A 137,302-nucleotide genomic window follows, 5' to 3' on the forward strand; every position below is an offset into this window, starting at 1 on the left:
TTTGCTCGGGCCCTGTCGGTCCTTGTCGGGCCCTGTCGGGATTGCTCGGGCCCTGTCGGGCTCCGTCGAGCTTTGTCGGGTTTGTTCGGGCCTTTTCGGTTTTACTCAGGCCCTGTCAGGCTCCGACAAGCCCTGTCAGGTTTGCTCGGGCCCTGTCGGGTTTGCTCGGGCCCTGTCAGGCTCCGTCAGGCCCTGTCGGGTTTGCTCGGGCCCTGTCGGGTTTGCTCAGGCCCTGTCAGGCGCCGTCGACCCCTGTCAGGTTTGCTCGGGCCCTGTCGGGCTCCGTCGAGCTTTGTCGGGTTTGTTCGGGCCCTTTCGGTTTTACTCAGGCCCTGTCAGGCTCCGACAAGCCCTGTCAGGTTTGCTCGGGCCCTGTCGGGTTTGCTCGGGCCCTGTCAGGCTCCGTCAGGCCCTGTCGGGTATGCTCGTGCCCTGTCGGGCTCCGTCGCGCCCTGTCGGGTTTGCTCGGGCTCTGTCGGGCTCCGGCGTGCCCTGTCGGGTTTGCCCGGGCCCTGTCGGGCTCCATCGAGCCCTGTCAGGCTTCGTCGGGCCCTTGCGGGTTTGCTCGGGCCCTGTCGGGCTCCGTCAGGCCCAGTCGGGTTCGCTCGGGCCCTATCGGGCTCCGTCGGGCCCTGTCGGGTTTCCTCGGGCCCTGTCGGGCTCCATCGAGCCCTGTCAGGCTCCGTCGGGCCCTTTCGGGTTTGCTCGGGCCCTGTCAGGCTCCGTCGAGCCCTGGCGGGTTTGCTCGGGCCCTGTCGGGCCTTGTCGGGCCCTGTCGGGTTTGCTCGGGCTCTGTCGGGCTCTAGCATGCCCTGTCGGGTTTGCCCGGGCCCTGTCAGGCTCTGTCAGGCCCTGTCGGGTTTGCTCGGGCCCTATCGGGCTCCGTGGGGCCCTGTCGGGTTTCCTCGGGCCCTGTCGGGCTCCATCGAGCCCTGTCAGGCTCCGTCGGGCCCTTTCGGGTTTGCTCGGGCCCTGTCGGGCTCCGTCAGGCCCTGTCGGACTTGCTCAGGCCCTGTCGGGTTTGCTCGAGCCCTGTCGGGCTCCATCGGGCCCTGTCGGGTTTGCTCGGGCCCTATCGGGCTCCGTCGGGCCCTTTCGGGTTTCCTCGGGCCCTGTCAGGCTCCATCGATCCCTGTCAGGCTTCGTCGGGCACTTTCGGGTTTGCTCGGGCCCTGTCGGGCTCCGTCAGGCCCTGTCGGGTTTGCTCGGGCCCTGTCGGGTTTGCTCGGGCCCTGTCAGGCTCCGTCAGGCCCTGTCGGGTTTGCTCGGGCCCTGTCGGGTTTGCTCAGGCCCTGTCAGGCTCCGACAAGCCCTGTCAGGTTTGCTCGGGCCCTGTCGGGTTTGCTCGGGCCCTGTCAGGCTCCGTCAGGCCCTGTCGGGTTTGCTCGGGCCCTGTCGGGTTTGCTCAGGCCCTGTCAGGCGCCGTCGACCCCTGTCAGGTTTGCTCGGGCCCTGTCGGGCTCCGTCGAGCTTTGTCGGGTTTGTTCGGGCCCTTTCGGTTTTACTCAGGCCCTGTCAGGCTCCGACAAGCCCTGTCAGGTTTGCTCGGGCCCTGTCGGGTTTGCTCGGGCCCTGTCAGGCTCCGTCAGGCCCTGTCGGGTTTGCTCGGGCCCTGTCGGGTTTGCTTAGGCCCTGTCAGGGGCCGTCGACCCCTGTCAGGTTTGCTCGGGCCCTGTCGGGTTTGCCCGCGTCCTGTCGGGCTTTGTCAAGCCCAGTCAGGTTCGCTCGGGCCCTGTCGGGTTTGCTCGGGCCCTGTCAGGCTCCGTCAGGCCATGTCGGGTATGCTCGTGCCCTGTCGGGCTCCGTCGCGCCCTGTCGGGTTTGCTCGGGCTCTGTCGGGCTCCAGCGTGCCCTGTCGGGTTTGCCCGGGCCCTGTCGGGCTCCATCGAGCCCTGTCAGGCTTCGTCGGGCCCTTGCGGGTTTGCTCGGGCCCTGTCGGGCTCCGTCAGGCCCAGTCGGGTTCGCTCGGGCCCTATCGGGCTCCGTCGGGCCCTGTCGGGTTTCCTCGGGCCCTGTCGGGCTCCATCGAGCCCTGTCAGGCTCCGTCGGGCCCTTTCGTGTTTGCTCGGGCCCTGTCAGGCTCCGTCGAGCCCTGGCGGGTTTGCTCGGGCCCTGTCGGGCCTTGTCGGGCCCTGTCGGGTTTGCTCGGGCTCTGTCGGGCTCTTGCATGCCCTGTCGGGTTTGCCCGGGCCCTGTCAGGCTCCGTCAGGTCCTGTCGGGTTTGCTCGGGCCCTATCGGGCTCCGTGGGGCCCTGTCGGGTTTCCTCGGGCCCTGTCGGGCTCCATCGAGCCCTGTCAGGCTCCGTCGGGCCCTTTCGGGTTTGCTCGGGCCCTGTCGGGCTCCGTCAGGCCCTGTCGGACTTGCTCAGGCCCTGTCGGGTTTGCTCGAGCCCTGTCGGGCTCCATCGGGCCCTGTCGGGTTTGCTCGGGCCCTATCGGGCTCCGTCGGGCCCTGTCGGGTTTCCTCGGGCCCTGTCAGGCTCCATCGAGCCCTGTCAGGCTTCGTCGGGCCCTTTCGGGTTTGCTCGGGCCCTGTCGGGCTCCGTCAGGCCCTGTCGGGTTTGCTCGGGCCCTATCGGGCTCCGTCGGGCCCTGTCGGGTTTCCTCGGGCTCTGTCGGTCTCCATCGAGCCCTGTCAGGCTCCGTCAGGCCCTGTCGGGTTTGCTCGGGCCCTATCGAGCTCCGTCGGGCCCTGTCGGGTTTCCTCGGGCTCTGTCGGTCTCCATCGAGCCCTGTCAGGCTCCGTCGGGCCCTGTCGGGTTTGCTCGGGCCCTGTCGGGTTTGCTCAGGCACTGTCGGGTTTGCTCAGGCCCTGTCGGGTTTGCTCAGGCCCTGTCGGGTTTGCTCGGGCCCTGTCGGGCTTCCTCGGGCCCTGTCGGGCTCCATCGAGCCCTGTCAGGCTCCGTCGGACCCTATCAGGCTTTGCTCGGGCCCTGTCGTGCTCCGTCGGGCCCTGTCGGGTTTCCTCGGGCTCTGTCGGTCTCCATCGAGCCCTGTCAGGCTCCGTCGGGCCCTGTCGGGTTTGCTCGGGCCTTGTCGGGTTTGCTCAGGCACTGTCGGGTTTGCTCAGGCCCTGTCGGGTTTGCTTGGGCCCTGTCGGGTTTGCTCGGGCCCTGTCGGGCTTCCTCGGGCCCTGTCGGGCTCCATCGAGCCCTGTCAGGCTCCGTCGGACCCTATCAGGCTTTGCTCGGGCCCTGTCGGGCTCCGTCAGGCCGTGTCGGGTTTGCTCGGGCCCTATCGGGCTCCGTCGGGCCCTGTCGGGTTTCCTCGGGCTCTGTCGGGTTTCCTCGGGCTCTGTCAGTCTCCATCGAGCCCTGTCAGGCTCCGTCAGGCCCTGTCGGGTTTGCTCGGGCCCTGTCGGGTTTGCTCAGGCCCTGTCAGGCGCCGTCGACCCCTGTCAGGTTTGCTCGGGCCCTGTCGGGTTTGCCCGCGTCCTGTCGGGCTTTGTCAAGCCCAGTCAGGTTCGCTCGGGCCCTGTCGGGTTTGCTCGGGCCCTGTCAGGCTCCGTCAGGCCCTGTCGGGTATGCTCGTGCCCTGTCGGGCTCCGTCGCGCCCTGTCGGGTTTGCTCGGGCTCTGTCGGGCTCCAGCGTGCCCTGTCGGGTTTGCCCGGGCCCTGTCGGGCTCCAGCGTGCCCTGTCGGGTTTGCTCGGGCCCTGTCGGGCTCCGTCAGGCCCAGTCGGGTTCGCTCGGGCCCTATCGGGATCCGTCGGGCCCTGTCGGGTTTCCTCGGGCCCTGTCGGGCTCCATCGAGCCCTGTCAGGCTCCGTCGGGCCCTTTCGGGTTTGCTCGGGCCCTGTCAGGCTCCGTCGAGCCCTGGCGGGTTTGCTCGGGCCCTGTCGGGCCTTGTCGGGCCCTGTCGGGTTTGCTCGGGCTCTGTCGGGCTCTTGCATGCCCTGTTGGGTTTGCCCGGGCCCTGTCAGGCTCCGTCAGGCCCTGTCGGGTTTGCTCGGGCCCTATCGGGCTCCGTGGGGCCCTGTCGGGTTTCCTCGGGCCCTGTCGGGCTCCATCGAGCCCTGTCAGGCTCCGTCGGGCCCTTTCGGGTTTGCTCGGGCCCTGTCGGGCTCTGTCAGGCCCTGTCGGACTTGTTCAGGCCCTGTCGGGTTTGCTCGAGCCCTGTCGGGCTCCATCGGGCCCTGTCGGGTTTGCTCGGGCCCTATCGGGCTCCGTCGGGCCCTGTCGGGTTTCCTCGGGCCCTGTCAGGCTCCATCGAGCCCTGTCAGGCTTCGTCGGGCCCTTTCGGGTTTGCTCGGGCCCTGTCGGGCTCCGTCAGGCCCTGTCGGGTTTGCTCGGGCCCTATCGGGCTCCGTCGGGCCCTGTCGGGTTTCCTCGGGCCCTGTCAGGCTCCATCGAGCCCTGTCAGGCTTCGTCGGGCCCTTTCGGGTTTGCTCGGGCCCTGTCGGGCTCCATCGGGCCCTGTCGGGTTTGCTCGGGCCCTATCGGGCTCCGTCGGGCCCTGTCGGGTTTCCTCGGGCTCTGTCGGTCTCCATCGAGCCCTGTCAGGCTCTGTCAGGCCCTGTCGGGTTTGCTCGGGCCCTATCGAGCTCCGTCGGGCCCTGTCGGGTTTCCTCGGGCTCTGTCGGTCTCCATCGAGCCCTGTCAGGCTCCGTCGGGCCCTGTCGGGTTTGCTCGGGCCCTGTCGGGTTTGCTCAGGCACTGTCGGGTTTGCTCAGGCCCTGTCGGGTTTGCTTGGGCCCTGTCGGGTTTGCTCGGGCCCTGTCGGGCTTCCTCGGGCCCTGTCGGGCTCCATCGAGCCCTGTCAGGCTCCGTCGGACCCTATCAGGCCTTGCTCGGGCCCTGTCGGGCTCCGTCAGGCCCTGTCGGGTTTGCTCGGGCCCTATCGGGCTCCGTCGGGCCCTGTCGGGTTTCCTCGGGCTCTGTCGGGTTTCCTCGGGCTCTGTCGGTCTCCATCGAGCCCTGTCAGGCTGCGTCGGGCCCTGTCGGGTTTGCTTGGGCCCTGTCGGGCTCCGTCAGGCCCTGTCGGGTTTCCTCGGGCCCTGTCGGGCTCCATCGAGCCCTGTCAGGCTCCGTCGGGCCCTTTCGGGTTTGCTCGGGCCCTGTCGGGCTCCGTCGAGCCATGTCGGGTTTCCTCGGGCCCTGTCGGGTTCCATCGAGCCCTGTCAGGCTCCGTCGGGCCTTTTTGGGTTTGCTCGGGCCCTGTCGGGCTCCGTCGTGCCCTGTCAGGCTTTGTCAGGTCCTGTCAGGTTTGTTCTGGCCCTGTCGGGCCTTGTCGGGCCCTGTCGGGTTTGCTCGGGCTCTGTCGGGCTTCGTTGGGCCCTGTCGGGTTTGCTCGGGCACTGTCGGGTTTGCTCAGGCCCTGTCAGGCTCCGTCGACCCCTGTCAGGTTTGCTCGGGCCCTGTCGGGCTCCGTTGAGCCCTGTCGGGTTTGCTCGAGCCCTGTCGGGCTCCATCAAACCCTGTCAGGTATGCTCGGGCCCTGTCGGGTTTGCTCAGGCCCTGTCCGGCTCCGTCGGGCCCTATCAGGTTTGCTCGGGCCCTGTCGGGTTTGCTCGGGCCCTATCGGGCTTCGTCGGGCCCTGTCGGGTTTCCTCGGGCCCTGTCAGGCTCCATCGAGCCCTGTCAGGCTTCGTCGGGCCCTTTCGGGTTTGCTCGGGCCCTGTCGGGCTCCGTCAGGCCCTGTCGGGTTTGCTCGGGCCCTATCGGGCTCCGTCGGGCCCTGTCGGGTTTCCTCGGGCTCTGTCGGTCTCCATCGAGCCCTGTCAGGCTCCGTCAGGCCCTGTCGGGTTTGCTCGGGCCCTATCGAGCTCCGTCGGGCCCTGTCGGGTTTCCTCGGGCTCTGTCGGTCTCCATCGAGCCCTGTCAGGCTCCGTCGGGCCCTGTCGGGTTTGCTCGGGCCCTGTCGGGTTTGCTTGGGCCCTGTCGGGTTTGCTTGGGCCCTATCGGGTTTGCTCGGGCCCTGTCGGGCTTCCTCGGGCCCTGTCGGGTTCCATTGAGCCCTGTCAGGCTCCGTCGGACCCTATCAGGTTTTGCTCGGGCCCTGTCGTGCTCCGTCGGGCCCTGTTGGGTTTCCTCAAGCTCTGTCGGTCTCCATCGAGCCCTGTCAGGCTCCGTCGGGCCCTGTTGGGTTTGCTCGGGCCCTGTCGGGTTTGCTCAGGCACTGTCGGGTTTGCTCAGGCCCTGTCGGGTTTGCTTGGGCCCTGTCGGGTTTGCTCGGGCCCTGTCGGGCTTCCTCGGGCCCTGTCGGGCTCCATCGAGCCCTGTCAGGCTCCGTCGGACCCTATCAGGCTTTGCTCGGGCCCTGTCGGGCTCCGTCAGGCCCTGTCAGGTTTGCTCGGGCCCTATCGGGCTCCGTCGGGCCCTGTCGGGTTTCCTCGGGCTCTGTCGGGTTTCCTCGGGCTCTGTCGGCCTCCATCGAGCCCTGTCAGGCTCCGTCGGGCCCTGTCGGGTTTGCTCGGGCCCTGTCGGGTTTGCTCAGGCCCTGTCAGGCGCCGTCGACCCCTGTCAGGTTTGCTCGGGCCCTGTCGGGCTCCGTCGAGCTTTGTCGGGTTTGTTCGGGCCCTTTCGGTTTTACTCAGGCCCTGTCAGGCTCCGACAAGCCCTGTCAGGTTTGCTCGGGCCCTGTCGGGTTTGCTCGGGCCCTGTCAGGCTCCGTCAGGCCCTGTCAGGTTTGCTCGGGCCCTGTCGGGTTTGCTCAGGCCCTGTCAGGGGCCGTCGACCCCTGTCAGGTTTGCTCGGGCCCTGTCGGGTTTGCCCGCGTCCTGTCGGGCTTTGTCAAGCCCAGTCAGGTTCGCTCGGGCCCTGTCGGGTTTGCTCGGGCCCTGTCAGGCTCCGTCAGGCCCTGTCGGGTATGCTCGTGCCCTGTCGGGCTCCGTCGCGCCCTGTCGGGTTTGCTCGGGCTCTGTCGGGCTCCAGCGTGCCCTGTCGGGTTTGCCCGGGCCCTGTCGGGCTCCAGCGTGCCCTGTCGGGTTTGCTCGGGCCCTGTCGGGCTCCGTCAGGCCCAGTCGGGTTCGCTCGGGCCCTATCGGGCTCCGTCGGGCCCTGTCGGGTTTCCTCGGGCCCTGTCGGGCTCCATCGAGCCCTGTCAGGCTCCGTCGGGCCCTTTCGGGTTTGCTCGGGCCCTGTCAGGCTCCGTCGAGCCCTGGCGGGTTTGCTCGGGCCCTGTCGGGCCTTGTCGGGCCCTGTCGGGTTTGCTCGGGCTCTGTCGGGCTCTTGCATGCCCTGTCGGGTTTGCCCGGGCCCTGTCAGGCTCCGTCAGGCCCTGTCGGGTTTGCTCGGGCCCTATCGGGCTCCGTGGGGCCCTGTCGGGTTTCCTCGGGCCCTGTCGGGCTCCATCGAGCCCTGTCAGGCTCCGTCGGGCCCTTTCGGGTTTGCTCGGGCCCTGTCGGGCTCCGTCAGGCCCTGTCGGACTTGCTCAGGCCCTGTCGGGTTTGCTCGAGCCCTGTCGGGCTCCATCGGGCCCTGTCGGGTTTGCTCGGGCCCTATCGGGCTCCGTCGGGCCCTGTCGGGTTTCCTCGGGCCCTTTCAGGCTCCATCGAGCCCTGTCAGGCTTCGTCGGGCCCTTTCGGGTTTGCTCGGGCCCTGTCGGGCTCCGTCAGGCCCTGTCGGGTTTGCTCGGGCCCTATCGGGCTCCGTCGGGCCCTGTCGGGTTTCCTCGGGCTCTGTCGGTCTCCATCGAGCCCTGTCAGGCTCTGTCAGGCCCTGTCGGGTTTGCTCGGGCCCTATCGAGCTCCGTCGGGCCCTGTCGGGTTTCCTCGGGCTCTGTCGGTCTCCATCGAGCCCTGTCAGGCTCCGTCGGGCCCTGTCGGGTTTGCTCGGGCCCTGTCGGGTTTGCTCAGGCACTGTCGGGTTTGCTCAGGCCCTGTCGGGTTTGCTTGGGCCCTGTCGGGTTTGCTCGGGCCCTGTCGGGCTTCCTCGGGCCCTGTCGGGCTCCATCGAGCCCTGTCAGGCTCCGTCGGACCCTATCAGGCTTTGCTCGGGCCCTGTCGGGCTCCGTCAGGCCCTGTCGGGTTTGCTCGGGCCCTATCGGGCTCCGTCGGGCCCTGTCGGGTTTCCTCGGGCCCTGTCGGGTTTCCTCGGGCTCTGTCGGTCTCCATCGAGCCCTGTCAGGCTCCGTCAAGCCCTGTCAGGTTTGCACGGGCCCTGTCGGGTTTGCTCAGGCACTGTCGGGTTTGCTCAGGCCCTGTCGGGTTTGCTTGGGCCCTGTCGGGCTCCGTCGGGCCCTGTCGGGTTTTCTCGGGCCCTGTCGGGCTCCATCGAGCCCTGTCAGGCTCCGTCGGGCCCTTTCGGGTTTGCTCGGGCCCTGTCGGGCTCCGTCGAGCCATGTCGGGTTTCCTCGGGCCCTGTCGGGTTCCATCGAGCCCTGTCAGGCTCCGTCGGGCCTTTTTGGGTTTGCTCGGGCCCTGTCGGGCTCCGTCGTGCCCTGTCAGGCTTTGTCAGGTCCTGTCAGGTTTGTTCTGGCCCTGTCGGGCCTTGTCGGGCCCTGTCGGGTTTGCTCGGGCTCTGTCGGGCTTCGTTGGGCCCTGTCGGGTTTGCTCGGGCACTGTCGGGTTTGCTCAGGCCCTGTCAGGCTCCGTCGACCCCTGTCAGGTTTGCTCGGGCCCTGTCGGGCTCCGTTGAGCCCTGTCGGGTTTGCTCGGGCCCTGTCGGGCTCCATCGAACCCTGTCAGGCTTTGTCGGGTCCTGTCGGGTTTGCTCAGGCCCTGTCAGGCTCCGTCGACCCCTGTCAGGTATGCTCGGGCCCTGTCGGGTTTGCTCAGGCCCTGTCAGGCTCCGTCGACCCCTGTCAGGTTTGCTCGGGCCCTGTCGGGCTCCGTCGGGCCCTATCAGGTTTGCTCGGGCCCTGTCGGGTTTGCTCAGGCCCTGTCAGGCTCCGTCGAGCCCTGTAGGGTTTGCTCACGCCCTGTCAGGCTCCGTCAGGCCCTGTCGGGTTTGCTCGGGCCCTGTCGGGTTTGCTGGGGCCCTGTCGGGCTCCGTCGGGCCCTGTCGGGTTTGCTCGGGCCCTGTCGGGCTCCGTCTAGCCCTGTCGGGTTTCCTCGGGGCCTGTCGGGCTCCATCGAGCCCTGTCAGGCTCTGTGAGGCTTTGTCGGGTTTGCTCGGGCCCTGTCGGGCTCCGTCGGGCCCTGTCAGGCTTTGTCGGGCCCTGTCGGGTTTGCTCGGGCCCTGTCGGTCCTTGTCGGGCCCTGTCGGGTTTGCTCAGGCACTGTCGGGTTTGCTCAGGCCCTGTCGGGTTTGCTTGGGCCCTGTCGGGTTTGCTCGGGCCCTGTCGGGCTTCCTCGGGCCCTGTCGGGCTCCATCGAGCCCTGTCAGGCTCCGTCGGACCCTATCAGGCTTTGCTCGGGCCCTGTCGGGCTCCGTCAGGCCCTGTCGGGTTTGCTCGGGCCCTATCGGGCTCCGTCGGGCCCTGTCGGGTTTCCTCGGGCTCTGTCGGGTTTCCTCGGGCTCTGTCGGCCTCCATCGAGCCCTGTCAGGCTCCGTCGGGCCCTGTCGGGTTTGCTCGGGCCCTGTCGGGTTTGCTCAGGCCCTGTCAGGCGCCGTCGACCCCTGTCAGGTTTGCTCGGGCCCTGTCGGGCTCCGTCGAGCTTTGTCGGGTTTGTTCGGGCCCTTTCGGTTTTACTCAGGCCCTGTCAGGCTCCGACAAGCCCTGTCAGGTTTGCTCGGGCCCTGTCGGGCTCCGTCAGGCCCTGTCGGACTTGCTCAGGCCCTGTCGGGTTTGCTCGAGCCCTGTCGGGCTCCATCGGGCCCTGTCGGGTTTGCTCGGGCCCTATCGGGCTCCGTCGGGCCCTGTCGGGTTTCCTCGGGCCCTGTCAGGCTCCATCGAGCCCTGTCAGGCTTCGTCGGGCCCTTTCGGGTTTGCTCGGGCCCTGTCGGGCTCCGTCAGGCCCTGTCGGGTTTGCTCGGGCCCTATCGGGCTCCGTCGGGCCCTGTCGGGTTTCCTCGGGCTCTGTCGGTCTCCATCGAGCCCTGTCAGGCTCCGTCAGGCCCTGTCGGGTTTGCTCGGGCCCTATCGAGCTCCGTCGGGCCCTGTCGGGTTTCCTCGGGCTCTGTCGGTCTCCATCGAGCCCTGTCAGGCTCCGTCGGGCCCTGTCGGGTTTGCTCGGGCCCTGTCGGGTTTGCTCAGGCACTGTCGGGTTTGCTCAGGCCCTGTCGGGTTTGCTCAGGCCCTGTCGGGTTTGCTCGGGCCCTGTCGGGCTTCCTCGGGCCCTGTCGGGCTCCATCGAGCCCTGTCAGGCTCCGTCGGACCCTATCAGGCTTTGCTCGGGCCCTGTCGTGCTCCGTCGGGCCCTGTCGGGTTTCCTCGGGCTCTGTCGGTCTCCATCGAGCCCTGTCAGGCTCCGTCGGGCCCTGTCGGGTTTGCTCGGGCCTTGTCGGGTTTGCTCAGGCACTGTCGGGTTTGCTCAGGCCCTGTCGGGTTTGCTTGGGCCCTGTCGGGTTTGCTCGGGCCCTGTCGGGCTTCCTCGGGCCCTGTCGGGCTCCATCGAGCCCTGTCAGGCTCCGTCGGACCCTATCAGGCTTTGCTCGGGCCCTGTCGGGCTCCGTCAGGCCCTGTCGGGTTTGCTCGGGCCCTATCGGGCTCCGTCGGGCCCTGTCGGGTTTCCTCGGGCTCTGTCGGGTTTCCTCGGGCTCTGTCAGTCTCCATCGAGCCCTGTCAGGCTCCGTCAGGCCCTGTCGGGTTTGCACGGGCCCTGTCGGGTTTGCTCAGGCCCTGTCAGGCGCCGTCGACCCCTGTCAGGTTTGCTCGGGCCCTGTCGGGTTTGCCCGCGTCCTGTCGGGCTTTGTCAAGCCCAGTCAGGTTCGCTCGGGCCCTGTCGGGTTTGCTCGGGCCCTGTCAGGCTCCGTCAGGCCCTGTCGGGTATGCTCGTGCCCTGTCGGGCTCCGTCGCGCCCTGTCGGGTTTGCTCGGGCTCTGTCGGGCTCCAGCGTGCCCTGTCGGGTTTGCCCGGGCCCTGTCGGGCTCCAGCGTGCCCTGTCGGGTTTGCTCGGGCCCTGTCGGGCTCCGTCAGGCCCAGTCGGGTTCGCTCGGGCCCTATCGGGATCCGTCGGGCCCTGTCGGGTTTCCTCGGGCCCTGTCGGGCTCCATCGAGCCCTGTCAGGCTCCGTCGGGCCCTTTCGGGTTTGCTCGGGCCCTGTCAGGCTCCGTCGAGCCCTGGCGGGTTTGCTCGGGCCCTGTCGGGCCTTGTCGGGCCCTGTCGGGTTTGCTCGGGCTCTGTCGGGCTCTTGCATGCCCTGTTGGGTTTGCCCGGGCCCTGTCAGGCTCCGTCAGGCCCTGTCGGGTTTGCTCGGGCCCTATCGGGCTCCGTGGGGCCCTGTCGGGTTTCCTCGGGCCCTGTCGGGCTCCATCGAGCCCTGTCAGGCTCCGTCGGGCCCTTTCGGGTTTGCTCGGGCCCTGTCGGGCTCTGTCAGGCCCTGTCGGACTTGTTCAGGCCCTGTCGGGTTTGCTCGAGCCCTGTCGGGCTCCATCGGGCCCTGTCGGGTTTGCTCGGGCCCTATCGGGCTCCGTCGGGCCCTGTCGGGTTTCCTCGGGCCCTGTCAGGCTCCATCGAGCCCTGTCAGGCTTCGTCGGGCCCTTTCGGGTTTGCTCGGGCCCTGTCGGGCTCCGTCAGGCCCTGTCGGGTTTGCTCGGGCCCTATCGGGCTCCGTCGGGCCCTGTCGGGTTTCCTCGGGCCCTGTCAGGCTCCATCGAGCCCTGTCAGGCTTCGTCGGGCCCTTTCGGGTTTGCTCGGGCCCTGTCGGGCTCCATCGGGCCCTGTCGGGTTTCCTCGGGCTCTGTCGGTCTCCATCGAGCCCTGTCAGGCTCTGTCAGGCCCTGTCGGGTTTGCTCGGGCCCTATCGAGCTCCGTCGGGCCCTGTCGGGTTTCCTCGGGCTCTGTCGGTCTCCATCGAGCCCTGTCAGGCTCCGTCGGGCCCTGTCGGGTTTGCTCGGGCCCTGTCGGGTTTGCTCAGGCACTGTCGGGTTTGCTCAGGCCCTGTCGGGTTTGCTTGGGCCCTGTTGGGTTTGCTCGGGCCCTGTCGGGCTTCCTCGGGCCCTGTCGGGCTCCATCGAGCCCTGTCAGGCTCCGTCGGACCCTATCAGGCCTTGCTCGGGCCCTGTCGGGCTCCGTCAGGCCCTGTCGGGTTTGCTCGGGCCCTATCGGGCTCCGTCGGGCCCTGTCGGGTTTCCTCGGGCTCTGTCGGGTTTCCTCGGGCTCTGTCGGTCTCCATCGAGCCCTGTCAGGCTGCGTCGGGCCCTGTCGGGTTTGCTTGGGCCCTGTCGGGCTCCGTCAGGCCCTGTCGGGTTTCCTCGGGCCCTGTCGGGCTCCATCGAGCCCTGTCAGGCTCCGTCGGGCCCTTTCGGGTTTGCTCGGGCCCTGTCGGGCTCCGTCGAGCCATGTCGGGTTTCCTCGGGCCCTGTCGGGTTCCATCGAGCCCTGTCAGGCTCCGTCGGGCCTTTTTGGGTTTGCTCGGGCCCTGTCGGGCTCCGTCGTGCCCTGTCAGGCTTTGTCAGGTCCTGTCAGGTTTGTTCTGGCCCTGTCGGGCCTTGTCGGGCCCTGTCGGGTTTGCTCGGGCTCTGTCGGGCTTCGTTGGGCCCTGTCGGGTTTGCTCGGGCACTGTCGGGTTTGCTCAGGCCCTGTCAGGCTCCGTCGACCCCTGTCAGGTTTGCTCGGGCCCTGTCGGGCTCCGTTGAGCCCTGTCGGGTTTGCTCGAGCCCTGTCGGGCTCCATCAAACCCTGTCAGGTATGCTCGGGCCCTGTCGGGTTTGCTCAGGCCCTGTCAGGATCCGTCGACCCCTGTCAGGTTTGCTCGGGCCCTGTCCGGCTCCGTCGGGCCCTATCAGGTTTGCTCGGGCCCTGTCGGGTTTGCTCGGGCCCTATCGGGCTTCGTCGGGCCCTGTCGGGTTTCCTCGGGCCCTGTCAGGCTCCATCGAGCCCTGTCAGGCTTCGTCGGGCCCTTTCGGGTTTGCTCGGGCCCTGTCGGGCTCCGTCAGGCCCTGTCGGGTTTGCTCGGGCCCTATCGGGCTCCGTCGGGCCCTGTCGGGTTTCCTCGGGCTCTGTCGGTCTCCATCGAGCCCTGTCAGGCTCCGTCAGGCCCTGTCGGGTTTGCTCGGGCCCTATCGAGCTCCGTCGGGCCCTGTCGGGTTTCCTCGGGCTCTGTCGGTCTCCATCGAGCCCTGTCAGGCTCCGTCGGGCCCTGGCGGGTTTGCTCGGGCCCTGTCGGGTTTGCTCAGGCACTGTCGGGTTTGCTCAGGCCCTGTCGGGTTTGCTTGGGCCCTGTCGGGTTTGCTCGGGCCCTGTCGGGCTTCCTCGGGCCCTGTCGGGCTCCATTGAGCCCTGTCAGGCTCCGTCGGACCCTATCAGGCTTTGCTCGGGCCCTGTCGTGCTCCGTCGGGCCCTGTTGGGTTTCCTCAAGCTCTGTCGGTCTCCATCGAGCCCTGTCAGGCTCCGTCGGGCCCTGTTGGGTTTGCTCGGGCCCTGTCGGGTTTGCTCAGGCACTGTCGGGTTTGCTCAGGCCCTGTCGGGTTTGCTTGGGCCCTGTCGGGTTTGCTCGGGCCCTGTCGGGCTTCCTCGGGCCCTGTCGGGCTCCATCGAGCCCTGTCAGGCTCCGTCGGACCCTATCAGGCTTTGCTCGGGCCCTGTCGGGCTCCGTCAGGCCCTGTCAGGTTTGCTCGGGCCCTATCGGGCTCCGTCGGGCCCTGTCGGGTTTCCTGGGCTCTGTCGGGTTTCCTCGGGCTCTGTCGGCCTCCATCGAGCCCTGTCAGGCTCCGTCGGGCCCTGTCGGGTTTGCTCGGGCCCTGTCGGGTTTGCTCAGGCCCTGTCAGGCGCCGTCGACCCCTGTCAGGTTTGCTCGGGCCCTGTCGGGCTCCGTCGAGCTTTGTCGGGTTTGTTCGGGCCCTTTCGGTTTTACTCAGGCCCTGTCAGGCTCCGACAAGCCCTGTCAGGTTTGCTCGGGCCCTGTCGGGTTTGCTCAGGCCCTGTCAGGCTCCGTCAGGCCCTGTCAGGTTTGCTCGGGCCCTGTCGGGTTTGCTCAGGCCCTGTCAGGGGCCGTCGACCCCTGTCAGGTTTGCTCGGGCCCTGTCGGGTTTGCCCGCGTCCTGTCGGGCTTTGTCAAGCCCAGTCAGGTTCGCTCGGGCCCTGTCGGGTTTGCTCGGGCCCTGTCAGGCTCCGTCAGGCCCTGTCGGGTATGCTCGTGCCCTGTCGGGCTCCGTCGCGCCCTGTCGGGTTTGCTCGGGCTCTGTCGGGCTCCAGCGTGCCCTGTCGGGTTTGCCCGGGCCCTGTCGGGCTCCAGCGTGCCCTGTCGGGTTTGCTCGGGCCCTGTCGGGCTCCGTCAGGCCCAGTCGGGTTCGCTCGGGCCCTATCGGGCTCCGTCGGGCCCTGTCGGGTTTCCTCGGGCCCTGTCGGGCTCCATCGAGCCCTGTCAGGCTCCGTCGGGCCCTTTCGGGTTTGCTCGGGCCCTGTCAGGCTCCGTCGAGCCCTGGCGGGTTTGCTCGGGCCCTGTCGGGCCTTGTCGGGCCCTGTCGGGTTTGCTCGGGCTCTGTCGGGCTCTTGCATGCCCTGTCGGGTTTGCCCGGGCCCTGTCAGGCTCCGTCAGGCCCTGTCGGGTTTGCTCGGGCCCTATCGGGCTCCGTGGGGCCCTGTCGGGTTTCCTCGGGCCCTGTCGGGCTCCATCGAGCCCTGTCAGGCTCCGTCGGGCCCTTTCGGGTTTGCTCGGGCCCTGTCGGGCTCCGTCAGGCCCTGTCGGACTTGCTCAGGCCCTGTCGGGTTTGCTCGAGCCCTGTCGGGCTCCATCGGGCCCTGTCGGGTTTGCTCGGGCCCTATCGGGCTCCGTCGGGCCCTGTCGGGTTTCCTCGGGCCCTGTCAGGCTCCATCGAGCCCTGTCAGGCTTCGTCGGGCCCTTTCGGGTTTGCTCGGGCCCTGTCGGGCTCCGTCAGGCCCTGTCGGGTTTGCTCGGGCCCTATCGGGCTCCGTCGGGCCCTGTCGGGTTTCCTCGGGCTCTGTCGGTCTCCATCGAGCCCTGTCAGGCTCTGTCAGGCCCTGTCGGGTTTGCTCGGGCCCTATCGAGCTCCGTCGGGCCCTGTCGGGTTTCCTCGGGCTCTGTCGGTCTCCATCGAGCCCTGTCAGGCTCCGACGGGCCCTGTCGGGTTTGCTCGGGCCCTGTCGGGTTTGCTCAGGCACTGTCGGGTTTGCTCAGGCCCTGTCGGGTTTGCTTGGGCCCTGTCGGGTTTGCTCGGGCCCTGTCGGGCTTCCTCGGGCCCTGTCGGGCTCCATCGAGCCCTGTCAGGCTCCGTCGGACCCTATCAGGCTTTGCTCGGGCCCTGTCGGGCTCCGTCAGGCCCTGTCGGGTTTGCTCGGGCCCTATCGGGCTCCGTCGGGCCCTGTCGGGTTTCCTCGGGCCCTGTCGGGTTTCCTCGGGCTCTGTCGGTCTCCATCGAGCCCTGTCAGGCTCCGTCAAGCCCTGTCAGGTTTGCACGGGCCCTGTCGGGTTTGCTCAGGCACTGTCGGGTTTGCTCAGGCCCTGTCGGGTTTGCTTGGGCCCTGTCGGGCTCCGTCGGGCCCTGTCGGGTTTTCTCGGGCCCTGTCGGGCTCCATCGAGCCCTGTCAGGCTCCGTCGGGCCCTTTCGGGTTTGCTCGGGCCCTGTCGGGCTCCGTCGAGCCATGTCGGGTTTCCTCGGGCCCTGTCGGGTTCCATCGAGCCCTGTCAGGCTCCGTCGGGCCTTTTTGGGTTTGCTCGGGCCCTGTCGGGCTCCGTCGTGCCCTGTCAGGCTTTGTCAGGTCCTGTCAGGTTTGTTCTGGCCCTGTCGGGCCTTGTCGGGCCCTGTCGGGTTTGCTCGGGCTCTGTCGGGCTTCGTTGGGCCCTGTCGGGTTTGCTCGGGCACTGTCGGGTTTGCTCAGGCCCTGTCAGGCTCCGTCGACCCCTGTCAGGTTTGCTCGGGCCCTGTCGGGCTCCGTTGAGCCCTGTCGGGTTTGCTCGGGCCCTGTCGGGCTCCATCGAACCCTGTCAGGCTTTGTCGGGTCCTGTCGGGTTTGCTCAGGCCCTGTCAGGCTCCGTCGACCCCTGTCAGGTATGCTCGGGCCCTGTCGGGTTTGCTCAGGCCCTGTCAGGCTCCGTCGACCCCTGTCAGGTTTGCTCGGGCCCTGTCGGGCTCCGTCGGGCCCTATCAGGTTTGCTCGGGCCCTGTCGGGTTTGCTCAGGCCCTGTCAGGCTCCGTCGAGCCCTGTAGGGTTTGCTCACGCCCTGTCAGGCTCCGTCAGGCCCTGTCGGGTTTGCTCGGGCCCTGTCGGGTTTGCTGGGGCCCTGTCGGGCTCCGTCGGGCCCTGTCGGGTTTGCTCGGGCCCTGTCGGGCTCCGTCTAGCCCTGTCGGGTTTCCTCGGGGCCTGTCGGGCTCCATCGAGCCCTGTCAGGCTCTGTGAGGCTTTGTCGGGTTTGCTCGGGCCCTGTCGGGCTCCGTCGGGCCCTGTCAGGCTTTGTCGGGCCCTGTCGGGTTTGCTCGGGCCCTGTCGGTCCTTGTCGGGCCCTGTCGGGTTTGCTCAGGCACTGTCGGGTTTGCTCAGGCCCTGTCGGGTTTGCTTGGGCCCTGTCGGGTTTGCTCGGGCCCTGTCGGGCTTCCTCGGGCCCTGTCGGGCTCCATCGAGCCCTGTCAGGCTCCGTCGGACCCTATCAGGCTTTGCTCGGGCCCTGTCGGGCTCCGTCAGGCCCTGTCGGGTTTGCTCGGGCCCTATCGGGCTCCGTCGGGCCCTGTCGGGTTTCCTCGGGCTCTGTCGGGTTTCCTCGGGCTCTGTCGGCCTCCATCGAGCCCTGTCAGGCTCCGTCGGGCCCTGTCGGGTTTGCTCGGGCCCTGTCGGGTTTGCTCAGGCCCTGTCAGGCGCCGTCGACCCCTGTCAGGTTTGCTCGGGCCCTGTCGGGCTCCGTCGAGCTTTGTCGGGTTTGTTCGGGCCCTTTCGGTTTTACTCAGGCCCTGTCAGGCTCCGACAAGCCCTGTCAGGTTTGCTCGGGCCCTGTCGGGTTTGCTCGGGCCCTGTCAGGCTCCGTCAGGCCCTGTCAGGTTTGCTCGGGCCCTGTCGGGTTTGCTCAGGCCCTGTCAGGGGCCGTCGACCCCTGTCAGGTTTGCTCGGGCCCTGTCGGGTTTGCCCGCGTCCTGTCGGGCTTTGTCAAGCCCAGTCAGGTTCGCTCGGGCCCTGTCGGGTTTGCTCGGGCCCTGTCAGGCTCCGTCAGGCCCTGTCGGGTATGCTCGTGCCCTGTCGGGCTCCGTCGCGCCCTGTCGGGTTTGCTCGGGCTCTGTCGGGCTCCAGCGTGCCCTGTCGGGTTTGCCCGGGCCCTGTCGGGCTCCAGCGTGCCCTGTCGGGTTTGCTCGGGCCCTGTCGGGCTCCGTCAGGCCCAGTCGGGTTCGCTCGGGCCCTATCGGGCTCCGTCGGGCCCTGTCGGGTTTCCTCGGGCCCTGTCGGGCTCCATCGAGCCCTGTCAGGCTCCGTCGGGCCCTTTCGGGTTTGCTCGGGCCCTGTCAGGCTCCGTCGAGCCCTGGCGGGTTTGCTCGGGCCCTGTCGGGCCTTGTCGGGCCCTGTCGGGTTTGCTCGGGCTCTGTCGGGCTCTTGCATGCCCTGTCGGGTTTGCCCGGGCCCTGTCAGGCTCCGTCAGGCCCTGTCGGGTTTGCTCGGGCCCTATCGGGCTCCGTGGGGCCCTGTCGGGTTTCCTCGGGCCCTGTCGGGCTCCATCGAGCCCTGTCAGGCTCCGTCGAGCCCTTTCGGGTTTGCTCGGGCCCTGTCGGGCTCCGTCGACCCCTGTCGGACTTGCTCAGGCCCTGTCGGGTTTGCTCGAGCCCTGTCGGGCTCCATCGGGCCCTGTCGGGTTTGCTCGGGCCCTATCGGGCTCCGTCAAGCCCTGTCGGGTTTCCTCGGGCCCTGTCAGGCTCCATCGAGCCCTGTCAGGCTTCGTCGGGCCCTTTCGGGTTTGCTCGGGCCCTGTCGGGCTCCGTCAGGCCCTGTCGGGTTTGCTCGGGCCCTATCGGGCTCCGTCGGGCCCTGTCGGGTTTCCTCGGGCTCTGTCGGTCTCCATCGAGCCCTGTCAGGCTCTGTCAGGCCCTGTCGGGTTTGCTCGGGCCCTATCGAGCTCCGTCGGGCCCTGTCGGGTTTCCTCGGGCTCTGTCGGTCTCCATCGAGCCCTGTCAGGCTCCGTCGGGCCCTGTCGGGTTTGCTCGGGCCCTGTCGGGTTTGCTCAGGCACTGTCGGGTTTGCTCAGGCCCTGTCGGGTTTGCTTGGGCCCTGTCGGGTTTGCTCGGGCCCTGTCGGGCTCCATCGAGCCCTGTCAGGCTCCGTCGGACCCTATCAGGCTTTGCTCGGGCCCTGTCGGGCTCCGTCAGGCCCTGTCGGGTTTGCTCGAGCCCTATCGGGCTCCGTCGGGCCCTGTCGGGTTTCCTCGGGCCCTGTCGGGTTTCCTCGGGCTCTGTCGGTCTCCATCGAGCCCTGTCAGGCTCCGTCGGGCCCTGTCGGGTTTGCTCGGGCCCTGTCGGGTTTGCTCAGGCACTGTCGGGTTTGCTCAGGCCCTGTCGGGTTTGCTTGGGCCCTGTCGGGCTCCGTCGGGCCCTGTCGGGTTTCCTCGGGACCTGTCGGGCTCCATCGAGCCCTGTCAGGCTCCGTCGGGCCCTTTCGGGTTTGCTCGGGCCCTGTCGGGCTCCGTCGAGCCATGTCGGGTTTCCTCGGGCCCTGTCGGGTTCCATCGAGCCCTGTCAGGCTCCGTCGGGCCTTTTTGGGTTTGCTCGGGCCCTGTCGGGCTCCGTCGGGCCCTGTCAGGCTTTGTCAGGTCCTGTCAGGTTTGTTCTGGCCCTGTCGGGCCTTGTCGGGCCCTGTCGGGTTTGCTCGGGCTCTGTCGGGCTTCGTTGGGCCCTGTCGGGTTTGCTCGGGCACTGTCGGGTTTGCTCAGGCCCTGTCAGGCTCCGTCGACCCCTGTCAGGTTTGCTCGGGCCCTGTCGGGCTCCGTTGAGCCCTGTCGGGTTTGCTCGGGCCCTGTCGGGCTCCATCGAACCCTGTCAGGCTTTGTCGGGTCCTGTCGGGTTTGCTCAGGCCCTGTCAGGCTCCGTCGACCCCTGTCAGGTATGCTCGGGCCCTGTCGGGTTTGCTCAGGCCCTGTCAGGCTCCGTCGACCCCTGTCAGGTTTGCTCGGGCCCTGTCGGGCTCCGTCGGGCCCTATCAGGTTTGCTCGGGCCCTGTCGGGTTTGCTCAGGCCCTGTCAGGCTCCGTCGAGCCCTGTCGGGTTTGCTCACGCCCTGTCAGGCTCCGTCAGGCCCTGTCGGGTTTGCTCGGGCCCTGTCGGGTTTGCTGGGGCCCTGTCGGGCTCCGTCGGGCCCTGTCGGGTTTGCTCGGGCCCTGTCGGGCTCCGTCTAGCCCTGTCGGGTTTCCTCGGGGCCTGTAGGGCTCCATCGAGCCCTGTCAGGCTCTGTGAGGCTTTGTCGGGTTTGCTCGGGCCCTGTCGGGCTCCGTCGGGCCCTGTCAGGCTTTGTCGGGCCCTGTCGGGTTTGCTCGGGCCCTGTCGGTCCTTGTCGGGCCCTGTCGGGTTTGCTCAGGCACTGTCGGGTTTGCTCAGGCCCTGTCGGGTTTGCTTGGGCCCTGTCGGGTTTGCTCGGGCCCTGTCGGGCTTCCTCGGGCCCTGTCGGGCTCCATCGAGCCCTGTCAGGCTCCGTCGGACCCTATCAGGCTTTGCTCGGGCCCTGTCGGGCTCCGTCAGGCCCTGTCGGGTTTGCTCGGGCCCTATCGGGCTCCGTCGGGCCCTGTCGGGTTTCCTCGGGCTCTGTCGGGTTTCCTCGGGCTCTGTCGGTCTCCATCGAGCCCTGTCAGGCTCCGTCGGGCCCTGTCGGGTTTGCTCGGGCCCTGTCGGGTTTGCTCAGGCCCTGTCAGGCGCCGTCGACCCCTGTCAGGTTTGCTCGGGCCCTGTCGGGCTCCGTCGAGCTTTGTCGGGTTTGTTCGGGCCCTTTCGGTTTTACTCAGGCCCTGTCAGGCTCCGACAAGCCCTGTCAGGTTTGCTCGGGCCCTGTCGGGTTTGCTCGGGCCCTGTCAGGCTCCGTCAGGCCCTGTCAGGTTTGCTCGGGCCCTGTCGGGTTTGCTCAGGCCCTGTCAGGGGCCGTCGACCCCTGTCAGGTTTGCTCGGGCCCTGTCGGGTTTGCCCGCGTCCTGTCGGGCTTTGTCAAGCCCAGTCAGGTTCGCTCGGGCCCTGTCGGGTTTGCTCGGGCCCTGTCAGGCTCCGTCAGGCCCTGTCGGGTATGCTTGTGCCCTGTCGGGCTCCGTCGCGCCCTGTCGGGTTTGCTCGGGCTCTGTCGGGCTCCAGCGTGCCCTGTCGGGTTTGCCCGGGCCCTGTCGGGCTCCAGCGTGCCCTGTCGGGTTTGCTCGGGCCCTGTCGGGCTCCGTCAGGCCCAGTCGGGTTCGCTCGGGCCCTATCGGGCTCCGTCGGGCCCTGTCGGGTTTCCTCGGGCCCTGTCGGGCTCCATCGAGCCCTGTCAGGCTCCGTCGGGCCCTTTCGGGTTTGCTCGGGCCCTGTCAGGCTCCGTCGAGCCCTGGCGGGTTTGCTCGGGCCCTGTCGGGCCTTGTCGGGCCCTGTCGGGTTTGCTCAGGCACTGTCGGGTTTGCTCAGGCCCTGTCGGGTTTGCTTGGGCCCTGTCGGGTTTGCTCGGGCCCTGTCGGGCTTCCTCGGGCCCTGTCGGGCTCCATCGAGCCCTGTCAGGCTCCGTCGGACCCTATCAGGCTTTGCTCGGGCTTTGTCGGGCTCCGTCAGGCCCTGTCGGGTTTGCTCGGGCCCTATCGGGCTCCGTCGGGCCCTGTCGGGTTTCCTCGGGCTCTGTCGGGTTTCCTCGGGCTCTGTCGGTCTCCATCGAGCCCTGTCAGGCTCCGTCGGGCCCTGTCGGGTTTGCTCGGGCCCTGTCGGGTTTGCTCAGGCCCTGTCAGGCGCCGTCGACCCCTGTCAGGTTTGCTCGGGCCCTGTCGGGCTCCGTCGAGCTTTGTCGGGTTTGTTCGGGCCCTTTCGGTTTTACTCAGGCCCTGTCAGGCTCCGACAAGCCCTGTCAGGTTTGCTCGGGCCCTGTCGGGTTTGCTCGGGCCCTGTCAGGCTCCGTCAGGCCCTGTCAGGTTTGCTCGGGCCCTGTCGGGTTTGCTCAGGCCCTGTCAGGGGCCGTCGACCCCTGTCAGGTTTGCTCGGGCCCTGTCGGGTTTGCCCGCGTCCTGTCGGGCTTTGTCAAGCCCAGTCAGGTTCGCTCGGGCCCTGTCGGGTTTGCTCGGGCCCTGTCAGGCTCCGTCAGGCCCTGTCGGGTATGCTCGTGCCCTGTCGGGCTCCGTCGCGCCCTGTCGGGTTTGCTCGGGCTCTGTCGGGCTCCAGCGTGCCCTGTCGGGTTTGCCCGGGCCCTGTCGGGCTCCAGCGTGCCCTGTCGGGTTTGCTCGGGCCCTGTCGGGCTCCGTCAGGCCCAGTCGGGTTCGCTCGGGCCCTATCGGGCTCCGTCGGGCCCTGTCGGGTTTCCTCGGGCCCTGTCGGGCTCCATCGAGCCCTGTCAGGCTCCGTCGGGCCCTTTCGGGTTTGCTCGGGCCCTGTCAGGCTCCGTCGAGCCCTGGCGGGTTTGCTCGGGCCCTGTCGGGCCTTGTCGGGCCCTGTCGGGTTTGCTCGGGCTCTGTCGGGCTCTTGCATGCCCTGTCGGGTTTGCCCGGGCCCTGTCAGGCTCCGTCAGGCCCTGTCGGGTTTGCTCGGGCCCTATCGGGCTCCGTGGGGCCCTGTCGGGTTTCCTCGGGCCCTGTCGGGCTCCATCGAGCCCTGTCAGGCTCCGTCGAGCCCTTTCGGGTTTGCTCGGGCCCTGTCGGGCTCCGTCAGGCCCTGTCGGACTTGCTCAGGCCCTGTCGGGTTTGCTCGAGCCCTGTCGGGCTCCATCGGGCCCTGTCGGGTTTGCTCGGGCCCTATCGGGCTCCGTCAAGCCCTGTCGGGTTTCCTCGGGCCCTGTCAGGCTCCATCGAGCCCTGTCAGGCTTCGTCGGGCCCTTTCGGGTTTGCTCGGGCCCTGTCGGGCTCCGTCAGGCCCTGTCGGGTTTGCTCGGGCCCTATCGGGCTCCGTCGGGCCCTGTCGGGTTTCCTCGGGCTCTGTCGGTCTCCATCGAGCCCTGTCAGGCTCTGTCAGGCCCTGTCGGGTTTGCTCGGGCCCTATCGAGCTCCGTCGGGCCCTGTCGGGTTTGCTCGGGCTCTGTCGGTCTCCATCGAGCCCTGTCAGGCTCCGTCGGGCCCTGTCGGGTTTGCTCGGGCTCTGTCGGTCTCCATCGAGCCCTGTCAGGCTCCGTCGGGCCCTGTCGGGTTTGCTCGGGCCCTGTCGGGTTTGCTCAGGCACTGTCGGGTTTGCTCAGGCCCTGTCGGGTTTGCTTGGGCCCTGTCGGGTTTGCTCGGGCCCTGTCGGGCTTCCTCGGGCCCTGTCGGGCTCCATCGAGCCCTGTCAGGCTCCGTCGGACCCTATCAGGCTTTGCTCGGGCCCTGTCGGGCTCCGTCAGGCCCTGTCGGGTTTGCTCGAGCCCTATCGGGCTCCGTCGGGCCCTGTCGGGTTTCCTCGGGCCCTGTCGGGTTTCCTCGGGCCCTGTCGGTCTCCATCGAGCCCTGTCAGGCTCCGTCGGGCCCTGTCGGGTTTGCTCGGGCCCTGTCGGGTTTGCTCAGGCACTGTCGGGTTTGCTCAGGCCCTGTCGGGTTTGCTTGGGCCCTGTCGGGCTCCGTCGGGCCCTGTCGGGTTTCCTCGGGCCCTGTCGGGCTCCATCGAGCCCTGTCAAGCTCCGTCGGGCCCTTTCGGGTTTGCTCGGGCCCTGTCGGGCTCCGTCGAGCCATGTCGGGTTTCCTCGGGCCCTGTCGGGTTCCATCGAGCCCTGTCAGGCTCCGTCGGGCCTTTTTGGGTTTGCTCGGGCCCTGTCGGGCTCCGTCGGGCCCTGTCAGGCTTTGTCAGGTCCTGTCAGGTTTGTTCTGGCCCTGTCGGGCCTTGTCGGGCCCTGTCGGGTTTGCTCGGGCTATGTCGGGCTTCGTTGGGCCCTGTCGGGTTTGCTCGGGCACTGTCGGGTTTGCTCAGGCCCTGTCAGGCTCCGTCGACCCCTGTCAGGTTTGCTCGGGCCCTGTCGGGCTCCGTTGAGCCCTGTCGGGTTTGCTCGGGCCCTGTCGGGCTCCATCGAACCCTGTCAGGCTTTGTCGGGTCCTGTCGGGTTTGCTCAGGCCCTGTCAGGCTCCGTCGACCCCTGTCAGGTATGCTCGGGCCCTGTCGGGTTTGCTCAGGCCCTGTCAGGCTCCGTCGACCCCTGTCAGGTTTGCTCGGGCCCTGTCGGGCTCCGTCGGGCCCTATCAGGTTTGCTCGGGCCCTGTCGGGTTTGCTCAGGCCCTGTCAGGCTCCGTCGAGCCCTGTCGGGTTTGCTCACGCCCTGTCAGGTCCGTCAGGCCCTGTCGGGTTTGCTCGGGCCCTGTCGGGTTTGCTGGGGCCCTGTCGGGCTCCGTCGGGCCCTGTCGGGTTTGCTCGGGCCCTGTCGGGCTCCGTCTAGCCCTGTCGGGTTTCCTCGGGGCCTGTAGGGCTCCATCGAGCCCTGTCAGGCTCTGTGAGGCTTTGTCGGGTTTTCTCGGGCCCTGTCGGGCTCCGTCGGGCCCTGTCAGGCTTTGTCGGGCCCTGTCGGGTTTGCTCGGGCCCTGTCGGTCCTTGTCGGGCCCTGTCGGGTTTGCTCAGGCACTGTCGGGTTTGCTCAGGCCCTGTCGGGTTTGCTTGGGCCCTGTCGGGTTTGCTCGGGCCCTGTCGGGCTCCGTCAGGCCCTGTCGGACTTGCTCAGGCCCTGTCGGGTTTGCTCGAGCCCTGTCGGGCTCCATCGGGCCCTGTCGGGTTTGCTCGGGCCCTATCGGGCTCCGTCAAGCCCTGTCGGGTTTCCTCGGGCCCTGTCAGGCTCCATCGAGCCCTGTCAGGCTTCGTCGGGCCCTTTCGGGTTTGCTCGGGCCCTGTCGGGCTCCGTCAGGCCCTGTCGGGTTTGCTCGGGCCCTATCGGGCTCCGTCGGGCCCTGTCGGGTTTCCTCGGGCTCTGTCGGTCTCCATCGAGCCCTGTCAGGCTCTGTCAGGCCCTGTCGGGTTTGCTCGGGCCCTATCGAGCTCCGTCGGGCCCTGTCGGGTTTGCTCGGGCTCTGTCGGTCTCCATCGAGCCCTGTCAGGCTCCGTCGGGCCCTGTCGGGTTTGCTCGGGCTCTGTCGGTCTCCATCGAGCCCTGTCAGGCTCCGTCGGGCCCTGTCGGGTTTGCTCGGGCCCTGTCGGGTTTGCTCAGGCACTGTCGGGTTTGCTCAGGCCCTGTCGGGTTTGCTTGGGCCCTGTCGGGTTTGCTCGGGCCCTGTCGGGCTTCCTCGGGCCCTGTCGGGCTCCATCGAGCCCTGTCAGGCTCCGTCGGACCCTATCAGGCTTTGCTCGGGCCCTGTCGGGCTCCGTCAGGCCCTGTCGGGTTTGCTCGAGCCCTATCGGGCTCCGTCGGGCCCTGTCGGGTTTCCTCGGGCCCTGTCGGGTTTCCTCGGGCCCTGTCGGTCTCCATCGAGCCCTGTCAGGCTCCGTCGGGCCCTGTCGGGTTTGCTCGGGCCCTGTCGGGTTTGCTCAGGCACTGTCGGGTTTGCTCAGGCCCTGTCGGGTTTGCTTGGGCCCTGTCGGGCTCCGTCGGGCCCTGTCGGGTTTCCTCGGGCCCTGTCGGGCTCCATCGAGCCCTGTCAAGCTCCGTCGGGCCCTTTCGGGTTTGCTCGGGCCCTGTCGGGCTCCGTCGAGCCATGTCGGGTTTCCTCGGGCCCTGTCGGGTTCCATCGAGCCCTGTCAGGCTCCGTCGGGCCTTTTTGGGTTTGCTCGGGCCCTGTCGGGCTCCGTCGGGCCCTGTCAGGCTTTGTCAGGTCCTGTCAGGTTTGTTCTGGCCCTGTCGGGCCTTGTCGGGCCCTGTCGGGTTTGCTCGGGCTCTGTCGGGCTTCGTTGGGCCCTGTCGGGTTTGCTCGGGCACTGTCGGGTTTGCTCAGGCCCTGTCAGGCTCCGTCGACCCCTGTCAGGTTTGCTCGGGCCCTGTCGGGCTCCGTTGAGCCCTGTCGGGTTTGCTCGGGCCCTGTCGGGCTCCATCGAACCCTGTCAGGCTTTGTCGGGTCCTGTCGGGTTTGCTCAGGCCCTGTCAGGCTCCGTCGACCCCTGTCAGGTATGCTCGGGCCCTGTCGGGTTTGCTCAGGCCCTGTCAGGCTCCGTCGACCCCTGTCAGGTTTGCTCGGGCCCTGTCGGGCTCCGTCGGGCCCTATCAGGTTTGCTCGGGCCCTGTCGGGTTTGCTCAGGCCCTGTCAGGCTCCGTCGAGCCCTGTCGGGTTTGCTCACGCCCTGTCAGGTCCGTCAGGCCCTGTCGGGTTTGCTCGGGCCCTGTCGGGTTTGCTGGGGCCCTGTCGGGCTCCGTCGGGCCCTGTCGGGTTTGCTCGGGCCCTGTCGGGCTCCGTCTAGCCCTGTCGGGTTTCCTCGGGGCCTGTAGGGCTCCATCGAGCCCTGTCAGGCTCTGTGAGGCTTTGTCGGGTTTTCTCGGGCCCTGTCGGGCTCCGTCGGGCCCTGTCAGGCTTTGTCGGGCCCTGTCGGGTTTGCTCGGGCCCTGTCGGTCCTTGTCGGGCCCTGTCGGGTTTGCTCAGGCACTGTCGGGTTTGCTCAGGCCCTGTCGGGTTTGCTTGGGCCCTGTCGGGTTTGCTCGGGCCCTGTCGGGCTTCCTCGGGCCCTGTCGGGCTCCATCGAGCCCTGTCAGGCTCCGTCGGACCCTATCAGGCTTTGCTCGGGCCCTGTCGGGCTCCGTCAGGCCCTGTCGGGTTTGCTCGGGCCCTATCGGGCTCCGTCGGGCCCTGTCGGGTTTCCTCGGGCTCTGTCGGGTTTCCTCGGGCTCTGTCGGTCTCCATCGAGCCCTGTCAGGCTCCGTCGGGCCCTGTCGGGTTTGCTCGGGCCCTGTCGGGTTTGCTCAGGCCCTGTCAGGCGCCGTCGACCCCTGTCAGGTTTGCTCGGGCCCTGTCGGGCTCCGTCGAGCTTTGTCGGGTTTGTTCGGGCCCTTTCGGTTTTACTCAGGCCCTGTCAGGCTCCGACAAGCCCTGTCAGGTTTGCTCGGGCCCTGTCGGGTTTGCTCGGGCCCTGTCAGGCTCCGTCAGGCCCTGTCAGGTTTGCTCGGGCCCTGTCGGGTTTGCTCAGGCCCTGTCAGGGGCCGTCGACCCCTGTCAGGTTTGCTCAGGCCCTGTCGGGTTTGCCCGCGTCCTGTCGGGCTTTGTCAAGCCCAGTCAGGTTCGCTCGGGCCCTGTCGGGTTTGCTCGGGCCCTGTCAGGCTCCGTCAGGCCCTGTCGGGTATGCTCGTGCCCTGTCGGGCTCCGTCGCGCCCTGTCGGGTTTGCTCGGGCTCTGTCGGGCTCCAGCATGCCCTGTCGGGTTTGCCCGGGCCCTGTCGGGCTCCAGCGTGCCCTGTCGGGTTTGCTCGGGCCCTGTCGGGCTCCGTCAGGCCCAGTCGGGTTCGCTCGGGCCCTATCGGGCTCCGTCGGGCCCTGTCGGGTTTCCTCGGGCCCTGTCGGGCTCCATCGAGCCCTGTCAGGCTCCGTCGGGCCCTTTCGGGTTTGCTCGGGCCCTGTCAGGCTCCGTCGAGCCCTGGCGGGTTTGCTCGGGCCCTGTCGGGCCTTGTCGGGCCCTGTCGGGTTTGCTCTGGCTCTGTCGGGCTCTTGCATGCCCTGTCGGGTTTGCCCGGGCCCTGTCAGGCTCCGTCAGGCCCTGTCGGGTTTGCTCGGGCCCTATCGGGCTCCGTGGGGCCCTGTCGGGTTTCCTCGGGCCCTGTCGGGCTCCATCGAGCCCTGTCAGGCTCCGTCGGGCCCTTTCGGGTTTGCTCGGGCCCTGTCGGGCTCCGTCAGGCCCTGTCGGACTTGCTCAGGCCCTGTCGGGTTTGCTCGAGCCCTGTCGGGCTCCATCGGGCCCTGTCGGGTTTGCTCGGGCCCTATCGGGCTCCGTCGGGCCCTGTCGGGTTTCCTCGGGCCCTGTCAGGCTCCATCGAGCCCTGTCAGGCTTCGTCGGGCCCTTTCGGGTTTGCTCGGGCCCTATCGGGCTCCGTCGGGCCCTGTCGGGTTTCCTCGGGCTCTGTCGGTCTCCATCGAGCCCTGTCAGGCTCTGTCAGGCCCTGTCGGGTTTGCTCGGGCCCTATCGAGCTCCGTCGGGCCCTGTCGGGTTTCCTCGGGCTCTGTCGGTCTCCATCGAGCCCTGTCAGGCTCCGTCGGGCCCTGTCGGGTTTGCTCAGGCCCTGTCGGGTTTGCTCAGGCACTGTCGGGTTTGCTCAGGCCCTGTCGGGTTTGCTTGGGCCCTGTCGGGTTTGCTCGGGCCCTGTCGGGCTTCCTCGGGCCCTGTCGGGCTCCATCGAGCCCTGTCAGGCTCCGTCGGACCCTATCAGGCTTTGCTCGGGCCCTGTCGGGCTCCGTCAGGCCCTGTCGGGTTTGCTCGGGCCCTATCGGGCTCCGTCGGGCCCTGTCGGGTTTCCTCGGGTCCTGTCGGGTTTCCTCGGGCTCTGTCGGTCTCCATCGAGCCCTGTCAGGCTCCGCCAAGCCCTGTCGGGTTTGCACGGGCCCTGTCGGGTTTGCTCAGGCACTGTCGGGTTTGCTCAGGCCCTGTCGGGTTTGCTTGGGCCCTGTCGGGCTCCGTCGGGCCCTGTCGGGTTTCCTCGGGACCTGTCGGGCTCCATCGAGCCCTGTCAGGCTCCGTCGGGCCCTTTCGGGTTTGCTCGGGCCCTGTCGGGCTCCGTCGAGCCATGTCGGGTTTCCTCGGGCCCTGTCGGGTTCCATCGAGCCCTGTCAGGCTCCGTCGGGCCTTTTTGGGTTTGCTCGGGCCCTGTCGGGCTCCGTCGGGCCCTGTCAGGCTTTGTCAGGTCCTGTCAGGTTTGTTCTGGCCCTGTCGGGCCTTGTCGGGCCCTGTCGGGTTTGCTCGGGCTCTGTCGGGCTTCGTTGGGCCCTGTCGGGTTTGCTCGGGCACTGTCGGGTTTGCTCAGGCCCTGTCAGGCTCCGTCGACCCCTGTCAGGTTTGCTCGGGCCCTGTCGGGCTCCGTTGAGCCCTGTCGGGTTTGCTCGGGCCCTGTCGGGCTCCATCGAACCCTGTCAGGCTTTGTCGGGTCCTGTCGGGTTTGCTCAGGCCCTGTCAGGCTCCGTCGACCCCTGTCAGGTATGCTCGGGCCCTGTCGGGTTTGCTCAGGCCCTGTCAGGCTCCGTCGACCCCTGTCAGGTTTGCTCAGGCCCTGTCGGGCTCCGTCGGGCCCTATCAGGTTTGCTCGGGCCCTGTCGGGTTTGCTCAGGCCCTGTCAGGCTCCGTCGAGCCCTGTCGGGTTTGCTCACGCCCTGTCAGGCTCCGTCAGGCCCTGTCGGGTTTGCTCGGGCCCTGTCGGGTTTGCTGGGGCCCTGTCGGGCTCCGTCGGGCCCTGTCGGGTTTGCTCGGGCCCTGTCGGGCTCCGTCTAGCCCTGTCGGGTTTCCTCGGGGCCTGTAGGGCTCCATCGAGCCCTGTCAGGCTCTGTGAGGCTTTGTCGGGTTTGCTCGGGCCCTGTCGGACTCCATCGGGCCCTGTCAGGCTTTGTCGGGCCCTGTCGGGTTTGCTCGGGCACTGTCGGTCCTTGTCGGGCCCTGTCGGGTTTGCTCAGGCACTGTCGGGTTTGCTCAGGCCCTGTCGGGTTTTCTTGGGCCCTGTCGGGTTTTCTCGGGCCCTGTCGGGCTTCCTCGGGCCCTGTCGGGCTCCATCGAGCCCTGTCAGGCTCCGTCGGACCCTATCAGGCTTTGCTCGGACCCTGTCGGGCTCCGTCAGGCCCTGTCGGGTTTGCTCGGGCCCTATCGGGCTCCGTCGGGCCCTGTCGGGTTTCCTCGGGCTCTGTCGGGTTTCCTCGGGCTCTGTCGGTCTCCATCGAGCCCTGTCAGGCTCCGTCGGGCCCTGTCGGGTTTGCTCGGGCCCTGTCGGGTTTGCTCAGGCCCTGTCAGGCGCCGTCGACCCCTGTCAGGTTTGCTCGGGCCCTGTCGGGCTCCGTCGAGCTTTGTCGGGTTTGTTCGGGCCCTTTCGGTTTTACTCAGGCCCTGTCAGGCTCCGACAAGCCCTGTCAGGTTTGCTCGGGCCCTGTCGGGTTTGCTCGGGCCCTGTCAGGCTCCGTCAGGCCCTGTCGGGTATGCTCGTGCCCTGTCGGGCTCCGTCGCGCCCTGTCGGGTTTGCTCGGGCTCTGTCGGGCTCCAGCGTGCCCTGTCGGGTTTGCCCGGGCCCTGTCGGGCTCCAGCGTGCCCTGTCGGGTTTGCTCGGGCCCTGTCGGGCTCCGTCAGGCCCAGTCGGGTTCGCTCGGGCCCTATCGGGCTCCGTCGGGCCCTGTCGGGTTTCCTCGGGCCCTGTCGGGCTCCATCGAGCCCTGTCAGGCTCCGTCGGGCCCTTTCGGGTTTGCTCGGGCCCTGTCAGGCTCTGTCGAGCCCTGGCGGGTTTGCTCGGGCCCTGTCGGGCCTTGTCGGGCCCTGTCGGGTTTGCTCGGGCTCTGTCGAGCTCTTGCATGCCCTGTCGGGTTTGCCCGGGCCCTGTCAGGCTCCGTCAGGCCCTGTCGGGTTTGCTCGGGCCCTATCGGGCTCCGTGGGGCCCTGTCGGGTTTCCTCGGGCCCTGTCGGGCTCCATCGAGCCCTGTCAGGCTCCGTCGGGCCCTTTCGGGTTTGCTCGGGCCCTGTCGGGCTCCGTCAGGCCCTGTCGGACTTGCTCAGGCCCTGTCGGGTTTGCTCGAGCCCTGTCGGGCTCCATCGGGCCCTGTCGGGTTTGCTCGGGCCCTATCGGGCTCCGTCGGGCCCTGTCGGGTTTCCTCGGGCCCTGTCAGGCTCCATCGAGCCCTGTCAGGCTTCGTCGGGCCCTTTCGGGTTTGCTCGGGCCCTGTCGGGCTCCGTCAGGCCCTGTCGGGTTTGCTCGGACCCTATCGGGCTCCGTCGGGCCCTGTCGGGTTTCCTCGGGCTCTGTCGGTCTCCATCGAGCCCTGTCAGGCTCTGTCAGGCCCTGTCGGGTTTGCTCGGGCCCTATCGAGCTCCGTCGGGCCCTGTCGTGTTTCCTCGGGCTCTGTCGGTCTCCATCGAGCCCTGTCAGGCTCCGTCGGGCCCTGTCGGGTTTGCTCGGGCCCTGTCGGGTTTTCTCAGGCACTGTCGGGTTTGCTCAGGCCCTGTCGGGTTTGCTTGGGCCCTGTCGGGTTTGCTCGGGCCCTGTCGGGCTTCCTCGGGCCCTGTCGGGCTCCATCGAGCCCTGTCAGGCTCCGTCGGACCCTATCAGGCTTTGCTCGGGCCCTGTCGGGCTCCGTCAGGCCCTGTCGGGTTTGCTCGGGCCCTATCGGGCTCCGTCGGGCCCTGTCGGGTTTCCTCGGGCCCTGTCGGGTTTCCTCGGGCTCTGTCGGTCTCCATCGAGCCCTGTCAGGCTCCGTCGGGCCCTGTCGGGTTTGCTCGGGCCCTGTCGGGTTTGCTCAGGCACTGTCGGGTTTGCTCAGGCCCTGTCGGGTTTGCTTGGGCCCTGTCGGGCTCCGTCGGGCCCTGTCGGGTTTCCTCGGGCCCTGTCGGGCTCCATCGAGCCCTGTCAGGCTCCGTCGGGCCCTTTCGGGTTTGCTCGGGCCCTGTCGGGCTCCGTCGAGCCATGTCGGGTTTCCTCGGGCCCTGTCGGGTTCCATCGAGCCCTGTCAGGCTCCGTCGGGCCTTTTTGGGTTTGCTCGGGCCCTGTCGGGCTCCGTCGGGCCCTGTCAGGCTTTGTCAGGTCCTGTCAGGTTTGTTCTGGCCCTGTCGGGCCTTGTCGGGCCCTGCCGGGTTTGCTCGGGCTCTGTCGGGCTTCGTTGGGCCCTGTCGGGTTTGCTCGGGCACTGTCGGGTTTGCTCAGGCCCTGTCAGGCTCCGTCGACCCCTGTCAGGTTTGCTCGGGCCCTGTCGGGCTCCGTTGAGCCCTGTCGGGTTTGCTCGGGCCCTGTCGGGCTCCATCGAACCCTGTCAGGCTTTGTCGGGTCCTGTCGGGTTTGCTCAGGCCCTGTCAGGCTCCGTCGACCCCTGTCAGGTATGCTCGGGCCCTGTCGGGTTTGCTCAGGCCCTGTCAGGCTCCGTCGACCCCTGTCAGGTTTGCTCGGGCCCTGTCGGGCTCCGTCAGGCCCTATCAGGTTTGCTCGGGCCCTGTCGGGTTTGCTCAGGCCCTGTCAGGCTCCGTCGAGCCCTGTCGGGTTTGCTCACGCCCTGTCAGGCTCCGTCAGGCCCTGTCGGGTTTGCTCGGGCCCTGTCGGGTTTGCTCGGGCCCTGTCGGGCTCCGTCTAGCCCTGTCGGGTTTCCTCGGGGCCTGTAGGGCTCCATCGAGCCCTGTCAGGCTCTGTGAGGCTTTGTCGGGTTTGCTCGGGCCCTGTCGGGCTCCGTCGGGCCCTGTCAGGCTTTGTCGGGCCCTGTCGGGTTTGCTCGGGCCCTGTCGGTCCTTGTCGGGCCCTGTCGGGTTTGCTCAGGCACTGTCGGGTTTGCTCAGGCCCTGTCGGGTTTGCTTGAGCCCTGTCGGGTTTGCTCGGGTCCTGTCGGGCTTCCTCGGGCCCTGTCGGGCTCCATCGAGCCCTGTCAGGCTCCGTCGGACCCTATCAGGCTTTGCTCGGGCCCTGTCGGGCTCCGTCAGGCCCTGTCGGGTTTGCTCGGGCCCTGTCAGGCTCCGTCAGGCCCTGTCGGGTATGCTCGTGCCCTGTCGGGCTCCGTCGCGCCCTGTCGGGTTTGCTCGGGCTCTGTCGGGCTCCAGCGTGCCCTGTCGGGTTTGCCCGGGCCCTGTCGGGCTCCAGCGTGCCCTGTCGGGTTTGCTCGGGCCCTGTCGGGCTCCGTCAGGCCCAGTCGGGTTCGCTCGGGCCCTATCGGGCTCCGTCGGGCCCTGTCGGGTTTCCTCGGGCCCTGTCGGGCTCCATCGAGCCCTGTCAGGCTCCGTCGGGCCCTTTCGGGTTTGCTCGGGCCCTGTCAGGCTCCGTCGAGCCCTGGCGGGTTTGCTCGGGCCCTGTCGGGCCTTGTCGGGCCCTGTCGGGTTTGCTCTGGCTCTGTCGGGCTCTTGCATGCCCTGTCGGGTTTGCCCGGGCCCTGTCAGGCTCCGTCAGGCCCTGTCGGGTTTCCTCGGGCCCTATCGGGCTCCGTGGGGCCCTGTCGGGTTTCCTCGGGCCCTGTCGGGCTCCATCGAGCCCTGTCAGGCTCCGTCGGGCCCTTTCGGGTTTGCTCGGGCCCTGTCGGGCTCCGTCAGGCCCTGTCGGACTTGCTCAGGCCCTGTCGGGTTTGCTCGAGCCCTGTCGGGCTCCATCGGGCCCTGTCGGGTTTGCTCGGGCCCTATCGGGCTCCGTCGGGCCCTGTCGGGTTTCCTCGGGCCCTGTCAGGCTCCATCGAGCCCTGTCAGGCTTCGTCGGGCCCTTTCGGGTTTGCTCGGGCCCTATCGGGCTCCGTCGGGCCCTGTCGGGTTTCCTCGGGCTCTGTCGGTCTCCATCGAGCCCTGTCAGGCTCTGTCAGGCCCTGTCGGGTTTGCTCGGGCCCTATCGAGCTCCGTCGGGCCCTGTCGGGTTTCCTCGGGCTCTGTCGGTCTCCATCGAGCCCTGTCAGGCTCCGTCGGGCCCTGTCGGGTTTGCTCAGGCCCTGTCGGGTTTGCTCAGGCACTGTCGGGTTTGCTCAGGCCCTGTCGGGTTTGCTTGGGCCCTGTCGGGTTTGCTCGGGCCCTGTCGGGCTTCCTCGGGCCCTGTCGGGCTCCATCGAGCCCTGTCAGGCTCCGTCGGACCCTATCAGGCTTTGCTCGGGCCCTGTCGGGCTCCGTCAGGCCCTGTCGGGTTTGCTCGGGCCCTATCGGGCTCCGTCGGGCCCTGTCGGGTTTCCTCGGGTCCTGTCGGGTTTCCTCGGGCTCTGTCGGTCTCCATCGAGCCCTGTCAGGCTCCGCCAAGCCCTGTCGGGTTTGCACGGGCCCTGTCGGGTTTGCTCAGGCACTGTCGGGTTTGCTCAGGCCCTGTCGGGTTTGCTTGGGCCCTGTCGGGCTCCGTCGGGCCCTGTCGGGTTTCCTCGGGACCTGTCGGGCTCCATCGAGCCCTGTCAGGCTCCGTCGGGCCCTTTCGGGTTTGCTCGGGCCCTGTCGGGCTCCGTCGAGCCATGTCGGGTTTCCTCGGGCCCTGTCGGGTTCCATCGAGCCCTGTCAGGCTCCGTCGGGCCTTTTTGGGTTTGCTCGGGCCCTGTCGGGCTCCGTCGGGCCCTGTCAGGCTTTGTCAGGTCCTGTCAGGTTTGTTCTGGCCCTGTCGGGCCTTGTCGGGCCCTGTCGGGTTTGCTCGGGCTCTGTCGGGCTTCGTTGGGCCCTGTCGGGTTTGCTCGGGCACTGTCGGGTTTGCTCAGGCCCTGTCAGGCTCCGTCGACCCCTGTCAGGTTTGCTCGGGCCCTGTCGGGCTCCGTTGAGCCCTGTCGGGTTTGCTCGGGCCCTGTCGGTCTCCATCGAACCCTGTCAGGCTTTGTCGGGTCCTGTCGGGTTTGCTCAGGCCCTGTCAGGCTCCGTCGACCCCTGTCAGGTATGCTCGGGCCCTGTCGGGTTTGCTCAGGCCCTGTCAGGCTCCGTCGACCCCTGTCAGGTTTGCTCAGGCCCTGTCGGGCTCCGTCGGGCTCTATCAGGTTTGCTCGGGCCCTGTCGGGTTTGCTCAGGCCCTGTCAGGCTCCGTCGAGCCCTGTCGGGTTTGCTCACGCCCTGTCAGGCTCCGTCAGGCCCTGTCGGGTTTGCTCGGGCCCTGTCGGGTTTGCTGGGGCCCTGTCGGGCTCCGTCGGGCCCTGTCGGGTTTGCTCGGGCCCTGTCGGGCTCCGTCTAGCCCTGTCGGGTTTCCTCGGGGCCTGTAGGGCTCCATCGAGCCCTGTCAGGCTCTGTGAGGCTTTGTCGGGTTTGCTCGGGCCCTGTCGGACTCCATCGGGCCCTGTCAGGCTTTGTCGGGCCCTGTCGGGTTTGCTCGGGCACTGTCGGTCCTTGTCGGGCCCTGTCGGGTTTGCTCAGGCACTGTCGGGTTTGCTCAGGCCCTGTCGGGTTTTCTTGGGCCCTGTCGGGTTTTCTCGGGCCCTGTCGGGCTTCCTCGGGCCCTGTCGGGCTCCATCGAGCCCTGTCGGGCTCCATCGAGCCCTGTCAGGCTCCGTCGGACCCTATCAGGCTTTGCTCGGACCCTGTCGGGCTCCGTCAGGCCCTGTCGGGTTTGCTCGGGCCCTATCGGGCTCCGTCGGGCCCTGTCGGGTTTCCTCGGGCTCTGTCGGGTTTCCTCGGGCTCTGTCGGTCTCCATCGAGCCCTGTCAGGCTCCGTCGGGCCCTGTCGGGTTTGCTCGGGCCCTGTCGGGTTTGCTCAGGCCCTGTCAGGCGCCGTCGACCCCTGTCAGGTTTGCTCGGGCCCTGTCGGGCTCCGTCGAGCTTTGTCGGGTTTGTTCGGGCCCTTTCGGTTTTACTCAGGCCCTGTCAGGCTCCGACAAGCCCTGTCAGGTTTGCTCGGGCCCTGTCGGGTTTGCTCGGGCCCTGTCAGGCTCCGTCAGGCCCTGTCGGGTTTGCTCGTGCCCTGTCGGGCTCCGTCGCGCCCTGTCGGGTTTGCTCGGGCTCTGTCGGGCTCCAGCGTGCCCTGTCGGGTTTGCCCGGGCCCTGTCGGGCTCCAGCGTGCCCTGTCGGGTTTGCTCGGGCCCTGTCGGGCTCCGTCAGGCCCAGTCGGGTTCGCTCGGGCCCTATCGGGCTCCGTCGGGCCCTGTCGGGTTTCCTCGGGCCCTGTCGGGCTCCATCGAGCCCTGTCAGGCTCCGTCGGGCCCTTTCGGGTTTGCTCGGGCCCTGTCAGGCTCTGTCGAGCCCTGGCGGGTTTGCTCGGGCCCTGTCGGGCCTTGTCGGGCCCTGTCGGGTTTGCTCGGGCTCTGTCGGGCTCTTGCATGCCCTGTCGGGTTTGCCCGGGCCCTGTCAGGCTCCGTCAGGCCCTGTCGGGTTTCCTCGGGCCCTGTCGGGCTCCATCGAGCCCTGTCAGGCTCCGTCGGGCCCTTTCGGGTTTGCTCGGGCCCTGTCGGGCTCCGTCAGGCCCTGTCGGACTTGCTCAGGCCCTGTCGGGTTTGCTCGAGCCCTGTCGGGCTCCATCGGGCCCTGTCGGGTTTGCTCGGGCCCTATCGGGCTCCGTCGGGCCCTGTCGGGTTTCCTCGGGCCCTGTCAGGCTCCATCGAGCCCTGTCAGGCTTCGTCGGGCCCTTTCGGGTTTGCTCGGGCCCTGTCGGGCTCCGTCAGGCCCTGTCGGGTTTGCTCGGACCCTATCGGGCTCCGTCGGGCCCTGTCGGGTTTCCTCGGGCTCTGTCGGTCTCCATCGAGCCCTGTCAGGCTCTGTCAGGCCCTGTCGGGTTTGCTCGGGCCCTATCGAGCTCCGTCGGGCCCTGTCGTGTTTCCTCGGGCTCTGTCGGTCTCCATCGAGCCCTGTCAGGCTCCGTCGGGCCCTGTCGGGTTTGCTCGGGCCCTGTCGGGTTTGCTCAGGCCCTGTCGGGTTTGCTCAGGCCCTGTCGGGTTTGCTTGGGCCCTGTCGGGTTTGCTCGGGCCCTGTCGGGCTTCCTCGGGCCCTGTCGGGCTCCATCGAGCCCTGTCAGGCTCCGTCGGACCCTATCAGGCTTTGCTCGGGCCCTGTCGGGCTCCGTCAGGCCCTGTCGGGTTTGCTCGGGCCCTATCGGGCTCCGTCGGGCCCTGTCGGGTTTCCTCGGGCCCTGTCGGGTTTCCTCGGGCTCTGTCGGTCTCCATCGAGCCCTGTCAGGCTCCGTCGGGCCCTGTCGGGTTTGCTCGGGCCCTGTCGGGTTTGCTCAGGCACTGTCGGGTTTGCTCAGGCCCTGTCGGGTTTGCTTGGGCCCTGTCGGGCTCCGTCGGGCCCTGTCGGGTTTCCTCGGGCCCTGTCGGGCTCCATCGAGCCCTGTCAGGCTCCGTCGGGCCCTTTCGGGTTTGCTCGGGCCCTGTCGGGCTCCGTCGAGCCATGTCGGGTTTCCTCGGGCCCTGTCGGGTTCCATCGAGCCCTGTCAGGCTCCGTCGGGCCTTTTTGGGTTTGCTCGGGCCCTGTCGGGCTCCGTCGGGCCCTGTCAGGCTTTGTCAGGTCCTGTCAGGTTTGTTCTGGCCCTGTCGGGCCTTGTCGGGCCCTGCCGGGTTTGCTCGGGCTCTGTCGGGCTTCGTTGGGCCCTGTCGGGTTTGCTCGGGCACTGTCGGGTTTGCTCAGGCCCTGTCAGGCTCCGTCGACCCCTGTCAGGTTTGCTCGGGCCCTGTCGGGCTCCGTTGAGCCCTGTCGGGTTTGCTCGGGCCCTGTCGGGCTCCATCGAACCCTGTCAGGCTTTGTCGGGTCCTGTCGGGTTTGCTCAGGCCCTGTCAGGCTCCGTCGACCCCTGTCAGGTATGCTCGGGCCCTGTCGGGTTTGCTCAGGCCCTGTCAGGCTCCGTCGACCCCTGTCAGGTTTGCTCGGGCCCTGTCGGGCTCCGTCAGGCCCTATCAGGTTTGCTCGGGCCCTGTCGGGTTTGCTCAGGCCCTGTCAGGCTCCGTCGAGCCCTGTCGGGTTTGCTCACGCCCTGTCAGGCTCCGTCAGGCCCTGTCGGGTTTGCTCGGGCCCTGTCGGGTTTGCTCGGGCCCTGTCGGGCTCCGTCGGGCCCTGTCGGGTTTGCTCGGGCCCTGTCGGGCTCCGTCTAGCCCTGTCGGGTTTCCTCGGGGCCTGTAGGGCTCCATCGAGCTCTGTCAGGCTCTGTGAGGCTTTGTCGGGTTTGCTCGGGCCCTGTCGGGCTCCGTCGGGCCCTGTCAGGCTTTGTCGGGCCCTGTCGGGTTTGCTCGGGCCCTGTCGGTCCTTGTCGGGCCCTGTCGGGATTGCTCAGGCCCTGTCGGGCTCCGTCGAGCTTTGTCGGGTTTGTTCGGGTTCTTTCGGTTTTACTCAGGCCCTGTCAGGCACCGACAAGCCCTGTCAGGTTTGCTCGGGCCCTGTCGGGTTTGCTCGGGCCCTGTCAGGCTCCGTCAGGCCCTGTCGGGTTTGCTCGGGCCCTGTCGGGTTTGCTCAGGCCCTGTCAGGCGCCGTCGACCCCTGTCAGGTTTGCTCGGGCCCTGTCGGGCTCCGTCGTTCCCTGTCGGGTTTGCTCGGGCCCTGTTGGGCTCCGTCGGGCCCTGTCAGGTTTGCTCGGGCCCTGTCGGGTTTGCTCAGGCCCTGTCAGGCTCCGTCGAGCCCTGTCGGGTTTGCTCACGCCCTGTCAGGCTCCGTCAGGCCCTGTCGGGTTAGCTCGGGCCCTGTCAAGTTTGCTGGGGCCCTGTCGGGCTCCGTCGGGCCCTGTCGGGTTTGCTCGGGCCCTGTCGGGCTCCGTCTAGCCCTGTCGGGTTTCCTCGGGGCCTGTCGGGCTCCATCGAGCTCTGTTAGGCTCTGTGAGGCTTTGTCGGGTTTGCTCGGGCCCTGTCGGGCTCCGTCGGGCCCTGTCAGGCTTTGTCGGGCCCTGTCGGGTTTGCTCGGGCCCTGTCGGTCCTTGTCGGGCCCTGTCGGGATTGCTCGGGCCCTGTCGGGCTCCGTCGAGCTTTGTCGGGTTTGTTCGGGTTCTTTCGGTTTTACTCAGGCCCTGTCAACTCCGACAAGCCCTGTCAGGTTTGCTCGGGCCCTGTCGGGTTTGCTCGGGCCCTGTCAGGCTCCGTCAGGCCCTGTCGGGTTTGCTCGGGCCCTGTCGGGTTTGCTCAGGCCCTGTCAGGCGCCGTCGACCCCTGTCAGGTTTGCTCGGGCCCTGTCGGGCTCCGTCGGGCCCTGTCAGGTTTGCTCGGGCCCTGTCGGGCTCCGTCGTTCCCTGTCGGGTTTGCTCGGGCCCTGTTGGGCTCCGTCGGGCCCTGTCAGGTTTGCTCGGGCCCTGTCGGGTTTGCTCAGGCCCTGTCAGGCTCCGTCGAGCCCTGGCGGGTTTGCTCGGGCCCTGTCAGTCTCCGTCAGGCCCTGTCGGGTTAGCTCGGGCCCTGTCGGGTTTGCTAGGGCCCTGTTGGGCTCCGTCGGGCCCTGTCTGGTTTCCTCGGGCCCTGTAGGGCTCCGTCGGACCCTGTCGGGTTTGCTCGGGCCCTGTCGGGTTTGCTGAAGCCCTGTTGGGCTTCGTCGGACCCTGCGGGTTTGCTCGGGCCCTGTCGGGCTCCGTCGAGCCCTGTCGGGTTTGCTCGGGCCCTGTCAGGCTCCATCGAGCCCTGTCAGGTTTGCTCGGGCCGTGTCGGGTTTGCTCGGGCCCTGTCAGGCTCCATCGGACCCTGTCAGGCTTTGTTGGGTTCTGTCAGGTTTGCTCGGGCCCTGTCGGGTTTGCCCGCGTCCTGTCGGGCTTTGTCAAGCCCAGTCAGGTTCGCTCGGGCCCTGTCGGGTTTGCTCGGGCCCTGTCAGGCTCCGTCAGGCCCTGTCGGGTATGCTCGTGCCCTGTCGGGCTCCGTCGCACCCTGTCGGGTTTGCCCGGGCCCTGTCGGGCTCCATCGAGCCCTGTCAGGCTTTTTCGGGCCCTTGCGGGTTTGCTCGAGCCCTGTCGGGCTCCGTCAGGCCCAGTCGGGTTCGCTCGGGCCCTATCGGGCTCCGTCGGGCCCTGTCGGGTTTCGTCGGGCCCTGTCGGGCTCCATCGAGCCCTGTCAGGCTCCGTCGGGCCCTTTCGGGTTTGCTTGGGCCCTGTCGGGCTCCGTCGGGCCCTGTCGGGTTTGCTCGGGCCCTGTTGGGTTTGCTCGGGCCCTGTCAGGCTTTGTCAAGCCCTGTCGGGTTTGCTAGGGCCCTGTCGGGCTCCGTCGGGCCCTGTCTGGTTTCCTCAGGCCCTGTCGGACTCCGTCGATCCCTGTCGGGTTTGCTCGGGCCCTGTCAGGCTCCGTCGCGCCCTGTCGGGTTTCCTCGGGCCCTGTCAGGCTCCATCGAGCCCTGTCGGGTTTGCTCGGGCCCTGTCGGGCTCCATCGGACCCTGTCAGGCTTTGTCGGGTCCTGTCGGGTTTGCTCAGGCCCTGTCGGGCCTTGTCAGGCCCTGTCGGGTTTGCTCAGGCCCTGTCGGGCTCCATCGGGCCCTGTCAGATTCGCTCGGGCCCTGTCGGGTTTGCTCGGGCCCTGTCAGGCTCCGTCGGGCTCTGTCAGGTTTGCTCAGGCCCTGTCGGGATCCGTTGGGCCCTGTCGGGTTTGCTCGGGCCCTGTCGGACTCCGTCGAGCCCTGTCAGGTTTGCTCGGGCCCTGTCGGGTTTGCTCGGGGCCTGTCAGGCTCCGTCGGGCCCTGTCGGGTTTCCTCGGGCCCTGTCGGGCTCCATCGAGCCCTGTCAAGCTTTGTCGAACCCTGTCGGGTTTGCTCGGGCCCTGTTGGGTTTGCTCGGGTCCTGTCGGGCTCTGTCGGGCCCTCTCGGGTTTGCTCGGGCCCTGTCAGGCTCCGTCGGGCCCTGTCGGATTTCCTCGGGCCCTCTCGGGTTCCGTCGGGCCCTGTCGGGTTTCCTCGGGCCCTGTCGGACTCTATCGAGCCCTGTCAGGCTCCGTCGGACCCTATCAGGCTTTGCTCGGGCCCTGTCGGGCTCCGTCAGGCCCTGTCGGGTTTGCTCGGGCCCTATCGGGCTCCGTCGGGCCCTGTCGGGTTTCCTCGGGCTCTGTCGGTCTCCATCGAGCCCTGTCAGGCTCCGTCGGGCCCTGTCGGGTTTGCTCGGGCCCTGTCGGGTTTGCTCAGGCACTGTCGGGTTTGCTCAGGCCCTGTCGGGTTTGCTTGGGCCCTGTCGGGCTCCGTCGGGCCCTGTCGGGTTTCCTCGGGCCCTGTCGGGCTCCGTCGTTCCCTGTCGGGTTTGCTCGGGCCCTGTTGGGCTCCGTCGGGCCCTGTCAGGTTTGCTCGGGCCCATGTCGGGTTTGCTCAGGCCATGTCAGGCTCCGTCGAGCCCTGGCGGGTTTGCTCGGGCCCTGTCAGTCTCCGTCAGGCCCTGTCGGGTTAGCTCGGGCCCTGTCGGGTTTGCTAGGGCCCTGTTGGGCTCCGTCGGGCCCTGTCTGGTTTCCTCGGGCCCTGTAGGGCTCCGTCGGACCCTGTCGGGTTTGCTCGGGCCCTGTCGGGTTTGCTGAAGCCCTGTTGGGCTTCGTCGGACCCTGCGGGTTTGCTCGGGCCCTGTCGGGCTCCGTCGAGCCCTGTCGGGTTTGCTCGGGCCCTGTCAGGCTCCATCGAGCCCTGTCAGGTTTGCTCGGGCCGTGTCGGGTTTGCTCGGGCCCTGTCAGGCTCCATCGGACCCTGTCAGGCTTTGTTGGGTTCTGTCAGGTTTGCTCGGGCCCTGTCGGGTTTGCCCGCGTCCTGTCGGGCTTTGTCAAGCCCAGTCAGGTTCGCTCGGGCCCTGTCGGGTTTGCTCGGGCCCTGTCAGGCTCCGTCAGGCCCTGTCGGGTATGCTCGTGCCCTGTCGGGCTCCGTCGCACCCTGTCGGGTTTGCCCGGGCCCTGTCGGGCTCCATCGAGCCCTGTCAGGCTTTTTCGGGCCCTTGCGGGTTTGCTCGAGCCCTGTCGGGCTCCGTCAGGCCCAGTCGGGTTCGCTCGGGCCCTATCGGGCTCCGTCGGGCCCTGTCGGGTTTCGTCGGGCCCTGTCGGGCTCCATCGAGCCCTGTCAGGCTCCGTCGGGCCCTTTCGGGTTTGCTTGGGCCCTGTCGGGCTCCGTCGGGCCCTGTCGGGTTTGCTCGGGCCCTGTTGGGTTTGCTCGGGCCCTGTCAGGCTTTGTCAAGCTATGTCGGGTTTGCTAGGGCCCTGTCGGGCTCCGTCGGGCCCTGTCTGGTTTCCTCAGGCCCTGTCGGACTCCGTCGATCCCTGTCGGGTTTGCTCGGGCCCTGTCAGGCTCCGTCGCGCCCTGTCGGGTTTCCTCGGGCCCTGTCAGGCTCCATCGAGCCCTGTCGGGTTTGCTCGGGCCCTGTCGGGCTCCATCGGACCCTGTCAGGCTTTGTCGGGTCCTGTCGGGTTTGCTCAGGCCCTGTCGGGCCTTGTCAGGCCCTGTCGGGTTTGCTCAGGCCCTGTCGGGCTCCATCGGGCCCTGTCAGATTCGCTCGGGCCCTGTCGGGTTTGCTCGGGCCCTGTCAGGCTCCGTCGGGCTCTGTCAGGTTTGCTCAGGCCCTGTCGGGATCCGTTGGGCCCTGTCGGGTTTGCTCGGGCCCTGTCGGACTCCGTCGAGCCCTGTCAGGTTTGCTCGGGCCCTGTCGGGTTTGCTCGGGGCCTGTCAGGCTCCGTCGGGCCCTGTCGGGTTTCCTCGGGCCCTGTCGGGCTCCATCGAGCCCTGTCAAGCTTTGTCGAACCCTGTCGGGTTTGCTCGGGCCCTGTTGGGTTTGCTCGGGTCCTGTCGGGCTCTGTCGGGCCCTCTCGGGTTTGCTCGGGCCCTGTCAGGCTCCGTCGGGCCCTGTCGGATTTCCTCGGGCCCTCTCGGGTTCCGTCGGGCCCTGTCGGGTTTCCTCGGGCCCTGTCGGACTCTATCGAGCCCTGTCAGGCTCCGTCGGACCCTATCAGGCTTTGCTCGGGCCCTGTCGGGCTCCGTCAGGCCCTGTCGGGTTTGCTCGGGCCCTATCGGGCTCCGTCGGGCCCTGTCGGGTTTCCTCGGGCTCTGTCGGTCTCCATCGAGCCCTGTCAGGCTCCGTCGGGCCCTGTCGGGTTTGCTCGGGCCCTGTCGGGTTTGCTCAGGCACTGTCGGGTTTGCTCAGGCCCTGTCGGGTTTGCTTGGGCCCTGTCGGGCTCCGTCGGGCCCTGTCGGGTTTCCTCGGGCCCTGTCGGGCTCCATCGAGCCCTGTCAGGCTCCGTCGGGCCCTTTCGGGTTTGCTCGGGCCCTGTCGGGCTCCGTCGAGCCATGTCGGGTTTCCTCGGGCCCTGTCGGGTTCCATCGAGCCCTGTCAGGCTCCGTCGGGCCTTTTTGGGTTTGCTCGGGCCCTGTCGGGCTCCGTCGGGCCCTGTCAGGCTTTGTCAGGTCCTGTCAGGTTTGTTCTGGCCCTGTCGGGCCTTGTCGGGCCCTGTCGGGTTTGCTCGGGCTCTGTCGGGCTCCGTTGGGCCCTGTCGGGTTTGCTCGGGCACTGTCGGGTTTGCTCAGGCCCTGTCAGGCTCCGTCGACCCCTGTCAGGTTTGCTCGGGCCCTGTCGGGCTCCGTTGAGCCCTGTCGGGTTTGCTCGGGCCCTGTCGGGCTCCATCGAACCCTGTCAGGCTTTGTCGGGTCCTGTCGGGTTTGCTCAGGCCCTGTCAGGCTCCGTCGACCCCTGTCAGGTATGCTCGGGCCCTGTCGGGTTTGCTCAGGCCCTGTCAGGCTCCGTCGACCCCTGTCAGGTTTGCTCGGGCCCTGTCGGGCTCCGTCGGTCCCTATCAGGTTTGCTCGGGCCCTGTCGGGTTTGCTCAGGCCCTGTCAGGCTCCATCGAGCCCTGTCGGGTTTGCTCACGCCCTGTCAGGCTCCGTCAGGCCCTGTCGGGTTTGCTCAAGCCCTGTCGGGTTTGCTGGGGCCCTGTCGGGCTCCGTCGGGCCCTGTCGGGTTTGCTCGGGCCCTGTCGGGCTCCGTCTAGCCCTGTCGGGTTTCCTCGGGGCCTGTCGGGCTCCATCGAGCCCTGTCAGGCTCTGTGAGGCTTTGTCGGGTTTGCTCGGGCCCTGTCGGGCTCCGTCGGGCCCTGTCAGGCTTTGTCGGGCCCTGTCGGGTTTGCTCGGGCCCTGTCGGTCCTTGTCGGGCCCTGTCGGGATTGCTCGGGCCCTGTCGGGCTCCGTCGAGCTTTGTCGGGTTTGTTCGGGCCCTTTCGGTTTTACTCAGGCCCTGTCAGGCTCCGACAAGCCCTGTCAGGTTTGCTCGGGCCCTGTCGGGTTTGCTCGGGCCCTGTCAGGCTCCGTCAGGCCCTGTCGGGTTTGCTCGGGCCCTGTCGGGTTTGCTCAGGCCCTGTCAGGCGCCGTCGACCCCTGTCAGGTTTGCTCGGGCCCTGTCGGGCTCCGTCGGGCCCTGTCAGGTTTGCTCGGGCCCTGTCGGGCTCCGTCGTTCCCTGTCGGGTTTGCTCGGGCCCTGTTGGGCTCCGTCGGGCCCTGTCAGGTTTGCTCGGGCCCTGTCGGGTTTGCTCAGGCCCTGTCAGGCTCCGTCGAGCCCTGGCGGGTTTGCTCGGGCCCTGTCAGGCTCCGTCAGGCCCTGTCGGGTTTGCTCGGGCCCTGTCGGGTTTGCTAGGGCCCTGTTGGGCTCCGTCGGGCCCTGTCTGGTTTCCTCGGGCCCTGTCGGGCTCCGTCAGACCCTGTCGGGTTTGCTCGGGCCCTGTCGGGTTTGCTGAAGCCCTGTTGGGCTTCGTCGGACCCTGCGGGTTTGCTCGGGCCCTGTCGGGCTCCGTCGAGCCCTGTCGGGTTTGCTCGGGCCCTGTCAGGCTCCGTCGCGCCCTGGCGGGTTTCCTCGGGCCCTGTCGGGCTCCATCGAGCCCTGTCAGGTTTGCTCGGGCCCTGTCAGGTTTGCTCAGGCCCTGTCAGCCTCCATCGGACCCTGTCAGGCTTTGTTGGGTTCTGTCAGGTTTGCTCGGGCCCTGTCGGGTTTGCCCGCGTCCTGTCGGGCTTTGTCAAGCCCAGTCAGGTTCGCTCGGGCCCTGTCGGGTTTGCTCGGGCCCTGTCAGGCTCCGTCAGGCCCTGTCGGGTATGCTCGTGCCCTGTCGGGCTCCGTCGCGCCCTGTCGGGTTTGCTCGGGCTCTGTCGGGCTCCAGCGTGCCCTGTCGGGTTTGCCCGGGCCCTGTCGGGCTCCATCGAGCCCTGTCAGGTTTCGTCGGGCCCTTGCGGGTTTGCTCGGGCCCTGTCGGGCTCCGTCAGGCCCAGTCGGGTTCGCTCGGGCCCTATCGGGCTCCGTCGGGCCCTGTCGGGTTTCCTCGGGCCCTGTCGGGCTCCATCGAGCCCTGTCAGGCTCCGTCGGGCCCTTTCGGGTTTGCTTGGGCCCTGTCGGGCTCCGTCGGGCCCTGTCGGGTTTGCTCGGGCCCTGTCGGGTTTGCTCGGGCCCTGTCAGGCTTTGTCAAGCCCTGTCGGGTTTGCTCGGGCCCTGTCGGGCTCCGTCGGGCCCTGTCTGGTTTCCTCAGGCCCTGTCGGACTCCGTCGATCCCTGTCGGGTTTGCTCGGGCCCTGTCAGGCTCCGTCGCGCCCTGTCGGGTTTCCTCGGGCCCTGTCAGGCTCCATCGAGCCCTGTCGGGTTTCCTCGGGCCCTGTCGGGCTCCATCGAGCCCTGTCAGGCTCCGTCGGGCCCTTTCGGGTTTGCTCGGGCCCTGTCAGGCTCCGTCGAGCCCTGGCGGGTTTGCTCGGGCCCTGTCGGGCCTTGTCGGGCCCTGTCGGGTTTGCTCGGGCTCTGTCGGGCTCTTGCATGCCCTGTCGGGTGTGCCCGGGCCCTGTCAGGCTCCGTCAGGCCCTGTCGGGTTTGCTCGGGCCCTATCGGGCTCCGTGGGGCCCTGTCGGGTTTCCTCGGGCCCTGTCGGGCTCCATCGAGCCCTGTCAGGCTCCGTCGGGCCCTTTCGGGTTTGCTCGGGCCCTGTCGGGCTCCGTCAGGCCCTGTCGGACTTGCTCAGGCCCTGTCGGGTTTGCTCGAGCCCTGTCGGGCTCCATCGGGCCCTGTCGGGTTTGCTCGGGCCCTATCGGGCTCCGTCGGGCCCTGTCGGGTTTCCTCGGGCCCTGTCAGGCTCCATCGAGCCCTGTCAGGCTTCGTCGGGCCCTTTCGGGTTTGCTCGGGCCCTGTCGGGCTCCGTCAGGCCCTGTCGGGTTTGCTCGGGCCCTATCGGGCTCCGTCGGGCCCTGTCGGGTTTCCTCGGGCTCTGTCGGTCTCCATCGAGCCCTGTCAGGCTCTGTCAGGCCCTGTCGGGTTTGCTCGGGCCCTATCGAGCTCCGTCGGGCCCTGTCGGGTTTCCTCGGGCTCTGTCGGTCTCCATCGAGCCCTGTCAGGCTCCGTCGGGCCCTGTCGGGTTTGCTCGGGCCCTGTCGGGTTTGCTCAGGCACTGTCGGGTTTGCTCAGGCCCTGTCGGGTTTGCTTGGGCCCTGTCGGGTTTGCTCGGGCCCTGTCGGGCTTCCTCGGGCCCTGTCGGGCTCCATCGAGCCGTGTCAGGCTCCGTCGGACCCTATCAGGCTTTGCTCGGGCCCTGTCGGGCTCCGTCAGGCCCTGTCGGGTTTGCTCGAGCCCTATCGGGCTCCGTCGGGCCCTGTCGGGTTTCCTCGGGCCCTGTCGGGTTTCCTCGGGCTCTGTCGGTCTCCATCGAGCCCTGTCAGGCTCCGTCGGGCCCTGTCGGGTTTGCTCGGGCCCTGTCGGGTTTGCTCAGGCACTGTCGGGTTTGCTCAGGCCCTGTCGGGTTTGCTTGGGCCCTGTCGGGCTCCGTCGGGCCCTGTCGGGTTTCCTCGGGCCCTGTCGGGCTCCATCGAGCCCTGTCAGGCTCCGTCGGGCCCTTTCGGGTTTGCTCGGGCCCTGTCGGGCTCCGTCGAGCCATGTCGGGTTTCCTCGGGCCCTGTCGGGTTCCATCGAGCCCTGTCAGGCTCCGTCGGGCCTTTTTGGGTTTGCTCGGGCCCTGTCGGGCTCCGTCGGGCCCTGTCAGGCTTTGTCAGGTCCTGTCAGGTTTGTTCTGGCCCTGTCGGGCCTTGTCGGGCCCTGCCGGGTTTGCTCGGGCTCTGTCGGGCTTCGTTGGGCCCTGTCGGGTTTGCTCGGGCACTGTCGGGTTTGCTCAGGCCCTGTCAGGCTCCGTCGACCCCTGTCAGGTTTGCTCGGGCCCTGTCGGGCTCCGTTGAGCCCTGTCGGGTTTGCTCGGGCCCTGTCGGGCTCCATCGAACCCTGTCAGGCTTTGTCGGGTCCTGTCGGGTTTGCTCAGGCCCTGTCAGGCTCCGTCGACCCCTGTCAGGTATGCTCGGGCCCTGTCGGGTTTGCTCAGGCCCTGTCAGGCTCCGTCGACCCCTGTCAGGTTTGCTCGGGCCCTGTCGGGCTCCGTCGGGCCCTATCAGGTTTGCTCGGGCCCTGTCGGGTTTGCTCAGGCCCTGTCAGGCTCCGTCGAGCCCTGTCGGGTTTGCTCACGCCCTGTCAGGCTCCGTCAGGCCCTGTCGGGTTTGCTCGGGCCCTGTCGGGTTTGCTGGGGCCCTGTCGGGCTCCGTCGGGCCCTGTCGGGTTTGCTCGGGCCCTGTCGGGCTCCGTCTGGCCCTGTCGGGTTTCCTCGGGGCCTGTAGGGCTCCATCGAGCCCTGTCAGGCTCTGTGAGGCTTTGTCGGGTTTGCTCGGGCCCTGTCGGGCTCCGTCGGGCCCTGTCAGGCTTTGTCGGGCCCTGTCGGGTTTGCTCGGGCACTGTCGGTCCTTGTCGGGCCCTGTCGGGTTTGCTCAGGCACTGTCGGGTTTGCTCAGGCCCTGTCGGGTTTGCTTGGGCCCTGTCGGGTTTGCTCGGGTCCTGTCGGGCTTCCTCGGGCCCTGTCGGGCTCCATCGAGCCCTGTCAGGCTCCGTCGGACCCTATCAGGCTTTGCTCGGGCCCTGTCGGGCTCCGTCAGGCCCTGTCGGGTTTGCTCGGGCCCTATCGGGCTCCGTCGGGCCCTGTCGGGTTTCCTCGGGCTCTGTCGGTCTCCATCGAGCCCTGTCAGGCTCCGTCGGGCCCTGTCGGGTTTGCTCGGGCCCTGTCGGGTTTGCTCAGGCACTGTCGGGTTTGCTCAGGCCCTGTCGGGTTTGCTTGGGCCCTGTCGGGCTCCGTCGGGCCCTGTCGGGTTTCCTCGGGCCCTGTCGGGCTCCATCGAGCCCTGTCAGGCTCCGTCGGGCCCTTTCGGGTTTGCTCGGGCCCTGTCAGGCTCCGTCGAGCCATGTCGGGTTTCCTCGGGCCCTGTCGGGTTCCATCGAGCCCTGTCAGGTTTGCTCGGGCCCTGTCAGGTTTGCTCGGGCCCTGTCAGCCTCCATCGGACCCTGTCAGGCTTTGTTGGGTTCTGTCAGGTTTGCTCGGGCCCTGTCGGGTTTGCCCGCGTCCTGTCGGGCTTTGTCAAGCCCAGTCAGGTTCGCTCGGGCCCTGTCGGGTTTGCTCGGGCCCTGTCAGGCTCCGTCAGGCCCTGTCGGGTATGCTCGTGCCCTGTCGGGCTCCGTCGCGCCCTGTCGGGTTTGCTCGGGCTCTGTCGGGCTCCAGCGTGCCCTGTCGGGTTTGCCCGGGCCCTGTCGGGCTCCATCGAGCCCTGTCAGGTTTCGTCGGGACCTTGCGGGTTTGCTCGGGCCCTGTCGGGCTCCGTCAGGCCCAGTCGGGTTCGCTCGGGCCCTATCGGGCTCCGTCGGGCCCTGTCGGGTTTCCTCGGGCCCTGTCGGGCTCCATCGAGCCCTGTCAGGCTCCGTCGGGCCCTTTCGGGTTTGCTTGGGCCCTGTCGGGCTCCGTCGGGCCCTGTCGGGTTTGCTCGGGCCCTGTCGGGTTTGCTCGGGCCCTGTCAGGCTTTGTCAAGCCCTGTCGGGTTTGCTCGGGCCCTGTCGGGCTCCGTCGGGCCCTGTCTGGTTTCCTCAGGCCCTGTCGGACTCCGTCGATCCCTGTCGGGTTTGCTCGGGCCCTGTCAGGCTCCGTCGCGCCCTGTCGGGTTTCCTCGGGCCCTGTCAGGCTCCATCGAGCCCTGTCGGGTTTCCTCGGGCCCTGTCGGGCTCCATCGAGCCCTGTCAGGCTCCGTCGGGCCCTTTCGGGTTTGCTCGGGCCCTGTCAGGCTCCGTCGAGCCCTGGCGGGTTTGCTCGGGCCCTGTCGGGCCTTGTCGGGCCCTGTCGGGTTTGCTCGGGCTCTGTCGGGCTCTTGCATGCCCTGTCGGGTTTGCTTGGGCCCTGTCGGGTTTGCTCGGGTCCTGTCGGGCTTCCTCGGGCCCTGTCGGGCTCCATCGAGCCCTGTCAGGCTCCGTCGGACCCTATCAGGCTTTGCTCGGGCCCTGTCGGGCTCCGTCAGGCCCTGTCGGGTTTGCTCGGGCCCTATCGGGCTCCGTCGGGCCCTGTCGGGTTTCCTCGGGCTCTGTCGGTCTCCATCGAGCCCTGTCAGGCTCCGTCGGGCCCTGTCGGGTTTGCTCGGGCCCTGTCGGGTTTGCTCAGGCACTGTCGGGTTTGCTCAGGCCCTGTCGGGTTTGCTTGGGCCCTGTCGGGCTCCGTCGGGCCCTGTCGGGTTTCCTCGGGCCCTGTCGGGCTCCATCGAGCCCTGTCAGGCTCCGTCGGGCCCTTTCGGGTTTGCTCGGGCCCTGTCAGGCTCCGTCGAGCCATGTCGGGTTTCCTCGGGCCCTGTCGGGTTCCATCGAGCCCTGTCAGGTTTGCTCGGGCCCTGTCAGGTTTGCTCGGGCCCTGTCAGCCTCCATCGGACCCTGTCAGGCTTTGTTGGGTTCTGTCAGGTTTGCTCGGGCCCTGTCGGGTTTGCCCGCGTCCTGTCGGGCTTTGTCAAGCCCAGTCAGGTTCGCTCGGGCCCTGTCGGGTTTGCTCGGGCCCTGTCAGGCTCCGTCAGGCCCTGTCGGGTATGCTCGTGCCCTGTCGGGCTCCGTCGCGCCCTGTCGGGTTTGCTCGGGCTCTGTCGGGCTCCAGCGTGCCCTGTCGGGTTTGCCCGGGCCCTGTCGGGCTCCATCGAGCCCTGTCAGGTTTCGTCGGGCCCTTGCGGGTTTGCTCGGGCCCTGTCGGGCTCCGTCAGGCCCAGTCGGGTTCGCTCGGGCCCTATCGGGCTCCGTCGGGCCCTGTCGGGTTTCCTCGGGCCCTGTCGGGCTCCATCGAGCCCTGTCAGGCTCTGTCGGGCCCTTTCGGGTTTGCTTGGGCCCTGTCGGGCTCCGTCGGGCCCTGTCGGGTTTGCTCGGGCCCTGTCGGGTTTGCTCGGGCCCTGTCAGGCTTTGTCAAGCCCTGTCGGGTTTGCTCGGGCCCTGTCGGGCTCCGTCGGGCCCTGTCTGGTTTCCTCAGGCCCTGTCGGACTCCGTCGATCCCTGTCGGGTTTGCTCGGGCCCTGTCAGGCTCCGTCGCGCCCTGTCGGGTTTCCTCGGGCCCTGTCAGGCTCCATCGAGCCCTGTCGGGTTTCCTCGGGCCCTGTCGGGCTCCATCGAGCCCTGTCAGGCTCCGTCGGGCCCTTTCGGGTTTGCTCGGGCCCTGTCAGGCTCCGTCGAGCCCTGGCGGGTTTGCTCGGGCCCTGTCGGGCCTTGTCGGGCCCTGTCGGGTTTGCTCGGGCTCTGTCGGGCTCTTGCATGCCCTGTCGGGTGTGCCCGGGCCCTGTCAGGCTCCGTCAGGCCCTGTCGGGTTTGCTCGGGCCCTATCGGGCTCCGTGGGGCCCTGTCGGGTTTCCTCGGGCCCTGTCGGGCTCCATCGAGCCCTGTCAGGCTCCGTCGGGCCCTTTCGGGTTTGCTCGGGCCCTGTCGGGCTCCGTCAGGCCCTGTCGGACTTGCTCAGGCCCTGTCGGGTTTGCTCGAGCCCTGTCGGGCTCCATCGGGCCCTGTCGGGTTTGCTCGGGCCCTATCGGGCTCCGTCGGGCCCTGTCGGGTTTCCTCGGGCCCTGTCAGGCTCCATCGAGCCCTGTCAGGCTTCGTCGGGCCCTTTCGGGTTTGCTCGGGCCCTGTCGGGCTCCGTCAGGCCCTGTCGGGTTTGCTCGGGCCCTATCGGGCTCCGTCGGGCCCTGTCGGGTTTCCTCGGGCTCTGTCGGTCTCCATCGAGCCCTGTCAGGCTCTGTCAGGCCCTGTCGGGTTTGCTCGGGCCCTATCGAGCTCCGTCGGGCCCTGTCGGGTTTCCTCGGGCTCTGTCGGTCTCCATCGAGCCCTGTCAGGCTCCGTCGGGCCCTGTCGGGTTTGCTCGGGCCCTGTCGGGTTTGCTCAGGCCCTGTCAGGCTCCGTCGAGCCCTGGCGGGTTTGCTCGGGCCCTGTCAGGCTCCGTCAGGCCCTGTCGGGTTTGCTCGGGCCCTGTCGGGTTTGCTAGGGCCCTGTTGGGCTCCGTCGGGCCCTGTCTGGTTTCCTCGGGCCCTGTCGGGCTCCGTCAGACCTTGTCGGGTTTGCTCGGGCCCTGTCGGGTTTGCTGAAGCCCTGTTGGGCTTCGTCGGACCCTGCGGGTTTGCTCGGGCCCTGTCGGGCTCCGTCGAGCCCTGTCGGGTTTGCTCGGGCCCTGTCAGGCTCCGTCGCGCCCTGGCGGGTTTCCTCGGGCCCTGTCGGGCTCCATCGAGCCCTGTCAGGTTTGCTCGGGCCCTGTCAGGTTTGCTCAGGCCCTGTCAGCCTCCATCGGACCCTGTCAGGCTTTGTTGGGTTCTGTCAGGTTTGCTCGGGCCCTGTCGGGTTTGCCCGCGTCCTGTCGGGCTTTGTCAAGCCCAGTCAGGTTCGCTCGGGCCCTGTCGGGTTTGCTCGGGCCCTGTCAGGCTCCGTCAGGCCCTGTCGGGTATGCTCGTGCCCTGTCGGGCTCCGTCGCGCCCTGTCGGGTTTGCTCGGGCTCTGTCGGGCTCCAGCGTGCCCTGTCGGGTTTGCCCGGGCCCTGTCGGGCTCCATCGAGCCCTGTCAGGTTTCGTCGGGCCCTTGCGGGTTTGCTCGGGCCCTGTCGGGCTCCGTCAGGCCCAGTCGGGTTCGCTCAGGCCCTATCGGGCTCCGTCGGGCCCTGTCGGGTTTCCTCGGGCCCTGTCGGGCTCCATCGAGCCCTGTCAGGCTTTGTCAAGCCCTGTCGGGTTTGCTCGGGCCCTGTCGGGCTCCGTCGGGCCCTGTCTGGTTTCCTCAGGCCCTGTCGGACTCCGTCGATCCCTGTCGGGTTTGCTCGGGCCCTGTCAGGCTCCGTCGCGCCCTGTCGGGTTTCCTCGGGCCCTGTCAGGCTCCATCGAGCCCTGTCGGGTTTCCTCGGGCCCTGTCGGGCTCCATCGAGCCCTGTCAGGCTCCGTCGGGCCCTTTCGGGTTTGCTCGGGCCCTGTCAGGCTCCGTCGAGCCCTGGCGGGTTTGCTCGGGCCCTGTCGGGCCTTGTCGGGCCCTGTCGGGTTTGCTCGGGCTCTGTCGGGCTCTTGCATGCCCTGTCGGGTGTGCCCGGGCCCTGTCAGGCTCCGTCAGGCCCTGTCGGGTTTGCTCGGGCCCTATCGGGCTCCGTGGGGCCCTGTCGGGTTTCCTCGGGCCCTGTCGGGCTCCATCGAGCCCTGTCAGGCTCCGTCGGGCCCTTTCGGGTTTGCTCGGGCCCTGTCGGGCTCCGTCAGGCCCTGTCGGACTTGCTCAGGCCCTGTCGGGTTTGCTCGAGCCCTGTCGGGCTCCATCGGGCCCTGTCGGGTTTGCTCGGGCCCTATCGGGCTCCGTCGGGCCCTGTCGGGTTTCCTCGGGCCCTGTCAGGCTCCATCGAGCCCTGTCAGGCTTCGTCGGGCCCTTTCGGGTTTGCTCGGGCCCTGTCGGGCTCCGTCAGGCCCTGTCGGGTTTGCTCGGGCCCTATCGGGCTCCGTCGGGCCCTGTCGGGTTTCCTCGGGCTCTGTCGGTCTCCATCGAGCCCTGTCAGGCTCTGTCAGGCCCTGTCGGGTTTGCTCGGGCCCTATCGAGCTCCGTCGGGCCCTGTCGGGTTTCCTCGGGCTCTGTCGGTCTCCATCGAGCCCTGTCAGGCTCCGTCGGGCCCTGTCGGGTTTGCTCGGGCCCTGTCGGGTTTGCTCAGGCACTGTCGGGTTTGCTCAGGCCCTGTCGGGTTTGCTTGGGCCCTGTCGGGTTTGCTCGGGCCCTGTCGGGCTTCCTCGGGCCCTGTCGGGCTCCATCGAGCCCTGTCAGGCTCCGTCGGACCCTATCAGGCTTTGCTCGGGCCCTGTCGGGCTCCGTCAGGCCCTGTCGGGTTTGCTCGAGCCCTATCGGGCTCCGTCGGGCCCTGTCGGGTTTCCTCGGGCCCTGTCGGGTTTCCTCGGGCTCTGTCGGTCTCCATCGAGCCCTGTCAGGCTCCGTCGGGCCCTGTCGGGTTTGCTCGGGCCCTGTCGGGTTTGCTCAGGCACTGTCGGGTTTGCTCAGGCCCTGTCGGGTTTGCTTGGGCCCTGTCGGGCTCCGTCGGGCCCTGTCGGGTTTCCTCGGGCCCTGTCGGGCTCCATCGAGCCCTGTCAGGCTCCGTCGGGCCCTTTCGGGTTTGCTCGGGCCCTGTCGGGCTCCGTCGAGCCATGTCGGGTTTCCTCGGGCCCTGTCGGGTTCCATCGAGCCCTGTCAGGCTCCGTCGGGCCTTTTTGGGTTTGCTCGGGCCCTGTCGGGCTCCGTCGGGCCCTGTCAGGCTTTGTCAGGTCCTGTCAGGTTTGTTCTGGCCCTGTCGGGCCTTGTCGGGCCCTGCCGGGTTTGCTCGGGCTCTGTCGGGCTTCGTTGGGCCCTGTCGGGTTTGCTCGGGCACTGTCGGGTTTGCTCAGGCCCTGTCAGGCTCCGTCGACCCCTGTCATGTTTGCTCGGGCCCTGTCGGGCTCCGTTGAGCCCTGTCGGGTTTGCTCGGGCCCTGTCGGGCTCCATCGAACCCTGTCAGGCTTTGTCGGGTCCTGTCGGGTTTGCTCAGGCCCTGTCAGGCTCCGTCGACCCCTGTCAGGTATGCTCGGGCCCTGTCGGGTTTGCTCAGGCCCTGTCAGGCTCCGTCGACCCCTGTCAGGTTTGCTCGGGCCCTGTCGGGCTCCGTCGGGCCCTATCAGGTTTGCTCGGGCCCTGTCGGGTTTGCTCAGGCCCTGTCAGGCTCCGTCGAGCCCTGTCGGGTTTGCTCACGCCCTGTCAGGCTCCGTCAGGCCCTGTCGGGTTTGCTCGGGCCCTGTCGGGTTTGCTGGGGCCCTGTCGGGCTCCGTCGGGCCCTGTCGGGTTTGCTCGGGCCCTGTCGGGCTCCGTCTGGCCCTGTCGGGTTTCCTCGGGGCCTGTAGGGCTCCATCGAGCCCTGTCAGGCTCTGTGAGGCTTTGTCGGGTTTGCTCGGGCCCTGTCGGGCTCCGTCGGGCCCTGTCAGGCTTTGTCGGGCCCTGTCGGGTTTGCTCGGGCACTGTCGGTCCTTGTCGGGCCCTGTCGGGTTTGCTCAGGCACTGTCGGGTTTGCTCAGGCCCTGTCGGGTTTGCTTGGGCCCTGTCGGGTTTGCTCGGGTCCTGTCGGGCTTCCTCGGGCCCTGTCGGGCTCCATCGAGCCCTGTCAGGCTCCGTCGGACCCTATCAGGCTTTGCTCGGGCCCTGTCGGGCTCCGTCAGGCCCTGTCGGGTTTGCTCGGGCCCTATCGGGCTCCGTCGGGCCCTGTCGGGTTTCCTCGGGCTCTGTCGGTCTCCATCGAGCCCTGTCAGGCTCCGTCGGGCCCTGTCGGGTTTGCTCGGGCCCTGTCGGGTTTGCTCAGGCACTGTCGGGTTTGCTCAGGCCCTGTCGGGTTTGCTTGGGCCCTGTCGGGCTCCGTCGGGCCCTGTCGGGTTTCCTCGGGCCCTGTCGGGCTCCATCGAGCCCTGTCAGGCTCCGTCGGGCCCTTTCGGGTTTGCTCGGGCCCTGTCAGGCTCCGTCGAGCCATGTCGGGTTTCCTCGGGCCCTGTCGGGTTCCATCGAGCCCTGTCAGGTTTGCTCGGGCCCTGTCAGGTTTGCTCGGGCCCTGTCAGCCTCCATCGGACCCTGTCAGGCTTTGTTGGGTTCTGTCAGGTTTGCTCGGGCCCTGTCGGGTTTGCCCGCGTCCTGTCGGGCTTTGTCAAGCCCAGTCAGGTTCGCTCGGGCCCTGTCGGGTTTGCTCGGGCCCTGTCAGGCTCCGTCAGGCCCTGTCGGGTATGCTCGTGCCCTGTCGGGCTCCGTCGCGCCCTGTCGGGTTTGCTCGGGCTCTGTCGGGCTCCAGCGTGCCCTGTCGGGTTTGCCCGGGCCCTGTCGGGCTCCATCGAGCCCTGTCAGGTTTCGTCGGGACCTTGCGGGTTTGCTCGGGCCCTGTCGGGCTCCGTCAGGCCCAGTCGGGTTCGCTCGGGCCCTATCGGGCTCCGTCGGGCCCTGTCGGGTTTCCTCGGGCCCTGTCGGGCTCCATCGAGCCCTGTCAGGCTCCGTCGGGCCCTTTCGGGTTTGCTTGGGCCCTGTCGGGCTCCGTCGGGCCCTGTCGGGTTTGCTCGGGCCCTGTCGGGTTTGCTCGGGCCCTGTCAGGCTTTGTCAAGCCCTGTCGGGTTTGCTCGGGCCCTGTCAGGCTCCGTCGCGCCCTGTCGGGTTTCCTCGGGCCCTGTCAGGCTCCATCGAGCCCTGTCGGGTTTCCTCGGGCCCTGTCGGGCTCCATCGAGCCCTGTCAGGCTCCGTCGGGCCCTTTCGGGTTTGCTCGGGCCCTGTCAGGCTCCGTCGAGCCCTGGCGGGTTTGCTCGGGCCCTGTCGGGCCTTGTCGGGCCCTGTCGGGTTTGCTCGGGCTCTGTCGGGCTCTTGCATGCCCTGTCGGGTTTGCTTGGGCCCTGTCGGGTTTGCTCGGGTCCTGTCGGGCTTCCTCGGGCCCTGTCGGGCTCCATCGAGCCCTGTCAGGCTCCGTCGGACCCTATCAGGCTTTGCTCGGGCCCTGTCGGGCTCCGTCAGGCCCTGTCGGGTTTGCTCGGGCCCTATCGGGCTCCGTCGGGCCCTGTCGGGTTTCCTCGGGCTCTGTCGGTCTCCATCGAGCCCTGTCAGGCTCCGTCGGGCCCTGTCGGGTTTGCTCGGGCCCTGTCGGGTTTGCTCAGGCACTGTCGGGTTTGCTCAGGCCCTGTCGGGTTTGCTTGGGCCCTGTCGGGCTCCGTCGGGCCCTGTCGGGTTTCCTCGGGCCCTGTCGGGCTCCATCGAGCCCTGTCAGGCTCCGTCGGGCCCTTTCGGGTTTGCTCGGGCCCTGTCAGGCTCCGTCGAGCCATGTCGGGTTTCCTCGGGCCCTGTCGGGTTCCATCGAGCCCTGTCAGGTTTGCTCGGGCCCTGTCAGGTTTGCTCGGGCCCTGTCAGCCTCCATCGGACCCTGTCAGGCTTTGTTGGGTTCTGTCAGGTTTGCTCGGGCCCTGTCGGGTTTGCCCGCGTCCTGTCGGGCTTTGTCAAGCCCAGTCAGGTTCGCTCGGGCCCTGTCGGGTTCGCTCGGGCCCTATCGGGCTCCGTCGGGCCCTGTCGGGTTTCCTCGGGCCCTGTCGGGCTCCATCGAGCCCTGTCAGGCTCCGTCGGGCCCTTTCGGGTTTGCTTGGGCCCTGTCGGGCTCCGTCGGGCCCTGTCGGGTTTGCTCGGGCCCTGTCGGGTTTGCTCGGGCCCTGTCAGGCTTTGTCAAGCCCTGTCGGGTTTGCTCGGGCCCTGTCGGGCTCCGTCGGGCCCTGTCTGGTTTCCTCAGGCCCTGTCGGACTCCGTCGATCCCTGTCGGGTTTGCTCGGGCCCTGTCAGGCTCCATCGCGCCCTGTCGGGTTTCCTCGGGCCCTGTCAGGCTCCATCGAGCCCTGTCGGGTTTCCTCGGGCCCTGTCGGGCTCCATCGAGCCCTGTCAGGCTCCGTCGGGCCCTTTCGGGTTTGCTCGGGCCCTGTCAGGCTCCGTCGAGCCCTGGCGGGTTTGCTCGGGCCCTGTCGGGCCTTGTCGGGCCCTGTCGGGTTTGCTCGGGCTCTGTCGGGCTCTTGCATGCCCTGTCGGGTTTGCTTGGGCCCTGTCGGGTTTGCTCGGGTCCTGTCGGGCTTCCTCGGGCCCTGTCGGGCTCCATCGAGCCCTGTCAGGCTCCGTCGGACCCTATCAGGCTTTGCTCGGGCCCTGTCGGGCTCCGTCAGGCCCTGTCGGGTTTGCTCGGGCCCTATCGGGCTCCGTCGGGCCCTGTCGGGTTTCCTCGGGCTCTGTCGGTCTCCATCGAGCCCTGTCAGGCTCCGTCGGGCCCTGTCGGGTTTGCTCGGGCCCTGTCGGGTTTGCTCAGGCACTGTCGGGTTTGCTCAGGCCCTGTCGGGTTTGCTTGGGCCCTGTCGGGCTCCGTCGGGCCCTGTCGGGTTTCCTCGGGCCCTGTCGGGCTCCATCGAGCCCTGTCAGGCTCCGTCGGGCCCTTTCGGGTTTGCTCGGGCCCTGTCAGGCTCCGTCGAGCCATGTCGGGTTTCCTCGGGCCCTGTCGGGTTCCATCGAGCCCTGTCAGGTTTGCTCGGGCCCTGTCAGGTTTGCTCGGGCCCTGTCAGCCTCCATCGGACCCTGTCAGGCTTTGTTGGGTTCTGTCAGGTTTGCTCGGGCCCTGTCGGGTTTGCCCGCGTCCTGTCGGGCTTTGTCAAGCCCAGTCAGGTTCGCTCGGGCCCTGTCGGGTTTGCTCGGGCCCTGTCAGGCTCCGTCAGGCCCTGTCGGGTATGCTCGTGCCCTGTCGGGCTCCGTCGCGCCCTGTCGGGTTTGCTCGGGCTCTGTCGGACTCCAGCGTGCCCTGTCGGGTTTGCCCGGGCCCTGTCGGGCTCCATCGAGCCCTGTCAGGTTTCGTCGGGCCCTTGCGGGTTTGCTCGGGCCCTGTCGGGCTCCGTCAGGCCCAGTCGGGTTCGCTCGGGCCCTATCGGGCTCCGTCGGGCCCTGTCGGGTTTCCTCGGGCCCTGTCGGGCTCCATCGAGCCCTGTCAGGCTCCGTCGGGCCCTTTCGGGTTTGCTTGGGCCCTGTCGGGCTCCGTCGGGCCCTGTCGGGTTTGCTCGGGCCCTGTCGGGTTTGCTCGGGCCCTGTCAGGCTTTGTCAAGCCCTGTCGGGTTTGCTCGGGCCCTGTCAGGCTCCGTCGGGCCCTGTCTGGTTTCCTCAGGCCCTGTCGGACTCCGTCGATCCCTGTCGGGTTTGCTCGGGCCCTGTCAGGCTCCGTCGCGCCCTGTCGGGTTTCCTCGGGCCCTGTCAGGCTCCATCGAGCCCTGTCGGGTTTCCTCGGGCCCTGTCGGGCTCCATCGAGCCCTGTCAGGCTCCGTCGGGCCCTTTCGGGTTTGCTCGGGCCCTGTCAGGCTCCGTCGAGCCCTGGCGGGTTTGCTCGGGCCCTGTCGGGCCTTGTCGGGCCCTGTCGGGTTTGCTCGGGCTCTGTCGGGCTCTTGCATGCCCTGTCGGGTGTGCCCGGGCCCTGTCAGGCTCCGTCAGGCCCTGTCGGGTTTGCTCGGGCCCTATCGGGCTCCGTGGGGCCCTGTCGGGTTTCCTCGGGCCCTGTCGGGCTCCATCGAGCCCTGTCAGGCTCCGTCGGGCCCTTTCGGGTTTGCTCGGGCCCTGTCGGGCTCCGTCAGGCCCTGTCGGACTTGCTCAGGCCCTGTCGGGTTTGCTCGAGCCCTGTCGGGCTCCATCGGGCCCTGTCGGGTTTGCTCGGGCCCTATCGGGCTCCGTCGGGCCCTGTCGGGTTTCCTCGGGCTCTGTCGGTCTCCATCGAGCCCTGTCAGGCTCTGTCAGGCCCTGTCGGGTTTGCTCGGGCCCTATCGAGCTCCGTCGGGCCCTGTCGGGTTTCCTCGGGCTCTGTCGGTCTCCATCGAGCCCTGTCAGGCTCCGTCGGGCCCTGTCGGGTTTGCTCGGGCCCTGTCGGGTTTGCTCAGGCACTGTCGGGTTTGCTCAGGCCCTGTCGGGTTTGCTTGGGCCCTGTCGGGTTTGCTCGGGCCCTGTCGGGCTTCCTCGGGCCCTGTCGGGCTCCATCGAGCCCTGTCAGGCTCCGTCGGACCCTATCAGGCTTTGCTCGGGCCCTGTCGGGCTCCGTCAGGCCCTGTCGGGTTTGCTCGAGCCCTATCAGGCTCCGTCGGGCCCTGTCGGGTTTCCTCGGGCCCTGTCGGGTTTCCTCGGGCTCTGTCGGTCTCCATCGAGCCCTGTCAGGCTCCGTCGGGCCCTGTCGGGTTTGCTCGGGCCCTGTCGGGTTTGCTCAGGCACTGTCGGGTTTGCTCAGGCCCTGTCGGGTTTGCTTGGGCCCTGTCGGGCTCCGTCGGGCCCTGTCGGGTTTCCTCGGGCCCTGTCGGGCTCCATCGAGCCCTGTCAGGCTCCGTCGGGCCCTTTCGGGTTTGCTCGGGCCCTGTCGGGCTCCGTCGAGCCATGTCGGGTTTCCTCGGGCCCTGTCGGGTTCCATCGAGCCCTGTCAGGCTCCGTCGGGCCTTTTTGGGTTTGCTCGGGCCCTGTCGGGCTCCGTCGGACCCTGTCAGGCTTTGTCAGGTCCTGTCAGGTTTGTTCTGGCCCTGTCGGGCCTTGTTGGGCCCTGCCGGGTTTGCTCGGGCTCTGTCGGGCTTCGTTGGGCCCTGTCGGGTTTGCTCGGGCACTGTCGGGTTTGCTCAGGCCCTGTCAGGCTCCGTCGACCCCTGTCAGGTTTGCTCGGGCCCTGTCGGGCTCCGTTGAGCCCTGTCGGGTTTGCTCGGGCCCTGTCGGGCTCCATCGAACCCTGTCAGGCTTTGTCGGGTCCTGTCGGGTTTGCTCAGGCCCTGTCAGGCTCCGTCGACCCCTGTCAGGTATGCTCGGGCCCTGTCGGGTTTGCTCAGGCCCTGTCAGGCTCCGTCGACCCCTGTCAGGTTTGCTCGGGCCCTGTCGGGCTCCGTCGGGCCCTATCAGGTTTGCTCGGGCCCTGTCGGGTTTGCTCAGGCCCTGTCAGGCTCCGTCGAGCCCTGTCGGGTTTGCTCACGCCCTGTCAGGCTCCGTCAGGCCCTGTCGGGTTTGCTCGGGCCCTGTCGGGTTTGCTGGGGCCCTGTCGGGCTCCGTCGGGCCCTGTCGGGTTTGCTCGGGCCCTGTCGGGCTCCGTCTGGCCCTATCAGGTTTGCTCGGGCCCTGTCGGGTTTGCTCAGGCCCTGTCAGGCTCCGTCGAGCCCTGTCGGGTTTGCTCACGCCCTGTCAGGCTCCGTCAGGCCCTGTCGGGTTTGCTCGGGCCCTGTCAGGTTTGTTCTGGCCCTGTCGGGCCTTGTCGGGCCCTGCCGGGTTTGCTCGGGCTCTGTCGGGCTTCGTTGGGCCCTGTCGGGTTTGCTCGGGCCCTGTCGGGTTTGCTCAGGCACTGTCGGGTTTGCTCAGGCCCTGTCAGGCTTTGTCGGGCCCTGTCGGGTTTGCTCAGGCACTGTCGGGTTTGCTCAGGCCCTGTCGGGTTTGCTTGGGCCCTGTCGGGTTTGCTCGGGTCCTGTCGGGCTTCCTCGGGCCCTGTCGGGCTCCATCGAGCCCTGTCAGGCTCCGTCGGACCCTATCAGGCTTTGCTCGGGCCCTGTCGGGCTCCGTCAGGCCCTGTCGGGTTTGCTCGGGCCCTATCGGGCTCCGTCGGGCCCTGTCGGGTTTCCTCGGGCTCTGTCGGTCTCCATCGAGCCCTGTCAGGCTCCGTCGGGCCCTGTCGGGTTTGCTCGGGCCCTGTCGGGTTTGCTCAGGCACTGTCGGGTTTGCTCAGGCCCTGTCGGGTTTGCTTGGGCCCTGTCGGGCTCCGTCGGGCCCTGTCGGGTTTCCTCGGGCCCTGTCGGGCTCCATCGAGCCCTGTCAGGCTCCGTCGGGCCCTTTCGGGTTTGCTCGGGCCCTGTCAGGCTCCGTCGAGCCATGTCGGGTTTCCTCGGGCCCTGTCGGGTTCCATCGAGCCCTGTCAGGCTCCGTCGGGCCTTTTTGGATTTGCTCGGGCCCTGTCGGGCTTCGTCGGGCCCTGTCAGGCTTTGTCAGGTCCTGTCAGGTTTGTTCTGGCCCTGTCGGGCCTTGTCGGGCCCTGTCGGGTTTGCTCGGGCTCTGTCGGGCTTCGTTGGGCCCTGTCGGGTTTGCTCGGGCACTGTCGGGTTTGCTCAGGCCCTGTCAGGCTCCGTCGACCCCTGTCAGGTTTGCTCGGGCCCTGTCGGGCTCCGTTGAGCCCTGTCGGGTTTGCTCGGGCCCTGTCGGGCTCCATCGAACCCTGTCAGGCTTTGTCGGGTCCTGTCGGGTTTGCTCAGGCCCTGTCAGGCTCCGTCGACCCCTGTCAGGTATGCTCGGGCCCTGTCGGGTTTGCTCAGGCCCTGTCAGGCTCCGTCGACCCCTGTCAGGTTTGCTTGGGCCCTGTCGGGCTCCGTCGGTCCCTATCAGGTTTGCTCGGGCCCTGTCGGGTTTGCTCAGGCCCTGTCAGGCTCCGTCGAGCCCTGTCGGGTTTGCTCACGCCCTGTCAGGCTCCGTCAGGCCCTGTCGGGTTTGCTCGGGCCCTGTCAAGTTTGCTGGGGCCCTGTCGGGCTCCGTCGGGCCCTGTCGGGTTTGCTCGGGCCCTGTCGGGCTCCGTCTAGCCCTGTCGGGTTTGCTCGGGGCCTGTCGGGCTCCATCGAGCTCTGTCAGGCTCTGTGAGGCTTTGTCGGGTTTGCTCGGGCCCTGTCGGGCTCCGTCGGGCCCTGTCAGGCTTTGTCGGGCCCTGTCGGGTTTGCTCGGGCCCTGTCGGTCCTTGTCGGGCCCTGTCGGGATTGCTCAGGCCCTGTCGGGCTCCGTCGAGCTTTGTCGGGTTTGTTCGGATTCTTTCGGTTTTACTCAGGCCCTGTCAGGCTCCGACAAGCCCTGTCAGGTTTGCTCGGGCCCTGTCGGGTTTGCTCGGGCCCTGTCAGGCTCCGTCAGGCCCTGTCGGGTTTGCTCGGGCCCTGTCGGGTTTGCTCAGGCCCTGTCAGGCGCCGTCGACCCCTGTCAGGTTTGCTCGGGCCCTGTCGGGCTCCGTCGGGCCCTGTCAGGTTTGCTCGGGCCCTGTCGGGCTCCGTCGTTCCCTGTCAGGTTTGCTCGGGCCCTGTTGGGCTCCGTCGGGCCCTGTCAGGTTTGCTCGGGCCCTGTCGGGTTTGCTCAGGCCCTGTCAGGCTCCGTCGAGCCCTGGCGGGTTTGCTCGGGCCCTGTCAGGCTCCGTCAGGCCCTGTCGGGTTTGCTCGGGCCCTGTCGGGTTTGCTAGGGCCCTGTCGGGCTCCGTCGAGCCCTGTCGGGTTTGCTCGGGCCCTGTCGGGCTCCGTTGAGCCCTGTCGGGTTTGCTCGGGCCCTGTCGGGCTCCATCGAACCCTGTCAGGCTTTGTCGGGTCCTGTCGGGTTTGCTCAGGCCCTGTCAGGCTCCGTCGACCCCTGTCAGGTATGCTCGGGCCCTGTCGGGTTTGCTCAGGCCCTGTCAGGCTCCGTCGACCCCTGTCAGGTTTCCTTGGGCCCTGTCGGGCTCCGTCGGTCCCTATCAGGTTTGCTCGGGCCCTGTCGGGTTTGCTCAGGCCCTGTCAGGCTCCGTCGAGCCCTGTCGGGTTTGCTCACGCCCTGTCAGGCTCCGTCAGGCCCTGCCGGGTTTGCTCGGGCCCTGTCAAGTTTGCTGGGGCCCTGTCGGGCTCCGTCGGGCCCTGTCGGGTTTGCTCGGGCCCTGTCGGGCTCCGTCTAGCCCTGTCGGGTTTCCTCGGGGCCTGTCGGGCTCCATCGAGCTCTGTCAGGCTCTGTGAGGCTTTGTCGGGTTTGCTCGGGCCCTGTCGGGCTCCGTCGGGCCCTGTCAGGCTTTGTCGGGCCCTGTCGGGTTTGCTCGGGCCCTGTCGGTCCTTGTCGGGCCCTGTCGGGATTGCTCGGGCCCTGTCGGGCTCCGTCGAGCTTTGTCGGGTTTGTTCGGGTTCTTTCGGTTTTACTCAGGCCCTGTCAGGCTCCGACAAGCCCTGTCAGGTTTGCTCGGGCCCTGTCGGGTTTGCTCGGGCCCTGTCAGGCTCCGTCAGGCCCTGTCGGGTTTGCTCGGGCCCTGTCGGGTTTGCTCAGGCCCTGTCAGGCGCCGTCGACCCCTGTCAGGTTTGCTCGGGCCCTGTCGGGCTCCGTCGGGCCCTGTCAGGTTTGCTCGGGCCCTGTCGGGCTCCGTCGTTCCCTGTCGGGTTTGCTCGGGCCCTGTTGGGCTCCGTCGGGCCCTGTCAGGTTTGCTCGGGCCCTGTCGGGTTTGCTCAGGCCCTGTCAGGCTCCGTCGAGCCCTGGCGGGTTTGCTCGGGCCCTGTCAGTCTCCGTCAGGCCCTGTCGGGTTTGCTCGGGCCCTGTCGGGTTTGCTAGGGCCCAGTTGGGCTCCGTCGGGCCCTGTCTGGTTTCCTCGGGCCCTGTAGGGCTCCGTCGGACCCTGTCGGGTTTGCTCGGGCCCTGTCGGGTTTGCTGAAGCCCTGTTGGGCTTCGTCGGACCCTGCGGGTTTGCTCGGGCCCTGTCGGGCTCCGTCGAGCCCTGTCGGGTTTGCTCGGGCCCTGTCAGGCTCCATCGAGCCCTGTCAGGTTTGCTCGGGCCGTGTCGGGTTTGCTCGGGCCCTGTCAGGCTCCATCGGACCCTGTCAGGCTTTGTTGGGTTCTGTCAGGTTTGCTCGGGCCCTGTCGGGTTTGCCCGCGTCCTGTCGGGCTTTGTCAAGCCCAGTCAGGTTCGCTCGGGCCCTGTCGGGTTTGCTCGGGCCCTGTCAGGCTCCGTCAGGCCCTGTCGGGTATGCTCGTGCCCTGTCGGGCTCCGTCGCGCCCTGTCGGGTTTGCCCGGGCCCTGTCGGGCTCCATCGAGCCCTGTCAGGCTTCGTCGGGCCCTTGCGGGTTTGCTCGAGCCCTGTCGGGCTCCGTCAGGCCCAGTCGGGTTCGCTCGGGCCCTGTCGGGCTCCGTCGGGCCCTGTCGGGTTTGCTCGGGCCCTGTCGGGTTTGCTCGGGCCCTGTCAGGCTTTGTCAAGCCCTGTCGGGTTTGCTAGGGCCCTGTCGGGCTCCGTCGGGCCCTGTCTGGTTTCCTCAGGCCCTGTCGGACTCCGTCGATCCCTGTCGGGTTTGCTCGGGCCCTGTCAGGCTCCGTCGCGCCGTGTCGGGTTTCCTCGGGCCCTGTCAGGCTCCATCGAGCCCTGTCGGGTTTGCTCGGGCCCTGTCGGGCTCCATCGGACCCTGTCAGGCTTTGTCGGGTCCTGTCGGGTTTGCTCAGGCCCTGTCGGGCCTTGTCAGGCCCTGTCGGGTTTGCTCAGGCCCTGTCGGGCTCCATCGGGCCCTGTCAGATTCGCTCGGGCCCTGTCGGGTTTGCTCGGGCCCTGTCAGGCTCCGTCGGGCCCTGTCAGGTTTGCTCAGGCCCTGTCGGGATCCGTTGGGCCCTGTCGGGTTTGCTCGGGCCCTGTCGGACTCCGTCGAGCCCTGTCAGGTTTGCTCGGGCCCTGTCGGGTTTGCTCGGGCCCTGTCAGGCTCCGTCGGGCCCTGTCGGGTTTCCTCGGGCCCTGTCGGGCTCCATCGAGCCCTGTCAAGCTTTGTCGAACCCTGTCGGGTTTGCTCGGGCCCTGTTGGGTTTGCTCGGGTCCTGTCGGGCTCTGTCGGGCCCTCTCGGGTTTGCTCGGGCCCTGTCAGGCTCCGTCGGGCCCTGTCGGATTTCCTCGGGCCCTCTCGGGTTCCGTCGGGCCCTGTCGGGTTTCCTCGGGCCCTGTCGGGTTTGCTCGGGCCCTATCGGGCTCCGTCGGGCCCTGTCGGGTTTCCTCGGGCTCTGTCGGTCTCCATCGAGCCCTGTCAGGCTCCGTCGGACCCTATCAGGCTTTGCTCGGGCCCTGTCGGGCTCCGTCAGGCCCTGTCGGGTTTGCTCGGGCCCTATCGGGCTCCGTCGGGCCCTGTCGGGTTTCCTCGGGCTCTGTCGGTCTCCATCGAGCCCTGTCAGGCTCCGTCGGGCCCTGTCGGGTTTGCTCGGGCCCTGTCGGGTTTGCTCAGGCACTGTCGGGTTTGCTCAGGCCCTGTCGGGTTTGCTTGGGCCCTGTCGGGCTCCGTCGGGCCCTGTCGGGTTTCCTCGGGCCCTGTCGGGCTCCATCGAGCCCTGTCAGGCTCCGTCGGGCCCTTTCGGGTTTGCTCGGGCCCTGTCGGGCTCCGTCGAGCCATGTCGGGTTTCCTCGGGCCCTGTCGGGTTCCATCGAGCCCTGTCAGGCTCCGTCGGGCCTTTTTGGGTTTGCTCGGGCCCTGTCGGGCTCCGTCGGGCCCTGTCAGGCTTTGTCAGGTCCTGTCAGGTTTGTTCTGGCCCTGTCGGGCCTTGTCGGGCCCTGTCGGGTTTGCTCGGGCTCTGTCGGGCTCCGTTGGGCCCTGTCGGGTTTGCTCGGGCACTGTCGGGTTTGCTCAGGCCCTGTCAGGCTCCGTCGACCCCTGTCAGGTTTGCTCGGGCCCTGTCGGGCTCCGTTGAGCCCTGTCGGGTTTGCTCGGGCCCTGTCGGGCTCCATCGAACCCTGTCAGGCTTTGTCGGGTCCTGTCGGGTTTGCTCAGGCCCTGTCAGGCTCCGTCGACCCCTGTCAGGTATGCTCGGGCCCTGTCGGGTTTGCTCAGGCCCTGTCAGGCTCCGTCGACCCCTGTCAGGTTTGCTCGGGCCCTGTCGGGCTCCGTCGGTCCCTATCAGGTTTGCTCGGGCCCTGTCGGGTTTGCTCAGGCCCTGTCAGGCTCCGTCGAGCCCTGTCGGGTTTGCTCACGCCCTGTCAGGCTCCGTCAGGCCCTGTCGGGTTTGCTCGGGCCCTGTCGGGTTTGCTGGGGCCCTGTCGGGCTCCGTCGGGCCCTGTCGGGTTTGCTCGGGCCCTGTCGGGCTCCGTCTAGCCCTGTCGGGTTTCCTCGGGGCCTGTCGGGCTCCATCGAGCCCTGTCAGGCTCTGTGAGGCTTTGTCGGGTTTGCTCGGGCCCTGTCGGGCTCCGTCGGGCCCTGTCAGGCTTTGTCGGGCCCTGTCGGGTTTGCTCGGGCCCTGTCGGTCCTTGTCGGGCCCTGTCGGGATTGCTCGGGCCCTGTCGGGCTCCGTCGAGCTTTGTCGGGTTTGTTCGGGCCCTTTCGGTTTTACTCAGGCCCTGTCAGGCTCCGACAAGCCCTGTCAGGTTTGCTCGGGCCCTGTCGGGTTTGCTCGGGCCCTGTCAGGCTCCGTCAGGCCCTGTCGGGTTTGCTCGGGCCCTGTCGGGTTTGCTCAGGCCCTGTCAGGCGCCGCCGACCCCTGTCAGGTTTGCTCGGGCCCTGTCGGGCTCCGTCGGGCCCTGTCAGGTTTGCTCGGGCCCTGTCGGGCTCCGTCGTTCCCTGTCGGGTTTGCTCGGGCCCTGTTGGGCTCCGTCGGGCCCTGTCAGGTTTGCTCGGGCCCTGTCGGGTTTGCTCAGGCCCTGTCAGGCTCCGTCGAGCCCTGGCGGGTTTGCTCGGGCCCTGTCAGGCTCCGTCAGGCCCTGTCGGGTTTGCTCGGGCCCTGTCGGGTTTGCTAGGGCCCTGTTGGGCTCCGTCGGGCCCTGTCTGGTTTCCTCGGGCCCTGTCGGGCTCCGTCAGACCCTGTCGGGTTTGCTCGGGCCCTGTCGGGTTTGCTGAAGCCCTGTTGGGCTTCGTCGGACCCTGCGGGTTTGCTCGGGCCCTGTCGGGCTCCGTCGAGCCCTGTCGGGTTTGCTCGGGCCCTGTCAGGCTCCGTCGGGCCCTGTCGGGTTTCCTCGGGCCCTGTCGGGCTCCATCGAGCCCTGTCAGGTTTGCTCGGGCCCTGTCGGGTTTGCTCGGGCCCCGTCAGGTTCCATCGGACCCTGTCAGGCTTTGTTGGGTTCTGTCAGGTTTGCTCGGGCCCTGTCGGGTTTGCCCGCGTCCTGTCGGGCTTTGTCAAGCCCAGTCAGGTTCGCTCGGGCCCTGTCGGGTTTGCTCGGGCCCTGTCAGGCTCCGTCAGGCCCTGTCGGGTATGCTCGTGCCCTGTCGGGCTCCGTCGCGCCCTGTCGGGTTTGCTCGGGCTCTGTCGGGCTCCAGCGTGCCCTGTCGGGTTTGCCCGGGCCCTGTCGGGCTCCATCGAGCCCTGTCAGGTTTCGTCGGGCCCTTGCGGGTTTGCTCGGGCCCTATCGGGCTCCGTCAGGCCCAGTCGGGTTCGCTCGGGCCCTATCGGGCTCCGTCGGGCCCTGTCGGGTTTCCTCGGGCCCTGTCGGGCTCCATCGAGCCCTGTCAGGCTCCGTCGGGCCCTTTCGGGTTTGCTTGGGCCCTGTCGGGCTTTGTCGGGCCCTGTCGGGTTTGCTCGGGCCCTGTCGGGTTTGCTCGGGCCCTGTCAGGCTTTGTCAAGCCCTGTCGGGTTTGCTAGGGCCCTGTCGGGCTCCGTCGTTCCCTGTCTGGTTTCCTCAGGCCCTGTCGGACTCCGTCGATCCCTGTCGGGTTTGCTCGGGCCCTGTCAGGCTCCGTCGCGCCCTGTCGGGTTTCCTCGGGCCCTGTCAGGCTCCATCGAGCCCTGTCGGGTTTGCTCGGGCCCTGTCGGGCTCCATCGGACCCTGTCAGGCTTTGTCGGGTCCTGTCGGGTTTGCTCAGGCCCTGTCGGGCCTTGTCAGGCCCTGTCGGGTTTGCTCAGGCCCTGTCGGGCTCCATCGGGCCCTGTCAGATTCGCTCGGGCCCTGTCGGGTTTGCTCGGGCCCTGTCAGGCTCCGTCGGGCCCTGTCAGGTTTGCTCAGGCCCTGTCGGGATCCGTTGGGCCCTGTCGGGTTTGCTCGGGCCCTGTCGGACTCCGTCGAGCCCTGTCAGGTTTGCTCGGGCCCTGTCGGGTTTGCTCGGGCCCTGTCAGGCTCCGTCGGGCCCTGTCGGGTTTCCTCGGGCCCTGTCGGGCTCCATCGAGCCCTGTCAAGCTTTGTCGAACCCTGTCGGGTTTGCTCGGGCCCTGTTGGGTTTGCTCGGGTCCTGTCGGGCTCTGTCGGGCCCTCTCGGGTTTGCTCGGGCCCTGTCAGGCTCCGTCGGGCCCTGTCGGATTTCCTCGGGCCCTCTCGGGTTCCGTCGGGCCCTGTCGGGTTTCCTCGGGCCCTGTCGGACTCTATCGAGCCCTGTCAGGCTCCGTCGGACCCTATCAGGCTTTGCTCGGGCCCTGTCGGGCTCCGTCAGGCCCTGTTGGGTTTGCTCGGGCCCTATCGGGCTCCGTCGGGCCCTGTCGGGTTTGCTCGGGCTCTGTCGGTCTCCATCGAGCCCTGTCAGGCTCCGTCGGGCCCTGTCGGGTTTGCTCGGGCCCTGTCGGGTTTGCTCAGGCACTGTCGGGTTTGCTCAGGCCCTGTCGGGTTTGCTTGGGCCCTGTCGGGCTCCGTCGGGCCCTGTCGGGTTTCCTCGGGCCCTGTCAGGCTCCATCGAGCCCTGTCAGGCTCCGTCGGGCCCTTTCGGGTTTGCTCGGCCCCTCTCGGGCTCCGTCGAGCCATGTCGGGTTTCCTCGGGCCCTGTCGGGTTCCATCGAGCCCTGTCAGGCTCCGTCGGGCCTTTTTGGGTTTGCTCGGGCCCTGTCGGGCTCCGTCGGGCCCTGTCAGGCTTTGTCAGGTCCTGTCAGGTTTGTTCTGGCCCTGTCGGGCCTTGTCGGGCCCTGTCGGGTTTGCTCGGGCTCTGTCGGGCTCCGTTGGGCCCTGTCGGGTTTGCTCGGGCACTGTCGGGTTTGCTCAGGCCCTGTCAGGCTCCGTCGACCCCTGTCAGGTTTGCTCGGGCCCTGTCGGGCTCCGTTGAGCCCTGTCGGGTTTGCTCGGGCCCTGTCGGGCTCCATCGAACCCTGTCAGGCTTTGTCGGGTCCTGTCGGGTTTGCTCAGGCCCTGTCAGGCTCCGTCGACCCCTGTCAGGTATGCTCGGGCCCTGTCGGGTTTGCTCAGGCCCTGTCAGGCTCCGTCGACCCCTGTCAGGTTTGCTCGGGCCCTGTCGGGCTCCGTCGGTCCCTATCAGGTTTGCTCGGGCTCTGTCGGGTTTGCTCAGGCCCTGTCAGGCTCCGTCGAGCCCTGTCGGGTTTGCTCACGCCCTGTCAGGCTCCGTCAGGCCCTGTCGGGTTTGCTCGGGCCCTGTCGGGTTTGCTGGGGCCCTGTCGGGCTCCGTCGGGCCCTGTCGGGTTTGCTCGGGCCCTGTCGGGCTCCGTCTAGCCCTGTCGGGTTTCCTCGGGGCCTGTCGGGCTCCATCGAGCCCTGTCAGGCTCTGTGAGGCTTTGTCGGGTTTGCTCGGGCCCTGTCGGGCTCCGTCGGGCCCTGTCAGGCTTTGTCGGGCCCTGTCGGGTTTGCTCGGGCCCTGTCGGTCCTTGTCGGGCCCTGTCGGGATTGCTCGGGCCCTGTCGGGCTCCGTCGAGCTTTGTCGGGTTTGTTCGGGCCCTTTCGGTTTTACTCAGGCCCTGTCAGGCTCCGACAAGCCCTGTCAGGTTTGCTCGGGCCCTGTCGGGTTTGCTCGGGCCCTGTCAGGCTCCGTCAGGCCCTGTCGGGCTCCGTCGGGCCCTGTCGGGTTTGCTCAGGCCCTGTCAGGCGCCGTCGACCCCTGTCAGGTTTGCTCGGGCCCTGTCGGGCTCCGTCGGGCCCTGTCAGGTTTGCTCGGGCCCTGTCGGGCTCCGTCGTTCCCTGTCGGGTTTGCTCGGGCCCTGTTGGGCTCCGTCGGGCCCTGTCAGGTTTGCTCGGGCCCTGTCGGGTTTGCTCAGGCCCTGTCAGGCTCCGTCGAGCCCTGGCGGGTTTGCTCGGGCCCTGTCAGGCTCCGTCAGGCCCTGTCGGGTTTGCTCGGGCCCTGTCGGGTTTGCTAGGGCCCTGTTGGGCTCCGTCGGGCCCTGTCTGGTTTCCTCGGGCCCTGTCGGGCTCCGTCAGACCCTGTCGGGTTTGCTCGGGCCCTGTCGGGTTTGCTGAAGCCCTGTTTGGCTTCGTCGGACCCTGCGGGTTTGCTCGGGCCCTGTCGGGCTCCGTCGAGCCCTGTCGGGTTTGCTCAGGCCCTGTCAGGCTCCGTCGCGCCCTGTCGGGTTTCCTCGGGCCCTGTCGGGCTCCATCGAGCCCTGTCAGGTTTGCTCGGGCCCTGTCGGGTTTGCTCGGGCCCTGTCAGGCTCCATCGGACCCTGTCAGGCTTTGTTGGGTTCTGTCAGGTTTGCTCGGGCCCTGTCGGGTTTGCCCGCGTCCTGTCGGGCTTTGTCAAGCCCAGTCAGGTTCGCTCGGGCCCTGTCGGGTTTGCTCGGGCCCTGTCAGGCTCCGTCAGGCCCTGTCGGGTTTGCTCGGGCTCTGTCGGGCTCCAGCGTGCCCTGTCGGGTTTGCCCGGGCCCTGTCGGGCTCCATCGAGCCCTGTCAGGTTTCGTCGGGCCCTTGCGGGTTTGCTCGGGCCCTGTCGGGCTCCGTCAGGCCCAGTCGGGTTCGCTCGGGCCCTATCGGGCTCCGTCGGGCCCTGTCGGGTTTCCTCGGGCCCTGTCGGGCTCCATCGAGCCCTGTCAGGCTCCGTCGGGCCCTTTCGGGTTTGCTTGGGCCCTGTCGGGCTCCCTCGGGCCCTGTCTGGTTTCCTCAGGCCCTGTCGGACTCCGTCGATCCCTGTCGGGTTTGCTCGGGCCCTGTCAGGCTCCGTCGCGCCCTGTCGGGTTTCCTCGGGCCCTGTCAGGCTCCATCGAGCCCTGTCGGGTTTGCTCGGGCCCTGTTGGGCTCCATCGGACCCTATCAGGCTTTGTCGGGTCCTGTCGGGTTTGCTCAGGCCCTGTCGGGCCTTGTCAGTCCCTGTCGGGTTTGCTCAGGCCCTGTCGGGCTCCATCGGGCCCTGTCAGATTCGCTCGGGCCCTGTCGGGTTTGCTCGGGCCCTGTCAGGCTCCGTCGGGCCCTGTCAGGTTTGCTCAGGCCCTGTCGGGATCCGTTGGGCCCTGTCGGGTTTGCTCGGGCCCTGTCGGACTCCGTCGAGCCCTGTCAGGTTTGCTCGGGCCCTGTCGGGTTTGCTCGGGCCCTGTCAGGCTCCGTCGGGCCCTGTCGGGTTTCCTCCGGCCCTGTCGGGCTCCATCGAGCCCTGTCAAGCTTTGTCGAACCCTGTCGGGTTTGCTCGGGCCCTGTTGGGTTTGCTCGGGTCCTGTCGGGCTCTGTCGGGCCCTCTCGGGTTTGCTCGGGCCCTGTCAGGCTCCGTCGGGCCCTGTCGGATTTCCTCGGGCCCTCTCGGGTTCCGTCGGGCCCTGTCGGGTTTCCTCGGGCCCTGTCGGGCTCTATCGAGCCCTGTCAGGCTCCGTCGGTCTCTTTCGGGTTTGCTCAGGCCCTGTCGGGTTTCCTCGGGCCCTGTCGGGCTCCATCGAGCCCTGTCAGGCTCCGTCGGACCCTATCAGGCTTTGCTCGGGCCCTGTCGGGCTCCGTCAGGCCCTGTCGGGTTTGCTCGGGCCCTATCGGGCTCCGTCGGGCCCTGTCGGGTTTCCTCGGGCTCTGTCGGTCTCCATCGAGCCCTGTCAGGCTCCGTCGGGCCCTGTCGGGTTTGCTCGGGCCCTGTCGGGTTTGCTCAGGCACTGTCGGGTTTGCTCAGGCCCTGTCGGGTTTGCTTGGGCCCTGTCGGGCTCCGTCGGGCCCTGTCGGGTTTCCTCGGGCCCTGTCGGGCTCCATCGAGCCCTGTCAGGCTCCGTCGGGCCCTTTCGGGTTTGCTCGGGCCCTGTCGGGCTCCGTCGAGCCATGTCGGGTTTCCTCAGGCCCTGTCGGGTTCCATCGAGCCCTGTCAGGCTCCGTCGGGCTTTTTTGGGTTTGCTCGGGCCCTGTCGGGCTCCGTCGGGCCCTGTCAGTCTTTGTCAGGTCCTGTCAGGTTTGCTCGGGCCCTGTCAGGCCTTGTCGGGCCCTGTCGGGTTTGCCCGGGCCCTGTCGGGCTCCATCGAGCCCTGTCAGGCTTCGTCGGGCCCTTGCGGGTTTGCTCGGGCCCTGTCGGGCTTCGTCAGGCCCTGTCGGGTTCGCTCGGGCCCTATCAGGCTCCGTCGGGCCCTGTCGGGTTTCCTCGGGCCCTGTCGGGCTCTATCGAGCCCTGTCAGGCTCTGTCGGGCCCTTTCGAGTTTGCTCGGGCCCTGTTGGGCTCCGTCGGGCCCTGTCGGGTTTGCTCGGGCCCTGTCGGGTTTGCTCGGGCCCTGTCAGGCTTTGTCAAGCCCTGTCGGGTTTGCTCGGGCCCTGTCGGGCTCCGTCGGGCCCTGTCTGGTTTCCTCAGGCCCTGTCGGGCTCCGTCGGGCCCTGTCTGGTTTGCTCAGGCCCTCTCAGGTTTGCTAGGGCCCTGTCGGGCTCCGTCGGGCCCTGTCTGGTTTCCTCAGGCCCTGTCGGGCTCCGTCGAGCCCTGTCGGGTTTGCTCGGGCCCTGTCAGGCTCTGTCGCGCCCTGTCGGGTTTCCTCGGGCCCTGTCGGGCTCCATCGAGCCCTGTCGGGTTTGCTCGGGCCCTGTCGGGCTCCATCGGACCCTGTCAGGCTTTGTCGGGTCCTGTCAGGTTTGCTCAGGCCCTGTCGGGCCTTGTCAGGCCCTGTCGGGTTTGCTCAGGCCCTGTCGGTCTCCGTCGGGCCCTGTCAGATTCGCTCGGGCCCTGTCGGGTTTGCTCGGGCCCTGTCAGGCTCCGTCAGGCCCTGTCGGGTTTGCTCGGGCCCTGTCAGGCTCCCCTTGTCCTCAGGACTCATTCTCACATCCTGGGCACCCCCCATTGTCCCCAGGGTGCAACTTGTGGGGGTCAGGATTTGGGGTACAGGGTTTGGGGGTGCAGGGTTTAGTGGTGTAGGGTTTGGGGGTGCAGGTCTTTGGGAGGCAGAATTGGGGGTTCAGGTTTTTAGAGTTCAGGGATTTGGGGGTGCAGATTTTGGGTGTTCAGGACCTGGGGGTGCAGGATTTGGGGATGTAGGTTTGGGGTGCAGGGCTTAGGGTTTCAGTACCTTGGGTTGAAGAGGTTTGGGGGGAAGGGTTGTGTACGGCAGGATTTGGGGGTGCAGGGCTTTGGGCTGAATGTTTGGGGGTGCAGGGTTCGCATGTTTAGGAACTGGGGGTGCAGAATTTGGGTTTGCAGGTTTGGGGAATTTTGCGGTAAAGGATTTGGGGTGCAGGGTTGGGGGACGCAGGATCTGAGGGTGCAGCGTTTGGGGTGCAGAGTTAGGGGCTGCAGGATCTGGGGTGCAGGGTTTGGGGGGCACTGTTTTGGGGGGAAGGATTTGCGAGATGCAGGGTTTAAGGGTTTAGAATTGGAGGTGTCGAATTTTGGGGTGCAGGAGGTGTGGGGTTTGGGGTTGCAGGATTTCGGGGAGAATGGTTTGGGGGTGCAAGACTTGAGGGTGCAGGGTTTGGGGGTTTGGGACATGGGGCTGGAGGATTTGGGGATGCAGGATTTGGGGTGCAGTGTGTGGGGGTGCAAGATCTTGGGGTGTACGAGCGTTGGGTGTGGGATTTGAGGGACAATGATTTGGGGGTGCAGGGATTGGGGGTGTAGGGTTTTGGGGTTGCTGCGTTTGGAGATTCGGGATGTGGAGGTCAAGGATTTAGGGGTACAAGGGCTGGTTGCAGGATTTGGGGTGCAGGGTTTGGTTGCAGGATTTGGGGTGCAGGGTTTGAAGTGCAGGGCTAAAGGGGGCAGGATTTGGAGGTGCAAGATTTGGTGGTCTGGGGCACTGGGCTGCAGGGTTTTGGGGTGCGGGATTTGGGGGTGCAGGTTCCACGTCTTTAGAAACTGAGGGGGGAGGGTTTTATGGTGCGGACTTTTGAGTGCAAGTTTGAGGGGCCTTGATTTTGGGGTGCATGGTTTGGGGGGCAGGATTCCGGGTGTAAGGTTTTGAGGTGCAGGACTTGGGGGCGCAGGTTTCACACGTTAAGGAACTGGGGCTGCAGAGGTTGGGGGTGCAGCGTTGTGGGCTGCAGGGTTGAAGGGTGCAGGATTTAGGGGTACAGGTTTTGGGGGTGCAGGAGCTGGGGGTGCAGGCTGTAGGGATCCGAATATGGGGGTGCAGGGTTCTGGGGTGCAGGATCTGGGTGAGCAGGCTGTTGGGGTACAGAACCTTGTAGTTCAGCGTTTAGAGGCAGGATTTGGGGGTGCAGGGCTTTGGGGGTGCAGGGGTCTGGGGTGAGGGGTTCAGGTGTTCAGCACCTGGGGGTGCAGGACTTGGGGGTTGGAGGATTTGGGGGTGCAGGGATTTGGGGGTGCAGGGATATGGGGTGCAACTTGTGGGGTGCAGAGTTTTGGGTATAGGGTTTTGGGGTGCAGAGTTTTGGGGGGGAGGATTGGGGGAGCAGGGTTTTGGGGTGCAAGGTTCAGTGGTGCAGGGTTCTGGGGGTGCAGGGTTTAGCGCCAGAATTGGGGGTGCAGGGTTTGGGATTGCAGGGTGTTGGGGGAAGGATCTGGGGGTACAAGATGTGAGGTAGCAGGGTTTTGGGGAGCAGGGTTTCGGGGTCAGGCTTTAGGGGGACAGGGTTTGGGGGGCAGGGCTGGGAGGGATGATTTTGGGGTGCAGGGTTTAGGGCAGCAGGATCTTGGGGTGAAGGGGTTTGGGGTGAAGGGTGGGTAGGACAGGATTTGGGGTGCAGGATTTTAGGGTGCAACTTGTGGGGGCAGGATTTGGGGTACAGGAGGTTGGGGGTGCAGGGTTTGGGGGTGTAGGATTTAGTGGAGCAGAGACTGGGGGTGAAGGTCTTGTGGAGGCAGAATTGGGGGTGCAGATTTTGGGTGTTCAGGACCTGGGGGTGCAGGATTTGGGGATGTAGGTTTTGGGGGGTAGATTTTGGGGTGCTGGGTTCGGGACATGGGTCTGGAGGATTTGGGGGTGCAGGGTTAAGGGGTTTAGGATTTTGGGGTGCACAGTTTAGGGTGCACGTTCTGGGCATGTATGATTTGAGAGTGCAGGGCTTTGGGGTACAGGATTTGGGGGCCAGGGTTTTGGGGTCAGGATCTGGGGGTGCAGGGTGTTGGGGAGAAGGATTTGGGGGTGCAGGGTATGGGAGGGAAGGATCTGGGGCTTCAGGATTTGGGGGTGCACTGTTTGGGGGTGCAGGGTTTAGAAGTCAGGTCTCAGAGTGCAGCGTTTGGGGTGCAGGGGCTTGGGGGGAAATTTAAGGTTGCAGAGTGTGGGGTGCACAGGACTGGGGCTCAGGATTTGGGGGTGCGGGGTTTCAGGGTTCAGGATTTGGAGGTGTGGAGTTTTGGGGTGCAGGGGTGGGGAGTGCAGGGTGGTGGGGGTGAGAGATTTGGGTGCAGGATTTGGGGGTGCAGAGTCTTGGGAGGCAAGGATCCGGGTCTGCAGGATTTGGGGGTTCAGTGTTTAGGGCAGCACAATCTTGGGGTGCAGGGGTTTGCAGTGAAAGGTTTGGCAGGCAGGATTTGGGGTGCAGGATTCTGGGGTGCTGGGTTTGGGGTACAGGATTTGGTGTTGCAGGGATGGGGTTGAAGGGCTTGGGTTTCCAGGCCTTTGAGGTGCAGGATTTGGAGGTGCAAGGTTTGGGAGGGAATTCTTTGGGGTGCAGGGTTTGGGGGCAGGGTTTGGGGGTGTAGGCAACGAGAAGAGAGGAGATGGAGAGAACAGTGGGGAGGTGGAGGAGCAGGAGTGGAGGTGAATACCAGAGAGAGAGAGTGTGTGCGGATCAGCAGTGATCACCCCAAACCTGCCCCGCAGACACGGCACCCAAAATCCTGCACCCCAAAATACTCTTCCCAAACCTGCACCCCAGATCCTGACCCCAAGCCCTGCACCAAAACCCTGCCCCTCAGTCCTGCACCCCCAAATCCTCCACCCCCGATCCTGTCTTCCCAAACCCTGCACCCCAAATCCTGCACCCCCAAATTCGGCCCTACCAAAGTCTGCACCCCTAAACCCTACAACTGAAACCTTGCACCCCCTAATCCTGCCCTCCCTACCTTCCTGAACCCCGAAACCTGCACCCCAAACCCTGCATTCCCAAATCTTTCCGTCCTATACCCTCCACCCCTAAACCTGCCCCCAAACCCTGCACCCCAAAGAATTCCCTCCCAAACCCTGCACCTCCAAATCCTGCACCTCAAAGGCCTGGAAACCTAAGCCCTTCAACCCCATCCCTGCAACACCAAATCCTGTACCCCAAACCAGCACCCCAGAATCCTGCACCCCAAATCCTGCCTACCAAACCTTTCACTGCAAACCCCTGCACCCCAAGATTGTGCTGCCCTAAACACTGAACCCCCAAATCCTGCAGACCCGGATCCTTGCCTCCCAAAACTCTGCACCCCCAAATCCTGCACCCAAATCTCTCACCCCCACCACCCTGCACTCCCAACCCCTGCACCCCAAAACTCCACACCTCCAAATCCTGAACCCTGAAACCTCGCACCCCCAAATCCTGAGCCCCAGTCCTGTGCACCCCACACTCTGCAACCTTAAATTTCCCCCCAAGCCCCTGCACCCCAAACGCTGCACTCTGAGACCTGACTTCTAAACCCTGCACCCCCAAACAGTGCACCCCCAAATCCTGAAGCCCCAGATCCTTCCCTCCCATACCCTGCACCCCCAAATCCTGAACCCTCAGATCCTGAATTCCAGGATCTTGCACCCCCAGACCCTGCACCCCCAAATCAGACACACGAAAACTCTCCACCCCCAAATCTTGCACCTCTAAGCCTCCACCCCTTAACACTGCACCCCCAAATCTTTCACCCCAAAACCTCAACCCAGAACCCTGTACCCCAAAACCCTACACCTCCAAATCCTGAACCCTTAAACCCTGCACCCCCAGATCCTCCCCCCAAAGGAATGAACCCCCAAAACCTGCACCCCCAGATCCTGCTGCCCCATACCCAGCACCCCAAACTCTGCACCCAGAAATCCTGCACTCTCATAACCCTGCACCTCAAACAATTCCCTCGACCCTGCACCCCCAGAACCTGTAACCCCAATCGCTGCACCCCCAGGTCCTGTCCCCAAACTCTGCACTGCCAGATCCTGCCCCCCTAAACCCTTAAAGCCCAAATATTGTACCCTCAGATCCTTCCTCAACACCCTGCACCCCCAAATTCCCCACCGAAAACCTGCACCCCCAGATCCTGCACCACCAAGTTCTGTGCCCTGAAACCCTGCACTGAAAATCCTGCCCCCTAACTCTGCACTTCCAAATCCTGCACCCCCAAATCCGGCATCCCTAAACCCTGCACCCCCAAATCCTTCAACCCCCAAAGCCAATGCACTGCCAAACCCTGGACCCCCAGATACTGCACCCCAGAACCCTGCACGTTGAAATCCTGCACCCCCAAACCCTGCAGCCCAGAACCCTGTACCCGATATCCTGCCGCCCCACAACTTGCACCCCCAAACCTGCAACCCCAAATACTGCACCCCAAATCCTGCATCTTGAAACCCTGCACCCCTAAATCCTTCCTCCCAAGCCATGATTCCCCAAAACCTGTAATACCAAATCCTGCACCCCTAAATTCAGCCCTACCATACTTTGCACCCCTATAATTCAGCCCTACCATACTTTGCACCCCTAAACCCTGAAAACTTACACCCCCTGATCCTGCCCTCCCAAATCCTGAGCCCTGCACCCCCAAAGCCTGCATTCCCAAACGCAGCACCCCCAGGTCCTGAACACCCAAACACTGCACCCCCAAATTAGGCAGCCCCAAACCCAGCACCCCAAAATCCTCCATTCACAAACTCTGCATCCCCCAAACCTGGACCCCCACATGTGCACCCCCAAAACCATGCCCCCCTGAAACGCTGCACTTCAAAACCCTGCACCCCTAAATCCTTCCTACAAAACCCTGCCCCCCAAACCCTACACCCCAAGGTCCTTCCCCCACCTCCTGGAACCCCAAACCCTGCACCCCAAAGAATTCCCTCCCAAACCTTGCACCTCCAAATCCTGCACCTCAAAGGCCTGGAAACCCAAGCCCTTCAACCCCATCCCTGCAACACCAAATCCTGTACCCCAAACCCAGCACCCCAGAATCCTGCACCCCAAATCCTGCCTGCCAAACCTTTCACTGCAAACCCCTGCACCCCAAGATTGTGCTGCCCTAAACACTGAACCCCCAAATCCTGCAGCCCCAGATCCTTGCCTCCCAAAACTCTGCACCCCCAAATCCTGCACCCCAAATCTCTCACCCCCAAATCCTTCCCCCACCACCCTGCAGCCTCAAATCCTTCACCCCATCCCCTGCACCCCAAAACTCCACACCTCCAAATCCTGAACCCTGAAACCCCGCACCCCCAAATCCTGTGCCCCAGTCCTGTGCACCCCACACTCTGCAACCTTAAATTTCCCCCCAAATCCCTGTACCCCAAACTCTGCACTCTTAGACCTGACTTCTAAACCCTGCACCCCCAACAGTGCACCCCCAAATCCTGAAGCCCCAGATCCTTCCCTCCCATACCCTGCAGCCCCAAATCCTGAACCCCACAAATCCTGCACCACTAATCCTCCACGCCCTTAACACTGCACCCCCAAAACCAGCACCACCAAATCCTTCACCCCCAAAACCTCCCTCCTCCAAACCCTGCACTTCAAAATGCTGCACCCCCAAATCCTTCTCCCCAACACCCTGCACCCCCAGATCCTGACCCCAAAACCCTGCACCCCAAATCCTGTACCCCAAAGCCCTGCACTCTCAAATCATACATGCCCAGAACGTGCACCCTAAACTGTGCACCCCAAAATCCTAAACCCCTTAACCCTGCACCCCCAAAACCTGTACCCCAGATCCTTCCCCCCCATAACTGGCACCCTGAAATCCCTCACCCCAAATCCCTGCACCCTCAAATCCTCCAGCCCACAAGTCCTGCACCCCCAGGTCTTGAACACCTGAACCCTGCAGACCCAAATGCTGCACCCAGAACTCTTGGTGCCCAAATCCCTGCACCCAAAAGTCTGTCTCCCGAACCTTCACACCAAAGCCCTGCACCCCAATATCCAAAAGCATCCCCTTGGGACTGGCCCAGATGCTCCGTGCATCCTTGGCATAGAGCACCATCATCATCCAACCACCATCATCATCCAACCACCACCATCATCATCCAACCACCATCATCATCCAACCACCATCATCATCATCCAACCACCATCATCATCATCCAACCAACCAATCCTGAACCCAACCAGTGACCCCATCACCCAATCAGTGACTCCACAACCCAACCAATGACCCCATCATTCAACCAATGACCCCATCACCCAATCAGTGACCCCATGACCCAACCAATGACCCCATCATTCAACCAATGACCCCATTATTCAACTAATGACCCCATCACCCAACCAGTGACTCCATGACCCAACCAATGACCCCAGGGACCACAGTGCTACCATCTGCCATGGGCTGATCCAGACCACGCTGGAGCAAGGTGAAGCTCCAGAACACTTGCAGTATATTGATGACATCATCGTATGGGGCGACACAGCGAAAGAAGTCTTCAAAAAAGGTGAGAGAATAATTCAGATTATTTGGGATGCTGGTTTTGCCATAAAACGAAGCAAGGTCAAGGGACATGCACGGGAGATCCAGTTTTTAGGAATAAAATGGCAAGATGGCCGTCGTCAGATCCCAGTGGATGTGATCAACAAAACTGCAGCAATGTCTCCACCTACTAATAAAAAGGAGACACAGACTTTCTTGGGCGTTGTAGGTTTTTGGAGAATGCACATTCCTGACTACAGCCACATTGTGAGCCTCTCTATCGAGTGACTCGTAAAAAGAACCAATTTGAGTGGGGCCCTGAACAACGCCAAGCCTTTGAACAAATGAAGCGTGAGATAACTCATGCGGTGGCCCTTGGACCAGTCCGAACTGGACTAGATGTTAAAAATGTGCTCTACACCGCAGCCGGAGATAATGGACTTACCTGGAGCCTCTGGCAGAAAGCACCAGGAGAAACCCGAGGTCGACCCTTAGGTTTTTGGAGTCGAGGATACAAAGGATCTGAGGCCAACTGTACTGCAACTGAAAAGGAGAGACTGGCAGCATATGAAGGAGTTCGAGCTGCTTCAGAAGTGATGGGCACTGAAGCACAGCTCCTCCTGCACCTCGACTGCTGGTGCTGAGCTGGGTGTTCAAATGGACGGTTCCCTCTCCACATCATGCAGCCGAAGTTACATGGAGTAAATGGATTGCACTGATCACGCAATGAGCTCGGATTGGAAGTCCCAACCGTCCAGGGATATTAGAAGTGATTACAGACTGGCCAGAAAGCAAAGACTTTGGGATGTCTGCAGATGAGGAGGAAGTAAAACGTGCTGAAGAAGCACCACCATATAATCCGCTTTCAGAGACTGATAAGCAGTGTGCACTGTTCACAGGTGGATCCTGTCGTCTGTAGGAAAACATCGACGGTGAAAGCTGCTGTGTGGAGTCCCACACGACAAGTGACAGAAGCCACTGAAGGACAAGGTGAATCCAGTCAGTTTGCAGCAGTGAAAGCCATCCAGCTGGCTTTGGACATTGCCGAACGAGAGAAGTGGCCAATGCTTTGTCTCTATACTGACTCATGGATGGGAGCAAATGCCTTGTGGGGGTGGCTACGGCAATGGAAGAAAAGCAACTGGCAGCGCAGAGGTGAAACCATTGGGAACCACGCTGTGGGAAGACATTGCTGCTCGGCTGGAGAGCCTGCCTGGGGAAGTTGGTCATGTAGATGCTCATGTGCCTAAAAGTCAAGCCACCGAGGAACATCGAAACAACCAACAAGCGGATCAAGCTGCTAAGATTAAAGTAGCTGAGGTGGACTTGGACTGGCAACATAAAGGTGAACTTTTCCTAGCTCGGTGGGCCCATGGTGCTTCAGGGCATCAAGGTAGAGATGCAACATGAAAATGGGCTCGTGATCGAGGGGTGGATTTAACTATGGACACTGTTTCACAGGTTATTCATGAATGTGAAACTTGCGCCGAAATCAAACAAGCAAAACGGTTAAAGCCTGTATGGTATGGGGGGCGATGGTTAAAGTGTAAGTATGGAGAAGCTTGGCAGATTGATTATATTACACTTCCACAAACACGTCAAGGTAAGCGTTATGTACTTACAATGGTGGAAGCAACCACTGGATGGTTGGAAACATCTGCCGTACCTCCTGCTACAGCCCGAAATACCATCTTGGGCCTTGAGAAGCAAGTCCTTTGGTGGCCGGGTACGCCAGAAAGAATTGAATCAGACTATGGTACTCATTTCAAAACCAGTATTATAGACAATTGGGCCAAAGAACATGGTATTGAGTGGGTGTATCATATTCCATATCATGCACCAGCCTCTGGGAAAACTGAAAGGTGCAATGGTTTGTTAAAAACTACACTAAAGGCACTGGGTGGTGGAGCCTTTAAAAACTGGGATTCACATTTAGCAAAAGCCACTTGGTTGGTCAACACCAGGGGATCAACCAATCGAGCCGGGCCTGCCCAATCAGAAATTCTATGGACTGTAGAAGGAGATAAAGTCCCTGTAGTACACATGGAAAATATGTTAGGAAAGGCAGTCTGGGTTCCTCCTGCCTCAGGCACAGGCAAACCTATTCGTGGGATTGTTTTTGCCCAGGGACCTGGCAGCACCTGGTGGGTGATGCTTAAGGATGGAGAAGTTCGGTGTGCACCTCAAGGGGATTTGATTTTAGGTGAAAATGTGCAATGCTGAACTGTACGATGTGAATTGCCGCACTAACAATGTTTAATAAGTGTCTTTCAGATCAAGACAATGGTGATGAAACCAGCGCTGGCTTCTTCGAGTGGCGCCCGACACCTTCTTGGAAGTTGGTGTCCTTAACCCACCAACAGGGGTCATGAGATGCACTTGGACCATTTTCCCTGCCCTGGGAGACTGTGGTGACAAAATGAACTTAATGAACTTTTCAAAGGATGGTCCACTGATTAATTACTCCTGTGTATATATGTACATATGTATATATATAGTAGTAGTGATTAATTAGATTGTATTGATAGATTGTATTGATAAGGTTTAAGTATTCAGTGAATGTCATATGATAAGGGGTGGAATGTCCTGGTTTTGTTAAAAACAAGTTTCTCTTTTAGTGAATTTGCCTGTCAGCCAAAGCCTTCATGTCAGCTGCATTTTCCTGGAGAACCAGACACATGTTTTGGTTAAACCCAGCAAGGGAATGGAAACTTATTGACAAGCACAGATGGACATCTCACGAGAGGGGCAACGAGAAACTGGTGATCGAGAGACTGACCAACGGTGAATAACATTCCATTCACGTGAATACTTCATATAAAAGTGGGAGATCACGAGGATCTCGCCCCTTTTCCCTTTCTCCCTTTTTTCCTCATGGCCGACATCAGGAGAGGACCTTGCTGGTCGTCCCTGCGAACGGAGGCCAGTGAGAGACTGAATCCAGCTCCGGTTGGCTGCAGAGTCTGATCCAGGACTTTGGGTGCTGGCTCTGCAGTTGCTCAGACTTACAAGATGGGTTTTGTATATTTGTATTATTTTCTCTGTTCTCATCAGTAGCATCAGTAAAACATCTTGAACTTTTCCAGCTCTCTCCCCTCTGTGCTTCTTCCCCTCCCGATCGCCTGTGCTGAGTGGGAAGGGGGGAGAGGGAGGGGCAAAAGGGGGAATTGGGGGGGGGGAGAGGAGGTTGACAACACATCTGCCAGGGTTTGATTGTCACCCCGCAATCCTAACCCTCGACAGGGACAAAGGGGGACCCAGGATGTCACAATGGGCCCTGGGGACAAAGGGCGGTCGCCAGGATATCACAATGGGCTCTGGTGACAATGGGGTCCCCAGGATGTCACAATGGGCCCTGGGGACAAGTTGGGGTCCCCTGAATTTCACAATGGGCCCTGGGGACAAAGAGGGCTCCCCAGCATATCACAATGGGCCCTGGGGACAATGGGGGGTCCTGGGACGTCACAATGGGCCCTGGGGACAAGGGGGGGTCCCCAGGATGTCACAATGGGCCCTGGGGACAAAGAGCGTCCCCAGCATGTCACAATGGGCCCTGGGGACAAAGGGGGTCCCCACGGTATCAGAATGGGCCCTGGGGACAAAGGGGGGTCCCCTGAATGTCACAATGGGCCCTGGGGACAATGGGGGGTCCTGGGATGTCTCAATGAGCCCTGCGGACAAGGGTGGTACCCACGGTGTCACAATGGGCCCTGGGCACAACGGGGGGTCCCCATAGTGTCACAATGGGTCCTGGGGACAATGGGGGGTCCTGGGACGTCACAATGGGCCCTGGGGACAAGGGGGGGTCCCCAGGATGTCAAAATGGGCCCTGGGGAAAAAGAGGGGTCCCCTGAATGTCACAATGGGCCCTGGGGACAAGGGGGTGCAGAGGATGTCACAATGGGCCCTGGGGACAATGGGGGGTCCTGGGATGTCACAATGGGCCCTGGGGACAATGGGAGTCCCCAGGGTGTCACAATGGGCCTTGGAAACAAGGGGGTCCCCCAGATATCACAATGGGCCCTGGGGACAATGTAAGGTCCTGGGCTGTCACAATGGACCCTGAGGACAAGGGGGGTCCCCAGGATGTCACAATGAAGTCTTGGGACAAAGGGGGTCCCCAGGATGTCACAATGGGCCCTGGGGACAAAGCGGGGGTCCTGGAATCTCACAATGGGCAGCAGTGACAAAGGGGGTCCCTATGGTGCCACAATGGGCCCTGGGGACAAAGGGGGTCCCCTGGATGTCACAATGGGCCCTGGGGACAAAGGGGGTCCCCACGGTATCAGAATGGGCCCTGGGGACAAGGGGGGTCCCCTGAATGTCACAATGGGCCCTGGGGACAATGGGGGGTCCTGGGATGTCACAATGAGCCCTGCAGACAAGGGTGGTACCCACAGTGTCACAATGGGCCCTGGGCACAAGGGGGGGTCCCCATAGTGTCACAATGGACCCTGGGGACAAGGGGGTGCCGAGGATGTCACAATGGGCCCTGGGGACAATGGGGGGTCCTGGGACCGCACAATGGGCCCTGAGGACAATGGTGGGTCCCCTGAATGTCAAAATGGGCCCTGGGGACAAAACGGGGTCCGCAGGATGTCACAATGGGCACTGGGGACAAAGGGGGGGTCCCCAGGATGTCACAATGGGCCCTGGGGACAATGTGGGGTCCTGGGATTTCACAATGGGCCCCAGTGACAAACGGGGTCCCCTGAATGTCACAATGGGTCCTGGGGACAAGGGGGTGTCCCCAGGATGTCACAATGGGCCCTGCGGACAAGGGTGGTACCCACGGTGTCACAATGGTCACTGGGACAAGGGGGGGTCCCTATAGTGTCACAATGGGCCCTGGGGACAATGTGGGGTCCTGGGATGTCACAATGGGCCCCAGTGACAAACGGGGGCCCCTGAATGTCACAATGGGCCCTGGGGACAATGGGGGGTCCTGGGACGTCACAATGGGCCCTGGGGACAAGGAGGGATCCCCAGGATGTCACAATGGGCCCTGGGGACAATGGGGGGTCCTGGGACGTCACAATGGGCCCTGGGGACAAGGGGGGGTCCCCAGGACGTCACAATGGGCCCTGGGGACAAAGAGGGGTCCCCTGAATGTCACAATGGGCCCTGGGCACAAGGGGGTGCCGAGGATGTCACAATGGGCCCTGGGGACAATGGGGGGTCCTGGGATGTCACAATGGGCCCTGAGGACAAAGGGGGGTCCGCAGGATGTCACAATGGGCCGTGGGGACAAAAGGGGTCCCCAGGATTTCACAATAGCACTGGGGACAAAGGGGGGTCATGGGATGGCACAATGGGTTCCAGTGACAAAGAGGGTCCTCATGGTGCCACAATGGGCCCTGGGGACAAAGGGGGTCCCCTGGATGTCACAATGGGCCCTGGGGACAAGGAGGGTCCCCAGCATGTCACAATGGGCCCTGGGGACAAAGGGGGTCCCCACGGTATCAGTATGGGCCCTGGGGACAAAGGGGGGTCCTGGGACGTCACAATGGGCCCTGGGGACAAGGGGGGGTCCTGGGACGTCACAATGGGCCCTGGGGACAAGGGGGTGCAGAGGATGTCACAATGGGCCCTGGGGACAATGTCGGGTCCTGGGACGTCACAATGGGCCCTGGGGACAAGGGGGGGTCCCCAGGATGTCACAATGGGCCCTGGGGACAAAGAGGGGTCCCCTGAATGTCACAATGGGCCCTGGGGACAAGGGGGTGCAGTGGATGTTACAATGGGCCCTGGGGACAATGGGGGGTGTCCAGGATGTGAGAATGAGTCCTGAGGACAAGGGGGGGTCCCCATGGTGTCACAATGGGTCCCCAGTGACAAGGAGGGGTCCCCATGGTGTCACAATAGGCCCTGGGGACAAAGTGGGGTCCAAGAATGTCACAATGGGCCCTGGGGACAAAACGGGTTGCCATGGTGCCACAATGGGCCCTGGGGTCAAAGGGGGTCCCCATGGTGCTACAATGGGCCCTGGGGACAAAGGGGGGTCCTGGGATGTCACAATGGGCCCTGGGGACAAAGGGGGTCCCCATGGTGCTACAATGGGCCCTGGGGACAAAGGGGGGTCCTGGGATGTCACAATGGGCCCTGGGGACAAAGGGGTGCAGAGGATGTCACAACGGGCCCTGGGAGCAAGGGGGTGCCCAGGATGTCACAATGGACCCTGAGGACAAGCGGGGGTCTCCATGGTGTCACAATGGGCCCCAGTGACAAAGGGGGTCCCCTGAATGTCACAATAGGTCCTGGGGACAATGGGGGGTCCTGGGACGTCACAATGGGCCCTGGGGACAAGGAGGGATCCCCAGGATGTCAGAATGGGCCCTGGGGACAAAGAGGGCTCCCCTGAATGTCACAATGGGCCCTGGGGACAAGGGGGTGCAGAGGATGTCACAATGGGCCCTGGGGACAATGGGGGGTCCTGGGACATCACAATGGGCCCTGGAGACAAGGAGGGATCCCCAGGATGTCACAATGGGCCCTGGTGACAATGGGGGGTCCTGGGACGTCACAATGGGCCCTGGGAAGAAGGGGGGGTCCCCAGGATGTCACAATGAGCCCTGGGGACAAGGGGGTGCCGAGGATGTCACAATGGGCTCTGGGGACAATGGGGGGTCCTGGGATGTCACAATGGGCCCTGGGGACAAAGGGGGTCCCCAGGATGTCACAATGGGGTCTGGGGACCAGGGGGGGTCCCCAGGATGTCACAATGGGCCCCAGTGACAAAGGCGGTCCCTATGGTGCCACAATGGGCCCTGGGGACAAAGGGGGTCCCCTGGATGTCACAATGGGCTCTGGGGACAAGAAGGGTCCCCAGGATGTCACAATGGGCCCTGGGGACAAAGAGCGTCCCCAGGATGTCACAATGGGCCCTGGGGACTAGGGGGGGTCCTGGGATGTCACAATGGGCCCTAGTGACAAAGGGGGTCCCTATGGTGCCACAATGGGCCCTGGGGACAAAGAGCGTCCCCAGCATGTCACAATGGGCCCTGGGGACAAAGGGGGTCCCCACGGTATCAGAATGGGCCCTGGGGACAAAGGGGGGTCCCCTGAATGTCACAATGGGCCCTGGGGACAATGGGGGGTCCTGGGATGTCACAATGAGCCCTGCAGACAAGTGTGGTACCCACGGTGTCACAATGGGCCCTGGGCACAAGGGGGGGTCCCCATAGTGTTACAATGGGTCCTGGGGACAAGTGGGGTCCCCAGGATGTCACAATGGGCCCTGGGGACAATGTGGGGTCCCCTGAATGTCACAATGGGCCCTGGGGACAAGGGGGTGCCGAGGATGTCACAATGGGCCCTGGGGACAATGGGGGGTCCTGGGACCTCACAATGGGCCCTGAGGACAATGGTGGGTCCCCTGAATGTCAAAATGGGCCCTGGGGACAAAGGGGGGTCCGCAGGATGTCACAATGGGCACTGGGGACAAAGGGGGTGTCCCCAGGATGTCACAATGGGCCCTGGGGACAAGAGGGGATTCCTAGGATGTCACAATGGGCCCTGGGGACTAATGTGGTCCCCACGGTGTCACAATATGTCCTGGAGACAAAGAGGGGTCCCCAGGATGTCACAATGGGCCCTTGGGACAATGGGGTTCCTGGGATGTCACAATGGGTCCCCAGTGACAAAGGGGGTCCCCAGGATGTCTCAATGGGCCCTGAGGACAATGGGAGGTCCCCATGGTGTCACAATGGGTCCCCAGTGACAAGGGAGGTCTCCACAGTGCCAGGATGGGTCCTGGGGACAAGGAGGTCCCCAGGATGTCACAATGGGCCGTGGGGACAAAGAGGCTCCCCAGGATGTCACAATGGGACCTGCGGACAAGGGGGTCTCCAGGAACTCACAATGGGCTCTGGGGACAATGGAGGTTCCCCAGGATGTTCACAATAGGCCCTGAGGACAAGGGGTGGTCCCCATGCTGTCACAATGGGTCTCCAGTGACAAGGGGGTCCCCAAGGTGTCACAATGGGCCCAGGGGACAATGGGGGGTCCTGGGACGTAACAATAGGCCCTGGGGACAAGGGGGTTCCCCACAGTGTCACAATGGGCCCTGGGGACAAAGGGGGATGCCCAGGATTTCACAATGGGCCCTGAGGACAAGGGGGGGTCCCCATGGTGTCACAATGGGTCCCCAGTGACAAGGAGGGTCCCCATGGTGTACATGATGGGTCCTGGGGACAAGGGGGTCCCCAGGATGTCACAATGGGCCCTGGGGACAATGTGGGGTCCTGGGATGTCACAATGGGCCCCAGTGACAAAGGGGGTCCCCTGAATGTCACAATGGGCCCTGGGGACAATGGGGGGTCCTGGGACGTCACAATGGGCCCTGGGGACAAGGAGGGATCCCCAGGATGTCACAATGGGCCCTGGGGACAAAGAGGGGTCCCCTGAATGTCACAATGGGCCCTGGGGACAAGGGGGTGCCGAGGATGTCACAATGGGCCCTGGGGACAACGGGGGGTCGCCAGGATGTCAGAATGGGCCCTGGGGACAAAGTAAGGTCCTGGGATGTCACAATGGGCCCTGGGGACAAGGGGGGGTCCCCCAGATATCACAATGGGCCCTGGGGACAATGTAAGGTCCTGGGCTGTCACAATGGACCCTGAGGACAAGGGGGGTCCCCAGGATGTCACAATGAAGTCTTGGGACAAAGGGGGTCCCCAGGATGTCACAATGGGCCCTGGGGACCAGGGGGGGTCCTGGGATGTCACAATGGGCCCCAGTGACAAAGGCGGTCCCTATGGTGCCACAATGGGCCCTGGGGACAAAGGGGGTCCCCTGGATGTCACAATGGGCTCTGGGGACAAGGAGGGTCCCCAGGATGTCACAATGGGCCCTGGGGACAAAGAGGATCCCCAGCATGTCACAATGGGCCCTGGGGACAAAGGGGGTCCCCACGGTATCAGAATGGGCCCTGGGGACAAGGGGGGTCCCCTGAATGTCACAATGGGCCCTGGGGACAAGGGTGGTACCCACGGGGTCACAATGGGCCCTGGGCAAAAGGGGGGGTCCCCATAGTGTCACAATGGGTCCTGGGGACAATGGGGGGTCCTGGGACGTCACAATGGGCTCTGGGGACAAGGGGGGGTCCCCAGGATGTCACAATGGGCCCTGGGGACAAAGAGGGGTACCCTGAATGTCACAATGGGCCCTGGGGACAAGGGGTTGCAGTGGATGTCACAATGGACCCTGGGGACAATGCGGGGTGTCCAGGATGTGAGAATGAGTCCTGAGGACAAGGGGGGTCCCCATGGTGTCACAATGGGCCCCAGTGACAAAGGGGGTCCCCTGAATGTCACAATAGGTCCTGGGGACAATGGGGGGTCCTGGGACGTCACAATGGGCCCTGGGGACAAGGAGGGATCCCCAGGATGTCACAAAGGGCCCTGGGGACAAAGAGGGGTCCCCTGAATGTCACAATGGGCCCTGGGGACAAGGGGGTGCAGAGGATGTCACAATGGGCCCTGGGGACAATGGGGGGTCCTCGGACATCACAATGGGCCCTGAAGACAAGGAGGGATCCCCAGGATGTCACAATTGGCCCTGGGGACAATGGGGGGTCCTGGGACGTCACAATGGGCCCTGGGGACAAGGGGGGGTCCCCAGGATGTCACAATGGGCCCTGGGGACAAAGAGGAGTCCCCTGAATGTCACAATGGGCCCTGGGGACAGGGGGGTGCAGTGGATGTCACAATGGGCCCTGGGGACAATGGGGGTGTCCAGGATGTCAGAATGACTCCTGAGGACAAGGGGGGGTCCCCATGGTGTCACAATGGGTCCCCAGTGGCAAGGAGGGGTCCCCATGGTGTCACAATAGGTCCTGGGGACAAAGTGGGGTCCAAGAATGTCACAATGGGCCCTGGGGACAAAAGGGGTTGCCATAGTACCACAATGGGCCCTGGGGTCAAAGGGGGTCCCCATGGTGCTACAATGGGCCCTGGGGACAAAGGGGGGTCCTGGGATGTCACAATGGGCCCTGGGGACAAAGGGGGTGTCCCCATGGTGCCACAACGGGTCCTAGAAGCAAGGGGGTGGCCAGGATGTCACAATGGGTCCTGGGGAAAATGGGGGGTGCCCAGGATGTCACAATGGAGCCTGAGGACAAGCGGGGGTCTCCATGGTGTCACAATGGGCCCCAGTGACAAAGGGGGTCCCCTGAATGTCACAATAGGTCCTGGGGACAATGGGGGGTCCTGGGATGTCACAATGGGCCCTGGGGACAAGGAGGGATCCCCAGGATGTCACAATGGGCCCTGGGGACAATGGGGGGACCTGGGACGTCACAATGGGCCCTGGGGACAAGGGGGGGTCCCCAGGATGTCACAATGGGCCCTGGGGACAAGGGGGGGTCCCCAGGATGTCACAATGGGCCCTGGGGACAAAGAGGGGTCCCCTGAATGTCACAATGGGCCCTGGGGACAAGGGGGTGCAGAGGATGTCACAATGGGCACTGGGGACAAGGAGGGATCCCCAGGATGTCACAATGGGCCCTGGGGACAATGGGGGGTCCTGGGACGTCACAATAGGCCCTGGGGACAAGGGGGGGTCCCCAGGATGTCACAATGGGCCCTGGGGACAAGGGTGTGCCGAGGATGTCACAATGGGCCCTGGGGACAATGGGGGGTCCTGGGATGTCACAATGGGCCCTGGGGACAAGGGGGGGTCCCCAGGATGTCACAATGGGCCTTGGGAACAAGGGGGTCCCCAAGATATCACAATGGGCCCTGGGGACAATGTAACGTCCTGGGCTGTCACAATGGACCCTGAGGACAAGGGGGGACCCCAGGATGTCACACTGAAGTCTTGGGACAAAGGGGGTCCCCAGGATGTCACAATGGGCCCTGGGGACAAAGGGGGGTCCCCTGAATGTCACAATGGGCCCTGGGGACAATGGGGGGTCCTGGGATGTCACAATGGACCCTGGGGACAAGGGGGTGCCGAGGATGTCACAATGGGCCCTGGGGACAATGGGGGGTCCTGGGACCTCACAATGGGCCCTGAGGACAATGGTGGGTCCCCTGAATGTCAAAATGGGCCCTGGGGAAAAAGGGGGGTCCGCAGGATGTCACAATGGGCACTGGGGATAAAGGGGGGGTCCCCATGGTGTCACAATGGGCCCAAGTGACAAGGAGGGTCCCCACGGTGCCACGATGGGTCTTGGGGACAAGGGCGTCCCCCAGATGTCACAATGGGCCCTGGGGACAATGGGGTTGCCCAGGATGTCACAATGGGCCCTGGGGACAATGGGAGGCCCCAAGGTGTTCAGAACGAGCCCTGGGGACAAAGTGGAATCCTGGAATGTCACAATGGCCCCCAGTGACAAAGGGGTTCCCCATGGTGCCACAATGGGCCCTGGGGACAAAAGGGGTCCCCAGGATTTCACAATAGCACTGGGGACAAAGGGGGGTCATGGGATGTCACAATGGGCTCCAGTGACAAAGAGGGTCCTCATGGTGCCACAATGGGCCCTGGCGACAAAGGGGGTCCCCAGGATGTCACAATGGGCCCTGGGGACAAAGTGGGGTCCCCTGAATGTCACAATGGGCCGTGGGGACAATGGGGGGTCCTGGGACGTCACAATGGGCCCTGGGGACAAGGGGGTGCAGAGGATGTCACAATGGGCCCTGGGGACAATGTCGGGTCCTGGGACGTCACAATGGGCCCTGGGGACAAGGGGGGGTCCCCAGGATGTCACAATGGGCCCTGGGGACAAAGAGGGGTCCCCTGAATGTCACAATGGGCCCTGGGGTAAAAGGGGGTCCCCATTGTGCTACAATGGGCCCTGGGGACAAAGGGGGGTCCCCACAGTGTCACAATGGGCCCTGGGGACAAAGGGGGTGTCCCCATGGTGCCACAACGGGCCCTGGGAGCAAGGGGATGGCCAGGATGTCACAATGGGTCCTGGGGAAAATGGGGGGTGCCCAGGATCTCACAATGGACTCTGAGGACAAGCGGGGGTCTCCATGGTGTCACAATGGGCCCCAGTGACAAAGGGGGTCCCCTGAATGTCACAATAGGTCCTGGGGACAATGGGGGGTCCTGGGACGTCACAACGGGCCCTGGGGACAAGGAGGGATCCCCAGGATGTCACAACGGGGCCTGGGGACCAGGGGGGGTCCTGGGATGTCACAATGGGCCCTGGGGACAAAGGGGGGTCCCTATGGTGCCACAATGGGCCCTGGGGACAAAGTGGGGTCCAAGAATGTCACAATGGGCCCTGGGGACAAGGGGGTGCAGAGCATGTCACAATGGGCCCTGGGGACAATGGGGGGTCCCCTGAATGTCACAATGGGCCCTGGGGACAAGGAGGGATCCCCAGGATGTCACAATGGGCCCTGGGGACAATGGGGGGTCCTGGGACGTCACAATGGGCCCTGGGGACAAAGAGGGGTCCCCGGAATGTCACAATGGGCCCTGGGGACAAGGGGGTGCCGAGGATGTCACAATGGGCCCTGGGGACAATGGGGGGTCCTGGGATGTCACAATGGGCCCTGGGGACAAGGGTGGGTCCCCAGGATGTCAAAATGGGCCTTGGGAACAAGGGGGCCCCCCAGATATCACAATGGGCCCTGGGGACAATGTAAGGTCCTGGGTTGTCACAATGGACACTGAGGACAAGGGGGGTCCCCAGGATGTCACAATGAAGTCTTGGGACAAAGGGGGTCCCCAGGATGTCACAATGGGGCCTGGGGACCAGGGGGGGTCCAGGGATGTCACAATGGGCCCTGGGGACAAGGCGGGGTCCCTATGGTGCCACAATTGGCCCTGGGGACAAAGTGGGGACCAAGAATGTCACAATGGGCCCTGGGGACAATGGGGGGTCCTGGGACGTCACAATGGGCCCTGGGGACAAGGGGGGGTCCCCAGGATGTCACAATGGGCCCTGGTACCAAGGGGGTGCCGAGGATGTCACAATGGGCCCTGGGGACAATGGGGGGTCCTGGGATGTCACAATGGGCCCTGGGGACAAGGGGGGGTCCCCAGGATGTCACAATGGGCCTTGGGAACAAGGGGGTCCCCCAGATATCACAATGTGCCCTGGGGACAATGGGGGGTCCTTGGATGTCACAATGGCCCCCAGTGACAAAGGGGGTCCCTATGGTGCCACAATGGGCCCTGGGGACAAAGGGGGTCCCCCGGATGTCACAATGTGCTCTGGGGATAAGGAGGGTCCCCAGGATGTCACAATGGGCCCTGGGGACAAAGGGGGTACCCTGGATGTCACAATGGGCTCTGGGGACAAGGAGGGTCCCCAGGATGTCACAATGGGCCCTGGGGACAAAGGGCGTCCCCAGCATGTCACAATGGGCCCTGGGTACAAAGGGGGTCCCCACGGTATCAGAATGGGCCCTGGGGACAAAGTGGGGTCCCCCGAATGTCACAATGGGCCCTGGGGACAATGGGGGGTCCTGGGATGTCACAATGAGCCCTGCAGACAAGGGTGGTACCCACGGTTTCACAATGGGCCCTGGGCACAAGGGGGGGTCCCCTGAATGTCACAATGGGCCCTGGGGACAAGGGGGTGCCGAGGATGTCACAATGGGCCCTGGGGACAATGGGGGGTCCTGGGACCTCACAATGGGCCCTGAGGACAATGGTGGGTCCCCTGAATGTCAAAATGGGCCCTGGGGACAAAGGGGGGTCCGCAGGATGTCACAATGGGCACTGGGGACAAAGGGGGGGTCCCCAGGATGTCACAATGGGCCCTGGGGACAATGTGGGGTCCTGGGATTTCACAATGGGCCCCAGTGACAAAGGGGGTCCCCTGAATGTCACAATGGGTCCTGGGGACAATGGGGGGTCCTGGGACGTCACAATGGGCCCTGGGGACAAGGAGGGACCCCCAGGATGTCACAATGGGCCCTGGGGACAAGGGGGTGTCCCCAGGATGTCACAATGGGCCCTGCGGACAAGGGTGGTACCCACGGTGTCACAATGGGCACTGGGCACAAGGGGGGGTCCCTATAGTGTCACAATGGGTCCTGGGGACAAGTGGGGTCCCCTGAAAGTCACAATGGGCCCTGGGGACAATGTGGGGTCCTGGGATGTCACAATGGGCCCCCGTGACAAACGGGGGCCCCTGAATGTCACAATGGGCCCTGGGGACAAGGGAGATCCCCATGGTGTCACAATAAGCCCTGGGGACAAAGTGGGGTCCTGGGATGTCAAAATGGGCCCTGGGGACAATGGGGGTCCTGGGACGTCACAATGGGCCCTGGGGACAATGGGGGTCCCCACGGTGCCACGATGGGTCCTGGGGACAAGGGCGTCCCCCTAGATGTCACAATGGGCCCTGGGGACAAAGGGGGGTGCACAGGATGTCACAATGGGCACTGGGGACAAAGGGGGGGTCCCCATGGTGTCACAATGGGTTCCCAGTGACAAGGAGGGTTCCCCATGGTGTCACAATAGGCCCTGGGGACAAAGTGGGGTCCTAGAATGTCACAAGGAGCCCTGCGGACAAGGGTGGTACCCACAGTGTCACAATGGGCTCTGGGCACAAGGGGGGGTTCCCATAGTGTCACAATGGGTCCTGGGGACAAGTGGGGTCCCCAGGATGTCACAATGGGCCCTGGGGACAATGTGGGGTCCTGGGATGTCACAATGGGCCCCAGTGACAAAGGGGGTCCCCTGAATGTCACAATGGCTCCTGGGGACAATGGGGGGTCCTGGGACGTCACAATGGGCCCTGGGGACAAGGAGGGATCCCCAGGATGTCACAATGGGTACTGGAGACAAAGGGGGGGTCCCCATGGTGTCACAATGGGCCCAAGTGACAAGGAGGGTCCCCACGGTGCCACGATGGGTCCTGGGGACAAGGGCGTCCCCCAGATTTCACAATGGGCCCTGGGGACAATGGGGTTGCCCAGGATGTCACAATGGACCCTGGGGACAAAGGGGGGCGCACAGGATGTCACAATGGGCAGTGGGGACAAAGGGGGGGTCCCCATGGTGTCACAATGGGCCCAAGTGACAAGGAGGGTCCCCACAGTGCCACGATGGCTCCTGGGGACAAGGGCGTTCCCCAGATGTCACAATGGGCCCTGGGGACAATGGGAGTCCCCAAAGTGTCAGAACGAGCCCTGGGGACAAAGTGGAATCCTGGAATGTCACAATGGCCCCCAGTGACAAAGGGGTTCCCCATGGTGCCACAATGGGCCCTGGGGACAAAAGGGGTCCCCAGGATTTCACAATAGCACTGGGGATAAAGGGGGGTCCTGGGATGTCAAAATGGGCCCTGGGGACAAGGTAGATCCCCATGGTGTCACAATAAGCCCTGGGGACAAAGTGGGGTCCTGGGATGTCACAATGGGCCCCAGTGACAAAGGGGTTCCCCATGGTGCCACAATGGGCCGTGGGGACAAATGGGGTCCCCAGGATGTCACAATGAACCCTGGGGACAAACGGTGATCCTGGGACATTTCAATGGGCCCTGGGGACAAAGGGGGGACCCCAGGATGTCACAATGGGCCCTGGGGACAAAGGGGGTCTCCAGGAACTCACAATGGGCTCTGGGGACAATGGAGGTTCCCCAGGATGTTCACAATAGGCCCTGAGGACAAGGGGTGGTCCCCATGCTGTCACAAGGGGTCTCCAGTGACAAGGGGGTCCCCAAGGTGTCACAATGGGTCCTGGGGACAATGGGGGTTCCTGGGACGTAACAGTAGGACCTGGGGACAAGGGGGTTCCCCAGAGTGTCACAATGGGCCCTGGGGACAAAGGGGATCCGCACGGTGTTACAATGGTCCCGGGGGACAGGGGGGATGCCCAGGATGTCACAATGGGCCCTGAGGACAAGGGGGGGTCCCCATGGTGTCACAATGGGTCCCCAGTGACAAGGGGGTCCCCAGGATGTAACAATGGACCCTGGGGACAATGGGGGGTCCTGGGACGTCACAATGGGCCCTGGAGACAAAGGGGGTCTCCAGGATGTCACAATGGGCTCTGGGGACAATGCGGGGTCCTGGGACGTCACAATGGGCCCCAGTGACAAAGGGGGTCCCCTGAATGTCACAATGGGCCCTGGGGACAATGGGGGGTCCTGGGACGTCAGAATGGGCCCTGGGGACAAGGAGGGATCCCCAGGATGTCACAATGGGCCCTGGGGACAATGGGGGGTCCTGGGACGTCACAATGGGCCCTGGGGACAAGAGGGGGTCCCCAGGATGTCACAATGGGCCCTGGGGACAAAGAGGGGTCCCCTGAATGTCACAATGGGCCCTGGGGACAAGGGGGTGCCGAGGATGTCACAATGGGCCCTGGGGACAATGGGGGTCCTGGGACGTCACAATGGGCCCTGGGGACACAGAGGGGCCCTAGGACGTCACAATCAGTCCTGGGGACAAGGTGGGGTCCCCTGAGAGTCACAATGAGCCCTGGGAAGAGAGGGGGCTCCCAAGGACATCACAATGGGCCCTGGGAACAATGGGGGTCCTGGGACGTCACAATTGGCCCTGGGGACAAGGGGGGGTACCCATAGTGTCACAATGGGTCCTGGGGAAAATGGGGTCCCCAGGATGTCACAATGGGCCCTGGGGACAATGTGGGGTCCTGGGATGTCACAATGGGCCCCAGTGACAAAGGGGGTCCCCTGAATGTTACAATAGGTCCTGAGGACAGTGGGGGGTCCTGGGACGTCACAATGGGCCCTGGGGACAAGGAGGGATCCCCAGGATGTCACAATGGGCCCTGGGGACAACGGGGGGTCTTAAGACGTCACAATGGGCCCTGGGGCCAAGCAGGGATCCCCAGGATGTCACAATGGGCCCTGGACACAATGGGGGGTCCTGGGACGTCACAATGGGCCCCGTTGACAAGGGGGCATCCCCAGGATGTCAAAATGCGCCCTGGGGCCCAGGGGGGTCCTGCGATGTCACAATGGGCCCTGGGGACAAAGGGAGTCCCCTGGATGTCACAATGGACTCTGGGGACAAAGGGGATCCCCACGGTATCAGAATGGGCCCTGGGGACAAAGGGGGGTCCTGGGATGTCACAATGAGCGCTGCGGACAAGGGTGGTACCCACGGTGTCACAATGGGCCCTGGGCACAAGGGGGGGTCCCCATAGTGTCACAATGGGTCCTGGGGACAAGTGGGGTCCCCAGGATGTGACAATGTGTCCTGGGGACAATGTGGGGTCCTGGGATGTCACAATGGGCCCCAAGGACAAAGGGGCCCCCTGAATGTCACAATGGGTCCTAGGGACAATGGGGGGTCCTGGGACGTCACAACGGGCCCTGGGGACAAGGAGGGATCCCCAGGATGTCACAATGGGCCCTGGGGACAATGGGGGGTCCTGGGACGTCACAATGAGCCCCAGCGACAAGGGGGGGTCCCCAGGATGTCACAATGGGCCCTGGGGATAAAGAGGGGTCCCCTGAATGTCACAATGGGCCCTGGGGAGAAGGGGGTGCAGTGGATGTCACAATGGGCCCTGGGGACAATGGGGGGTCCTGGAATGTCACAATGGGCCCTGGGGACAATAGGGGTCCCCAGGATGTCACAATGGGCCCTGGGGACAATGGGGTTGCCCAGGATGTCACAATGGGCCCTGGGGACAATGGGAGTCCCCAAGGTGTCAGAACGAGCCCTGGGGACAAAGTGGAATCCTGGAATGTCACAATGGCCCCCAGTGACAAAGGGGTTCCCCATGGTGTCACAATGGGCCCTGGGGACAAAAGGGGTCCCCAGGATTTCACAATAGCACTGGGGACAAAGGGGGGTCATGGGATGTCACAATGGGCCCCAGTGACAAAGAGGGACCTCATGGTGCCACAATGGGCCCTGGGGACAAAGGGGGTCCCCAGGATGTCACAATGGGCTCTGGGGACAAGGAGGGTCCCCAGGATGTCACAATGGGTCCTGGGGACAAAGGGGGTCCCCACGGTATCAGAATGGGCCCTGTGGACAAAGGGGGGTCCCCTGAATGTCACAACGGGCCCTGGGGACAGTGGGGGGTCCTGGGACGTCACAATGGGCCCTGGGGACAAGGGGGGGTCCCCAGGATGTCACAATGGGCCCTGGGGACATAGGGGGGTCCCCTGAATGTCACAATGGGCCCTGGGGACAAGGGGGGGTCCCCAGGATGTCACAATGGGCCCTGTGGACAAAGAGAGGTCCCCTGAATGTCACAATGGGCCCTGGGGACAAGGGGGTGCAGTGGATGTCACAATGGGCCCTGGGGACAATGGGGGGTGTCCAGGATGTGAGAATGAGTCCTGAGGACAAGGGGGGGTCCCCATGGAGTCACAATGGGTCCCCAGTTACAAGGAGGGGTCCCCACGGTGTCACAATAGGCCCTGGGGACAAAGTGGGGCCCAAGAATGTCACAATGGGCCTTGGGGACAAAAGGGGTTGCCATGGTGCCACAATGGGCCATGGGGTCAAAGGGGACCCCATGGTGCTACAATGGCCCTGGGTACAAAGGGGGGTCCTGGGATGTCACAATGGGCCCTGGGGACAAACGGGGTGTCCCCACGGTGCCACAACGGGCCCTGGGAGCAAGGGGGTGGCCAGGATGTCACAATGGGCCTTGGGAACAAGGGGGTCCCCCAGATATCACAATGGGCCCTGGGGACAATGTAAGGTCCTGGGCTGTCACAATGGACCCTGAGGACAAGGGGGGTCCCCAGGATGTCACAATGGGGCCTGGGGAGCAGGGGGGGTCCTGGGATCTCACAATGGGCCCCAGTGACAAAGGGGGTCCCTATGGTGCCACAATGGGCCCTGGGGACAAAGGGGGTCCCCTGGATGTCACAATGGGCCCTGGGGACAAAGAGCGTCCCCAGCATGTCACAATGGGCCCTGGGGACAAAGGGGGTCCCCACGGTATCAGAATGGGCCCTGGGGACAAAGGGGGGTCCCCTGAATGTCACAATGGGCCCTGGGGACAATGGGGGGTCCTGGGTTGAAACAATGAGCCCTGCAGACAAGGGTGGTACCCACGGTGTCACAATGGGCACTGGGCACAAGGGGGGGTCCCCATAGTGTCACAATGGGTCCTGGGGACAAGTGGGGTCCCCAGGATGTCACAAGGGCCCTGGGGACAATGTGGGGTCCTGGGATGTCACAATGGGCCCCAGTGACAAACAAGGCCCCTGAATGTCACAATGGGCCCTGGGGACAATGGCGGGTCCTGGGACGTCACAATGGGCCCTGGGGACAAGGGGGGGTCCCCTGAATGTCACAATGGGCCCTGAAGACAAGGGGGTGCTGAGGATGTCACAATGGGCCCTGGGGACAATGGGGGGTCCTGGGACGTCACAATGGGCCCTGGGGACAAAGGGGCCCCCTGAATGTCACAATGGGTCCTGGGGACAATGGTGGGTCCTGGGACGTCACAATGGGCCCTGGGGACAAGGAGGGATCCCCAGGATGTCACAATGGGCCCTGGGGACAATGGTGGGTCCTGGGACGTCACAATGGGCCCTGGGGACAAGGAGGGATCCCCAGGATGTCACAATGGGCCCTGGGGACAATGGGGGGTCCTGGGACGTCACAATGGGCCCCAGTGACAAGGGGGGGTCCCCAGGATGTCACAGTGTGCCCTGGGTACAAAGAGGCGTCCCCGGAATGTCACAATAGGCCCTGGGGACAAGGGGGTGCCCTGAATGTCACAATGGGGCCTGGGGAAAATGGGGGGTCCTAAGACGTCACAATGGGCCCTGGGGACAATGGGAGTCCCCAAGGTGTCAGAACGAGCCCTGGGGACAAAGTGGAATCCTGGAATGTCACAATGGCCCCCAGTGACAAAGGGGTTCCCCATGGTGTCACAATGGGCCCTGGGGACAAAAGGGGTCCCCAGGATTTCGCAATAGCACTGGGGACAAAGGGGGGTCATGGGATGTCACAATGGGCCTTGGGGACACAGAGGGGTCCTAGGACGTCACAATCAGCCCTGGGGACAAGGGGGGGTTCCCTGAAAGTCACAATGAGCCCTGGGAACAGAGGGGGCTCCCCAGGACATCACAATGGGCCCTGGGAACAATGGGGGGTCCTGGGACGTCACAATGGGCCCTGGGGACAAGGGGGGGTCTCCAGGATGTCACAATGGGCCCTGGGGACAAAGAGGGGTCCCTAAAGTGTCACAATGGGCCCTGGGGACACAGAGGGGCCCTGGGACGTCACAATCAGCCCTGGGGACAAAGTGGGGTCCTGGGATGTCACAATGGGCCCCAGTGACAAAGGGGGTCCCCATAGTGCCACAATGGGCCGTGGGGACAAAAGGGGTGCCCAGGATGTCACAATGGGCCCTGGGGACCAGGGTGGTCCTGCGATGTCACAATGGGCCCTGGGGACAAAGGGGGGTCCTGCGATGTCACAATGAGCCCTGCGGTCAAGGGTGGTACCCACGGTGTCACAATGGGCCCTGGGAACAAGGGGGGGTCCCCATAGTGTCACAATGGGTCCTGGGGAAAATGGGGTCCCCAGGATGTCACAATGGGCCCTGGGGACAATGTGGGGTCCTGGGATGTCACAATGGGTCCCAGTGACAAAGGGGCCCCCTGAATGTCACAATGGGTCCTGGGGACAATGGGGGGTCCTGCGACGTCACAATGGGCCCTGGGGACAATGGGGTTGCCCAGGATGTCACAATGGGCCCTGGGGACAATGGGGTTGCCCAGGATGTCACAATGGGCCCCAGTGACAAGGGGGGGTCCCCAGGATGTCACAGTGTGCCCTGGGTACAAAGAGGCGTCCCCGGAATGTCACAATAGGCCCTGGGGACAAGGGGGTGCCCTGAATGTCACAATGGGGCCTGGGGAAAATGGGGGTCCTAAGACGTCACAATGGGCCCTGGGGACAATGGAAGTCCCCAAGGTGTCAGAACGAGCCCTGGGGACAAAGTGGAATCCTGGAATGTCACAATGGCCCCCAGTGACAAAGGGGGTCCCCATGGTGCCACAATGGGCCCTGGGGACAAAAGGGGTCCCCAGGATTTCACAATAGCACTGGGGACAAAGGGGGGTCATGGGATGTCACAATGGGCCCTGGGGACAAGGGAGATTCCCATGGTGTCACAATAAGCCCTGGGGACAAAGTGGGGTCCTGGGATGTCACAATGGGCTCTGGGGACAAGGAGGGTCCCCCAGGATGTCACAATGGGCCCTGGGGACAAAGGGGGTCCTGGGACGTCACAATGGGCCCTGGGGACAAGGGGGGGTCCCCAGGATGTCACAATGGGCCCTGGGGACAAAGGGGGGTCCCCAGGATGTCACAATGGGCCCTGGGGACAATGTGGGGTCCCCTGAATGTCACAATGGGCCCTGGGGACAAGGAGGTGCCGAGGATGTCACAATGGGCCCTGGGGACAATGGGGGGTCCCCTGAATGTCAAAATGGGCCCTGGGGACAAGGGGGTGTCCCCAGGATGTCACAATGGGCCCTGCGGACAAGGGTGGCACCCACGGTGTCACAATGGTCACTGGGTACAAGGGGGGGTCCCTATAGTGTCACAATGGGCCCTGGGGACAAAAGGGGTCCCCAGGATGTCACAAGGGCCCTGGGGACAATGTGGGGTCCTGGGATGTCACAATGGGCCCCAGTGACAAAGGGAGTCCCCCTGGTGCCACAATGGGCTGTGGGGACAAAAGGGGTGCCCAGGATGTCACAATGGGCCCTGGGGACCAGGGTGGGTCCTGCGATGTCACAATGGGCCCTGGGGACAAGGGGGGGTCCCCAGGATATCACAATGTGCCCTGGGTACAAAGAGGCGTCCCCTGAATGTCGCAATGGGCCCTGGGGACTATGGGGGGTCCTAAGACGTCACAATGGGCGGTCCTAAGACGTCACAATGGGCCCTGGGGCCAAGCAGGGATCCCCAGGATGTCACAATGGGCCCTGGAGACAATGGGGGGTCCTGGGACGACACAATGGGTCCCGGTGACAAGGGGGCATCCCCAGGATGTCAAAATGCGCCCTGGGGCCCAGGGGGGTCCTGCGATGTCACAATGGGCCCTGGGGACAAAGGGGGTCCCCTGGATGTCACAATGGGCCCTGGGGACAAAGGGGGGTCCTGGGATGTCACAATGAGCCCTGCGGACAAGGGTGGTACCCACGGTGTCACAATGGGCCCTGGGAACAAGGGGGGGTCCCCATAGTGTCACAATGGGTCCTGGGGACAAGTGGGGTCCCCAAGATGTCACAATGTGTCCTGGGGACAATGTGGGGTCCTGGGATCTCACAATTGGCCCCAGTGACAAAGGGGCCCCCTGAATGTCACAATGGGTCCTGGGGACAATGTGGGGTCCTGGGATGTCACAATGGGCCCCAGTGACAAGGGGGGGTCCCCAGTATGTCACAATGGGCCCTGGGGACAAAGAGGGGTCCCCTGAATGTCACAATGGGCCCTGGGGACAAGGGGGTGCAGAGGATGTCACAATGGGCCCTGGGGACAATGGGGGGTCTTGGAATGTCACAATGGGCCTTGGGGACAATGGGGGTCCCCAGGATGTCACAATGGGCCCTTGGGACAATGGGAGTCCCCAAGGTGTCAGAACGAGCCCTGGGGACAAAGTGGAATCCTGGAATGTCACAATGGCCCCCAGTGACAAAGGGGTTCCCCATGGTGTCACAATGGGCCCTGGGGACAAAAGGGGTCCCCAGGATTTCACAATAGCACTGGGGACAAAGTGGGGTCATGGGATGTCACAATGGGCCCTGGGGACAAGGGAGATCCCCATGGTGTCACAATAAGCCCTGGGGACAAAGTGGGGTCCTGGGATGTCACAATGGGCTCTGGGGACAAGGAGGGTCCCCAGGATGTCACAATGGGCCCTGGGGACAATGGGGGGTCCTGGGATGACACAATGGGCCCCAGTGACAAAGAGGGTCCTCATGGTGCCACAATGGGCCCTGGGGACAAAGGGGGTCCCCTGGATGTCACAATGGGCTCTGGGGACAAGGAGGGTCCCCAGGATGTCACAATGGGCGCTGGGGACAATGGGGGGTGTCCAGGATGTGAGAATGAGTCCTGAGGACAAGGGGGGGTCCCCATGGTGTCACAATGGGTCCCCAGTGACAAGGAGGGGTCCCCATGGTGTCACAATAGGCCCTGGGGACAAAGTGGGGTCCAAGAATGTCACAATGGGCCCTGGGGACAAAAGGGGTTGCCATGGTGCCACAATGGGCCCTGAGGTCAAAGGGGGTCCCCATGGTGCTACAATGGCCCTGGGGACAAAGGGGGGTCCTGGGATGTCACAATGGGCCCTGGGGACAAAGAGGGTGTCCCCATGGTGCCACAACGGGCCCTGGGAGCAAGGGGGTGGCCAAGATGTCACAATGGGTCCTGGGGAAAATGGGGGGTCCCCAGGATGTCACAATGGACCCTGAGGACAAGCCGGGGTCTCCATGGTGTCACAATGGGCCCCAGTGACAAAGGGGCTCCCCTGAATGTCACAATAGGTCCTGGGGACAATGGGGGGTCCTGCGACGTCACAATGGGCCCTGGGGACAAGGAGGGATCCCCAGGATGTCAGAATGGGCCCTGGGGACAAAGAGGGGTCCCCTGAATGTCACAATGGGCCCTGGGGACAAGGGGGTGCAGAGGATGTCACAATGGGCCCTGGGGACAATGGGGGGTCCTGGGACATCACAATGGGCCCTGGGGACAAGGAGGGATCCCCAGGATGTCACAATGGGCCCTGGGGACAATGGGGGGTCGTGAGACGTCACAATGGGCCCTGGGGACAAGGGGGTGCCGAGGATGTCACAATGGGCCCTGGGGACAATGGGGGGTCCTGGGATGTCACAATGGGCCCTGGGGACAAGGGTGGGTCCCCAGGATGTCACGATGGGCCTTGGGAACAAGGGGTTCCCCGAGATATCACAATGGGCCCTGGGGACAATGTAAGGTCCTGGGCTATCACAATGGACCCTGAGGACAACGGGGGTCCCCAGGATGTCACAATGGGGCCTGGGGACCAGGGGGGGTCCTGGGATGTCACAATGGGCCCCAGTGACAAAGGCGGTCCCTATGGTGCCACAATGGGCCCTGGGGACAAAGGGGGTCCCCTGGATGTCACAATGGGCTCTGGGGACAAGGAGGGTCCCCATAGTGTCACAATGGGCCCTGGGGACAAAGAGCGTCCCCAGAATGTCACAATGGGCCCTGGGGACTAGGGGGGGTCCTGGGATGTCACAATGGGCCCTAGTGACAAAGGGGGTCCCTATGGTGCCACAATGGGCCCTGGGGACAAAGGGGGTCCCCTGGATGTCACAATGAGGTCTGGGGACAATGGGGGGTCCTGGGATGAAAGAATGAGCCCTGCAGACAAGGGTGGTACCCACAGTGTCACAATGGGCCCTGGGCACAAGGGGGGGTCCCCATAGTGTCACAATGGGTCCTGGGGACAAGTGGGGTCCACAGGATGTCATAATGGGCCCTGGGGACAATGTGGGGTCCCCTGAATGTCACAATGGGCCCTGTGGACAAGGGGGTGCCGAGGATGTCACAATGGGCCCTGGGGACAATGGGGGGTCCCCTGAATGTCAAAATGGTCCCTGGGGACAAGGAGGGATTCCCAGGATGTCACAATGGGCCCTGGAGACAAGGGGGTGTCCCCAGGATGTCACAATGGGCCCTGCGGACAAGGGTGGTACCCACGGTGTCACAATGGTCACTGGGCACAAGGGGGGGTCCCTATAGTGTCACAATGGGTCTTGGGGACAAGTGGGGTCCCCAAGTGGGGTCCCCAGGATGTCACAAGGGCCCTGGGGACAATGTGGGGTCCTGGGATTTCACAATGGGCCCCAGTGACAAAGGGGGTCCCCTGAATGTCACAATGGGTCCTGGGGACAATGGGGGGTCCTGGGACGTCACAATGGGCCCTGAGGACAATGGTGGGTCCCCTGAATGTCACAATGGGCCCTGGGGACAAGGAGGGATCCCCAGGATGTCACAATGGGTACTGGAGACAAAGGGGGGATCCCCATGGTGTCACAATGGGCCCAAGTGACAAGGAGGGTCCCCACGGTGCCACGATGGGTCCTGGGGACAAGGGCGTCCCCCAGATGTCACAATGGGCCCTGGGGACAATGGGGTTGCCCAGGATGTCACAATGGGCCCTGGGGACAATGGGAGTCCCGAAGGTGTCAGAACGAGCCCTGGGGACAAAGTGGAATCCTGGGATGTCACAATGGCCCCCAGTGACAAAGGGGTTCCCCATGGTGCCACAATGGGCCCTGGGGACAAAAGGGGTCCCCAGGATTTCACAATAGCACTGGGGATAAAGGGGGGTCATGGGATGTCACAATGGGCCCTGGGGACAAGGGAGATCCCCATGGTGTCACAATAAGCCCTGGGGACAAAGTGGGGTCCTGGGATGTCACAATGGGCCCCAGTGACAAAGGGGGTCCCCATGGTGCCACAATGGGCCGTGGGGACAAATGGGGTCCCCAGGATGTCACAATGAACCCTGGGGACAAACGGTGGTCATGGGACATTTCAATGGGCCCTGGGGACAAAGGGGGGACCCCAGGATGTCACAATGGGCCCTGGGGACAAAGTGGGTCCCCTGGATGTCACAATGGGCTCTGGGGACAAGGAGGGTCCCCAGGATGTTCACAATGGGTCCTGGGGACAAAGGGGGGTCCCGTGAATGTCACAATGGGCCCTGGGGACAAGGGGGTGCCGAGGAGGTCACAATGGGCCCTGGGGACAATGGGGGGTCCTGGGACGTCACAATGGGCCCTGGGGACAAGAGGGGATCCCTAGGATGTCACAATGGGCCCTGGGGACTAATGTGGTCCCCACGGTGTCACAATATGTCCTGGAGACAAAGGGGGGTCCCCAGGATGTCACAATGGGCCCTTGGGACAATGGGGTTCCTGGGATGTCACAATGGGTCCCCAGTGACAAAGGAGGTCCCCAGGATGTCACAATGGGCCGTGGGGACAAAGAGGCTGCCCAGGATGTCACAATGGGACCTGGGGACAAGGGGGTCTCCAGGAACTCACAATGGGCTCTGGGGACAATGGAGGTTCCCCAGGATGTTCACAATAGGCCCTGAGGACAAGGGGTGGTCCCCATGCTGTCACAACGGGTCTCCAGTGACAAGGGGGTCCCCAAGGTGTCACAATGGGCCCTAGGGACAATGGGGGGTCCTGGGACGTAACAATAGGCCCTGAGGACAAGGGGTGGTCCCCATGATGTCACAACGGGTCTCCAGTGACAAGGGGGTCCCCAGGATGTCACAATGGGCCCTGGGGACAATGTGGGGTCCTGGGATGTCACAATGGGCCCCAGTGACAAAGGGGGTCCCCTGAATGTCACAATGGGTCCTGGGGACAATGGGGGTTCCTGGGACGTCACAATGGGCCCTGGGGACAAGGAGGGATCCCCAGGATGTCACAATGGGCCCTGGGGACAATGGGGGGTCCTGGGACGTCACAATGGGCCCTGGGGACAAGAGGTGGTCCCCAGGATGTCACAATGGGCCCTGGGGACAAAGAGGGGTCCCCTGAATGTCACAATGGGCCCTGGGGACAAGGGGGTGCCGAGGATGTCACAATGGGCCCTGGGGACAATGGGGGTCCTGGGACGTCACAATGGGCCCTGGGGACACAGAGGGGCCCTAGGACGTCACAATCAGTCCTGGGGACAAGGTGGGGTCCCCTGAGAGTCACAATGAGCCCTGGGAAGAGAGGGGGCTCCCAAGGACATCACAATGGGCACTGGGAACAATGGGGGGTCCTGGGACGTCACAATTGGCCCTGGGGACAAGGGGGGGTACCCATAGTGTCACAATGGGTCCTGGGGAAAATGGGGTCCCCAGGATGTCACAATGGGCCCTGGGGACAATGTGGGGTCCTGGGATGTCACAATGGGCCCCAGTGACAAAGGGGGTCCCCTGAATGTTACAATAGGTCCTGAGGACAGTGGGGGGTCCTGGGATGTCACAATGGGCCCTGGGGACAAGGGAGGGATCCCCAGGATGTCACAATGGGCCCTGGGGACAACAGGGGGTCCTAAGACGTCACAATGGGCCCCGTTGACAAGGGGGCATCCCCAGGATGTCAAAATGCGCCCTGGGGCCCAGGGGGGTCCTGCGATGTCACAATGGGCCCTGGGGACAAAGGGGGTCCCCTGGATGTCACAATGGACTCTGGGGACAAAGGGGATCCCCACGGTATCAGAATGGGCCCTGGGGACAAAGGGGGGTCCTGCGATGTCACAATGAGCCCTGCGGAAAAGGGTGGTACCCACGGTGTCACAATGGGCCCTGGGGACAAGGGGGGGGTCCCCATAGTGTCACAATGGGTCCTGGGGACAAGTGGGGTCCCCAGGATGTGACAATGTGTCCTGGGGACAATGTGGGGTCCTGGGATGTCACAATGGGCCCCAGTGACAAAGGGGCCACCTGAATGTCACAATGGGTCCTGGGGACAATGGGGGGTCCTGGGACGTCACAATGGGCCCTGGGGACAAGAAGGGATCCCCAGGATGTCACAATGGGCCCTGGCGACAATGGGGGGTCCTGGGACGTCACAATGGGCCCCAGTGACAAGGGGGGGTCCCCAGGATGTCACAGTGTGCCCTGGGTACAAAGAGGCGTCCCCGGAATGTCACAATGGGCCCTGGGGACAAGGGGGTGCCCTGAATGTCACAATGGGCCCTGGGGACAATGGGGGGTCCTGGGATGTCACAATGGGCCCCAGTGACAAGTGGGGGTCCCCAGGATGTCACAATGGGCCCTGGGGACAAAGAGGGGTGCCCTGAATGTCACAATGGGCCCTGGGGACAAGGGGGTGCAGTGGATGTCACAATGGGCCCTGGGGACAATGGGGGGTCCTGGGACGTCACAATGGGCCCTGGGGACAAGAGGGGATCCCTAGGATGTCACAATGGGCCCTGGGGACTAATGTGGTCCCCACGGTGTCACAATATGTCCTGGAGACAAAGGGGGGTCCCCAGGATGTCACAATGGGCCCTTGGGACAATGGGGTTCCTGGGATGTCACAACGGGTCCCCAGTGACAAAGGGGGTCCCCAGGATGTCTCAATGGGCCCTGAGGACAATGGGAGGTCCCCATGGTGTCACAATGGGTCCCCAGTAACAAGGGAGGTCTCCACGGTGCCAGGATGGGTCCTGGGGACAAGGAGGTCCCCAGGATGTCACAATGGGCCGTGGGGACAAAGAGGCTGCCCAGGATGTCACAATGGGACCTGGGGACAAGGGGGTCTCCAGGAACTCACAATGGGCTCTGGGGACAATGGAGGTTCCCCAGGATGTTCACAATAAGCCCTGAGGACAAGGGGTGGTCCCCATGCTGTCACAACGGGTCTCCAGTGACAAGGGGGTCCCCAAGGTGTCACAATGGGCCCTGGGGACAATGGGGGGTCCTGGGACGTAACAACAGGCCCTGAGGACAAGGGGTGGTCCCCATGATGTCACAACGGGTCTCCAGTGACAAGGGGGTCCCCAGGATGTCACAATGGGCCCTGGGGACAATGTGGGGTCCTGGGATGTCACAATGGGCCCCAGTGACAAAGGGGGTCCCCTGAATGTCACAATGGGTCCTGGGGACAATGGGGGTTCCTGGGACGTCACAACAGGCCCTGGGGACAAGGAGGGATCCCCAGGATGTCACAATGGGCCCTGGGGACAATGGGGGGTCCTGGGACGTCACAATGGGCCCTGGGGACAAGAGGTGGTCCCCAGGATGTCACAATGGGCCCTGGGGACAAAGAGGGGTCCCCTGAATGTCACAATGGGCCCTGGGGACAATGGGAGTCCCCAAGGTGTCAGAACGAGCCCTGGGGACAAAGTGGAATCCTGGAATGTCACAATGGCCCCCAGTGACAAAGGGGTTCCCCATGCTGTCATAATGGGCCCTGGGGACATAAGGGGTCCCCAGGATTTCACAATAGCACTGGGGACAAAGGGGGGTCATGGGATGTCACAATGGGCCCTGGGGACAAGGGAGATCCCCATGGTGTCACAATAAGCCCTGGGGACAAAGTGGGGTCCTGGGATGTCACAATGGGCCCCAGGGACAAAGGGGGGTCCTGGGATGTCACAATGGGGCCCAGTGACAAAGAGGGTCCTCATGGTGCCACAATGGGCCCTGGGGACAAAGGGGGTCCCCTGGATGTCACAATGGGCTCTGGGGACAAGGAGGGTCCCCAGCATGTCACAATGGGCCCTGGGGACAAAGAGGGGTCCCCTGAATGTCACAATGGGCCCTGGGGACAATGGGGGGTGTCCAGGATGTGAGAATGAGTCCTGAGGACAAGGGGGGGTCCCCATGGTGTCACAATGGGTCCCCAGTGACAAGGAGGGGTCCCCATGGTGTCACAATAGGTCCTGGGGACAAAGTGGGGTCCAAGAATGTCACAATGGGCCCTGGGGACAAAAGGGGTTGCCATGGTGCCACAATGGGCCCTTGGGTCAAAGGGGGTCCCCATGGTGCTACAATGGGCCCTGGGGACAAAGGGGGGTCCTGGGATGTCACAATGGGCCCTGGGGACAATGTAAGGTCCTGGGCTGTCACAATGGACCCTGAGGACAAGGGGGGTCCCCAGGATGTCACAATGAAGTCCTGGGACAAAGGGGGTCCCCAGGATGTCACAATGGGGCCTGGGGACAATGGGAGTCCCCAAGGTGTCAGAACGAGCCCTGGGGACAAAGTGAAATCCTGGGATGTCACAATGGGCCCCAGTGACAAAGGGGGTCCCTATGGTGCCACAATGGGCCATGGGGACAAAGGGGGTCCCCTGGATGTCAGAGTGGGCTCTGGGGACAAGGAGGGTCCCCAGGATGTCACAATGAGTCCTGGGGACAATGTGGGGTCCTGGGATGTCACAATGGGCCCCAGTGACAAAGGGGCCCCCTGAATGTCACAATGGGTCCTGGGGACAATGGGGGGTCCTGGGATGTCACAATGGGCCCTGGGGACTAGGAGGGATCGCCAGGATGTCACAATGGGCTCTGGGGACAAAGAGGGGTCCCCTGAATGTCACAATGGGCCCTGGGGACAAGGGGGTGCAGTGGATGTCACAATGGGCCCTGGGGACAATGGGGGGTCCTGGAATGTCACAATGGGCCTTGGGGACAATGGGGGTCCCCAGGATGTCACAATGGGCCCTGGGGACAATGGGGTTGCCCAGGATGTCACAATGGGCCCTGGGGACAATGGGAGTCCCCAAGGTGTCAGAACGAGCCCTGGGGACAAAGTGAAACCCTGGAATGTCACAATGGTCCCAGTGACAAAGGGGTTCCCCACGGTGTCACAATGGGCCCTGGGGACAAAAGGGGTCCCCAGGATTTCACAATAGCACTGGGGACAAAGGGGGGTCATGGGATGTCACAATGGGCCCTGGGGACAAGGGAGATCCCCATGGCGTCACAATAAGCCCTGGGGACAAAGTGGGGTCCTGGGATGTCACAATGGGCTCTGGGGACAAGGAGGGTCCCCAGGATGTCACAATGGGCCCTGGGGACAAAGGGGGGTCCTGGGATGTCACAATGGGCCCCAGTGACAAAGAGGGTCCTCATGGTGCCACAATGGGCCCTGGGGACAAAGGGGGTCCCCTGGATGTCACAATGGGCTCTGGGGACAAGGAGGGTCCCCAGGATGTCACAATGGGCCCTGTGGACAAAGAGCGTCCCCAGCATGTCACAATGGGCCCTGGGGACAATGGGGGGTCCCCACAGTATCAGAATGGGCCCTGGGGACAAAGGGGGTCCCCAGGATGTCACAATGGGCCCTGGGGACAAAGAGGGGTCCCCTGAATGTCACAATGGGCCCTGGGGACAAGGGGGTGCAGTGGATGTCACAATGGGCCCTGGGGACAATGAGGGGTGTCCAGGATGTGAGAATGAGTCCTGAGGACAAGGGGGGGTCCCCATGGTGTCACAATGGGTCCCTAGTGACAAGGAGGGGTCCCCATGGTGTCACAATAGGCCCTGGGGACAAAGTGGGGTCCAAGAATGTCACAATGGGCCCTGGGGACAAAAGGGGTTGCCATGGTGCCACAATGGGCCCTGGGGTCAAAGGGGGTCCCCATGGTGCTACAATGGCCCTGGGGACAAAGGGGGGTCCTGGGATGTCACAATGGGTCCTTGGGACAAAGGGGGTGTCCCCATGGTGCCACAACGGGCCCTGGGAGCAAGGGGGTGGCCAGGATGTCACAATGGGTCCTGGGGAAAATGGGGGGTGCCCAGGATGTCACAATGGACCCTGAGGACAAGCGGGGGTCTCCATGGTGTCACAATGGGCCCCAGTGACAAAGGGGCACCCCTGAATGTCACAATAGGTCCTGGGGACAATGGGAGGTCCTGGGACGTCACAATGGGCCCTGGGGACAACGAGGGATCCCCAGGATGTCACAATGGGCCCTGGGGACAAAGAGGGGTCCCCTGAATGTCACAATGGGCCCTGGGGACAAGGGGGTGCAGAGGATGTCACAATGGGCCCTGGGGACAATGGGGGGTCCCCTGAATGTCAAAATGGGCCCTGGGGACAAGGAGGGATTCCCAGGATGTCACAATGAGCCCTGGAGACAAGGGGGTGTCCCTAGGATGTCACAATGGGCCGTGCGGACAAGGGTGGTACCCACGGTGTCACAATGGTCACTGGGCACAAGGGGGGGTCCCTATAGTGTCACAATGGGTCCTGGGGACAAGTGGGCTCCCCAGGATGTCACAAGGGCCCTGGGGACAATGTGGGGTCCTGGGATGTCACAATGGGCCCCAGTGACAAACGGGGGCCCCTGAATGTCACAATGGGCCCTGGGGACAATGGGGGTCCTGGGACGTCCCAATGGGCCCTGGGGACAAGGAGGGATCCCCAGGATATCAAAATGGGCCCTGGGGACAAAGAGGGGTCCCCTGAATGTCACAATGGGCCCTGGGGACAAGGGGGTGCAGAGGATGTCACAATGGGCCCTGGGGACAATGTGGGGTCCTGGGATGTCACAATGGGCCCCAGTGACAAAGGGGGTCCCCTGAATGTCACAATGGGTCCTGGGGACAATGGGGGGTCCTGGTACGTCACAATGGGCCCTGGGGACAAGGAGGGATCCCCAGGATGTCACAATGGGCCCTGGGGACAATGGGGGGTCCTGGGACGTCACAATGGGCCCTGAGGACAAGGAGGGATCCCCAGGATGTCACAATGGGCCCTGGGGACAATGGGGGGTCCTGGGACGTCACAATGGGCCCCAGTGACAAGAGGGGGTCCCCAGGATGTCACAATGGGCCCTGGGGACAAACAGGGGTCCCCTGAATGTCACAATGGGCCCTGGGGACAAGGGGGTGCCGAGGATGTAACAATGGGCCCTGCGGACAAGGAGGGATCCCCAGGATGTCACAATGGGCCCTGGGGACAATGGGGGGTCCTGAGACGTCACAATGAGCCCTGCGGACAAGGGTGGTACCCAGGACGTCACAATGGGCCCTGGGGACAAGGGGGGGTCCCCATAGTGTCACAATGGGTCCTGGGGACAAGTGGGGTCCCCAGGATGTCACAATGGGCCCTGGGGACAATGTGGGGTCCTGGGATGTCACAATGGGCCCCAGTGACAAAGGGGGTCCCCTGAATGTCACAATGGGTCCTGGGGACAATGGGGGTCCTGGGACGTCACAATGGGCCCTGGGGACAAGGAGGGATCCCCAGAATGTCACAATGGGCCCTGGGGACAATGGAGGGTCCTGGGACGTCACAATGGGCCCTGGGGACAAGAGGGGGTCCCCTGGATGTCACAATGGGCTCTGGGGACAAGGGGGGTCCCCAGGACGTCACAATGGGCCCTGGGAACAAAGGGGGGTGTCGACGGTGTCACAATGGGCCCCAGTGTCAAAGGGGGTCCCCATGGTGCCACAATGGGCCCTGGAGACAAAGGGGGTCCCTTGGATGTCACAATGGGCTCTGGGGACAAGGAGGGTCCCCAGGATGTCACAATGGGTCGTGGGGACAAGGAGGGATCCCCAGGATGTCACAATGGGCCCTGGGGACAAGGGGGTGCAGAGGATGTCACAATGGGCCCTGGGGACAATGGGGGGTCCTGGGACGTCACAATGGGCCCTGCGGACAAGGAGGGATCCCCAGGATGTCACAATGGGCCCTGGGGACAATGGGGGGTCCTGGGACGTCACAATGAGCCCTGCGGACAAGGGTGGTACCCAGGATGTCACAATGAGCCCTGGGAAGAAGGGGGGGTCCCCATAGTGTCACAATGGGCCCTGGGGACAAGGAGGGATCCCCAGGATGTCACAATGGGCCCTGGGAACAATGGGGGGTCCTGGGACGTCACAATGGGCTGTGGGGACAAGGGGGGGTCCCCAGGATGTCACAATGTGCCCTGGGTTTCAAAGAGGCGTCCCCTGAATGTCACAATGGGCCCTGGGGACAATGGGGGGTCCTAAGACGTCACAATGGGCCCTGAGGACAAGGAGGGATCCCCAGGATGTCACAATGGGCCCTGGGGACAATGGGGGGTCCTGGGACGTCACAATGGGCCCTGGGGACAAAGAGGGGTCCCCTGAATGTCACAATGGGCCCTGGGGACAAGGGGGTGCAGTGGATGTCACAATGGGCCCTGGGGACAATGGGGGGTCCTGGAATGTCACAATGGGCCCTGGGGACAAAGGGGATGTCCACATGGTGCCACAATGGGCCCTGGGAGCAAGGGGGTCCCCAGGATGTCACAATGGGTCCTGGGGACAATGGGAGGTGCCCAAGATGTTACAATGGACCCTGAGGACAAGCAGGGGTCTCCATGGTGTCACAATGGGTCCCCAGTGACAAGGGGGGGTCCCCATGGTGTCACAATGGGCACTGGGGACAAATGTGGTTCCCCTCAATATCAAAATGGGTCCTGGGGACAAAGTGGGCTCCTCGGATGTCACAATGGACACTGGGGACAACGGGAGGTCCTGGGACGTCACAATGGGCCCTGGGGACAAAGTTGGTCCCCACGATGTCTCAATGAGCCCCAGTGACAAAGGGGGGTCCCCAGGATGTCACAATGGGCCGTGGGGACAATGAGGGGTCCTGGGACATCACAATGGGTCCTGGGGACAAGGGGGGGACCCCTGAATGTCACAATGGGCCCTGGGGACAATGTGGGGTCCTGGGATGTCACAATGGGCCCCAGTGCCAAAGGGGGTCCCCTAAATGTCACAATGGGCCCTGGGGACAATGGGGGATCCTGGGACGTCACAATGGGCCCTGGGGACAAGGGGGGTGTCCCCTGAATGTCACAATGGGCCCTGGGGACAATGTGGGGTCCTGGGATGTCACAATGGGCCCCAGTGACAAAGGGGGTCCCCTGAATGTCACAATGGGCTCTAGGGACAATGGGGGGTCCTGGGAAGTCACAATGGGCCCTGGGGACAAGGGGGGTGTCCCCTGAATGTCACAATGGGCCCTGGGGAGAAAGGGGGTCCCCAGGATGTCAAAATGGGCCTTGGGGACAAAGTGGGGTTCTTGGATATCACAATGTGACACAGTGCAAAGGGGGTCCCCATGGTGCCACAATGAACCCTGGGGACAAAGGGAGGTCCCTAGGATGTCACAATGGGCCCTTGGGACAATGGGGTTCCTGGGATGTCACAACGGGTCCCCAGTGACAAAGGGGGTCCCCAGGATGTCTCAATGGGCCCTGAGGACAATGGGAGGTCCCCATGGTGTCACAAAGGGTCCCCAGTGACAAGGGAGGTCCCCACGGTGCCAGGATGGGTCCTGCGGACAAGGAGGTCCCCAGGATGTCACCATGGGCCCTGGGGACAAAGGGGGTCCCCAGGATGTCACAATGGGCCCTGGGGACAAAGAGACTCCCCAGGATGTCACAATGGGACCTGGGGACAAGGGGGTCCCCAGGAACTCACAATGGGCTCTGGGGACAATGGAGGTTCCCCAGGATGTTCACAATAGGCCCTGAGGACAAGGGGTGGTCCCCATGCTGTCACAATGGGTCCCCAGTGACAAGGGGGTCCCCAAGGTGTCACAATGGGCCCTGGGAACAACGGGGGGTCCTGGGACGTAACAATAGGCCCTAGGGACAAAGGGGGTCCCCATGGTGTTACAATGGTCCCGGGTGACAAAGGGGGATGCCCAGGATGTCACAATGGGCCCTAAGGACAAGGGGGGCTCCCCAGGGTGTCGGAATGGGTCCCCAGTGACAAGGAGGGTTTCCATGGTGTCACGATGGGTCCTGGGGACAAGGGGGTCCCCAGGATGTAAGAATGAACCCTGGGGACAATGGGGGGTCCTGGGACGTCACAATGGGTCCTGGGGACAAAGGGTGTCTCCAGGATGTCACAATGGGCTCTGGGGACAATGCAGGGTCCTGGGACGTCACAATGGGTCCTTAGGACAAAGAGGGGTCCCCAGGATGTCACAATGGGCCCTGGGGACAATGTGGGGTCCTGGGATGTCACAATGGGCCCCAGTGACAAAGGGGGTGCCCTGAATGTCACAATGGGCCCTGGGGACAATGGGGGGGTCTTGGGACGTCACAATGGGCCCTGGGGACAAGAGGGGGTCCCCAGGATGTCACAATGGGCCCTGGGGACAAAGAGGTGTCCCCTGAATGTCACAATGGGCCCTGGGGACAAGGGGGTGCAGAGGATGTCACAATAGGCCCTGGGGACAATGGGGGGTCCTGGGACGTCACAATGGGCCCTGGGGACAAGGAGGGATCCCCAGGATGTCACAATGGGCCATGGGGACAATGGGGGGTCCCGGGACATCACAATGGGCCCGGGGAACAAGGGGGTTCCCCAGGATGTCACAATGGGCCCTGGGGACAAAGAGGGGCCCTACAACGTCACAATCAGCCCTGGGTACATGGGGGGATCCCCTGAAAGTCACAATGAGCCTTGGGAGCAGAGGGGGCTCCCCAGGACGTCACAATGGGCCCTGGGAACAATGGGGGTCCCTTGAAGGTCACAATGGGCCCTGGGGACAATGGTGGGTCCCCTGAATGACAAAATGGGCCCTGGGGACAAAGGGGGGTTTGCAGGATGTCACAATGGGCACTGGGGACAAAGGGGGGTGGGCAGGATGTCACAATGGGCACTGGGGACAAAGGGGGGGTCCCCATGGTGTCACAATGGGTCCCCAGTGACAAGGAGGGTTCCCCATGGTGTCACAATAGGCCCTGGGGACAAAGTGGGGTCCTAGAATGTCACAATGAGCCCTGGGGACAAAGGGGGGTCCTGGGATGTCACAATGGGCCCTGGGGACAAGAGGGGATTCCTAGGATGTCACAATGGGCCCTGGGGACTAATGTGGTCCCCACGGTGTCACAATATGTCCTGGAGACAAAGAGGGGTCCCCAGGATGTCACAATGGGCCCTTGGGACAATGGGGTTCCTGGGATGTCACAATGGGTTTCCAGTGACAAAGGGGGTCCCCAGGATGTCTCAATGGGCCCTGAGAACAATGGGAGGTCCCCATGGTGTCACAAAGGGTCCCCAGTGACAAGGGAGGTCCCCACGGTGCCACGATGGGTCCTGGGGACAAGGAGGTCCCCAGGATGCCACAATGGGCCCTGGGGACAATGGGGGGTCCGGGGACGACACAATGGGTCCCGGTGACAAGGGGGCATCCCCAGGATGTCAAAATGCGCCCTGGGGCCCAGGGGGGTCCTGCGATGTCACAATGAGCCCTGCGGACAAGGGTGGTACCCACGGTGTCACAATGGGCCCTGGGAACAAGGGGGGGTCCCCATAGTGTCACAATGGGTCCTGGGGACAAGTGGGGTCCCCAGGATGTCACAATGTGTCCTGGAGACAATGTGGGGTCCTGGGATGTCACAATTGGCCCCAGTGACAAAGGGGCCCCCTGAATGTCACAATGGGTCCTGGGGACAATGGGGGGTCCTGGGACGTCACAATGGGCCCTGGGGACATGGAGGGATCCCCAGGATGTCACAATGGGCCCTGGGGACAATGGGGGCTCCTGGGACGTCACAATGGGCCCCAGTGACAAGGGGGGGTCCCCAGGATGTCACAATGGGCCCTGGGGACAAAGAGGGGTCCCCTGAATGTCACAATGGGCCCTGGGGACAAGGGGGTGCAGAGGATGTCACAATGGGCCCTGGGGACAATGGGGGGTCTTGGAATGTCACAATGGGCCTTGGGGACAATGGGGGTCCCCAGGATGTCACAATGGGCCCTTGGGACAATGGGGGTCCCCAGGATGTCACAATGGGCCCTGGGGACAATGGGGTTGCCCAGGATGTCACAATGGGCCCTGGGGACAAGGGCGTGCCGAGGATGTCACAATGGGCCCTGGGGACAATGGCGGGTTCTGGGACGTCACAATGGGCCCTGGGGACAAGGGGGGGTCCCCAGGATGTCACAATGGGCCCTGGGGAAAAAGAGGGGTCCCCTGAATGTCACAATGGGCCCTGGGGACAAGGGGGTGCTGAGGATGTCACAATGGGCCCTGGGGACAATGGGGGGTCCTGGGAACGTCACAATGGGCCCTGAAGACAATGGTGGGTCCCCTGAATGTCACAATGGGCCCAAGTGACAAGGAGGGTCCCCACGGTGCCAGGATGGGTCCTGGGGACAAGGGCGTCCCCCAGATGTCACAATGGGCCCTGGGGACAAAGTGGGGTCCTGGGATGTCACAATGGGCCCTGGGGACAATGGGAGTCCCCAAGGTGTCAGAACGAGCTCTGGGGACAAAGTGGAATCCTGGAATTTCACAATGGTCCCCAGTGACAAAGGGGTTCCCCATGGTGCCACAATGGGCCCTGGGGACAAAAGGGGTCCCCAGGATTTCACAATGGCCCTGGGGACAAAGGGGGGTCCTGGGATGTCACAATGGGCCCTGGGGACAAAGGGGGTATCCCCATGGTGCCACAACGGGCCCTGGGAGCAAGGGGGTGGCCAGGATGTCACAATGGGTCCTGGGGAAAATGGGGGGTGCCCAGGATGTCACAATGGACCCTGAGGACAAGCGGGGGTCTCCATGGTGTCACAATGGGCCCCAGTGACAAAGGGGCTCCCCTGAATGTCACAGTAGGTCCTGGGGACAATGGGGGGTGCTGGGACGTCACAATGGGCCCTGGGGACAACGAGGGATCCCCAGGATGTCACAATGGGCCCTGGGGACAAAGAGGGGTCCCCTGAATGTCACAATGGGCCCTGGGGACAAGGGGGTGCAGAGGATGTCACAATGGGCCCTGGGGACAATGTGGGGTCCTGGGATGTCACAATGGGCCCCAGTGACAAAGGGGGTCCCCTGAATGTCACAATGGGCCCTGGGGACAATGGGCGGTCCTGGGACGTCACAATGGGCCCTGAGGACAAGGAGGGATCCCCAGGATGTCACAATGGCCCCTGGGGACAAAGAGGGGTCCCCTGAATGTCACAATGGGCCCTGGGGAAAATGGGGGGTCCTGGGACGTCACAATGGGCCCCAGTGACAAGAGGGGGTCCCCAGGATGTCACAATGGGCCCTGGGGACAAACAGGGGTCCCCTGAATGTCACAATGGGCCCTGGGGACAAGGGGGTGCCGAGGATGTCACAATGGGCCCTGGGGACAATGGGGGGTCCTGGGATGTCACAATGGGCCCCAGTGACAAAGGGGGTGCCCTGAATGTCACAATGGGTCCTGAAGACAATGGGGGGTCCTGGGACGTCACAATGGGCCCTGGGGACAAGGAGGGATCCCCAGGATGTCACAATGGGCCCTGGGGACAAGGGGGGGACCCCAGGATGTCACAATGTGCCCTGGGTACAAAGAGGCGTCCCCTGAATGTCGCAATGGGCCCTGGGGACAAGGGGGGGTCCTGGGATGTCACAATGGGCCCTGGGGCCAAACAGGGATCCCCAGGATGTCACAATGGGCCCTGGGGACAATGGGGGGTCCTGGGACGTCACAATGGGCCCCAGTAATAAGGGGGTATCCCCAGGATGTCATAATGGGCCCTGGGGACCAGGGGGGTCCTTCGATGTCACAATGGGCCCTGGGGACAAAGGGGGTCCCCTGGATGTCAAAATGCGCCCTGGGAACAAGTGGGGGACCCCATAGTGTCACAATGGGTCCTGGGGAAAATGGGGGGTCCTGGGACGTCACAATGGGCCCTGGGGACAAGGAGGGATCCCCAGGATGTCACAATGGGCCCTGGGGACAAAGAGGCGTCCCCGGAATGTCACAATGGGCCCTGGGGACAAGGGGGTGCCCTGAATGTCGCAATGGGCCCTGGGGACAATGGGGGGTCCTAAGACGTCACAATGGGCCCTGGGGACAAGGAGGGATCCTGGGACGTCACAATGGGCCCCAGTGACAAGGGGGGGTCCCCAGGATGTCACAATGGGCCCTGGGGACAAAGAGGGGTCCCCTGAATGTCACAATGGGCCCTGGGGACAAGGGGGTGCAGTGGATGTTACAATGGGCCCTGGGGACAATGGGGGGTGTCCAGGATGTGAGAATGAGTCCTGAGGACAAGGGGGGGTCCCCATGGTGTCACAATGGGTCCCCAGTGACAAGGAGGGGTCCCCATGGTGTCACAATAGGCCCTGGGGACAAAGTGGGGTCCAAGAATGTCACAATGGGCCCTGGGGACAAAAGGGGTTGCCATGGTGCCACAATGGGCCCTGGGGTCAAAGAGGGGTCCTGGGATGTCACAATGGGCCCTGGGGACAAAGGGGGTGTCCCCATGGTGCCACAACGTGCCCTGGGACCAAGGGGGTGGCCAGGATGTCACAATGGGTCCTGGGGAAAATGGGGGGTGCCCAGGATGTCACAATGGACCCTGAGGACAAGCGGGGGTCTCCATGGTGTCACAATGGGCCCCAGTGACAAAGGGGGTCCCCTGAATGTCACAATAGGTCCTGGGGACAATGGGGGGTCCTGGGACGTCACAATGGGCCCTGGGGACAAGGAGGGATCCCCAGGATGTCAGAATGGGCCCTGGGGACCAGGGGGGGTCCTGGGATGTCACAATGGGCCCTGGGAAGAAGGGGGGGTCCCCAGGATGTCACAATGGGCTCTGGGGACAATGGGGGGTCCTGGGCTGTCACAATGGACCCTGAGGACAAGGGGGGTCCCCAGGATGTCACAATGGGCCCTGGGGACAAAGGGGGTCCCCACGGTATCAGAATGGGCCCTGGGGACAAGGGGGGTCCCCTGAATGTCACAATGGGCCCTGGGGACAATGGGGGGTCCTGGGATGTCACAATGAGCCCTGCAGACAAGGGTGGTACCCACGGTGTCACAATGGGCCCTGGGCACAAGGGGGGGTCCCCATAGTGTCACAATGGACCCTGGGGACAAGGGGGTGCCGAGGATGTCACAATGGGCCCTGGGGACAATGGGGGGTCCTGGGACCGCACAATGGGCCCTGAGGACAATGGTGGGTCCCCTGAATGTCAAAATGGGCCCTGGGGACAATGGGGGGTCCGCAGGATGTCACAATGGGCACTGGGGACAAAGGGGGGGTCCCCAGGATGTCACAATGGGCCCTGGGGACAATGTGGGGTCCTGGGATTTCACAATGGGCCCCAGTGACAAAGGGGGTCCCCTGAATGTCACAATGGGTCCTGGGGACAATGGGGGGTCCTGGGACGTCACAATGGGCCCTGGGGACAAGGGGGGGTCCCCAGGATGTCACAATGGGCCCTGGGGACAAAGAGGGGTCCCCTGAATGTCACAATGGGCCCTGGGGACAGGGGGGTGCAGTGGATGTCACAATGGGCCCTGGGGACAATGGGGGGTCCTAAGACGTCACAATGAACCCTGGGGACAACGGGGGGTCCTGGGACGTCACAATGGGCCCCAGTGACAAGGGGCGGTCCCCAGGATGTCACAATGGGCCCTGGGGACAAAGAGGAGTCCCCTGAATGTCACAATGGGCCCTGGGGACAATGGGGGTCCCCAGGATGTCACAATGGGCCCTGGGGACAATAGGAGGTTCTGGGATGTCACAATGGGCCCTTGGGGTTTAGAAGTCAGATCTAAGATTGCAGCGTTTGGGGTGCAGGGGCTTGGGGGGAAATTTAAGGTTGCAGAGTGTGGGGTGCACAGGACTGGGGCACAGGATTTGGGGGTGCGGGGTTTCAGGGTTCAGGATTTGGAGGTGTGGAGTTTTGGGGTGCAGGGGTTGGGAGTGCAGGGTGGTGGGGGTGAGAGATTTGGGTGCAGGATTTGGGGGTGCAGAGTCTTGGGAGGCAAGGATCCGGGTCTTCAGGATTTGGGGGTTCAGTGTTTAGGGCAGCACAATCTTGGGGTGCAGGGGTTTGCAGTGAAAGGTTTGGTAGGCAGGATTTGGGGTGCAGGATTCTGGGGTGCTGGGTTTGGGGTACAGGATTTGGTGTTGCAGGGATGGGGTTGAAGGGCTTGGGTTGCCAGGCCTTTGAGGTGCAGGATTTGGAGGTGCAGGGTTTGGGAGGGAATTCTTTGGGGTACAGGGTTTGGGGGCAGGGTTTAGGGGTGGAAGGTATAGGACGGAAAGATTTGGGAATGCAGGGTTTGGGGTGCAGGTTTCGGGGTTCAGGAAGGTAGGGAGGGCAGGATTAGGGGGTGCAAGGTTTCAGTTGTAGGGTTTAGGGGTGCAGAGTTTGGTAGGGCCGAATTTGGGGGTGCAGGATCTGGGGTGCAGGGTTTGGGAAGACAGGATCGGGGGTGGAGGATTTGGGGGTGCAGGATTGAGGGGCAGGGTTTTGGTGCAGGGCTTGGGGTCAGGATCTGGGGTGCAGGTTTGGGAAGAGTATTTTGGGGTGCAGGATTTTGGGTGCCGTGTCTGCGGGGCAGGTTTGGGGTGATCACTGCTGATCCGCACACACTCGCTCTCTCTGTCCCCATTGTCCCCAATGCCCCCTTACCTGTCTCACCTCCCTCTCCAGCTCCGCTCCCACCCCCCCAATCCCCCTCAGCGGGGCCAGCCCGGGGTGCAGCTGCTGCAACGGCTCCTCCTCTGCATTCATTAACAATTAACACCCTCAGCAGCGCTAATTAACACCCCCCCCACCCCCCCATATCCCCGCTGCCCCCTAATTACCCCCTAATTCGCGCTAATCACCCCTAATTCCCCCTCATTACTCACCCAGCAGCCCCTCGATGTCCGCAGCCGCCATCTTGCCCCGCCGGGAGGGCCACAAACCACCTCAAAATTGACCCAAAATAGCGCTTTTTCAACCCAAAACCCTCCCGCTGAGGCTCCCCGAGCTGTGTCCCCAAAGCCCCCGCTGTTGTCACCTCGGGAAAAGCGCGAAAAAAGCGGCCCCGGGGGTCCCCGCGCTTCGCTTCGCGCTCTGAGGGAAAGCGCGGGAAAACGAGCGGAGACGGAAAGAGCCGAGCGGAGCCGAACGGCGCCCGAGCGGAGCCGAACGGCGCCCGAGCGGAGCCGAACGGCGCCCGAGTCCCGGCCGGGGCCGAACGCACCCGAAGGGACCCGAAGTCTTCCCGAAGGGGTCCGAGTGGAGCCGAACGCACCCGAACGCACCCGAAGGGGCCGAACGCACCCGAAGGGACCCGAAGTCTTCCCGAAGGGGTCCGAGTGGAGCCGAACGCACCCGAAGGGACCCGAACCCACCCGAAGGGGTCCGAACGCACCCGAAGGGGTCCGAGTGGAGCCGAACAAACCCGAAGGGACCCGAACCCACCCGAAGGGACCCGAACCCACCCGAAGGGGTCCGAACGCACCCGAAGGGGTCCGAGTGGAGGCGAACGCACCCGAAGGGACCCGAACGCACCCGAAGGGACCCGAAGTCTCCCCGAAGGGGCCCGAAGTCTCCCCGAAGGGGCCCGAAGTCTCCCCGAAGGGGCCCGAAGTCTCCCCGAAAGTGCCCCAAAAGGCGCCAAACTCCCAAATCCCCCCCTTTTTACCCCAAAACCCGTGTTCCGCTCCCCCCCCGGCCCCTCCTCTTCCTCCCCCCGCCCCCTTTCTTCCCCTTTTCCCGCCTCACGATCGTTTCCCGCCGCGGCGGTGGCTGCGAGCGAGGCCACGCCCCCTTCCTCAGGCGGCGGCCAATGGGAAGCGGGGGGGGTGCGTGGCCACGCCCACTGTGCGTGGCGTGCGCGGAGGCGGCTCCGAGAGGAGCCGAAGATACACGAAGGGAGCCGAAGGGACCCGAGGGGACCCGAAGGGACCCGAACGCACCCGAAGGGACCCGAGTGGGGCCCGAACGCACCCGAGGGGACCCGAAGGCACCCGAAGGGACCCGAACGCACCCGAAGGGACCCGAACGCACCCGAAGGGACCCGAGTGGGACCCGAACACACCCGAAGGGACCCGAAGGGACCCGAGTGGGGCCCGCACTCACCCGAAGGGACCCGAAGGGACCCGAACACACTTAGGGGGCTCCATGAGTCACTTATGGGTCACTATGGGGCACTCCTGGGTCCCTAAGGGGGAAATTATGGGGGTCTATGGGGAGTTCAGGAGGGACCCAGGAGTACCCCAAGGTACCCAGGAGTGCCCCAAAGGACCCAGGAGTTCAGGAGGGACCCAGGAGTGCCCCAAAGGACCCAGGAGTTCAGGAGGGACCCAGGAGTGCCCCAAAGGACCCAGGAGTACCCAAATGTGTTGTGTTTTGTTTTTTCTCTCTTGTTTATGTCCTCTTTTACCTGAAATGGGACAATGGGGGCAATGGGGGGCAATGGGGTCAATGGGGGGCAATGGGGTAGAGTGGGGGGCAATGGGGTAAGTGGGGGGCAATGGGGGACAATGGGGGACAATGGGGGCAGTGGGTACAATGGGGGCAATGGGGGGCAATGGGGGGCAATGGGGGGCAATGGGGGCAGTGGGGGGCAATGGGGGCAGTGGGGGGCAATGGGGTCAATGGGAGTCAATGCGGTCAATGGGTCAATGGGGTCAATGGGGGCAATGGGAGTCAATGGGGGGCAATGGGGATCAATGGGTCAACGGGGTCAATGGGGGTCAATGGGGGTCAATGGGTCAATGGGGGCAATGGGGGCAATGGGGATCAATGGGGGGCAATGGGGGGCAATGGGGGGCAATGGTGATCAATGGGGGGCAATGGGGGGCAATGGGGGGTCAATGAAGTCAATGACTCAATGACTCAATGACTCAATGGGGGTCAATGGGGATCAATGGGTCAATGGGGTCAGTGGGGTCAATGGGTCAATGGGAGTCAATGGGGTCAATGGGGGTCAATGGGGTCAATGGGGATCAATGGGTCAATGGGAGTCAATGGGGTCAATGGGTCAATGGGGTCAATGGGGATCAATGGGTCAATGGGGTCAATGGGTCAATGGGGATCAATGGGGGGCAATGGGGATCAATGGGTCAATGGGGTCAATGGGTCAATGGGGGTCAATCGGTCAATGGGGATCAATGGGGGTCAATGGGGTCAGTCAGTGGGGTCAATGGGGTCAATGGGAGTCAATGGGGTCAATGGGTCCCAGGGTCGCATTCCCGCTGTCCCTGTCCCCGCTGTCCCAGGGCTCAGTGCTCACTCCTCATTGGTTCCTGGCCTTTTGCATTCATTAATATTCGGTTAATTATTCGTTAAGGTTTTCTTGCCATAGTTGAGCCCAGCAGGAACCCCCGGGGTCCTAAAACCCTCCCTCTCTATGGGTCCCTATGGGGCTCTATGGGTCCCTATGGAGCTCTATGGGTCCCTATGGGTCCCTATGGAGCTCTCTAGGTCCCTATGGGGTTCCATGGGGCTCTGTGGTTTCCTATGGGCCTCTATGGGGCTCTATGGGTCCCTATGGGTCCCTATGGGTCCTTATGGGTCCTTATGGGTCTTAATGGGTCTCTATGGGGCTCCTTGGGTCTCTATGGGTCCCTATGGGTCTCTATGGGTCTCTACGGGTCTCTACAGGCTCTATGGGTCCCTATGGGGCTCCTTGATGCTCTATGGGTCTCTATGGAACCCCCAGGGTCCTAAAACCCTCCCTCTCTATGGGTCCCTTTGGGTCTCTATGGGTCCCTATGGGTCTCTATGGGGTTCCATGGGGCTCTGTGGCTCCCTATGGGCCTCTATGGTCTCTATGGGTCCCTATGGGGTCCTACGGAGCTCTATGGGTCCCTATGGGTCTCTACAGGCTCTACGGTCCCTATGGGTCTCTATGGGGTTCCATGGGGCTCTGTGGCTCCCTATGGGCCTCTATGGTCTCTATGGGTCCCTATGGGGTCCTACGGAGCTCTATGGGTCCCTATGGGTCTCTACAGGCTCTACGGTCCCTATGGGTCTCTATGGGGTTCCATGGGGCTCTGTGGCTCCCTATGGGCCTCTATGGTCTCTATGGGTCCCTCTGGGGTCCTATGGAGCTCTATGGGTCCCTATGGGTCTCTACAGGCTCTACGGTCCCTATGGGTCCCTATGGGTCTCTATGGTCTCTATGGGTCCCTATGGGTCCCTTTGGGTCTCTATGGGTCCCTATGGGGTTCCATGGGGCTCTGTGGCTCCCTATGGGCCTCTATGGTCTCTATGGGTCCCTATGGGGTCCTATGGAGCTCTATGGGTCCCTATGGGTCTCTACAGGCTCTACGGTCCCTATGGGTCCCTATGGGTCTCTATGGTCTCTATGGGTCCCTATGGGTCCCTATGGGGTTCCATGGGGCTCTGCGGCTCCCTATGGGCCTCTATGGTCTCTATGGGTCCCTATGGGGTCCTATGGAGCTCTATGGGTCTCTATGGGTCCCTATGGGTCTCTACAGGCTTTACGGTCCCTATGGGTCTCTATGGGGTTCCATGGGGCTCTGTGGCTCCCTATGGGCCTCTATGGTCTCTATGGGTCCCTATGGGGTCCTATGGAGGTGGGTGCTTTTTTCCAACCAAAGTGATTAATGAGTTTTTAGGGTTTATCCCAAATGATGGGAACCCCCGGTTCCTTCCTTCCTTCCTTCCTTCCTTCCTTCCTTCCTTCCTTCCTTCCTTCCTTACTTCCTTCCCTCCTTCCTTCCCTCCTTGCCCTCTCATAACCGCACGCGAGCCCCGATGCTGAGGGCCCTTGAGCTCCTCCTCGCCTTTGAAAACAACATGGACGACCTCACCTTGTTGATGATGGGGATCTTCTGGAGCAGGCCAGGGATCCTCTGGAGATCCTCGCAACGTGGTGCTTTCCTTTGAGCCCACGACTTCTCTGCCTGGGGCCTCTTCCCATTGGACGCTCTTGGAGGAGCCACTGAGTTTTTGGAGCTCGCCACCTCTTTTGGATGAAGCTGGAGCAGCTGGGGATGGGCCTGGGATGCTGGGCAGGAAGAGCCAGGGCCGGTGCTGGACCCTCCCCAGCCCATTTCTCTCTGTTCGCTCCTCCAGAATCCTCGGAATCTGATGGCGAAGATGACGAAGATGACGAAGATGACGAAGATAATGAAGATGACGAGCGTGTCCCCACGCGGGAAGACATCAAGAAGCTGATGGAAAGCAAGAAGAAGCAGCAGTCGCTCCAGGAGAGCTTTGGATACCCCAGACCACCCCTTGTGCTTCGGATGCCCACACCACCCCTTGTGTTTTGGATACCCCAGACCACCCCTTGTGCTTCGGATGTCCACACCACCCCTTGTGTTTTGGATACCCCAGACCACCCCTTTGGGGAAGACCCTCCGTATGCTGAGGTGTTGCGTCTCCTTCCTCTTCATCCTCTAAAAGGTGTTTGGTGAAGAGCAGAGCTGGAAGCGGGGGTTCCCATCATTTGGGATAAACCCTAAACACTCATTTTGGTTGGAAAAGACCCTCGAGATCATGGAGGCCAAGCATAACCCACCCCTGGCACTGACCCGTATCCCTGAGGACGTTGTTTTGTGACACCATGGGGACCCCGCCTTGTCCCCAGAGCCCATTGTGACATCCTGGGGACCCCCTTTGTCCCCAGGGCCCATTGGACGTCCCATGACTCCCCCTTGTCCCCAGGGCCCATTGTGACATCCAGAGGACCCCGCTTTCTCCCCTGGGCGCATTGTGACTTCCTAGGACCCCCCATTGTCCCCAGGGATCATTGGGACACCGTGGGGACCCCCTTTGTCCCCAGGGCCCATTGTGATATTCGGGGGACCCCCTTGTCCCCAGGGCCCATTGTGACATCCCAGGACCCCCCATTGTCCCCAGAGCCCATTGTGACATCCTAGGGACCCCCTTTGTCCCCAGGGCCCATTTTCGCACCATGGGGACCCCCTTTGTTACTGGGTCCCATTGTGACATTCCAGGACCTTACTTTGTCCCCAGGGCCCATTGTGACACCATCGGGACCCCCATTTGTCCCCAGGGCCCATTGTGACATTCAGAGGACCCCTCTCTGTCCCCAGGGCCCATTGTGAATTCCCAGGGCCCCATGTTGTCCCCAGGGCCCATTGTGACATCCTGGGGACCCCCTTTGTCCCTGTCGAGGGTTAAGATTCCTAACCCCAACTCCTAACCCCAACTCCTAACCCAGACCATAACGCTAATCCTAATCCTAAACCTAAGCCTAATTCCTAACCCTAAACCCAATCCTAACCCAATCCCTTCACCCTAACCCAATCTCTTAACCCTTATCCCAATCCCTTAACCCTAACCCAAACTCCTAACTCTAAGCCTAAGCCCAACCCAGACGCCTAAGCCCAACCCAGACGCCTAAGCCAAACTCCTAACACTAAGCCTAACCCTAACGGAAACTCCTAACCCTAACCCAAACTCCTAGCCTTAAGACTAACCCTAAATCCTAACTCAAACTCCTAACCCTAAGTCTAAGCCTAAACCAAACTCCTAAGCTTAAGACTAAGCCTAACCCAAACTCCTAAGCCTAACCCTAACCCAAACTCCAAAACCTAAGCCTAACCCTAACCCAAACCCAAACTCAGTGGCCACTAAGCAGGCCTGGAGCTGTCAGGAGAAAGGACTCCCTGGAGCTCACCCAGCTCTAAACTCAGCCCCAACCTGCTGCTGCCTCGGCAGCCGGCACTGCGAGCGGCGCAGAGACGGAGCAGTTGGCAAAGAGCTTTGCAAGGCAGAGCCCTCTGGGGCACAGCACTGAGCTGGACCCACTTCCCCTCTGCGTGACCGAGCGTCAGCCAAGAAAGCAGCAAGCTAAATTTCACAGGAACGGAAAATTAACATGGAAACGCTCATTTGTTCCCAGGTCGTACCTGTGGGATCGCCCCGAGGCTCACGGACACACTCAGGTGAAGCAGTCAAGGAGCCGCTGCCTACAGGGACGGCTGGAATCGAGCAGAAAGGAAAAGCGTTTCCATTTCACGTTGTGAAATGACCTGCAGCGCCTGGACGGGGGTCAGGCAACAACACGGGACCCAGACGCATGCTGAAATTGCCAAAGCTGCAGAGGGGCTGCAGACCCCTTGTCTGGGACCTGGCAGCTTCCAAACTACTGTGTCCAGGCCACATGCAACACCCCTCAAGGACCAGATGGACCAACACGGGGCCTCTCAGGGCCTTCTGACCAGGAGACCTCTCACACACACAAAAGGAAACCCACACTAACGTGGGAGCATGGAGCACCAGGGCAAAAAATGATCATCCATGTTTCTCCTAAATCAGAGCCTGCTGGCTACTGCAAGGCTCAACTATTGCAAGAAAACGTTCACAAATAATAAACCAAATACTAACAAACGCAAAAGGCCAGTAACCAATGAACACTGAACACTTACCCCTGCGATTCCCCTCAGGCTCAGGAACAGGATTACACCAAGAGGCTTGATCAGCATGGACTGCAGGAACCAAACAGGGAGTCAAACACGGGTGGGAGCTTCCATGGCACGTTGTGATCTCCTGCTTCCTCAGTCACCTGCTGTGATGGGAGAGGGTGAGATAATGACACGAGACACATACAGAGGTGTGTGTTCCCACAGCTAGAAACAGAGCACGGGTGACCTTTTTGCTGAGACCTAGCAGGTTTTCAGGCAAATTGAACATTCATGACTTGTCTGTGTAATACCACCAAGGCACAAAAAGCTTTTGGAAAGCCTCTGAGAGGATCTTGGGTACAATCACACACGAATAACCTATTAAAACACGAGTGTTTATTCGCTCAAGCAGACAGACAGTGACAACTCACCTCTGGGACAGCCCAAGGCTCCTAACCAGGACCCAGCTGAGAAGCTCGATCAACTCTGCCAAGGCCATGTCCTGGAGTCAAGCACAGATCAGAGAGGTTTCCAGGCTCACCGAGCAACACTCCTGCATTCCAGGTAAAAGAGGACATAGACAAGAGAGAAAAAACAAAACACAACACAACATATTTAGGACAACAGTGCCCATATCTTGCAGAAAAATAGCCGTATTTGGGGAAAAAACTGGCAAAACGACAAAATATTCCAAATATTTGGGGGCTAAATTGGTCAATACAGGCAAAACAATCTGAGTATTTGGGCAAAAAGTGGCCCAAAGAGGCAAAAACATCCACACTTGGGTGCAAAGCTGTCGGCAAACATGAAAACATCCCATATTTGGGATCACAGTGCCCATATCAGGGGAAAAAATGGGCAAAAGCACCTGAGTATATCGGGTCAAGAGAGGCAGAAAAAACCAAAGCACCACTAGATTTGAGCAAAACTGGCCAAAAAGGGGTATAACATCCCCAGATTCAGGGTGAAACTGGACCAAAGAGTCGAAGTATGCCCAGATTTGGGTAAAAAAATGGCCAAAAACGGCCCAAACACCCCCAGATTTGGGTATAAACAAAACTGGAAAACCAAAGAACTCCCAGATATAGGCAGAAACGATCCCAAAGGGCACAAATGTGCCCAGGTTTAGCTCTAAAGTGGCCCAAAGTGCCAAAGCAATCCCAGCTTTGATTTGCAACGGGCCCAAAGGCTCAAAGCGCGCCCTGGGATGGGGCCGTGTGGCACGAGGCTGGGGGGCAGGGAGGGCCCCACAGGGACTCAGTGCTGGTTTCTGCCCTGTGCCAGCACTCCCAGCCCCTGCTTGCCCAGAACCTGCCCCTGAAGCAGCCGCAGCCCCTCTCCCCTCCCTGCGGGTGTCTGCCCCCTGCCCACACCCTGGTGCTGCCTGGCTCGCCCTGCCCGGCCCAGCCCGGCTGCTCTCCCGGCCCCAGCCCCAGCCCTGGCCCCACTGCTGCCCTGCTGAGCTGCTCGGGGCTGGGTGCTGCCCCTGCTCGCCCACCTGCTCCCTGCGCTCGGCTGGAGCAGCCTGGGCGTCCCGGGCTGGCAGGGACACCAGGAGGAGGAACAGGGTGAGGACCATGGCCCCCACGCTCGCCCCATGATGCTGCTGCTGCCAAGACACAGCACAGCACGTCACCGAGGGGCTCTGACCTCACAGTCACATTGGAATCACCACATCTGCACACTGCTGCATGGCCTTGTGCTACACCAGCATGGAAGGAACAGAAGTGGAGAAGGGGGCACCTATTTTGGGAGGCAGCTCTGCCTGTGGGAGTGCACAGGCTCTCACTTCTTGCTTCCCAGAAATCAATCAATCAATCAATCCCAAAAGCTACATATTAATAGTAAATTTAAATAAAAAAAGCCAACTTCAAGGGTCTTTACTTGTAGCTATATTTGTCAGGCAGCTCTCTGGGAAGAAACCAGCTTTTCCTGCTAGTTTGACCACAGCTTCAATGCCTTTAAAGCCACCACTTCTGACCTCTGCTGCTCCAACACAGCCTCACAGCCCAGCAAAATCATAGTGCAGGCAGAAAGCTTCACCATACAGAGACGGAGACAGTCAGGAATACGTTCCTCTCAAAAGCAGACACTGCAAACCACTCTTCCTCTTGCTTACCAAATTCAGACAGCGTTAGAAAACAACAACAACAAGGAAGCGAGATTCTTCTTTTATGCACCCCGTTGTATGGACCATTCAACATCAAGTCCAACCGAAGTCTGAACCTCCGAATGAGAAATGCCATCTTCAAATTTCTAGGAAAATGAAGGGCTTTGAAGTGGCAAGACCATAAAATGTTCATTAAAGCACTGCCATGCAAGTCCGCACCCCTGATCACAGACCACCTGCCCTGGTACCAAAGGCAGTGATGTTCTCAGCTGACATCTGGAAAGCAGCACAAAGTCTCATGTTCTCCAGTGCCAAACATGTAGTTTGGAACTGAAACAGGGCAGCAAACCATCTCCAGTCAGTCTGTTTTCATTCGAGTACATCAGGACAAGTTCAGTTCACGTTCACCAGGAATCACAGCAGGTCCCACCCGTCCCTGCAGACCCCAACACCGCTCCTGTGCAGGGTCCCCAGGAGCAGTAAGCACAGAACAAGAAACCTCCCTTCCAAAGAAGGCCCACAGCTGCTCTTCCAACGAGCTGCATAAGCAGCAGCTGAGAACAACCTCTGCTGTAGCTGCACCAGGCTCTGCTGTCTGCAGAAGGAGAGCAGCTCCTAAATGATCCCCAGCCCTACAGACACAGCCCAGGGCAGTGATGAGGAACCACCAGAGTGCAGGGACACCTGGCCATTCAGTTGAAGCTGCTGGGGAGAAGGACAGAGGACCAGCAAGAGACAAATCAGACAAGAGAGAAGACAGAGGAGCTGAGAGAGAAACAAACACACAGGGAAAAGGACGGAGAGATGAAGGCAAAAAGGCACAATGAGCTGGGATGAGACAGGGAGGAAGAACCAGCAGGGCTGATGAGCAGGACAGAGGGATGGGGAGGGGGGAGGAGGAGAAGCAGGAAGGGGCTGGAGAAAGACAGGGAGGGGGATGCACAGATGGAGAGACAAAAAGAAAGACAGGGAACAGAACAAAGGGAGTGAGAAATAAAGCAAAGTGGGGATCCAAATGAAGAGACTGGAAAGGGGAAACATGCAGCAAGGAGCTGGAGAAAGAGGAAAAGAGGGCTGAGGAGCAGGAAAGAGGAAGAGAAGACAAAGAAAAGGCAGAGCCAGCTGGACAGGGGTGATATAGCGAGAAGGGATGGCACTGGGAACAGGGATGGGAGACAGAAAGAAAACCAGGACAGAAAGACATCAAAAGGAAGAGGGGCAGTAATCTGGACAGAGCTGGAGAAAGAAGCAGCCGGGAAAGGGAAGACAGGCAGAAGACAGAAGGGGAGCAGGAGAGAGAAAGAACAACAAGGGTTGGGGGCAGGACAGAGATTGGGGAAAAAATCCTGGGGCGGGCAGCAAGATGGAGAGGGAGTAAAAAAGAAGAGGGGCAGGAATAGGTGCAGGGAGCAGGACAGAGGGATACAGTGAGAAATGATGGGGCAGGGAGCAGGACACAGCAACAGAGCAGAATGGTGACAAAGAGAAACCAGGGATGATGAGAAGCACAGAGCAGCGGAGACAGAGAGGGAGATACGAGAAACCCTGCACAGAGGTGGAGACGGGTGGAGGAAACGGTGAGGAAGAAGCAGAGAGGGGCAGAGAGAGAAGAGATGAAGAGGGAGAAGGACACGGTAGGAAAGAGGAGGGAGCAGGGAGGGAGGGAGGGAGGGGAGCACAAAACAGGATGAAATGAGCCCAAGGGCCCAGCACTCACCACAGTTCCTGCTCTCTGCACTGCCAGGCAAGCTGTGCAGTTCAGGCCCTTCTGTCTGCCTGTCTTTCCCTCCCCTCCTATTCTGTAGCTCCAGCCGTCTGTCCATCCTGCACCTAAGAGAACACATGGGTGTCTGACAGCTCTCACAGCACGAGGCTCCCCAGACGCACCCCACACACACACACACTATACGGCCGGACAGTGATTTTCCCCACTTACACAGGCCCTGCGGTGCACGTTTGTGATCTGCTCTGCTGAGGCTGCTCACAGGGACTCTTCCTCACCCAGAGGGGCAGCTGTCTCTGGTGCAGCTGCAGCAGCAGCTGTGGGGATCCCCTGCACTTCACCCTCCAGCTGCTTCCCCTTCTCCTGCTCTCTCCAGCTCCAGCCCCAGCCCCAGCTGCTCCTCTCCACAAAGTGCCCCCTGCCCCCTCCCCCGCCCAGGAGAACAAGGCCAGAGCAGCCCACACACACCTGGGCCAGAGGCAGCAAGACATCTCCAGGGCCCCAGAGGGAGGAAAAAGGGCCCCAGGGCTGGGCCGGGCGCTGCTCGGCCTCGGGCAGCTCCACGGGCGCCATGGCAAAGCTCACGCTGGCCGCCTGCAGAGCAACCGCCTGCTCAGCCTAGGCTGCGCCACCATTGGTCAGGAGGGCTGTCAGTCTCCTCCCCTGAGCTGATCCTGCAGCTGATTGGCTGCCTGGGCAGTGATTCTGTCCTGCTTTGGGGCTCGCCCTGCCCTGAGGTGATACTCTCTCTGATTGGCGGCCTGAGGGGTTACTTCCCCCACAGTGTCCGCCTTCCCTGAGCCGCTGTTTTCTCTGATTGGCTGTCTGGGATTTCCCACTGGCTCGCCCCACCAAATAATTGGTCAGGTTATTTGTCAATCATCCCTCTGCTGCACTCCCACCAGGTGTGATTGGTGCAGCCAGCACAGCCCGCCCCTGAGCGCTGCCCAGTTTGTCCAACTGTCGCCAACTGTCCTGCAGGTCTCAAAGCTCGATTGGCTGCTTACATTTCAATCACATGACTTGCCCCGCCTCCTCAAATGTGATTGGCTGCATTTCATCCCCTGGCTGTCCACAGACTTCCGGGCGGTTGTTGCCAGGCAGCGGCTCCACCTGAAAATGAAGCTGCGGGCCCTGACCAAAGGCCGTGGGTGATGAAAGACGCGTTGGGACCCTAAACATGGGGATTAGGCCCCAAGAGGGAGGCTCTGGGCGCTCAAAAGGACGGGCAGATGCCACAGATGGCGCTTTGGGCCCTGCACACGAGGGGACCCTCTTGGCTCCCACCCGAGCTGGGTTTGGTGCCCGTGACCCCACGTTCCAGCTCTGCTGTGCTTTCTGACCTCATGGGCCCTCTTGTCCTGCCAAACTTCTGCTGCCAAACCCTGCTGTGGGAAACAATCCCCTTGCCAAGAGAACAGCCCCGGGCAGGATCTCTCAGCAAAGCGTATTTTATAAACGATTTGGCAAGACCAGGTGTTCTACCCAAAGACAGCACAGGGAATGGGACAAAAAGCCCCCGCTTACACATCCACCAACCCCAGCTGCACATTCCCTGCCCTGCTCCCCAGCGCTTGGCACTGCAGGGGTTACAGACTCCCCAGGGCTGGCCTCAGTTTACCTGTCTCATTCATCTAATTAACAACCCTCTCACCTTATTGATTTATTTGAAATATGGATTCCTGGCTCTTTGGTTGCCCTTCCCCCTCGATTATCTTTTTAAACACAGTGATCAGTTTGGACTGTGAGCACCTTGGTGCCACCCTCGCCACCCTTGGCCACCGCCACCGCCACCCCAGTGACCCCCACGGCTCCACCAGTGAACTGGAATGATGGCACGGGGCGTGCGTGTGTCTCTGGGGTCCCTGTGGCCAGCTGTGTGTCCCACGGGTGTGTGTCTGTGCTGGGGCACGTATCCCATGGCTGGCATGGCCAGGACAAGCACGTCTGCAGGATGGAGCTGCCCCAGCCTCCCTGCTCCTGTGCTGGCTCTGACTCGTGCCCATGACCCAGCCCGTCTGCACATCCCAGCAGTCTCTGTGACCCAGGCCATCCATGTCCCAGCCTATCTCTATGTCCCAGCCCACCCCCGTGTCCCAGTCCATCTCCATGTCTCAGCAGCCTCTGCGCCCCCACCTGTCCTGGTTTTGGTAAAAACAAGTTTCTCTTTTAGTGAATTTTGCCTGTCAGCCAAAGCCTTCATGTCAGCTGCATTTTCCTGGAGAACCAGACACATGTTTTGGCAAACCCAGCAATGGAATGGAAACTTATTGACAAGCACAGATGGACATCTCGCGAGAGGGGCAACGAGAAACCGGTGACCAACTGTGTATAACATTCCGTTCACGTGAATACTTCATATAAAAGCGGGAGATCACGAGGATCTCGTCCCTTTTTCCCTTCCCTTTTGCCTTTTTCCTTCCCTTTTGCTCATGGCCGACATCAGGAGAGGACCTTGCTGGTCGTCCCTGCGAACGGAGGCCAGTGAGAGACTGAATCCAGCTCCGGTTGGCTGCAGAGTCTGATCCAGGACTTTGGGTGCTGGCTCTGCAGTTGCTCAGACTTACAAGATTGGTTTTGTATATTTGTATTATTTTCTCTGTTCTTATCAGTAGCATCAGTAAAACATCTTGAACTTTTCCAACTCTCTCCCCTCTGTGCTTCTTCCCCTCCCGATCGCCTGTGCTGAGTGGGAAGGGGGGAGAGGGAGGGGCAGAAGGGGGAAGTGGGGGGCAGAGGAGGTTGACAACACATCTGCCAGGGTTTGATTGTCACCCCGCAATCTTAACCCTCGACAGGGACAAAGGGGGACCCAGGATGTCACAATGGGCCCTGGGGACACCGGGGGGTCCTGGGATGTCACAATGAGCCCCAGTGACAAAGGGGTTCACCATGGTGCCACAATGGGCCCTGGGGACAAAGGGGGTCCCCATGGTACAACAATGGGCCCTGGGGACAAACGAGGTCCCAAGGATGTCACAATCGGCCCTGGAGACAAAGAGAGGGTCCCCTGAATGTCACAATGGGCCCTGGGGACAAACGGGATCCCCAGGATGTCACAATGGGCCCTGGGGACAAAGGGGGGTCCCCATGATGTCACAATGGGCCTTGGAGACAAGGGGTGTCCCACCCTGTCACAATGGTCCCTGGGGACAAAGGGGTCCCCCGGATGTCACAATGGGCCCTGGGGACACGGGGGGGTCATGGGATGTCACAATGGGTCCTGGGGACAAAGGGGTCCCCACGGTGTCACAATGGGCCCTGGGGACAAAGTGGAGTCCTGGTATGCCACAACGGGCCCCAGTGACAAAGGGGGTCCCCACGGTGTCACAATGGGCCCTTGTGACAACAGGGTCCCCAGGATGTCACAATGGGGTCTGGAGACAAGGGGGGTCCTGGGATGTCACAATGGGCCCTGGGGACAAAGGGGGCTGCCCAGGATGTCACAATGGACTCTGGGGACAATGGGGGTCCCCAGGATGTCACAAAGGGCCCTGGGGACAAGGGTGGGTCCTGGTATGTCACAATGGCCCCTGGGGACAAAGGGGGTCCCCAGGATGTCACAATGCGCCCTGGGGAAAATGGGGGGTCCTGGGACGTCACAATGGGCCCTGGGGACAAAGGGGGTCCCCATGGTGCCACAATGGGCCCTAGGGACAAACGGGGTCTCCAGGATGTCACAATCGGCCCTGGGGACAAAGGGGGCTCCCCAGGATGTCACAATGGGCTCTGAGGACAAGAGGGGTCCCAAGGATGTCACAATTGGCACTGGAGAAAAAGGGGAGGGTCCCCACGGTGCCACGACGGGCCCTGGGGACAAGGGGGTTCCCAGGATGTCACAATGGGCCCTGGGGACAATGGGGGGTGCTGGGATGTCACAATGGGCCCTGGCGACAAAGGGGGTTCCCCTGAACGTCACAATGGGCCCTGGAGACAAAGGGGGGTCCCCAGGATGTCACAATGGGCACTGGAGAAAAAGGGGGGGTCCCCACGGTGTCACAATGAGCCCTGGGGACAATGGGGGATTCTGGGATGTCACAATAGGCCCTGGGGACAAAGGGGGTCCCCAGGATGTCACAATGGGTCCTGGGGACAACGGGGGTCCCCACAGTGTCAGAATGGGGCCGGGGGATAAAGGGGGACCGCAGGATGTGCATAATGGGGCCTGGGGACAATGGGGGGTCGTGGGATGTCACAATGGGCCTTGGGGAAAAAGAGGGGGTCCCCAGGATTTCACAATGGGCCCGGGGAACAACAGGGGGTCCTGGGACGTCACAATGGGCCCTGGAGAAAAGGGGGGTCCCCAGGATGTCACAATAGGCCCTGGGGACAAAGAGGAGTCCCCTGAATGTCATAATGGGCCCTGAGGACAAGGAGGGTCTCCACGGTGTCACAATGGGCCCTGGGAACAAAGGGAGTCCCCAGGATATCACAATGGGCCCTGGGGACAAAGGGGGTCCCCATGGTGTCGAATGGGCCCTGGGGACAATGGGGGGTCCTGGGATGTCACAATGGGCCCTGGGGACAATGGGGGGTCCTGGGATGTCACAACAGGCCCTGGGGATAAAGGGGGTCCCCATGATTTCACAATGGGCCCAGGGGACAATGGGGCATCCTGGGACGTCACAATGGGCCCTGGGGACAAAGGGCGTCCCTATGGTGTCACAATGGCCCTGGGGATAAAGGGGGACCCCAGGATGTGTATAATGTGGCCTGGGGACAATGGGGGGTCCTGGGATGTCACAATGGGCTCTGGGGACAATAGGGGGTCCTGGGACGTCACAATGGGTCCTGGAGAAAAGGGGGGGTCCTGGGATGTCACAATAGGCCCTGGGGACAAAGGGGGTCTTCAGGATGTCACAATGAGCCCGGGGGACAAAGGGGGTCCCCAGGATGTCACAATAGGCCCTGGGGAAAAAGAGGGCTCCCCAGGATATCACAATGGGCCCTGGGGACAAAGAGGGGTCCACAGGATGTGCACAATGGGCCCTGGGGACAAAGGGGGTCCCCAGGATGTCACAATGGGCCCTGGGGATAAAGGGGACTCCCCAGGATGTCACAATAGGCCCTGGGGACAAAGGGGGTCCCCAGGATGTCACAACGGGCCCTGGGTACAAGGGGGGTCCCACCCTGTCACAATGAGCACTGGGGACAAAGCAGGTCCCCAGGATGTCACAATGGGCACTGGAGACAAAGGGGGGGTCTCCACGGTGCCACAATGGGCCCTGGGGACAAGGGGGATCCCTGCCCTGTCACAATGGGCCCTGGGGCCAAAGGGATCCCCAGGATGTCACAATGGGCCCTGGGGACTGCGGGGGGTACTAGGATGTCACAATGGGTCTTGGGGACAAAGGGGGTACCCAGGATGTCACAATGGGCCCTGGGGACAATGGGGGGTCCCTTGAAGGTCACAATGGGCCCATGGGACAAAGAGGGTGCCCACGGTGTCACAGTGGGCCCTGGCGACAAAGGGGGTCCCCAGGATGTCACAATGGGCCCTGGGGACACAGGTGGCTCCTGGGATGTCACAATGGGCCATGGGGACACAGGTGGTCCCCAGGATGTCACAATGGGCCCTGGGGACAAAGTGGGGTCCTAAGATGTCACAATGGGCACTGGGGACAAAGGGGGTCCCCATGGTGTCACAATGGGCCTTGAGGACAATGGGGTCTCCCCAGGATGTCACATTGGGCCTTGGGGACAAAGGGGTGTCCCCTGAATGTGCATAATGGGCCCTGGGGACAAAGGGTGGTCGCCGGGATGTCTCAGTGGGCCCTGGGGACAATGGGGGGTCCTGGGATGTCACAATGGGCCCCAGTGACAAAGGGGGTCCCCATGGTGCGACAACGAGCTCTGGGGATAAAGAGGGTCTCCAGGATGTCACAATGGGCCCAAGTGACAAATGGGGTCTCCACGGTGTCACAATGGGCCCTGGGGATAAAGGGGGGTCTCCAGGATGTCACAATGGGCCCAAGTGATGAGTCCCCACAGTGCCACTATGGGCCCTGGAGACAAGGGGGGTCCCCAGGATGTCACGATGGGGCCTGGGGACAACGAGGGGTCCTGGGACGTCACAATGAGCCCTGGGGAAAAAGGGTGGTCCCCATGATGTCACAATGGGCACTGGAGACAGTGGGGGGTCCTGGGATGTCACAATGGGCCCTGGGGACAAAGTAAGGTCCTCGGCTGTCACAATGAGCCCTGAGGACAAGGGGGGGTCCCCAGAATTTCACAATGAGCACTGGGGACAAAGTGGGGTCCTGGGATGTCAAAATGGGCCCTGGGGACAAAGGGGGTCCCTTAATTGTCACAATGGGCCCTGGGGACAAGGGGGGTCCCCACGGTGTCACAATGGGCCCTGGGGACAAAGTGGGGTCCTGGAATGTCACAATGGGCCCAGAGGACAAAGGGGGTCCCCATGGTGCCACAGTGGGCCCTGGGGACAAAGGGGGTCCTGAGACGTCACAATGGGCCCTGGGGAAAAGGCGGGGTCCCCACGGTGTCACAATGGGCCCTGGGGACAATGGGGGGTCCTGGGATGTCACAATGGGCCCCAGTGACAAAGGGGGTCCCCATGGTGCGACAACGAGCTCTGGGGATGAAGGGGGTCTCCAGGATGTCACAATGGGCCCTGGGGACAAAGGAAGTCCCCAGAATGCCACAATGGGTCCTGGAAAGAAGTGGGGTCCCCAGGATGTCACAATGGGCACTGGGGACAACGAGGGGTCCTGGGACGTCACAATGAGCCCTGGGGAGAAAGGGGGGTCCCCACCCTGTCAGAAGGGACCCTGGGGAGAAGGTGGGGTCCTGGGATGTCACAATGGGCCCTGGGGACAAAGGGGGTGTCCATGGGGACACAATGGGCCCTGGGGACTAGGGGGGGGGGGTCCCCTCGGTGCCACGATGGGCCCTGGGGACAAGGGGGTCCCGAGGATGTCACAATGGGCCCTGAGGACAAATTGGGGTTCTGGGATGTCACAATGGGCCCTGGGGACAAAGGGGGTCCCCATGGTGCCACAATGGGCCCTGGGGACAAAGAGGGGTCCCCAGAATGTCACAATGGGCCCTGGGGACATTTGGGGTCCCCAGAATGTCACAATGGGCCCTGGGAACAATAGGGGGTCCTGGGACGTCACAATGGGCCCTGGAGTAAAGGGGGGTCCCCAGGATGTCACAATAGGCCCTGGGGACAAAGAGGAGTCCCCTGAATGTCATAATGGGCCCTGAGGACAAGGAGGGTCTCCACGGTGTCACAATGGGCCCTGGGGACAATGGGGGGTCCTGGGATGTCACAATAGGCCCTGGGGACAAAGGGGGTCCCCATGATTTCACAATGGGCCCAGGGGACAATGGGGCATCCTGGGACGTCACAATGGGTCCTGGGGACAAAGTGGGTCCCCATGGTGTCACAATGGCCCTGGGGATAAAGGGGGACCCCAGGATGTGTATAATGGGGCCTGGGGACAATGGGGGGTCCTGGGATGTCACAATGG

The 137,302-nt window shown here is 64.0% G+C and overlaps 1 long non-coding RNA gene across 1 annotated transcript; it reads right to left on the reverse strand.

The window, feature by feature from the left end:
- Positions 1-125,482: 125,482 nt before the first annotated feature.
- On the reverse strand, positions 125,483-126,526 carry LOC139826892 (uncharacterized). The gene is made up of 3 exons (XR_011737000.1): positions 126,408-126,526; positions 126,001-126,140; positions 125,483-125,553 (listed from the first exon to the last, which is right to left on the reverse strand). It is a non-coding gene; the product is annotated as an uncharacterized lncRNA (long non-coding RNA).
- Between the last annotated feature and the right edge of the window lie 10,776 nt (positions 126,527-137,302).

This window comes from Patagioenas fasciata, unplaced genomic scaffold (genome assembly GCF_037038585.1).
Source record: "Patagioenas fasciata isolate bPatFas1 unplaced genomic scaffold, bPatFas1.hap1 Unplaced_6, whole genome shotgun sequence".
In the NCBI taxonomy this organism is placed as follows: Eukaryota; Metazoa; Chordata; class Aves; order Columbiformes; family Columbidae; genus Patagioenas; species Patagioenas fasciata.